Source organism: Hydractinia symbiolongicarpus, chromosome 4 (assembly GCF_029227915.1).
Source record: "Hydractinia symbiolongicarpus strain clone_291-10 chromosome 4, HSymV2.1, whole genome shotgun sequence".
Lineage (NCBI taxonomy): Eukaryota > Metazoa > Cnidaria > Hydrozoa > Anthoathecata > Hydractiniidae > Hydractinia > Hydractinia symbiolongicarpus.
In genome coordinates this window covers 10,395,367-10,518,507 of record NC_079878.1, presented here as the reverse complement: position 1 = coordinate 10,518,507, position 123,141 = coordinate 10,395,367, and the positions used below count along the sequence as shown (strand labels likewise).

At 33.4% G+C, this 123,141-nt stretch overlaps 6 protein-coding genes and 2 long non-coding RNA genes across 9 annotated transcripts in view; 6 read left to right on the top strand and 2 right to left on the bottom strand.

Moving 5' to 3' along the window:
* The first annotated feature begins 9,229 nt into the window (after positions 1-9,229).
* Positions 9,230-12,660, top strand: LOC130641188 (uncharacterized). Its single transcript, XM_057447881.1, has 5 exons — positions 9,230-10,604; positions 10,746-10,878; positions 11,031-11,164; positions 11,419-11,596; positions 11,780-12,660. The coding sequence occupies exons 1-5, from the start codon at positions 9,369-9,371 to the stop codon at positions 12,043-12,045; spliced, it is 1,947 nt and encodes a 648-aa protein (XP_057303864.1). The 5' UTR covers positions 9,230-9,368; the 3' UTR covers positions 12,046-12,660.
* Positions 12,661-13,287: 627 nt separating this feature from the next.
* Positions 13,288-14,259, top strand: LOC130642233 (G-protein coupled receptor 15-like). The gene has a single exon (XM_057449320.1). It carries the CDS (start codon positions 13,288-13,290, stop codon positions 14,257-14,259), a length of 972 nt encoding a protein of 323 aa, XP_057305303.1.
* A 276-nt stretch (positions 14,260-14,535) lies between these two features.
* LOC130641186 (uncharacterized) lies at positions 14,536-58,338 on the bottom strand. The gene is made up of 4 exons (XR_008982439.1): positions 57,714-58,338; positions 25,986-27,699; positions 17,545-17,887; positions 14,536-16,504 (listed from the first exon to the last, which is right to left on the bottom strand). It is a non-coding gene; the product is annotated as an uncharacterized LOC130641186 (long non-coding RNA).
* LOC130641184 (snake venom 5'-nucleotidase-like) lies at positions 17,879-29,306 on the top strand. Its single transcript, XM_057447878.1, has 9 exons — positions 17,879-18,231; positions 18,337-18,477; positions 22,521-22,729; positions 22,805-23,007; positions 23,389-23,645; positions 23,715-23,916; positions 24,441-24,590; positions 27,762-27,883; positions 27,962-29,306. The coding sequence occupies exons 1-9, from the start codon at positions 18,031-18,033 to the stop codon at positions 28,226-28,228; spliced, it is 1,752 nt and encodes a 583-aa protein (XP_057303861.1). The 5' UTR covers positions 17,879-18,030; the 3' UTR covers positions 28,229-29,306.
* On the top strand, positions 50,369-88,547 carry LOC130641187 (uncharacterized). 2 transcript variants are annotated; one of them, XR_008982441.1, is made up of 4 exons: positions 50,369-50,531; positions 62,713-62,875; positions 65,084-65,153; positions 86,546-88,547. It is a non-coding gene; the product is annotated as an uncharacterized LOC130641187 (long non-coding RNA). The 2 variants fall into 2 exon arrangements; XR_008982440.1 differs by lacking the exon at positions 65,084-65,153 and having other exon boundaries at positions 50,372-50,531.
* On the bottom strand, positions 74,640-77,839 carry LOC130641185 (gremlin-1-like). The gene is made up of 2 exons (XM_057447879.1): positions 77,775-77,839; positions 74,640-75,881 (listed from the first exon to the last, which is right to left on the bottom strand). The coding sequence occupies exon 2, from the start codon at positions 75,869-75,871 to the stop codon at positions 75,446-75,448; it is 426 nt and encodes a 141-aa protein (XP_057303862.1). The 5' UTR covers positions 75,872-75,881; positions 77,775-77,839; the 3' UTR covers positions 74,640-75,445.
* Positions 88,548-122,410: 33,863 nt separating the features above from the next.
* LOC130641183 (THAP domain-containing protein 11-like) overlaps positions 122,411-123,141 on the top strand; it is a 3,815-nt gene continuing 3,084 nt past the window's right edge. Inside the window, exon 1 of the mRNA XM_057447877.1 lies at positions 122,411-123,141. This exon is cut by the window's right edge and continues 2,246 nt beyond it. The gene's annotated coding sequence lies outside the window, so the exon portion shown is untranslated.
* LOC130642232 (uncharacterized) overlaps positions 122,872-123,141 on the top strand; it is a 1,040-nt gene continuing 770 nt past the window's right edge. Inside the window, exon 1 of the mRNA XM_057449319.1 lies at positions 122,872-122,945. Coding sequence (XP_057305302.1) covers positions 122,872-122,945 — 74 coding nt within the window. The remainder of the gene's footprint in view (positions 122,946-123,141) is intronic.

Sequence of the window (123,141 nt, the reverse complement as noted above, 5' to 3'; positions counted from 1 at the left end):
GTCGATCTTCTCCGCTCTTATCCTTAAGTTGTCTACGAAGAGAAAGGTGCGTTAGGGCGAAAAAAATGTTAAAAACATAACAAACGGACTCTTTGCAGCTCAGGATTTGTAAGCTTAAACAATATTATAATATTAATATCCTTATTTACAAATTTTAAACCTCACCTAAACTAATTAACGATCCATTCAAAGTTATTTCAACGTTGAGAAAGTTGAAAACGATCTTTGAAGCCTTCAGTGGATAAAGCCTCCAGAATATGTATAGTGTATAAAATTTCTTGTTTACGATCTACATCGTGCTATATCGGCCAAACTAGTCGTCATTAACTAAACCACGTAAGAGAACACCAGTGGGCAGTTACTTTGGCACTTGTGCCCTTACGATGGATAATATTAAATCTGTGTAACACTTGATGACTTTGGAAACGCTCTGGATTAAAGACATTAAGCCAGAGGAATAACCCACACATTAACCGTCAAAGTCTGATTAATTATTTTATAGTATTTTATGATTGTAACGTAAGTTTTTATGTTTAAGTAACCTTATAAGAACGTAGTGTAAATACTCTATGATTTGTGTGTTGATATGTTTTTATTTCTTAACGGTTTTAATTAATTTTTGGAAACGTTTAATTTATAAAATATAAAGTATATACAAAAAAAATCAATTACAGATTCTTCTATATAAACATCAAACCGTATCGAAGGTAAAAGTTTGTGTTAGTATCTGTTTACGAGCAGGGAGCCTCGTTTCCAGGGTCTTTTTCGCTTTGGAGAGTAGTGAACAGTTAAAACTGTCCACCTAAGTATTCTATTTTTTATGCCCTAAAAAGTTATTGTAAGCTAGATTTTTTTACTTTCTAACTTAGCAATATTTATCAATGGAAGAAAAATTGCTCAGCACTTCTTTTCTTTAACAGACCAGACGGTAAAATCCCTATAATTAACTGACATCCTTCTTCACCCTTGGAGTCACAAATATACCTGAAAACTTGTGTTGATGTCATCGATTTTGTGAAAAGAAATCACTTTTAGTATACGTCCCGTGTAACTCAAATTTCCGCTAAAATCTGACGCGTCACAACAAGACGTATTTTTTTTTTGCCATGATTCGTATGCAATGATAAGGTACAGCATTTTTAATAAAAAAAAATTGGCAAAATTCTCCATAGCTCCTTGAAGTTTTGTTATTATTTCTATTTTCTAGATAATGTTTTTTGGATAGTATAAAGGTTTATGTTTTAAAAAACTCTAAATTAAAAAAAAATGCGAAAACTAAAATACAGATCTCTTGCTCGCAAATTTTTTTTTACAGTTTTTCTGCCCCTGTTAAATATTTTTAATCTCTCGCACTCTAAAACTTGATGATTTTATAAATCCCTCACCTTTCTCTCAAACATCTTGACTGCAATCTGTTCTTAGTGCACGTTTGAGTTTTAAAAGAAAAAAGTTAGTTCGGCTAAGACTTGTAAAGGTAATAAAAAATTCAAAAGTGAGAACCTTCAAGTATCGCATCCAATAAAGCTTGAATTGAACATTCGCGTCATTTCTTTTAATGATCCTTTCATCGATACCGTGAAAAGTGAAGTGAATGTGAACAATCTGAATTTGGTCCTTTGTGATGTGACATCAAAGTCTTAAATTTCTTTTTTCTGTACCAAACCTTCTACATCAAAAGGTTTCTGCTCGCTAAACTAGGTCTTATTGCAACAACACGCGTGTGACTAATGTAAGATTTACATGCACGGTTTGGATTTGTGCTTTTAACTTGCGTAAACAAACTTATTTTTACTTCTAAAAAAGATTGATTAGTTCGAAAAAAATTTACTATTTCAACTTAAAATTTACAGCTAAAGTGGCTCCAGACAAGTTTGTCGATACAAAACAAAAATCAGTGTTGTTGTTTCGACTGGATTTATGTGAATAAACTCGTATGTCACTATGTAAAATTCGGATATAGCTAGTTAGCTGGTTAAAATAAAACAATTGGTAAGTGTTTACGTCGAAAAAATCATGGATATAAAATATATATAGGAAACTTCTCTGTCATTTTTATATTTAGATTTTAAGATGATTTTGGATGCTGCTTTGTCCTCATTGATCATAAACATTTTAACTGCCATTAGCTTGACCTTCGTGTAAGTTAATAAAGTCGAAAACTGACAGCAGTTTCGTAGCCCCTTAGTTTTAAAATTTAAACCAACGAGCATTGATTTAAGGCTGATCTCCATTAGGCAAATTTTAGTCGCCCTGGCTTCAGCGATCCAAATGGCAAGCGACTAATAAATCTCCATATGAAGTAAGTAAACGACAAAAGTTTGAAGTAAAAACGTGGATTTTATTTTATTATGCAAAAAAAATATTTGCACATATTTTTAGCATAATGTTTATAATTTTGATTCTGATTGGCTCTTAAACATTTTTAAAATCAAACAATCGCTGAAAAAGTTCAAATTGTTTGAACTCTTTTGACAATCTCAGCAAACAGCCCATGGTACGCAATATTATGTGACAAACCTTAAGCGAACGCTCACACACCAATCGCTAGAGCTAGAGCAACCAAAATTCGCTTAATAGAGATCAGCCTTCACGACGGTTCAATATTATACACCTTAAATTTATCAAATGTTTACAGCATACTTGGTTAAATCTGATACCCTGAACTACGATTATTCTTGTTGACGTCAGCATATCCTGTTTTCTCACTTTCCTGGACTTTCGCGTGCGGGCACGTTATTTGTTCCACAATGCGGACATAACGGACTAGCGCATTTCAATTGTCCTCCATGACTATGCTAGTAACAACATTAGCATTATATGCTCATTAAACTATGTTAAACCAAAACCTTTTTAACTTTCTGGGTATCAGATTGTTCATTTTTATTTTTAAATATTGTCAATCCAAATCAATGTAAATTTATAACCGTTTATGTGTCAGTATTTTGCATATATCTTTAAAATGTTTGCATAGCTCAATTTAGTTATTACTGATCAAAAATGGATCTTTCAAGACAATACTTTTGTGCAACATAATAAATTCAATAGGTCTAACGTATATCGACAAGTAGTTGTACTCGATCGATATATGTAACCGATATTTTCATCTGGTATGACTTGTGGATTTTTTTTTATAAGTAACTTAGCTCCCATATACATGTTTGTGTTAATTATACCGTGATTCCACACTTCCAAGCAACGTTCCTGGTAATGCTGATCTGGTTTTCGAATACTGATCAAGGTTTTCGAAAGAACGTGTGTTTAAAATGAGTTTTGTGGAATTTTATTTAATTTTCAGTGCGTATTTTAGGTGTCTGCTTTGAAAGCAGTTGAATTCTTAGCTTGCATCACTTAAATGTGGTCTAAATAGTAGCACGTCAAAACTGATAGCTGTGATTGAAACCCTTCATATGGCTACCAGTAGCGATTTAAATTCAATTCCGTTACCCCTCATCGAGGGTACAAGCTAGTTATTTAGCTACCAGGTTCATTGCAATCCATCTATTTTACATATTTAGAGCAGCTCCTAAACTTAAATAGAAATTAGATAGTATATTGCTAAAACTGTTTTATATAACATTTAAATTAGATAACTAGCCACAACTCGCTTTTTTACAAAACCTTTTAAGTTTGTAAAGCAACGAGATTTCACTTTATCAACACCAAAAATTAACAGTTGAATCTTGTCCTTAAACTTTCACTAGCCATCGCTCTTCACTTAAAGGTTATTACTAAAGTGAAGAATAAACCCTTACCTTCCTGCATCTATGAAGGATTCATATTCCGTTCAGTATTTCTTACAAAAAATACATTTCTTTTTTATATACGTACGACAACAACAAATATGGTTGCTTGACCTTCAAGCTTTTTCTCCAAATAATTCTCTTTCAAATTATGCAGCTAAAATTTTCAAGGGCGAAGATAAACCCTTGAGAGCTATGTAAACAATAAACTTTGGCGTAGTTCAGTGGAAAACCTGTCGATTCTTCTTGTGATAAGAACTTGCAAATTAAAAATGAAAGTTCGATTGGTATATGCCCAACTGGCAACGAATTATCTAGATCATGTTTATATATTCCAACGGCATAACCAACGTGAAGAAGAGCTTATTCTTGTAAATATGATGTCCACGTGCTACAGACGTAGAACTTCTTTTGTTAGATAAAGATAATGATGAAACAGATGAAGTTAACACAATGTATTAATTTGAAAAATAGATATTGTGTTTAAAATTCTATTATTTATTTAGCCCCTTCCTTTATTTATCCCTCCCACCTTCTATTGAGCCCCTGTTTAAAACCTTGAGAAATTCTGGGGATTATAATGAGGAATTATGGTATTTTCCTAATCTTTTACAAGAAAAATTATCAGCATTCTACACTGAAAGAATCGGTCATTAGTGGAACCCAGTGACGAGCCTCCTCCGCATTGTTCGTTTGAACAATAGGGAAATTATCGCGTTGTGTATCTTTCTCTTCCATTATATGTATATGGTCTGACCTAGTTTTTATCAAAGGCTTATAATATTTTTTAAAGCACTTTGTCCCTAAATGTCACAAACAAAATTAAATCCAATGTCTTTTTCTTAAACCAGCCGTACGTTGATACAACCGTTTCTTTGTTATAAGGTTTGTTATTCGTTTACACGATTATAATCGTGAAAAAAAACCCATCTTTTTCCTCTGTAATTCTTTTATCTTCATTTAATGAATAAAATAAGTTTTACGATTGAGGTAATAACTTTTGTTATAATCTCAATCGATGTATTATCATTGCATCATTACCCTAATAAAAAAAATGCTGAGAATATTTCCTCTTTTGTACCCAGGGAGTAAACTAAATTAAAAGTTAAAAATCAAAAATAGTTGCTAATTTTGACTTTTAATTTAATTTGAAAATCAAAAATCAAAATTATTTTAGTCAAAAATTAAAATTAGCGGATGATTTTGATTTTTAATTTAATTTAAAAATTGGAAATTGAAAAAACAAAAATTTAAAACTCAAAAAAGATCAAGAAAAAATAATTGAAAACTCAAATTAAATTTTTGCTTTTCAATTTTCAGTTTCATTACGTCAAACCAGTCCTCTCCGGGCGTCTTATGTTCTTGTATTGGGATTCATATCAAGCCGGTCTTTCTAGGTCAAATTTTATTACACCCGAATGTTAATTGGGGATTTGTAATTTTATACCAATAACAAACTCCTTTTAATGTGTTCTATAATAGACTCACGATGAATGTCAACAGATTTTCTGAACCAAAAAGATTTAAGAAGAATGAACATTAATTTTGCTTCTGATTGATGCAGTTACGTTTCCTAATTTTCTCCTATCAAAGTCTGTAAATGCTTGATCTCAGACACTTCTAAGATTAGCATAAACGTTTATTTCCAAATCTTTTTGAACAAATGAAATCCAAGAGAATAGGATTGACGCATATCAAACAAAAGTCAATTGAAACGGTATTTGTAACAAAAAAGAATATATCTGTCTGGCAGTCTCAGGACTTCCTGTAAACTTTGGACACGAACCTCAGTTCCTTATGAAACGCTTCTAACAAAAGAACTCTGTGCAGGAGTACACTAGGTTGGTCAAAAAGAACCTGTTTTTTCATTGCATTATTTGACCGCGATTACATTTGCATTAATAAGTGTGCTGGATGGGTGGAAACACACTAGACGTGGAGTATGTGTTTTTTACTTCGGCTTTTTTAAACTCCATATTGAATCAATTTATCTACATGGTGATTTCCCATCATTGTAAAAAATACATTTCCAAATTATTTGACAAAAAATCAGAAGGAGAGACAATAACAATAACATTATCTTCGATGTAAATTGGAGCGCATGACTTGCCCAAATTTGAATGGTTAATACTTTTGGACTTACTTTAAATGAAAAAGCATAAAAATGGGGTAAACTTACTTTGATGGAGTGACTTCTAGCTAAAGTCCTAAAAGAAGAAAGGCCCGCACAAAGAGACAATAATTTTCTTTATCAGTCAACTATGTTTAAGAGTCGTAGCAGTCAGAGGCGGGAGAAGGACACAATTGGAATAATGGTTATACTAAAAGTTGCTTAATTGGTTTTTTGATTTCAGTGCAGATGTTAAAAAAGTTATTTGATCTCAATATTATAGTGTAAAAACTTTTTCAATCTTAGCAACTCAGTCATTAAGTGCTGAGACCAATGAGCAATCTCAGATGCTTTTGTAGCGATAAGCTTTTTTATATAGACTATAATGTAATATAATGCGAATACAACTTTTTTTGAATTATTTTTGCACTATTTAATGCCTAATCTGCATAAATAAACCAAGTTTTAACTCAGCTTATCCCTCACAAGTAAATCATGTAAACAATTATATAATGTTCGTCATAAAATGTTGGGAAAGTAAATAAAAATAAATGTTTAAAGGAGAAAGCAAAAGCATCTTAAAATTCTTCAACAGCTCTTTATGATAGATAACTCCTAGATGTGTTCGGATTAAAGTTGTTTGTTTTTTTATATACACAACAATTGATGTTCACATCAGTGCGTTAATTAATCTGTAGTCTCGGACATATTATACTGCAAAAGAACAACCAAATTTTAATATAACACCACAATCGATTATTTGAATGCTTATATGTAAGACACGCGCAGTTACGGATTTGCCAATTAAGATCTAAGAAGATCTGGTTAATCGGAAATGATAGTCGAAAAGGAAAAGTTAGAATGAAAAAAATTTTTCCACTTCTTACATATTTATTAAAGTGCGGTAAATCTTCGTAAACAGTTTTTCTTAGATCAATTAGTTCAAAATTTAAACAGTTCCAATTTTTGCACACTAACCTTACCTATTTTTTACCTTTACGATGGTTTAGTGGATTGTTAAAAATGTGGATATTGTATAACTGTGGTCAACGTATGGAACGCCAAGGCTGCCTTATTCGATGATTTCATTCGGTCATAAAACACTATTTGTCGCTAATTGTATTCGATTTTGTTAAAATTCATTCGATTTTGTAAAAATTCATTCGATTATGCGCTAAATTCATTCGATTATGCGCTAAGTTCATTCGATTATGCGCTGAATTCATTCGATTATGCGATGAATTCATTCGATTATGCGATGAATTCATTCGATTATGCGATGAATTCATTCGATTATGCGCTGTTTGCATGTGATAAATTATTCGATGCGCTGAATTCATGCGCTAAATTATTCGATGCGCTGTTTGCATGCGCTAAATTATTCGATGCGCTGTTTGCATGCGCTAAATTATTCGATGCGCTGTTTGCATGCGATAAATTATTCGATGCGCTGAATTCATGCGCTAAATTATTCGATGCGCTGTTTGCATGCGATAAATTATTCGATGCGCTGTTTGCATGCGCTAAATTATTCGATGCGCTGTTTGCATGCGATAAATTATTCGATAGTTTTGGCGCCTCAATCAAAACTCAAGGATTACAAAATTAATATGGCTGACGAAAGAACACGAGCTATATTAAAGAAACTTGGATTGAAACACCTTATTTTGAAGTTTAGTGAAGAAAATATAACCGCTGATTTGATACCAAAGCTTTCTCTAAAGCATTTCGAAAGCTTAGGTGTAACAGATAATGGAGTTATAATGAACTTGAGGGTAAAATTTTGCAGCTTTGGTGGAATTAAACCACAAAAGTTAAAGTGGGAAAATGGAGGAGCTCCAAAATTCCTAATACCTGAAGAAGTCCTACAAAACCTACTCAATGACGGCTGTCTTATTTCGGAGATCAGCAATATCTTATGCGTTTCAGAAAGAACAATTTATAGAAGAATGGAAGAGTATGGGCTTAAAAAGCATAACTTTACAGAAATGTCTAATGAAGAGTGTGATTCAATTCTGAGCACTGTGACTCAAGAGTTTCCTAATTGTGGCGAAGTTATGTTACGAGAACTGTTAAGGGAACGTGGGATACGAATTCAAAGGCAAGTGCTAAGAGAAAGTTTGCAGAGAATTGATAAAGATGGTATTCAGTTTAGAAGCAAAAGGAGGCTGCACCGTCGAATCTATAACGTGCAAGGGCCAAACCACTTGTGGCATATAGACACAAACCACAAATTGGTGCGCTGGTATTTTATAACTACTGGGATCGTTGATGGGTTTAGCCGGTTACCTGTCGGTTTATTTTGCACCGATAACAATAAATCGGACACTATTCTTCAATGTTTTCAATTCGCAGTCGGCGAATATGGTCTTCCAAGCAGATTGAGGTGTGACAAAGGGAAGGAAAATGTTCTCGTAGCAGATTACATGCTAGAAAAGCGTGGAACTGACAGGCGAAGTGTGATAGCAGGTAAAAGTACACACAACCAAAGAGTGGAAAGACTTTGGAGAGACATTTTTAGTGGAGTGTTGTCTTATTTCTATAACCTGTTTTACTTTATGGAAGACAAAGGTATTTTAGATGCGACAAATGGATTGCATTTGTCTGCATTGCATTATATATATATGCCCCTAATTGTTGCTAAGCTTGAATGGTGGAGACAAGCATGGTCTACTCACCGATTGAGAACAGTCAACTCTTCTCCCATCAGATTGTGGGTTTCTGGACAGATGACCAATCCTGTGGGTATTGCCCCTCATGAGGTTGATCAACTTTATGGAGTAGAAGGCTATTTATCCACTGAAGAGGAAGAACCTGAGGAGAATGAGAGACCAATCTTTGTTTTTCATCAGCAGATAAGTCAAAATTGTTTTCAAGAGCTTTCAGAAACTATAACGGATGATTCTAAACATGAGAACAGTGGAATTAACAGCTATTTACGGGCTCTGGATATAATAGAAAAATATATCCAAGAATAATAATCTGACATTGAAAGTTGTGAATTTTGGTGTATTTTGATTGATTTATTTTTTATGAGTAATTTTTTGGATACATTCTCACTTCGCTTAATGTGAACTGGAAAATTAACTCATCAAAATTAAGTTATGAACTGAGAACCAAGTTCAGAATTTGTTTTGTTTTGAGGGCTCAGAAAGTTGTCTATGTTACATATATATAATCCATGTAAATAGTATATATATATATTATTTTCTTCTTTACTTTTCTTCTTGTTGAAGAACTATATTAACTGGATTTGAATTGTTTTTTTGTTATTAACATGGTGTATATATATAAGAGCCTTTATATATGTTGTAAGTTTTATGTTCAAACAAATTCTTCCTGTGGCACCCTGTATCTTAAAGTAATTTGATTGCATCTTAAATGATTGAAAAGTTCTTTTTAAAATGCATAAAGCTATATTTCTTTAACAAAAAATATTATTATTTAAATTACAGATTTCTATGGGGATACTATCATATAATACTGTCTTTCTTCTTTAGCAACAACTAATAGTATACATGGCTTCTATCGAAAATATTCTTACTGACATAGGTTTATTAAACCTTCTCCCCCGATTTAATGAAGAAAAGGTGGATATCAATATTGTTATGGCTGCTACGGATGAGGATCTGAAACGTCTGGGAGTGCAAAGGTTGGGTGACAGGATCCGTCTTAAGGACATGTGTCGTCAAAAAAATTCTAATAGTAGGGAAGGCCCGTCCAGTAGAATCAGAGAAGAGAGAAGAACACTATTCGCGCCATATGCAAGACAGACAAATGGAAACTGCAGCAGAAGCAGCAGCAGTAGTAAACCAAATGGTAGATCAAAAAAAGCAAAGAAAAGAACTTGGACAGGCCAGTTTGTCTGCTTAGCTGACAGAACAAGAACAAAATTACCAACACCTTCAGAAAAGCAAGTGCTACATAATGCTGGCCTTGGTTTAAAAAAGATTTCTTTTGATATTGATGATGATGAGACTGACGTTTACACCAAATTAATGGCAGATGCACAAAACAAAGAGAATGGAGAAACTGAAGGTTTTCCAACTTTAAAACATTGTGGCGGGTTTGAGTTATTAAAATGTATCCCAAATTGCAGGATCCTTGAACCTTTGAATTGCAAACTAAATTCCATATCTTTGAAAGCTACCATAGGACAAGGAAAGATTTATATACGTCCAATTCAAAAGTCGTTGTCGGTAATACCTCTGCAAAAGGCAAGTACAGTAACAACTTCTATCAAAGAAAAATGTTTAAATTGTTTTGAGGAGTTTTGTCTCGAAGAACTGAGACAACATACTGAGTTATGCATGCCATACTATGAATCTAGTGATGATTCAGAAGTTGCATTACCCCCTGTGTTATCAAATGAGGTGACCCATGAAGAGGAAAACAATGAAATAACTGAAACTGAATCTGCTTTTCGAATAAGCTATGAGTACATTCCAGAAACAAGAGATCAAAAGCAGGATAATGCTAATAACAACGAAGAATTTGATCTCAATGCAAACATTAACAACATCATCAGTTATTGCATTGATAATCAAGTGAATTCACCAGTCGAGATATTACGGTATATGCAGCAGAAGTTAGTTCAAGGTCGAAGTTTAGAAATAACTGATATTGCGGTTCATGATGACAGACCAACAAATTTTATCATGGTTGATCGGGCCAATCTTATTGAAACTGGTTTAGAAGAGATACGGGAACTGCAAAATAAGTTGATTTGTTTATCTGTGCAGTTTTATGGTGAGGTAGGAAAGAGTATTATTTTTATCTTCATGTTTAATATTAAGATTGTTTTTTTGTTCATCAGTTAATTTGTTTATTTTACCAGACATGTTTGTGTAATCATTATATTATATTATTTATCATTTATATTATTATATTTTTAGTTGGCAGAAGATTATGGAGGGCCAAGAAAAGAGTTTTTTCAACAGATAATAAGAGAAATCAAAGAAAAATACTTTGATTGTGAAATAAACTTGTTTCCTTTAAGTGATTATTATGATATTGGAATAGTTTTTGGTACGTAATTACACTCAGCGTTATACCACTGTGAGAAATTGAAAAAAGGAACACAAAAACATTTCTTGTTGTTGTGAGCTTCTTAAAAACTAAAAAAAAATCTAAAAAGATAAATATTCTATGAAAATGAGTGTTTATTCTTATTTTTTTAGGCTTGAGTTTGCTTCAGAATGGTCCATTTCCACAGTTTTTGGAAGAAGATGACCTGCAAAAAATATTTTTTAACGAAGAACCTGGCAAATTCAATGAACTCCGAAGAGCTTTCAAGGATCTTGGAATTTTCCAAGTTTGTATTATATATTTTTGGATGTTTCTCTAAAAGAAGCTTTTTCTCATAAAGCTTTCTCTTAACATACCGTATTTCCTCTTATCCGTCTGTTTTCTAATACCTAAATTCAGCATTTTAAGGTTTATTAGAGGGGGCGTTAATAGAGGAAATACGGTAAGTAAATACATAAGGAAAAGATCTGTTGAGCATTGTATTTACATCTACACTCAATGAGTTTATTTATCATTATAATTAGTTATCATTGCTTTCAGATTGTGGAAGCCTTTCCTATCATGCTACACCTTTTCCGACCCAATCCTAATGCTACTTTCACTTTTAAAAAACTGGTCAACTTGCTTCAGCCAAAATGGGCAGCTGAAGGGTCAAACGAACATTACAGGCAGAAAAAGCTTTATCCGTCATTAATGAAATATTTGAGGCAAGCACATGGTAAGTGTCAAATTTAAATTTCCACGCGCTCGCTCCGCTTTTCTATAAACTAAATAGCCAAACATTTTTTATTTTGTATGAGCAGAGTTTCACAAAGGAAGCTGGCTTCTGCTACCTTAAGGGAAGAAATTATGTGCGGAAGAAATATCTATATATAAACTTTCTATTTTTGTTACTGTTTAGGTGGAAAACGTTCGGGTGTTTCGCTTCCCGATGTACTAAGGTTTGTCACTGGAAGTGAAGAAGAGCCTTTGTTAGGATTTGCACTGGCCCCTTCGATAAAATTTGTTCCGGTGATGGAAGAAGGTCGATTTCTTCCGACAAGTAACACTTGCATTAATCAATTGCAATTACCAATGGAAAGTAATGCTATTTCCCTTCCAGACGAAAACGCTCTGTTCGGTTTATATGACTTAGCCTTTTCTAGTCGATTTTTTGGACAAATTTAAAAGTCGTCGACAGTTTTATTATTTATGCCTATTAGGAACTTAACTCTTGTGATTAAATGCAAACATTTATGCTTTCTTTCGTTACCTTTTCACTGATTCAAAACTTATTTTATAATTGGTAGTTGTTTACTTGTAAACTTCGTTTTGTTTACGGTGTCCCTTTCCAAAGGGACACTTAATTTTTGTTTTATTCAGAGAGAATATTTTTTATATTTTAGCTCTTATCGTTTGTATTCATTTTCTTATATTATAGGAGAATAAATGTTCCGTAGTTTCTTCAGAAATTTTCGATGTACTTTGCAAGATTAGACTGACGCTTAATCGTAACACTATGGTAAAGTGTTCCCGCGAAATTGTTAATTTTCTAAGAAATTCAGAGGTTACCATTTTTTAATTTTAATTTTGATTGAGGCGCCAAAACTATCGAATAATTTATCGCATGCAAACAGCGCATCGAATAATTTAGCGCATGAATTCAGCGCATCGAATAATTTATCGCATGCAAACAGCGCATCGAATAATTTAGCGCATGAATTCAGCGCATCGAATAATTTAGCGCATGCAAACAGCGCATCGAATAATTTAGCGCATGCAAACAGCGCATCGAATAATTTAGCGCATGAATTCAGCGCATCGAATAATTTATCACATGCAAACAGCGCATAATCGAATGAATTCATCGCATAATCGAATGAATTCATCGCATAATCGAATGAATTCATCGCATAATCGAATGAATTCAGCGCATAATCGAATGAACTTAGCGCATAATCGAATGAATTTAGCGCATAATCGAATGAATTTTTACAAAATCGAATGAATTTTAACAAAATCGAATACAATTAGCGACAAATAGTGTTTTATGACCGAATGAAATCATCGAATAAGGCAGCCTTGGCGTTCCATATCAACGCCTTTTTTACGTTGTTTACCGGCTTCACGCACCTGCAAAAGTTAAACTCCCTCGTTGCATTAGTTTTAGATACATTTTTTACTCAAATCATTTTATTTCTCTATGCATTCCTAAGAAAAACGTGACTTCAAGAATCACCTGTTTCTCACAGGAAAATTAGCTAATAAAAAACGGTTTATATATTTTAAATTGAAATTCTATTTTCGATCTTTTGTTATTTGATTAGAGTATTTAAGAAAAATTTTTCAAACATTATTGTTATTAATATAGTTAAAGGAGAAGTGGAAAAGTATTAAATGCAACTTTAGATAAAGTTGCACAGCTTCAACATGAAGCTTAATGCTATTATTTTTACCTACATCAGTCCAGTAAATGCAGCATTGATAATAATATTAAACATACTTGAGATTGTAGTGATGTTCAAGACTAATATGCAGAGAGTCTTGTCTCCTTCTTTGGTGTTTATTCTAAATTTATCCATCTCCGATATAATGGTCGGATTTATGATCATCATGGTTAAAGTGTTCGCATTTCTTTTAAAAACAAAGTACAAAGGAAATAAAGTTCTTTTGGAATCCCTTCATGTGACTAAAAACTTCATGTTGAGGTTGTCATTGCTGCTCTCAGTTTTAAATCTTATGACTTTTACAGTTGTAAGAATGCTTGCAGCGAGAAAGCCATTGTTTTACAGAAAGATCACAAGGAGAATTGCCATTAACATTTGTTACTGCATCTGGCTTGTCGCTCTGGTTTTTGTCACTGGTTACTATTGTGCCATGAAATTTACTCTAACAGTAGAGGAAAATAACAAATTTGAAACCATTTTGTTTCCCTTGTCAACGTACGTGGTATCGTTTGGTTTTTGTTACTGCTATTGGAGCATATATGCATCAATAAGAGAGCAGAAAAGAAAACTTGCCAAATCAGACATAACCTGGACAAATCTATCGGAACCATCAACATCTAATTGGGTAAAGGAGAAGAAATCAAAACAGAAAAAAAACAAAATGTTAGATAACGAAAGGAAAATTCTACGAATTGCTGTGTTGTCTGTCTGTGCCTTTATGGCTTGCTGGCTACCCTTATCTACATTTGCACTAATAAAAGCCAGCGGTGCGCTGGATGGCTGGAAATATGCACTGGACGTGGAGTATGTGTTTTTTACTTTGGCTTTTGTGAACTCCATATTGGATCCATTTATCTACATGTTGATTTCCCATGATTGCAAGAAATATATTGCCAAGTTATTCAAGAGAGAACCCGACACAGAAACAATAACCATAACACTCTCTTCATTATAAATAAATAAAAAGCAAAACAAAATTATTTTTTCTCAAAAATCCAAGCTGAAACAGTTTCGTTAAAATGCCATTGTACTGCTTAAATACAAAAACTAAAGTTATGAAATATTTATTAATTAATAAAATAGCACTTAAATACTGGACGAATCGTTTGTTTGACTTTTAGAGTGAGAAACTTTCCGTATGCTAAAGCATTTAATATGAATGTATCTTATCGTAAATGGGCTATATCATATTAATTAATACACACTGTTATTATTGTGTTAAGTATAATTATAGTACATCTCAAATATAAATAAATAATATATAATATTATCTGCATCCAATTTGAAATATTTACTTCTTGTTTCTTCAACCAAATTATTATAGGTTTCTTAAAGAAATAATTTAAGAACGCGTACCTATTCCGTTTCTTGCGATGTCATTGTATCTCTATAATAATAGCTGTATTCTATCTGTCTGTCTGCAAAAAACACGTCGTGCAGCGGGCTCACGACATAGCGTGTAATTTAAAGGCGGACGACCCCGTTCGCCCGTCAAAAAACATTAAAATTTGATTCCTGCCTGTTTAACTTAATAACCACATCCTGGCAAAGTGAAAGCACAGGTGGTCTTTCTTCCGATAAAAATCAAAGAAGAATATATATTTTTGATGTTTAAACTTTTAGAAGCCGCTTATACACGATCAAATTTTATATGACATATGATATATGATCATATAAACCTCCTGCTTGTCTCATCATATGCAATGGTGTTACACGATTATATGTTGCGCATCAAATTTTACTTTCCCATTCTTTTTCGTCATCAACATTTGCGACGAGTACTTGGGCTGGTGCTGTAATAATTGTCTCAAAAGAAGTCAAGAAGTAAGAAAAGAAAGTATTGGGTTAAGCCGGGGTGGAGTGGGCGATCACAACTCCATCTTTATGGGACTTAGGTCTGCTAATTGCGTTTAGAAGAGGAAAATGATTAAGAATTTCTTGAAAATAACGGCAGAAAATTTTGACGAAATTCTTAAGCTTGTTGAAAAAAATTGTCTGTGTCGATATCAGATTTTCTTCCTGCAATGTTTGTTTCTTGAATACTTCCTCGCTCTTCTGTATGTTTGTTTCGTGTTTACATAACCTTAGTACAATTGAAAACGCGATTATGATTGGTTAACATCACGATCAAATATATATTGTCATATAGTATATGTCATTAATAATTACACGCTATTTCGTGTACGCGTTGCACGACACTTTTCTTGCGGAAAGACGAACAGAAAACGGGTATTATTATAGAGACTAGTCGTTAATCCATGGAAAAATCCACGGGGTCGCCCGCCCTTTATATTTACCCGTCGCAACAAAGTGGAAATAAATGTATTGCATTTGATATTTGTGTTTCCATAACATCATGTTCTAACTCAGCGGGGGTCCGCGCAGAGACAGGCAGACGGAATACGTCTATTACCAAAAAGACTAGTCAGGAGGCCCGGCATCGAATCGCCGGGTAAAGTCCCAAGTAACTGTTGTTGAACGCCCTAAGGAGCGCTTAATAAGTATTTTAAACTGTGCGACACAGTCAGGTGCAGCGCTTTATTACAGGTATGCGGTATGTCGTAAATGAAATGAAGCTCATACATCATTACAGTGTTGCGACCTTAACATATTTTTCAAAAAATAACTTTCCCGCAACAAAAGCTGAAATAAAAATTACAAAGCGTGTTACTCCGTCATAGCAAAAACAATCGGGCAATATTATTTTATTTTGCGGAATAAGTTTTAGTAAACGTGGGTAAAAAGCGCAAAAATATATGTCTTAACATGTGAAAACAAATACTAAGAAGATCAAACAGATCCGCAATCCTGACACCATCTCTTCCAAACTAAAATGGCCTCCGTAGCATGTTTCCGTCGAGCGGTCAAAACAAAGTTGGTAATAATATGTCGCATTTGGTATTGGTGCATGTTTTAAAATTTTCGTGTTTCTGTAATGGACCGCATCTTTCGCGGACAGAAAGACAAAATACGGCTATAATTAAAGAGAAGAAAACAAAGCTTGTTTATGTCACGCCTCAATGAAATTAAATAAAAATCAATTTTAGAGTACTATATTCATGATAATTTCATACAAATTAGATGAAGTAAAAGCAGTGATTTATCTTGTAAATTCTCATTTTCTTCTTCCCTTGTAGTGGAAAGTCGTTCTATATTGCGTTTATCTCGAAAAAATATTTACGTGTGCTTAATAAGTACCGCTAATGTATAACAAGTTAAGTTAAATAATCAAATTAAACACAAAACTCCTTCATCGTGCTATAGATAAAACGTCACTAACCTAAAGTCACAAGTTGAACTAAAAATCTCTGCGGTGTAAAGCATGTCAAATTAAAAGAATAATTAAGCTGTGAATATTTATGATTGATTGTTAATTTATTTTGAGGAGGAAATTATCGAACAAATTTACCGATAAATTCTCATTTCTCAAAAGAAAAATAACTGTACTCAGCAAGTTTTTAACCAATCAGGAAATAAATTACAGCTTTTTGCACGCTTTTTAGCCAATCAGAGAAAAAATATAATTAGCTTTTTGCACTGTAAAATAAAAAAAATTAAAAATAAATGCACTTGTTTTTCTGTAACAAAAGTATAGCATCATATTTTTTTGGTATATTAGCCAATCATATGGTTAGAGAAAAACTCTAACCATATGATACTTTAATTATTAACTAAATAACTGTTATATATTGGATAAAGTTATATGAAGTAGGGTCAGGATGGTATAGGATTAGATGCTTTAGCGACCTAAACTAGCAGAAGCACAAAGAAAACAATTCAGGTAGTTCTTAACATAACCGTCTTTGGCTCACTCGGACCCGTAGCGACCATTCCTTTTAAAAGTCTATTTTAAAATAACAAAAACTTTACTGTGCACAAAAATGAAAATTTTGGGGCAGAAATTATTGTGGATGATAGATTTTTGATTTTTAACAAAGTATTTGCAGTGCAATGATGTACTGTAAATATTCCCCCTCCCCCAGCCTAGCTGGCCAGGCTAACTACACTTAGGCGGGTAACTTAAACTATACCTATCTTTAGTTTATCTTTAACGCTTTACTCCATTATATAGTGGTAATAACTCTTGGATCCAATACCTTTTTAAGATAACAATAAAACATAGCAGGTATCAACAATAACATTTCTTTCTCATTTGACACGTTTGACATTTGACTTTTAGCTAGGCCGTATGACGTAAGCAATAACACTAATAACAGTTTTGTGCATTTGAATAGGATACAGTCCATAAACCATTAAAGATAATCTTCTGATTTTGATGTCATGATGGCGTTTAAGTTGTTTTGTTGTTCTCTTCTTGTTGCGCTACCATTATATAATGTTTGTCCATACAAGCTTTTTACTAGTGCCCAGACTTCGTTGTATGTAACCCCGGGGTGTCTAAAGCAATTAAAGTTAGCTTCATTCTTCCTTTGAATTCTTGTAGTTTTAAATCAATAACAAATATCTCACACTCGCGCTATCATTTAACCTGTTTTCGAAACCAATGTCATAGAACTTTATATTTCGGCATTTCCTGAACAATTATCGCCGGCTTTAAACTATGGAAACCATTTTTCTGCAAACTAAAAAGAAAACAATGAAGACCTTCGTAAATAATGGGTTTTATCTGTTTTTAAGTACCGTAAGGATCGATTACTAGCGATAATAAAAGAGTTTTTTTTATGTGTAAGGTTTAGTAAAGCGAAGATACACCAGTTGACTAAATATGATGTGTAGGCGCGTATATATCAAAGCCATCGTGCTTTGTGTACATATTGCCACGTTACAAGCCGACTTTGAGCTAAATATTTTGCACACTAACGACGTCCACTCAAGAGTTGAAGAAGTAAACAAATATGGCGGAGTTTGCTCTCCTAAAGATAAAGCGGATAAGAAATGTTTCGGAGGAGTGGCCAGGAGACATAAAGTAAAATGTTTACGTATAATCTTGTTTTTGTTGTATAAAATTTGTTACCTAGCTGTATCATGGTCTTAATACTTAGCTAACTACTTCTACCCATCTACACTTTAGTTAGTGGCTGACAAAAGAGCGTCTGAAAAGAATGTTATTTTATTGGACGGTGGTGACCAATATCAAGGCACACTATGGTTTGGTGTGTACAAAGGTACAGCTGCTGTGACGTTTATGAATATGACCAAATATGATGCTATGGTATGTACATATTTGTACATCTGCTGAATTCTTTAGTTTGGGTATCGGACATCTAAAATTATTATAATTGTTTTAGTTGCTTTGTGTTGCGATTAATATTTGACGTAAGACGTCTGGATATTTTTTAACTGTTAGAAGCGCATCACCGTAAAGTATTGAGCAAAAAAAAGATAGGAGTATCTTATTTGTTGCCTTTTTGTGAGAAACACAACGCAAAGCAGTTTTCCCTGGAATAAAAAGTTGATTAATTGGTGCTGCTCTTACATGCACCTTAACTAAAACTGCGGAAATAAGGCAGTGTGGAGAAATAAAAGTGAATGTCTGTGTGTCGCTACATTGATACATAGGAATCAGCTCCTGCTTTAAGTCTCCTAAAAAAGGACGATAAAATTGCAACCACACGCGTAGCTACACGCATGTAGCTATTTATCGTTTGTGATATGTATCTATCTAATGCCATTTTATTATGGCACACGGCGAAATAAGGCAAGGTAGCTAGTTAGAGTCACTACTGAAATTTAATATGGTTTTAAGGTTAGCCAGTTGTAAATATCTTCAATCTATACAGCTAAACACTGTAATATATTATATTAGGTGGTAAACGTTCAGCCCACATAATGGTAAAAAGTCTCATTTAATCTATAAATTCAATATTCGAAGTATTTATGATTTGCAAATTAGTATAATAGCTACCTTTGATAGTTTGATAAAGTTTAGTTAGAAACATTATTGCTTGTATGGTTTCCGACTTCCATAATTTAGCCATTTTTTGCAATGCTGATAAATCGTTTTCGACAGAATATCTATTTTGGCAAAAATGCGTGTGCTAAAAAATTTAAAATATTCTTCTGATTGAAATAGGTCATAAAATTATATAAAATTTGTGCCACGTTTAAGAACGAATGCTTTAACCAGTTAAAAGGATTTTTAAGTGTAATAAAGCTGAAAAAAATTATCCGCAAAAATATGTTTAGACAGGATATCACCAGACTGTTAAGAAAAGATTTTTAGTTAATGAGTTCAGTTTAGTTCTGATTTCACTGTTAATTTTCTCGAGATAAGCATGGCGACGTGTATTTGTGGCTAAATTAACCAATTGTTGTTCTCATTCCTCCATGGCCACTTTAAGGTGGGTTTCTTTTCAAAACGGATCAAAACGGAACAAGAAAAAATATTTGAATTTGAAAGTTACTGTCTTCAAGGGAATTTGAGATGATTTCAACTTTAAGTTAGGATCAGAACGGAAAATTTTATCAACTAATCAGTTTTCATAAATCGCCATTGTCCGTTCCGTTTCACTTCGTTCTTAAGTGAATACGTTTGCTGAGACCTTGGAGGAAAGAATACGGAAGGAGAAACAACTCTTTTAATTCTATTGAAACACTGCGTGAGGTTCTAGCAGGTGTCTGTATAGAAACTTAATTTGAAATTTTGGCGGTTGTGTGACTAAATTATTCGTGAATAAGAATTCGCAACTATGATTGGTTATAAAAACAATTAGATAATTTGATGATGAAAGATTGGATTCTCCCAACCAGGCGAAAAGCGTGCTCATTAGAAAGATGGCGGCTGAGGTGGTACACGAGGTGGATTTTGATATAGACGGCGAACTTGTTATTTCAGATGAAATTGTAACAACTTTTAATGAGTATGAAGATGTGGAGATAGATATCGAAGATGATTTAACCCTTGAAGACTTGAGGGGTATCGAAGAAGAAAGTTTTTCTGTTGTATTTCCAGTCTTACAGTTCGTAGATGACAACAATGTGGAAGTCGTTACTTGTCAAAGTCAAGTAGAAGAAAATAAAGATTTATTATGTCCTGTCTGCTCTAAGAAGTACAAAAAAATAACATACCTGGAGAAACATGCAGCCACATGTGGTATGTTTTCATTAATTTTTTAAAGGATTGCATTTTTACGTTATTATTTACACCTCTGACACATTATTTCTATTATAACTTTTTAAGGTGCAGCACAGAAGGTCAGTGAACCTTCAGTAAAAAAATTAAATAGCTCAACAATCAAGCAGGAAAGGAAAAATCAACATGGTATGTGGGTAGCTAATTTTATTTAATTTAAGAAATATGTATTTTAAATTTCCTTATAATTCATTTTCTTTAGACCTATACCTCTAGTCACATAATTTATTTTCATATTTTTATTTATATGGTCAGATTCTATACAATTGCCTGATGAAGAATTTTTAAATGTAGCACAAACAATGGTGTTGGATTCGTTATCTGGTCTTCTCAAAGATAGAAATTTGTCGAAACAAGTTGGAAGTAGTCCAACCTTGGGAAACAATGTGCAACATTTAGCAAAGTTTGTCAGCAAAGAATTGCAGAAGCAGCGTGTTCATCCTGTTTCTGCAAAATTAGTATCAGCAATCGTTGAAATAATGAAAGTATCAGCAATCTCCAGGGAAAGTGGAAGAGAAAAATTTTGGAGGGAAATACACAATTTTATTTTAAATTCTTGTATAAAGAAGGAGATTGCTGTCTTGGCAAATGTAACTTTAGAATGCAGACCCATTAATATGCTATTTTACACCATGGTAGTTGATATTGCAAAATATGTTTTGCAATATGACCAAAAACAACGGCAAAAAGATGTTACCCAACTTAATGTTAAATTAAGTGATGAAGAGCAGAAAGTATTGTACTATGTTTCAGGTTATATTGTATTCTCTCTGTGTCAAAAATATCAAAAAATTTTGAAAAGTAAGAGTGAAAAGTCTCGTATCATTGCAGTTTCAGCAATTCAATTTTTAAATACATTAAAAACATCGGGATTGGATCAAACATCGCACAATTTCTTAAGGTTCACAAGGGAATGGATTGATCTTGTAATCAGAGGTGGATTGGTATATGTGAACGATGACATGTTTATTTTTTGTCGAAGGATCGAAAATGCTATTAGAACCATTCTAACTATTCATTTTCTAAAGAATTACTATGGGCAGGACATACGTGAGTCATTAGAAAATAAATTAAATAGTGATAACTTAGTGGATTCTGCATGGGAATCTCTGTCAAGACAGTTACCCAACCGTCATCTTGCTACTATCCTGAAAAGACAAATCTTACAAAAATGGATTGACATTCGAGCACGAGCTTATATCGCTAGTTATTTACAAATTCTTAAAAGAAAAGTTGCTAAATGTAATTCAGAAAAGAAATTAAAGGTGGTTTTATCTGACAAAACAGAGCCAGCTATATTGTTGAAGTTTTTAACAACAATGTTTACCGACTTATATTAGGCACACTTTCCATACAAATTTCACGTGCCTGGAAGGTGTTGCGCTCAGATTTCAATAGAAAAAAGTTAGCCCCTATTAAAGGAGAATATGGAATTTGATCATTTTCTTGCGAAAAAGACTCGGTCGAGCACCTCACGCACTGATTCTTTTAAAATTAAAAACAATAGAAAATTCAATACATTTAAAGCGTACAGAAATGAAGTTGTTTCTCCTTCCGTATTCTTTCCTCCAAGCTGAGACATAAAAAGTCATGGGATGGGTTGTTCACATTCTGTATAGCGCATCAACTGTTTAAATGCACTAAGTAACCACAACCCGACATGCACAGGATGACATTGAATCTCCTGGCTATTTTAAGTTCAAATGTTTAGAATTATTAATTGTTTAAAGTTTTGGTACCATGTATGCTAAAGACATTTCTTTTACAGAAAAAAAGTTAAAACTCTTATCAAAAATGTCTTAGTGTCATATTTTCTATGGTATATTGAAAATAGGTAGGTTATAGCTATCACTCCAAGTTATAATGGGTGTGCAAACAGAAAAACTGCCACTTACGTTGTTAAACTGCAAAGTGTTACACCAAGGTGGTTTTCCTGTTTCTCTTTTGAGAAGGAGTTAGTAGAAATATGAATTGTCCAATTTTAGGGTTTTTTATTTATAGTGAAGCTTTACTATCAAAAACTAAACTTTATGTCCAAAGGTTTAATCCAAGAGTTGCTATTTACAACTGAAGGCTTGTTCGATTAATAACGCTATTTGTAGCTGTCCTGTGATTGTGTTTAGACGCTAGGAAACCATGAATTTGATAACGGCCCCGAAGGAATCATACCGTTTATCGAAGCAGCAAATTTCTCAATTGTGTCTTGTAACATCGATGTTAGTGTAGAGCCAAAATTCACAAATAGTAAAGCAAATATTACAAAGTCAACAGTGATTACAAGAAGTGGAAAAAAGATTGGAGTCATTGGCTACATTACACCAGAAACTGCTTGGTAAGATCCTTAAAAAGTATTTATTTGTGTATTTCTCGTTCGAGCTATATTAGTAAATAAAATGCTACGCTCTAGGTTGTCTGCACCTGGTCCTAATGTCAAATTTGGGGACGTCATTACATGTGTACGAGAAGAAGCTCAACGACTGAAAAAAGAAGGAGTAGATATTCTAATAGCATTAGGCCATGCTGGATTTGCTACTGACAAGAAAGTGGCAGAAGAAATAGATGAACTTGACGTGGTTGTGGGCGGACATACGAACACCTTTTTATACAACGGTAAAGGGCTTTTAAAGCTAGGAGATATTTACTAAGATATGCCAAGGTAGTAACAGGATTTATCAATTCAGAGGTTACCTTTTTTGAATAAATAAAAAACGCAGGCTGTGTTCGTTCACGAGATATGAATTTCATTTTCCCCACGATGTTCTAAGATTTTCAAAAACTTTTGGTGATGCATGTTTAGAGTTTTTCGAACATAGGCTTTTGTTGCTATATTTAGAATATTTAGCAGATCTTCTTGTTTAGTAAGTCCACAAGGAAGATAATTTTCTTTGTAGCATAAATTACCATTTATCTTAGAGTTGCAATGCATAATTTATGACGCTTCACCAGTATAATCTTGCATTGTTTTGAATAATTATATCAGTGTTACAATAGGTCCGGCTCCTTCTGTTGAAACGGTTGAAGGAGCCTATCCTTTAGTCAAATCTCACAAGGATGGCACAAAAGCCTTGGTTGTGCAAGATTTTACATACGGAAAATACATGGGTCATCTTAAAGTTATATTTGACGATAATGGAGTAGTGAAATCATACGAAGGAAATCCCATTTTATTGAATGGTTCATACGCAGAAGATCCAATCGTCCTGGCATTAGTACACGAGATGGATGACCGAATTTTGAAAGCAAGAACAGTACGTGATTTATAAACTGTTTCCCCTTATTTTTTATATGTGTAATGTCTTTCTTTATTTCTTTTAAAGGAAGAAATTGGAAAATCATATGTGCATTTAGAAGGTGGCAAACCTGATTGTCGTGTCATAGATTGCAACTTAGGCAACCTTGTAACGGATGCAATTGTTCGAATGAATCAAAAAACACCTGATGATGGGCAATGGGCCACTGTTGCCATTGGTTTGTGGAATGGAGGAGCGCTAAGATCGTCTATCAGCAAAAAGAGACACGGTAGTTCAGCTTCTGTTGTATTTAAGTAACTAATAATTCGGTAAATTATATTTACACACGAAGCACCAATTCTCTCATAGCCAATCACAGTAGACTGCTGCAACGTTATTGAAAAGGCCACTTTCACGGTAGAGCCCTGTGTTAAGTGATCATTCATTTGCAAATAATATTCCACAAGTGTTTTCTCTTCAATGATTCATTATCAGTGTCTGTTTTCAATGCCTGTAAACTTTTCTACTGTTCAAATATTAAATCCTCGAGAAGCCTTTTATGAACAAGGTTGCCAATCTTGCGGTGTACACTGGCTTAAGCTTATTTCAACTTGGCAACATCTATGACACACAGAGTGTTAAGCGGTACGAGCAGTAAGGACGAGTGTTCAAATTTCAACGCTTTTCATGTTGATATTTGATCCCTGTTTTTTAAGTTCCATGGCCAAGTGGCTTCTCGTTTAATAAAATTCATATAAAATGGTGGTTTAAAATGCTGTTCATGTTTTTGATCAATTGTGACTTCCCTATTAGAGCCAATAACATATGAAGATATTCAGAATGTAATGCCCTTTGGCAATACCGCAGATATTGCGAATATATCTGGGCAGGTGCTGAGGCAAGCTTTGGAGTATGGTGTCTCGGATGTCGAAAACAATAATGGACGATTTCTGCAAGTGTCAGGTAAATTTATTTCAAATACACCTGAACGTTTAAGCTTAGTTCCCACCAAACGCGATTATTAAACACATGTTTATAATATATATATAAGTTTATTTATTTCTAATTAATTATGCAGTAAGTTTATGCGTTCACACTGAGCTTAATTTTGAAACTTTTCACTAAATAATATTTTTTTACAAAAATTATACACTTGTTTATACCCTATTTTTAGTCTCCCTCTCTCCAGGCATTCTCTTGTCTGACTATTTCCTTACATTTATTATCAGCTTTATCATAGAGAACGCTCAGACAGTGTTTTCCCTGCTACTATTTCTATTGTAGATTTCATCACGTATTATTATTTTTGCTTTTTGTCACTGTCTTTTTTTCTACTCGTACAACGCTCTCATGAAAGACACTCTCACTTTGAGCATTGGCGGGTTTCTTTGATGTTAAATAAACTCATGTTAAACGCATGATTTTAATATCAAAACTTTTTGACATTAAACGCATGCAAAAAAATATGTTTATTGCATGCACAATCGTCATGCGTTTATTTTCAGCATTCTCACCTGTAAGTTTAATAGATCTATTTCAATATCGCCTTTTCATGATTAGCCGTGGTGGCAAAAAATCAAAACATTGCATGAAAACGAGGTTAGTTTAGATAAAGTTCAGGACGTCAAGTTGTTTACAAGTTGTTCTGATCTTAGTTATCAACGAATGTTGGTTTTATAATTTTTAACTGCCATATTAAAAGGATTGTAGTGGATAAAAGTATACTGAGGGTATTAGTAGTGGTAGTGTGACAAAAATTATGAATATTTATTGATATTAAGTGTGTATTTATGGCAACTTTAAAGTTGTCTAGCTATAGCTGGCTAGCCAACAAACATCTTGTTTTGTACTCCTACAAAAAGTTTATATTCTATACTGTAAGTTATAAAATGTTTACCTAGTTTACTGAAACTTCATATACCTTATATAATTATAATTTATATATATTGTAATTATATAGGTTATAATTATTTTTCTAAAAAAGTTACCCAGCTTTTCATAGCCAGATTTTATAGGTTGAATGTTATAGCTAGCATGTACTCAGGGATGATGTGCTGCCCAGCTATGTATCGTTATTATTGTCACACTCCCCTGCTAATATACTTTAACCTTTCCATTTAATATACATGTATAATAAACATATTTTGGCTCAACCCAGTGTACTCAGTAATCACAAATTGTTTGTTGTTTTGGTTTGTCTATTCAGATTCATATTAGTATTGTAGGTGTATCATTTCTTGAACATGTAGGCTGTTTATTTTATTTAAAAATTTCTTAACTTTCTTAGGCCATATAACTTATAGGTTATTGTGGTAAATCGTTCAAGTATATACTAAACATATCTAAGGGAGTGCTTACCTGGCTAAACATTATTGCATTGACACAAGATGTGACTTGAAACAAATCGTGAGCGGTTTGTTCATCTACAATTCACTTAGCTTTTGAACGAATCGTTGTTGTAATTCATCTGCTCCTAATTTTGATTTTTAAATTTTTCAAGCGGGCAATACGGGCTTTTAGGCATTCTGATTGGTTTAGCGCTTCTGACGACGACGGGCCGATATTTTATGGTACTGCCCATCGTTAAGAAAAATGGTAGCTCAAAATGTAAACAAGCACGAAAAAAAAAATTAAGAAGCATTGGAAATGATTATACATCTAACTCATTTATTGATAAAAACATTTTCATAGGATAGAAAAAAAAACAATGTCAAGTTTAACAGTTAAAATAACCAGATTCAGCAACATTGTGTCTGGATGCTTCTTCAACATGGCTACTTAACTAGCTACATTGCCATAAAAAACAATGATCTGATAACCAGTTTTATCAAAAATACTAAATACAGGTCGACGGAATCATAAAAAAAAATACATCTCTCATTTTCAGATTCGTTCCTGCAGCTTTGTGGTTACCGAGTCAATAAAAAATTCGTTGAAGCTCATGTTATTCTTGGCTAGCTAGCTAGTTAAAAAAATTACTTTAATATTCGTCGAACTATATTTCAGCTGCGCATTCAACTTTGCACATTATTCTGTACGTGTTAAGCATCGTAATGCTTTGTTTACAAAGTTTTATTCTATTGGGGCTTTCGGATTATAAATAGAATGTTTGTTTTTAGACGGGACTGTTTCAAATTTGGACCTAGTAGTGCTAGTGAATTATATTATTATAAGAACACTAAAAATAAAATTCTTATTTTTTATTTTATCTAACTTGACGGTTAACAAATACAATAATAACCGATTACCGCATGCTGTACCGAAAATGTTGCCCTTAGTCATTGCACCGACCTCGCAAGCTCGGTTGGAACTTAGACCTCGGGCGATATTTTGCGGTACATCCCGGGAAAATCTGTTATTACTGTATTATTATTACCTGACTGCCACAAAAAACCGGTTAGTATGAAAAAATCCAATGATTTGATTGGCTTACGGCTTATTTTAACAGGTCTCTCTAGAAGCCATACTAACCGGTTCGGGTAAAAATGGTGACATAAAAACGTAAACAAATAAAAAACATTTTCATAGCACACAAAAAATATAAAAGTAGCTCACCTAAAACCATCTTTTCGTTTCAATTTACATTAACAACGATTCGAATTTGTTTTGTGAAGTTACAAAAGTTTAAAATCGAACGATCTTGGATTCGAAAAGTATCAAAATCGAACATGCATTTATTTTAAGGTTTAACAACTTGGAAACAGGTGAAAATAATTGACGTCATCTCCTGCGTGAGTAACTACGGACTACCAAATTTAGGACCAACTTTTTAAAGCGGGATAATCCTACCCATTTTGGACAGACGGGTTACTGACGTCATCAAAAATCCTTTAAATTCTCATATCTCTGTAACAAGTCGTCAAAAGCACTTGATTTTCTTCATTAGCATTCCATTTTTTTTGCAACAGGGCAACAGGTAAACAAATTTCCGTTTTTATGTATTAACGGGTCCTTGCAGACGCCATTAACATTCTAATGATGGTTCTCTTTTCCATTGTTTGCCAAAGTGGATTTTTTCACGGGATTATTGGCTAGTAGTCTATAATCTATAGTCTATAGCCTATATAACAATCTATAAAAAATGAAGAGATAATAATGAAAACTTACTAAAAAATAAAATTTTATGCAACTTAGGACTCCGTGTCAAATACGACAAAAGCAAACCTACAGGAAGCCGATTACAAGAAGTCAGAGTAGTATGTATTGAATGCAAGCATCCAAAATATGAAGAATTAAACGATGACAAGTATTATACTGTAATAATTGTTATTTATTTTTGGTCACATCAAACAAATTATGCGTTTTTTCATAATTAATTTCAATTTCGCTTTTAGATAATCACTTCAACATTCCTATTAAGAGGAGGGGACGGATTTACCATGTTAAAGAACGTTTCAAGGTACCCAGGTGAATCGGCTGTTGATCTAGTACGTCGGTATATCGAGCAAGAAACTCCCATTAGCATCACCTCAGAAGACAGGGTGCAACAAGTTGTGGCAAGAACTGAACCTGGTTGCACATCAGCAGGACTGCATACAAAGATGTCGGTGATGATAATGCCTTTGGTTTTTGGAGGATGGTGGCTAAGCTTCGGAGATTAAGAAGCCACAATCCTGGACAAATATTTATACAATATTTATCTGAACAGCCCTGGATTTTATGCTTTGTTATTGTCAAAGTTTCGCAGGAAAAACTAATAATGGTTATAAAAATCTAATTTTTTTGCATTTTTCGAAATTTGCGGTTAGAAATAGTGAATTTTGCAGGAATTATTATTTAAAGTTTACAAAAAGCACTGTGATTTTTGCAGAATTACTTTATGTTTCGAGAAACAATAAACAGAGAAGCAATGTTCATATGGATACATTAACTCTTTGTACTTTTGAAAGTTCTACCTAAAGCAAGTTTCTCACAAGGTTTGTTTAAAATGCAATGTTAATGTGGCCACAAGATGAGTGTTAGTGACTTACACGAAAGTCAAGGTAATTAAAGTGAAAAAGTTTATGAGCACTCTCAGAATATAAACAACACCTTAAGTCAGGGGTTTTTTCAGGCATTTTTATATTTCGATAACAAAGGTGATATTTTAGATGACTTTTGCGATACTAGCACTTACCATGCCATTAAATCCAACCCCGTCCCCGGGACATCTCGTATTTTTTCTGACCCAGGGACGGCGATACGAACATGACCCTGGAGGAGGCTGGTCCGATATGAAACTTGATTTCTGCATATTTGCAGTCAGTTGGAAATTAGTCTTGATTAGACATGACATGAAAAATTGTTTCTGTCATATTTTTGGTGTTGACCAAGTATTTGTTCATTCTTGGTGTTTACCAAACACATTGTTCTTGTTGCTGCACTGCATAAGTTAGGCATAAACTTTACCAGTAAGTTTCTATTTATTATTAGATATTATATAATTTATATAGTGATATTTTGTTGCATTTTCTGGTCACACTTGGCTATAGTTTGTTTTGGTCAGCCATTTTGCCACACCCCTTTTTGGGCTGATTAAATTTTAGTTGTGGTTAGTGTGACCAGCCCATTTTTGTTTTCTTTGTGTGTGTGTTTCCACCCAATTGCTTTTGTTTGTTTTTCTATGCTTATTGATTCTTTATATTAGTTAGTTCTGTATAATTATTTTAGCCGTTGAAAACAAGTACGAGTTATGTTAAATTGTGTCGCTTACTTTGACAGCAACAGACAGTGGCGCGTGGACTTGTGGTTACGGAGGTCGCTTCGTAATCACAAGGTCCGTGGTTCAGTCCTCATGCCATGTGTGGGAAATTGGGTAGGTACGACCGGTGTATACTTAATGTACACATTCCGAACACATGACCCACATTGATAACAGTGTTTCCAACATTGAAGCGGCTATAACCTATACACATAAATATTCGGAACAACAATAATACTAATAATGCACATTAAGCCGACCTAATTCAAGAAAATTCAAAGTGCAATAACTTTAAAAATAAAGTAATTGACTTGAAACTTGTTATAGAGTACTCTTCGACCAATCCAATTAAAAAATAATTTTACGCAAGGCATAAAAAATTACACAACTATTTTGAGGAACAGAGAAGATAGGAAGGCTTTCTTAAACTGATTCTTGCTAGCCCTTTTTTAACACGCTATGTAGAAATATCAGAAAATCGAACTCAATCAAATTTTACGTCACACTTTGATTGAGCGCTCAATCTGGCATATGGTTAAATCCAGGATGTACTGAAGATAGTGGTAGATTTTGAACAGCTCACCACTGTGATATATTATCTCAAGATTTTTTATACTAATTACAACGCAGTAAACATAAAAAATAACAAAAAAGTCTAAACCGAGTATATATATAAAGTATATTAGCGTCCCATAACTTCAGTAAAAATTAAAATATTGACTTGAGATTTGGTATGATATCGTTTTAGATTGGTGTGATGAAAATGAGCCAAAAAATAATTCTATTATCATTATACTTTATAGAATTTAGCCCTTTTCAGAGACGCCGATAAGCCGTTTTTGGCAGCATATCAATTTTGACTAAGATATACATGTTTAGAAAATGTTAAAGCTATTCTAACCTCAGAAATAGCTCAGATAAGATTCAATCTAAAATTATGCTAGTAAACGAAAAATTTAGTTGCAAAGATTATCTTTTTGCTGATACATTTTTCTGATTGGATGCTCTTATGAGAATACTGAATTAATCTTCACGGTTAGCTAGTTTGGCATTTTAAATATTTTCCAAGCAGAATGATAACAATAAATAGATGTATTTTGATGAGCTCTAAAAAGTGGGACTTTATGGAACTAATTTTGGTCCTAAATTATTCCTCAAACATTTTTTTCTTTTAAGGTAGCAATACTTTGCTGTTGGTAAAGTCCTATACCAATTCTTTCTAAACTATTAAGGCAGTGATGCATTGAACCCAACCAGCATAATGCTTTTGATAAATTGTTTGGATTATTTATGTTTTAAACAAACAAAATCCTTGTTTTTGTATATCTGTGTGTGCAATAAAATGTGAGCTTGTTGAGTAAGAAATAAAAAGGCTGTAAAGCGTTTTAAAAACATGTCATTAGGAAAAGAAAAAACAGAATCTATCAGTAATGGGTGGCTTTTTGGAAATGTTAAGGCCACAAAATATAAAAGCAAAAAAACTTCTTCTGAAGTAAATACTTTTTGAAGCCTTTTTCACCAAATATAACTGCAAGTAGTGAGTCCACCATATACGAGAGATTTGTACAGCAAAATCTTGGCCTTTATATAAAAGCAGAAATGTCGACACAGATATGAACATAAATGAGTAAATAAGAATTCTAAAGTTCAGCCAAAATGAATAAAAAGTGTAAATGTTATTATGAAGTTAAATTTCTGCCTAGCTACTTTCAGTCAGACACCTAGAATGACATGGCCATTTGAAAATTATGTAGCCATATTTTCACCTTAGAGAACCAACGAAGTGTTGTAGATATGATTAGGTGCGGACAAATCATTTACCAATTTCCAAGTTTCCCCTAGGTACAAGTTTTGCAACCATGTGCTAGTTAGCCAACCAATTCAGAAAAATACACATATCTAAATTGCTTGAATTTCTTCAAGTAAACAGCAGCCTAAATAACATGATTGTATATTCATACATTTAGAAAACAATTAAGGGCAATATGCGAGCAGTTTATGTGTGTTGCATATAAAAGGAATAAAATCAAACTCGTCGCACGTATCTGTGACGTAAAACGCCGAGCTCGCTTAGCGCTGCAACGTTATATATAAAACCTTGGGCAATTGAGATAAATCTCATTAAATATTACACACAGAAAAACTGTGTCATGGAGGGTCACATTAAGAGGCCTCCTCCAGGGCCATGCTCGTATCGCCGTCCCGGGGTCAGAAAAGATACAAGATGCCCTGGGGACGAGGTTGCATTAAATGAAACCTTTTGGTGAAATAAAGTTCACACTTTTTAAAGCTGTAGCTATATTTGTTAAAGCTTTTTAAGGCCTATTTTCGTCATCGAATTTTCGAATAATTGTCTCTTGCCTAAATCGCGTAAGCAAATTGTGAACAAAACAAAAAGTATGTGTATGATTGATCCTTCCAAATTTTGTGTCCATCATATTCCACCTGATGGCTGTATATGGTGCTTATTCATGTGCTGTTCCTATTCCGGGGGTCACACGAGTTAGTGAAATTAAATCAAGTGAGTATACTCTTTATGCCTAAAGAACAGAAAAGGTGAGTAATTAACATTTAAATTGATTTACCTAACCTTCTACGCTGGTTATATAATGGTATTAAGTTAGACGACACAGTTATTAGAAATTGGAAGTCAGACATTGTCAGACATATTTTAATAGCGCTTAGAGAAATAAAAAACAAGAGGACGTTAGGTAGTTGTAGCTGAGTCTTGTTCATTGATATGTTTCTATTTGTTATACTAGTGTGGTTGTGACTGTTTTTTTTTCTGTTCATTACTTATACAGTTTATACAATTTCCCATATCTGCCATTGTCGAGCAGCAGGAAAAGACCACTACTGTGCAGCAAAAACAATTCTACTTCGCTGCGCAGTAGATTTGGTCCACTGCGTAGTAGGACATGACTACTGTACAGTATAGTATGGGACTTTGAAAGTTTTTAGACAATCTTTCTGGCATTCCATAATAGTGTTCAAGATTTTTAAAACACAAACATACACCAAGAAAAATATAAGAATATTTGAAATCGAAATTGAAATTGACGTGGCGTATTTCGCTATTCAAGCGTGATAGAGAATGAGACTAGCAACTTTTTAACGCTGTCTGTTTGGCCTACGTGTGTGAAAAAGTAACGAATTTGCGGCGGATTCGCCGTATGAAACCTTTGACCACATTTGAAAAATACTAAACAAAACTGCGCAGCGACAGACAAAATACGGCAATTATTAATGAGTCTAGCCAGGTGACCGGTGGCGAAACGCCGGGTTAAGCCAAAAGTGACTCTGTTACCCGACATTAAATGCGTGATAGAGCGAATAATAAGCACCGTAAACTGCGCCACACATTCAGGTGGAGCGCTTAAGTACAGGTATATAGTATGTCGTAAATCGAGTGAAGCGCACACAACATTACGTTTTCGGTTTAATATATTTTTCCAAAAAATAACTTTCTACAACTTAAGCCGAAATAAAAACACAGTTTGAAACTCGTTGCTACCCAGAAACGCAGGAAACAGCTCGTCACTAACATTGAACTTAACGCTTGGATCATGTAAACCATGTAACGTATACGTTTAGGCGTAATACCCTTTTGAAAAAAACTATATCGCAACTTCGGTTTACATAAAAACACAGGATGCACTCTGTTGTTAACACTGAGCTAAGCTCCTAACATATACAGGTAAAACGTGTTGCATATGTCGTTAACAATGGACTAAGCGCTTAGTACAGGTAAGCGGTGTTGCGCATGTGTCTAGACGTTATACCCTTTTCCAAAAAAACAGTCCGTTGTTAACATTGGGCTAAGCGCTTGTACAGTTTCATAGAGTTACAGAGGAGTATAGGCGTGTACACCTTTTCCATAAAAAACTTTATCGCAACTTCGGTTTAAATAAAGAAAAAACGGGAACCAGTGCATCTCAACCCCGTTCAGCTAAAAAAAAATTCCTTCAGCAATTTTATTTTTCGGGATAAGCTCTTATGACAATAAAAAGGTGTAGCTACAAAACTGGATTTTCATTAAGCGTAAGAAAGATTTGAAAATTTTGTTGTAGCCAACTGTATTCATTTAGATACCTTCACTTTTTAGCTAGGGAAAGAGATAGCTAACAGCTAGCTAGATAGCCCCGAGTTGCAACTTAGTTAAAATCAGATTGGTAAAAATAACACAAGTAGTAATATTGCTGGATAAGATAAAAAGCTGTTGTGTCAAACTGAATGAAAGGCTAGCTAGCCATGAAATCTATATATACGTTCGTAGTCAAAATCTCAAAATTGGTAAGTTTATGATTTGTATGTGACTAAAAAACGTAAAAATATATTTACCTTACATATAAAAACAGAAAGAAAAAATAAACAGCTTTCAGAAGATAAAAACAGACTTACCAACGTCAAAGGCACACAGCTTTCAAAATGGCCGTAATAACACTGCTCTCTGCTTTACTCGTGGCCGTCAAAATCTCAGATTGGTGTTTCATAAAAAAAGGACATTGCAATTACCTGCTACGCGGAGGCGATTAAAAAACAGTCGGCTAAAATATATCGCATTTAGTATTTCGTGCAGATATAAGAATTTTGTGTTCAGTAACAGGACGCGTATTTCGCGGACAAACAGAAAAAATACGGCTATTATTAAAGAGAATAGTCAGACAGAATACAGCGATTTGTGCTTCTAACTACAGTTGGAAGCACGAAAAGGAACTATTTATATTGATTCGAAACCGAACCATATCTTTTAGTGCTGAAGCGGAGTATATTTGAACAGCGTAAATTTTATGCGATAAACTTATGCCTGCACCTTTTAAGGCTGTTTTTCACTTCAAGAAAATTTTCGGCGGAACGGAAAAGAAAAAAATAGAAAAGCTTCTGAGCATGCGTAATTTAAATGTTGACATCACGTGAACGTCAACTTTTTCTTTGCGTTGTGTTTGGAAACACATGTAGAAAATTATTTAGTCAATCAGATTATTTTATGTCGTGAAAATTGCGCAGTGTGTTTACTTTCTATATTGAAACAGGAGCAATATTGTGAAGTGGAAATTATTAGCAGAAAATTTTATGTTCTCTTCTGTTTCTGACCGTTGTGTTCGGCTCGAGAGTCAGCAAATCAAAAAAAATTGTGCAATAATTTTTTTACGTCTTCTTGGTTTATTATTTTATGACAGACACAACGTTCGATATTGTTTTTTCAACGATGCATCTGTTATTTTTGTTTTCTTGAGTAACACTTTTCACTCTGAAAGAAACGCACTTTTTCTTTCTAAGCACCTACAACAGGTAAAAATATAGCACAATACTAAATTAATTAGAACCTTTGTTTAAAGAGATGTCGTAAACCAAAAAGACACAACCAGAGGTTAAAGAATCTTCTCTTGATAAAGAGCTAAGAACCGTTACATATCTCTAAATTTTGTAAGAAGAACTAGAATAAATTTCCAGGCTATTGATGAAAAGATCATCGGAAATCGATAATTTAAAAGCCTGAGGAGCATGGCGACAATAGAAAGAACACTATAAGACTGCTTGTTGAAAACATTCAAAGACATTCACGAACAAATTAATGGGAGGACATTAACCACAACAAAAAAAAAAAACAAAGGTAAAAATGTTAAAGGTGGAAATCGTATGATAGTCGAAACGGCAGAGCATCTAGTCCCATCTAGTCTTACACATCGACATCTGTTCCTGATCGATTTCGCCAAGAAATGGAGAAGACCGAACATGAGAGAGATGTAGATTTCATAAATAAAAGACAAAGGGCTGCTTCAAAACCGAAAAAATGTTAAAAAATTGGAAGATGTGTGAAAGCCAAAGTATGTACTGGTGTCTCAAAACGAAATATGAAATACATACAGAGAAGTCAACAAAACCGATCAAATGTTAAGATTAAATTAATCAATATATCAATAACTTCAATTTTTCCAAGGATATGTTTAAGGAGGTTGTGGAGTTAAAAGTAGATGACCTTCAAGGTAGCCTAGCTAGACATAACCAGCTTGCAATAGTGGAACAAAGAGAACTTAGTAAATGTTTCATAAAATAGCATCCCTCTGTGACGAGAGGATTAAGATATCAAAAAATGCATCTAACCTTTTAGTTACATCACTTTTTTTTTGTAATAAAGGTTTTTATTGTGTAAAAAGAAGTTTTTGAATAGAAAAATATACATAATTGTATTGTTTTAAACATTGTAATTATTGTAAAGTAATGAACTGTAACCTTTTTTATATATATTCTGGAACGAGACTCTTTTTGTACACCTGACGAAGAAATGATCGAAACGTTGTTATAAATACTTGTTTTTTTTTGACTCCATATACTTATATTTAAACTTACACGATTCTGCTTTAAGAATGAATATATATCTAACATGCAGTAAATTTATCCTGTGACCACCATAAAGGTAAAGAAGTGTCTCGTAGAAAGAAATGTCGTCCGCAGAGCTGTTGTGTTTTTCAGAAAAGACAGTGAGAAATTTTAACCATTATGTTTTTATGTCAATATGTGTCGAATCAAATATCGTACCAAATGGACTTTCAATTAAAAAACATCCTTGCGTTGGCAAAATGTCCTCCAATTCTTTAAATCGTTGGAAGAATGTTTTGCGCTGTGGAGGTAACGCCCTTGTGAAAATTCTTGTCGATGAATATCTTAGAAAATGGAAAGAAAGCGAATTAATGTTTTGGACAAAAATGGTTAAATTTCTTGAACATGCTGTACCAGATACCGCTTCCAAATACTTGGATTGCTTATTAAGAGATCTCAACTGTTTAATGTCGGAAATCCGCGGTAAGCGTAAAAGAAAGTCGCTGAAACTTGGCCTTTCAAAGACTGACATCAAGAAATTAGAACGGCCATATTTGGAATCGTTTCAATTGATTAATGATTTGGTCTTCATAAAATCCTCCTTTTCTTCTCCAAATGTATCAAAACGAAAACGCAAAAAACTACCCGCACCCGAAATAAATGTGATTGCAGAAATTGAACAACCGTTTCCTGCTGAAGTTAACGTTTGTCGAGAAAGAAATACCAACGATGTAGAAAGAAAAAATGACTCTGGCATAGAGGAAAATGAAAGTAATAAAGAGGTGAAAGATGTAGTAAGAGATAATTTGAGTGATGGACGTATTACAAAAAAATTTGTGTCTAGTAATGTTTTTAACCTATCTAAATTTTTGTGGAATTGGACTCTACTGATGGCTGTTGTGTAAGCTAATGGCTTTTTCATATTTGTTATACACTTTTGTTGGGGAAAACTAAACTGTATGGTTTCATGTTTTTGATAATAATTTAATATAATAACTGTGTTTGGTGATGATAAAAATTAATTGTTTTGACAAAAACTTTTTTCTTTTTTATATTTTATGAAATGCCTGATTTTTCTATAATTTGATGTGTTTCATAACATTCTTGTGGAATATTTATGGACAATAGCAAAATAGAACATGCTAAATGAACTGATTTTTGTTGATCTGGATGTTCTCTTCAAAAACCAATCTGTTGTACATTTTGTGTAAAGTTTTGTGAGAACAGACCATTACACTATGTTTTCCAAAAATAATATCTTTGTTGATTCAAAGTTTACTCCTTATTCTTTTTAACATTGACGTTTAAAATGGTTGGTAAAGGTCACTGCAGATCTATACAATGTAAATATTTGAGATGTGTTATTTCTGACTTTTTTTGTATTGTTGGTGTTGCACATTCTATACATTATTTTGATCAGCGTTTCAAGCTCTACACATTAGAAGCAATGTGTCAACAAATTTTAAGAAAAAAGTTTTTTGTTTTCACGGGTCCTGGCACACGTCATCAAAACACAAGTTACGATTTTCTTTTCCAATGTAATTCTCCCTAAGTGAATTTTACATTACAAATTTCTAACAAAAATTTTTTTTTGTACTTTTTACTGAAGATTTACTGACGTCATCAAAATTTTAAAATTTTAAAACACTTATATCTCCTTATGCGTTTGTGAACACATACGATCTTATATACTTTTTTTATCACCGTTTCAATCTGCACGCATAACAGGCAGCAGATAAACTACATTTTGCACTGCTGACGTTAGCAAAACCTGCAAAACAACCTTATCTTCTCCCTGAGTGGATTCTTTCACCGGCCTTATTGAGTAGTCTATATAATAATACGCCAGTTCCGTGTGTCTGTCTGTTACTTTAGCAAAGTGCATTATATTGTTCACAATTTTCTTTAACAAGTTCTATAAAACATCACCTCTGAAATTGTTCTGTAATTTACCAATTTTACAGTTAAAATAGTATTGACGTCAAACGAAAGTTAATGAAGCTTAGTAAAGTCATTACAGCGCACTTAAAATTTGAGGTCAAATAACTTGGAAACGAGGTGGTTACGTCAATGATTCTCCAGCGCGTGGGTAACTAGGGCTACCTGGAACAAATTACGGTAAGTTTCCCAAACCTAGGTCTTTAAATCCGTTTCGGAATAGACGGGTCGATGACGTCATCAAAAAACTTTCAAACTCTAATATCTCTGCAACTGTTTGTTAAAAGTACATGATCCTATACATTTTCTTGATCAGCATCTCAAGATCTATTCGAGGAAGGCAACAGGTATATAAATTTCAAAAAAAATTTTTGTGTTTCCACGGGCCTTTGCTGACGTCAACACAACTTTTAAACCCTTATATCTCCTTTGGCGTTCCTCGGAAACATATTATTCTATACATTATCTTGATCAGCGTTCCAACCTCTACACATTACAATCAAAGAATAAAATAAGTATCTCCAATTTTTGTGGGATCTTCACTGCTGTCGTCAGCGAAACATTTATAACAACTCTACTTTTCCATTGTCCATCTGCCTAAGTGGATTTCTCCACGGGCCTTATCGACTAGTCTCTACAATAATACGCTAAGTGCGTCTGTCTTTCTGTCTGTGGCAGATAAAGTGGATGTCTTTATTTTCCTTTGATGTTGCCGAAAAATGCATGTCTAATATGTTAAATTTTTTGATGTTACGGCGCGACGAAAATAACACTACTTTAACGTCAGTATATTATACTAGCTGGGTACCCGTGGGAGAATCCACTGAATCTCTCATTAAACAGATGTAAAAGATACCAAACAAAAAATTAAACATATGGTAATTTGAATTTTTAAAACTTACAACCCAACATCGGCTCTTTGGCTCTTTTTGTAACGGGACGGAAGAGAGAGAAAAAGCCCTGGGATCGAGGCTGCTCACAATCTGCATTATTCTATATTTAGAACTGCTTAAACAAAACGTCTAAAAATATAAGGATGTCCATTTTTACACAAAATCTAAGAAATAACAGTTTTCTGAATTCCTATGAAAGAATCCATTGAATCTCTCATTAAACTGATGTAAGGGATACCAAACAAAAACATACAAAACAGTAGTTTGAATTTTCCAAACGCACATTTTATCCTCGACCCCGTGCTCTCTGTCTCTTTTATAACGGGATGGCAAAAAGAGAAAAAAGCCCTCGGACCGAGGTTGCTCACAATCTGCATTATTCTATATTTAGAACTGCTTAAACAAAACGTCTAAAAATATAAACATGTGCAACAAAAAAAAATTATAAAATAAAAATGGAAAATGTCAAAAAACTACCAAACATTAAACAAGAAGCCTTAAGGCTTGAAGATTTCCGCCTTGTCAAGAGAAACTTTCCACAGAGCAAAACGTTCAATGGTCGACCCAAGGCTGAGATTTCCAATTTAAAAACAGGATAAATGATTGATTAATTGCGCAAAACTATGTGACTTAATCGCTTTTTGAAGCTTTTTGACTATTCCATTTCTTGAGTAGTTTTAGTTGGAAAAACAATGATTTAAGTCTGCGGTTTATATAAGTATGCGGTTATATAAAAAAGGGGTTAAAGTAACCTGGTCTGAAAATTTTTAAATATAAGCGACAAATAACGCAATTTATATATACTTCAATTTAATTACATCTGAATAAATAACAAAAATATACAGATTTACACATAGTTCTAAAAAAGTAAAAGCTGGGGATCTATCTGGAAAGTTTTAAAAATTTGATGATACAAATTCCGTAAAATTGACAAAGTAAACCATAGAAGTCTAGATTCCCAGAAAAATAATGTGAAGTAAATACTATTAAATAACCAAAATAAAACTACACAGGAAGCCACGAAATCAGATTCTGACAATCTGAGATCCTATTGGCTAAAAAATTTCTATTGGACGCATTTCTATTGGATTTTAAGAAATTAAACAATCTCCAGGCCTAGGGTAAAATACTTTATTCTGGACACAGGCTATAGGTGGTCCCCATCTCTCTATCTTCCAAGGCGATTTTAAAGATTCCGCCTTACGCGGCGGAAATAAAAAAAATCCAACATTTTTCGTTAAGTCATAAAAAATCAGCTATTCAGTCCAAAGTTATACTCAAAATATAAGAAATTAATAGATAAAAACACAACAAAGGAGAAATATAAAAACTTGAATCATTTGGTATATTGTATATCGGAATATTTCAATCCAAAATATTAAAAGAACAGACCCAAACTTATAATCAAGAAAATCACGCATAAAATCAAAGAAGATAACAATGCAGCGTTTTTGAATGTAAGAATCGAATATATTTCAAACGATCGTAACGTAACAGATGTAAACATTGATTTAAGTTTAGGTTGTAGGTTTAGGTTTTTTAAAACGACATCAACACTGAATTACACAGTCTGTAGTCTTAAAAACAGTAACAACGGAAAAATTACTTTCTACAGTTTATGTAAATTCTTCTCCAGGATATAGACTCTGTTTTTATAAGAATAGTGTGTTTCGGTTTCAGCCTGATGTTCTTAACTTTTTTGACAAATGCTATCCTCATTATTGTCACTATGTTCTTAGCATGACTATGGCCTGAAAATATATAATGCCTTAATAAAATAAAGCATGCTATAAGTTATTATAGCTAGCTAATGGCAAATTCTGTTATATGTAACAGCCTATTGCTCGGACAGAAAAAAGTTCAGTTTGTTTGACATACAATAAAAAAGTAAACTTCTAATCAATTTTGTGCGTTATACAAAAGTGCATATTTTAAACAAACTATTAAGCTTAGTCATATTCCTACGATATTCTAAACGTCTCACTCATTTTTCAGAGTAAATCTTGCACAATAAGTGCTTAAAGAAAATATTTTCCAGCGCAAGACACAACAACAAACGTAATACTAAGGAAAAATTTAGCTCTGAAATAAACGGCTAAAATATCGTTATGCACCCAAATTCATTTCACTCCTAAATAATCTAAACAACACACCTGATTTCTTCCGCTTTCTCAGCAGGTAGCTTGCTAGCGTTCTCTGGATGAAATTCAATCAATTTTTACTTCGACTACTAAACTTCGCTTCATAAATTGGATTACAATTATTTGATACATTTTCAATCAATTCTCCTTGTAATGTTATATCATCGTAGGTTTAGGTTTGCTTTAGGTTTTTTTTTAACTTGGTAAATTTTAGCGTAACGCCACGTCATAAAAAAGTAACCCGTGATTTTCGTGTCTTGGACTCACGCAAGGGAATTAATACATAAGATTAAATTAATGAAAGCATTACAATGCACCTAAAATTTTGAGGCTAAATAACTTGGAAACGAGCTGGTGACGTCAATGATTTTTCACAGCGTGGATAACTAGGTACCACCAGGGACCAATTTGGGTAAATTTCCCAAACCTGGGTCCCCAAATCCGTTTCGGAATGAACGAGTTGATGACGTCATCAAAAAATCTTTAAAGCCTAATATCTCTGCAACCGTTTGTCAAAAGTACTTGATCCTATATATTTTCTTGTTCAGCGCTCCAAGATCAGTACGATGAAGGCAACGTGTATAGAAATTTCTAAAAAAAGAATTTTGGTTTTGACATGCCATTGGTGACGTGAAAACAAGGTTCCAATTTTCTTTGGTGGATGGGTTGCTGGCGTCATTAAAATTCAAATGATGCTTCTTTTCCATTTTTATCCTGCCTAAGTGGATTCTTCCACGGACTTTATCGACTAGTTTTAATTATTATTGCAGTGGTGGCTCTTTTAACGGAAAGAACATTATGTAAACTACTCGTTTTGAACCCAGTTTTGACCTGTGATTCCTTTATGTCCATTGCCTTGAGATAAGATATCACAGTGGACAGCTGTTGAATATCTACCGCAATTTTAAGATCCTGTATTTAACCATTTCCCAGGTTGACCGCTCAATCAAAGTGTATGTTAAAGTTTTATGGTTTTCGACTCGTCTGAAATCTCTTCATAGCCTGTTTATAGGCCAAACAAGAATTCTTTTATCAAAAATCCTCTGATGTTTTTCATTTTTGCTTAAAATTTATAGGTTTTCACTATTCCTCAAAAACCTGTGTAAATTTTCTATGCCTCATGCAAAATTTTCTTTATCCCATTGGTCTAAAAGTACTGCATGAAGTTTCAAGTCAATAACTTTACTTTTTTAATGAAGTTATTGCACATTTAATTTTCTGAAATTAGATCGGATAAAGGTGCATTCAATGATAAAACGGATCTGATACATTATATTTTTTATGGCAACCAAAAGAAAAAAAATAAACTTGAAGTGAATAAATTAAAAATCTGCGACATTTTGGGAAAAATTTTTTTATCTCTAAAAGGCATGGGCGAAACTGGGTCTGTCAGCTAGTAATCTTTTGTACTTTTATTTTCTGCATAAAGCTGCAAATTAAACCTTGCCACGTAGAAAAAAGTTGATTTTCTTCCTAATTAGCATTATTTTGATAATGATAAGATGGTGTTATAGGTGACAAAAAACGTTGATAAAACTGACAAGTAGAGTAGTATATCGAAAATTGCTCTGAATTTATTTTTTCCTGGTGGTAAAAGTCATCTAGGATCACTTTCTTCGTTAACTCAAAAGATTTGTAATTTCAGTGGTTCACCAATAAGCTGGAGTTCTACTGTGGAAGAGTAGTCGAAACAATGTTTATATTGACACATATACGAATATATTTGCAAACTCGAAAAGGAACTACACAAGATAATCTATCTAAAATGCTTGGACTGTCATGATAAATCAGATGATTTTGATATAAATTACAAACTACAACTACATTCATTACCAATTCCGATCAGTGATGATGATTTGTCATTTTGTTCCAGATCCATGAATTCACAAACTCCTAATGGGAGGCAGTCAGCTCTTAGGCAGTAACATTGAAAGACAAAATTTAAGGAAGGAATGTCAAAATGAAAATGATTTGTCATTGAAAACTGATCAGAAGAAGACAAGAAAAAAGAAAAATGAAAAAGATCAAGAGATCTGACCGAAAGCTCTTTTGGAACCAGAAGGTCTAGGCTCCAATCAGAGCCTCTATTATCTGATGCTGTATTTAACATGTGACAGTGGGTTCAAAGATTAGATTATTTCATTCTTTAGAGAAAATGGCTGCTGTGTATGACTGGGTGGGTAGTTTATGTATGCTACCTGAAAAATTTAAGCTGATAACCTTCAACATGTACATATGATGTATACTGAATATGGTTCAATCAAAACAGCCTGTAGTTTTGACTTCATCTGGCACTGTTAGTCTTAAAGACTTTGGTGTACGTTCAGAGTTGCATTATTATCATGTTTTTATTGCAAAGAGTGAAACGGAGATAATGTACTGGTATTTCGATAATTCAATGAATATCATGTACAATTAAAAAAAATATATTTCAAATTTCAAAATCACACTTCTACTATAAACTCTAACCTTTTCCCATATTGGACCTGTTACAGTATAGAATAAATAGAAATTTAATATTCTATTTCCTGATGAGCAAAGACTAGAGGATGATTCCATGGAGGAATTTAGAAATGATGGGGTAAGGGCTTAGTTCACATATTTATGTGAAAGTTGATTTTAAAAAATGGAATCTGCGTAGCAAGTTTAAAAATCTTAGAATGTACTTTAAAGGCAGTGTTTTATACCATTTTTAAGCAAATCTTATATATTGAACTTAGTGCTTTGTATGTAGTTGAATTTATTTTCCACGCATTTTAGGTTTAACAGTTTCTGCATGAAGAGGCATCAACGTCTTCACCATTTAAAACACTGAAACCTGAAAAAATAAGGAATACCAGGAAGATTACTTAAAAAATAGCGATAAACGTGTATTCAAGGAGATAATTGCAAAGGATTCATCATCAATTCTGAAGTGTTATGTTTCGACAAATTTTAGTTTTAACTTGTCATGTCAACATGTTAATGCACGGTATTGTGGTGAACGTGGGGAGGATAAGGGAGGTCCATATCGTGAATTCTTGTGTTTATCTATGGCACAATTTGCGAATTGAAGTTGTTTTTTTTTGTTTTTCATTTTCGTTGTTGCCTAGTGCCGCATCTGACAAACTTCATTTGAGACTATAATACAAACTGGCACAAGTTTCAGGTGTTTCTATATTGACAGCTAGTCGTGGACCTGAATGCCTCCATCCCTTAATTGTCTATGCTATTTCCAATATTAACGAAGTGAAGGATGCTGCTTTGAAATTTATGATAAGTCAGATTGAGGCAGGAGATTTTAGCTGTATGTAGCGTATTGCAGAAGTTAACAATTTATTAAATCCTTAGAAATGTAAAGTGCGTCGTAGAATCTGAGTTAGGTTCTATTAAAGCACAACAAGAAGATGATTCAATGTTAGAACTAAAACTAGCACTTTCAGATGCTGCAAAAGTTGACAAAAATAGAAAAATAGATATTGGTAGTTTTGAGCCGAAACTTTTTTTAATGTTTTGTATGGGCTGTGATCGAATACCTATTGGTGGTTTCAAACAGAAAATAAAAGGTTTTTTGTGTCAGCCACTGTTTAATTTTTTTATCTTTTGAGGTAATATTTTGTTGATATTATGTTAGAATTTTATGTGTCCCGAAGACATTTTATGATTTGATATTTTTGATGCTGTAGCCAGTTTTTTGCTTCTAGTTTTTTTTATGAAAAGAAAGATGATTTTATTAGAAACGTTTTCTTATATATTGGCTGAAAGATTTACACGATTGTAATAAAGACCCTAACAGTAGTTCATACTTAATCTTTGGACGATCGTGAGGACCGCGTGCGTCTTTAGAGTTCCGTATTGTGTGGTTATTGCAGAATCCACTCAGTTCATCTAACTTAGATTGCAGACAACATTGAAAGCAAAATTTCAGATCGTTTATCACTATATCGCTACTGCCATACGAACTGGAATCTCGTAAATCTTTGAAATAGTTTACCTAGTCTTCCCAGCAAATCTCTTTTAAGAAAAGACCACCATGTTTCGATACGCTGAGGGATTTTCCATATTGAAAACCTTTATCTCTAGCAGGCAACTACTATACCTTCTTCTTAAAAATCTTTGATCATTACAAACATGAATGCTTTCAGTCCCTCTGTCTCTTTTTATCTTCTTTGCGATCCAGAAATTCCTTGAAGAGCAGCTAGATAATACGGAAATTTTTTTATTATATATTATTTAAAAACTTTATTGGATTCAGATACCATTCACCATAACATTTTTGACTGAAGCCATCTATGCCCACATACAAAAACCGAACGGCTTCAATTTACCGCTGCCATCTATGTGGCAACAATCATTCGGAACAGAGTTGAAATACTTTCTGCGCTTCAATATATGCTTTTTTCTTAGTTCAACACCTTTGGGATCAAAGACCTGAAGCACTACACGGATTAAGTTACCGCTGCACTGTTTACCTCCTGAAAAAAACGCTGTTTAACATTTAAACTTTTCTAAACATCTTGGGGAAGTATCGTGGAGTTTACAACTAACTTTTTTCTGCACAAACGTTTAAGTCTAAGCTTGCGATGAAGTGTCCTGATACTCATACAATAACTGTGGTACTTCTTCAATAACTTCAGTATATCTGTGTATTTATATCCATGCATGAAATAGTTTTGCATATGGTGATCGGTTTGGTTTAAGTCCGTCCTTTGAACATATTAATAATTTTGTTTATTGTAGCGCTCATACTAGTGTTATGACAGCATTGAGGAAACTCCAATAACCTACTTAAATTATCAGTTCTCACGTCTATCAGCCTCTGCTGTGTATTTTGTTACGTTAACAACGATGCGTGTAGCTGTTGCGCATGTATATTGTGTACATATCACGCAAAGTCATCGTAGAAGGTTACAGGACGTCGTATAACTCTCTAGGACGTAATAGAGTGTTGTAGGACATCGTAGCACATTTTTTCTTGTTCCCTTAGAGATTCGAGTTACCGGTTATTATGCCCTTCAAAGTTTTTGTGATAGCGAAACAGAAAGAAAAACAGAAAACGTCATTGTATACCGTAGTTATATAAACATAAGTCCAACTTGACCGTCTTCTATTGAGTAAAACGATATCCCTGCAATGAAAAGTAATATGAGTCAAGAATCAAGAATCATTGAACTCACTGGGATATTTTCTTGCCTTAATATCGAGTGCAATTTTTCTACATAAATTCTTTCTGAGTTTGACTGGTTTATTTAATTTTCTCTTTGATGCGTCGCAGATTATTTTCATTTTTCATCGATTAAGTCGGGCCATTTTATAAACCATCTTGAAGACATTTATTTTTAAGAGTGGTTTCTACCTGAAATTACATTTTCAATATCAATAACATAATATTACGACGTTCTAGAAATTCTTACGAAGTTGTAGATTAGCCTAGGGCCTCATGGGAGAGTGTTACGACGTCTTTAAAAGTCCTAACACATCCTTCTTTTGGCCGACCAAAAGGTTTGTGGCAATGACCAGCCTAGTTAGAATTTAGATTTTCTTATAAAAAGCGTGTTTTTAAACACACACGTTTTTACCGTGAAAATTTCACGATGCGATCAGAAAAAGCAATGCAATAAAAGAATTGAACACGAAACGTTAGCTACACCCTGTTGCCAACCTCGTTCTCAGGACTATTTTATGCCAACAACATGTTCCAGAATAATAAATAAAAATGTTTTTAAAAGACGCTAAATAAACATCTTAACTTAATAACTTGATTCTGCAACGCGACTTTGGTAATACATTGAAGTGGTCAAAAAGCAATAGATAATAACAAGTAAAAAAATGGCTGACTTTGCCACATTGTCGCACAATGTTGATGCAGACTTAGAAAAATACAGAGCGGCTGATAACATATAACATACGACAAATGGGCAAACGAATATGACAACGTTCTTTTGCCAAGTCGCGCAATGGCGATAAACGACTTCGCTGCGCAATTACTGAGAAGCAAAGTAGAAGACAACGAAGTCAAAATCCTTGATGTTGCATGTGGTACGGGTTTAACTGGTGTTGCGTTGCAAAATATGGGTTACAAGATTATTGATGGCATAGATTTATCGAACGAAATGCTTCGAAAGGCAAAGGAAAGAAATATTTATCGCAACCTAAAACAGTGCTGCATAAATGAGAAGGATACGTTGCCGCATAATAATGACTCCTATGACATTGTCACCTGCATAGGAGGTATTGCGAAAAAAACAATTTCCATTAAACATGCGCTACGTGATTTTGTTCGGGTTACGAAGCCAGGGGGTACTGTGCTTATACAGTGAATGATATTCACAACGAGAGGAGTTGTTTTGAATCGCACGGGAGAGCTATAACTGCACTGAAATGCGAATTGGTATTAATGGAGCAAAGGTTTTATTACATAAAAGATAACAAGGAAGTCAATTGTTATTTCTGTATGATTAAAGTTTTGTAAAGAGAAGAAATGTGTCAGTTAATGTGTTTATTTTTCTTTCGCAAATAATCCGCTAATACCACGTCCATTCGGGGTACCAGCGGATAATTCGTTACTTATTTCTTATGTGGCGAATAGATCGCTAATATGTCAACTTCGAAATAACGTGATTTCTACTTTTTATTTCGTAAAAACTTGTCAGACGAAATGTCACATATGAGAATGTTTTGTATAGTTATATATAACCTCGTATATATAACTATACATAATTATACGTATATATAACCTCGTTCCCACTCTTTTTTAATAATATTATAATGGGATATCTTAAAAGGTAAAAAAGAACCCCGGGGATGAAGGTTTTATTAATAATGATATTCGAAAATAGTATTGTACTCTAAATTATGTTGTCTTCACACAAAGTCAAGTTAGAGTTGCAACAATAGAACTTAAACAATATTTTGCAATATTTTTTCAAAAAACACATGGAAGTTTTGTAAATAGATAAACATAACATTTACCGACCACAATGACGGAGTAGGATGTCTATGTAAACACAAGAGAATTATTCTAAAAATAACAAAAAAAAATGTTGGAGACTCAGCAGTTTTTTCTTTCTTTATATACTAGTCGATGGCCCGTGGAAGAATCCACGGGTTAGCCCGTCCTTTTTATACTGCATTGCGTGCGTCTTGCTACTTGTGCAGCTAAGCTACCGTTTTGCGTAACAGACAGACGGATAGTCTAGTCGTTGCCCGTGGAAAAATCCACGGGTTCGCCCGTCCTTTTATTTTTACGCGTGGCAACAAAGTGGATAAAAATATACCGCATTTGATATTCGTGTTTCCGTAACATAATTTTCTAACAGACAGGCAAAGTGGACAAAGATATATCACATTTAGTATTAGCGCATTTTAAAATTAAATTTCGTGTTTCTGTTACGGGACGCAGCTTTCGCGGACACACAGAATACGGCTATTATTATAGAGATTGTAAATACCCGCCTGACACTTTGGATACCAAACAGAACAAATAAGAAACCATCCTCCGAATGACTCAGAATAGTAATTGCCCACTCTGCACCCCGGTTGCTAATGAGGGTGCTTTTTAATAGTGTGATAATTGGTGACTAGTTATTCTATAGCTTTAAACCTGCAGTCTGGGCAAAGGCAACAGTAGGCGTTACCTAGCTAACTTTTCTTATTTTAATCTACCTATCAGGAAATATAAATTTTCTTATCTGTTGTGTCTTAATGATCAATTTACATGATTTCGACTAAATACTCTCAAAGTTGGCAATATTTTCCAACTAAATAGATAGTTTTGAAAATGTATAGGTAAGGTAAGCAGCGTTTAAAATCTACAAGTCATACTTTCTAGCACGTAGCAAATAGAACATTTCGAAGGTTTAAATATAATCAAAAACATGGTCCTTTTTCTTTGAAAACACTCACATTCTACTGCCTTGTCTCAAAATATTTTGCGAGGACTTTATTCCATAAAATACACACCTATTGGCACCAGGAGAATTTTTGGAAACAAATGGTCAACAATGTAGGAAGCTATTGTCACCTTTTTAAGAATAATTTACGTTTCTATTAACGTTGATTGGCATCATAAAATTTTCCCCACCAGGTCGCTGTTCCCTCTACCTACAATGGTTCACTTTAAACACTTCTTTTCAGTTTTTTGAACACGTGTATTTCGCACTTAACACTTCAATGAATGAGGCCAAAAAATCTGGTCCGTAATCTCACCTCCATGGTCTGTATATTTTTTTCACTTGGCTAACACGTACTCAATTTACCAACTGCTTTATATTGTAGCAGGTCGCGGTACATGTGCATGAATAAAATAATATCAGGAATAAATTCAGCTCAGTAGCATAGTAGATAATTTTACGGTAACAATGAACACAATAAATGGCAAAATGGCTGCGTACAGAATCTTCAAAATCATGACAGTGTCCACCAAGCAAACTACGTGTTTTCTTTTTTACAAGAATGTGCTATATAAGAATATCAAGATAAGATTTTAGGTTAAAAACAGTATGTCTCTTGTTTAGACCAATAAAAAAATAAGAATAATGACCAGTCTGATTAGAATTTTGGTGTTCTTATATAAAAAAGTGTGTATTGAAAAAGATAAAAGAATGCTTTAAATAGAATAACGCAATGTATTTTTATCTAAAGTAAATATATGATCCACTAATATAGTAGCCAGGAGATCCAGCGTAATTTTTCTTACCACCGGGAAATTGGAGTAGTTAGGGTGGAAAAAATTACGCTGGGTCTCAAACAATTTTTCTGCGGTTAAAATCTCGTCGCGCTTTTTGATTGGCTAATTCTGTTGTTCTCTGCTCACGTGTGTATTATCGGGCCCTTTTCATACCGAATATTCCAGCTAGTGGTTTCACTCACCCTAGCAAACATTAGTATTCTACAAAGTTTTTATCAGAGTCAGATTTGGCCAAGCTTGGTAAACAACTCACAGGCAAATTAAAATAGCCTCCGAAAACGATTAGTCACATTTTTTTAATTCAAACTCGGGGTTTCTGCTGAGTCATTCGTTCGCGTCTAAGATTTTGTTTGAGAGAAACTCATTTTATCAACTCGAAGAAGAAAGCTTAGTTAACTAGGTTACTAATATAGACAATTTTTTGGGAGATTTAACAATTACTAAGAACACCTAATCTATTTTATTGCCGGAAGCCGGTATGTCTTTCATGCAAAAACTGAGTAATCCAAATCCAGCTCTATCACTATTGCGGACGAGAATTTGGTCTGGGGAATTTTTTAAGTTCATGGGAGAGAAGTTTTTCGAACGCAAGTTTGATAAAATGGTACGGCTATTACAACGAAAGAAAGACTAATGTTTTCATATTAAAATTTTTCTTAGATATGTATAAAGACCTTAAATATACACATAAAACTTTGCAGACGACAACAACAACACACTATACCAAAGAAGTTTGTTATAAATACCACTTTTGTTTACATCTTTGGGAATGCTAAATTATTTGTAATTGAGTATTTATACACATTTGCGAAACGGGAGGCTAAAATTAAAAAAAAGGAATATATTTCTCTTTACTGTGATAGTCGCGGTCAATACCATAGTCTATGAAAACAAGTTGAAAATCAAAATAGCAAACATGTTGCACATCGTTTAAAAGCACGTATTAAAGCATGCATCGACGTAAATTAAGAAAAGTATGTCAGAAAATTATTCCCCAGTGCACGTTTTACCACGAAATAAAAAAAGCAACAAACAGGAACTTGGTTATTTGTGAAAAAAGACGCTTAGAACGTAAGGAAAGTTAATTATGGTTAACCGCGACAATAGATTAAGATTATAAACAGCATCATGTTTTTCCTTCTAAAAATTGAAGGAATTCTTGACATCATTAATGCAATATTTTTCAACTTAAATTTTACGTATTTTCAAGATCATGCTCATTTCCAATTAAAAAATGCATTGAAGTAAGCTTTCAACAGAAAGGTAGGCTTTTCTTTTTTTAAAAAACACAACATATCAATTTTAAAATTTTACAAACATAATCAACCAGCTACTACTCCGCAGCTGGTAGACTAAATACACTTTAATATCGGATGAAGCCAGGTAATCGGCGATAAAAAATGCACTGTTTACACTTACGCAATGGACGTCGGTGATGAAAATGCACGTTAAGTAATATCCACAAGAGAGAAGGCCCGGAACTTTAGGAAACAGCATAATACTTTATCGATAGAAAAAAGTCGGCAAAAAAATTAGTCATCAAAATTAAAAAGTGGGCAAAAATATTAGTCACTTGGACAAAATTTAGTCACTTTTTGCCGACTAAATTTTTGAATTTAGTTACTTTTTGCCGACCGAATTTCCATACAAAAATGATCAAGAAAGTTTAGATTTTGAAGATTTTTCTTATATTAAAACAACAACAAAAATAGTTATAGGTATAAAAACTGTTTAAGTTTAGTCAATTTCAAGAATAATTGCGTACAACTGATAAACAATCAGCAACAAGAAAGAAAAAAGGGCGTCAGGGGAAGGGGGAAGATTTAGTCGGTAATAAAAAAATCGGCAAAAATTTTAGTCGGCAAAAAATATTAGTCATCTAGCCAAAATTTAGTCACTTTTTGCCGACTTTTTTTACCCATAAGGTACTACAATTACCTATTTGACATTTAGGGCCTACCGAAGCAAACTAAAATCTGCAGTCCTTTGACATTCTTTAACTAGTTTAAAATGTCTATAATAGAAGGAGCGCTTTCTGACGATGCCCATAACGTTTTTCTTTCACCTAATTTTGTTTGGGTTGTACTTTTACAATGTTTTTTAACGGATTTACTTTTGTATTTTTTTGCCGACTTTTTAATTTTGGCGACTAATTTTTTGCCAACTTTTTTACCGATAAGGTATGCGTACTACATGTTCTGTCCAGTTCCCAAAAATGGTGCGAAAGTTTTTTTTAGATTCTGAGCTATACACACGCTTCGCTAAATAATATCCCTCTAGTAATACTTTCTTTCAGGGATAGGCAGTGTGTTAATAAACACAGTTGAATAGGTAAGTGCCATACGCTTTTATTGTAATGATTTGATGTTACAATGTAGGAATAATACCAGAACAGAGCATGTTTTTATTTTTAAAAATTTTATAGAGCAATATTAAAATATTCAGCTATTTTAATGAAATTTTTGTTTCACCACTTATTTGCTTTATAGCGTGGCGATGTGAGGTCTCCTATTTATTTCCAGTGCGGTTCTCTTAATGCAGTAAAAGGAGTTTTATTGGCTACTACAGGTTGTCATTGGAAATCAATTAGGCATTAACAACGCATTTTTCAGTCAACTTGTCATAAATAACAAATATCATAAAGTGGAAGAAATATTGATAAGATACCACATTTAGTGTTTCCTAAATTGTTGTTTCCATTGCATGGCACAACAAAATTTCCGACAAATTAGGCGCCTAAATTGAGAATTGTTGATAAGGATAATCAAAGATGAAATTTTACCTTAACTTTTCCTTATCACCTGTTAACACATGACTCACCATGTGCTGAAGCTAAGTAAACTTCATTAAACTTTGTTTTCAAAAGCGCTGTACTTTAAAAATTAATACCAAACATTTTTTACTTCCCCAGGTCTAAAAACGGGAATGATAGAATATTTATCACATGAACGGGCTTTAGCTGTCAAATCGATAATAATCTTTACTATTGTTTAGTTTTTGCAAATCAGTTCTGATACTAGTTATGCGATAAAAAAATCGATCGTTCTGGAGCAGATTGCACCCGCGTTGATCAGTTTCAACAATTAACTTTTCATTTAGTCCGAGGCATCGTAAATCTGCTTAAAACTTGCTTTAGCGAGTTATTTCTGCCCGTGATAGGATTAGGGTCGTTTTACTGTTAAGCTACTATATTTTCGGTTCCTTCAGCTCATTTTATCACGTTATCTCGAACCTTTATTTCTTGAAAAAAAATTCGATTTTATAAAAAGTTTGATTGATACATTAAAAAAACTTTCGAATGTTAGAATTGTGGGATTTTTGACATCCTCCTCATTTCAAAAATGGCTACCAAGCGGAAACTCGTGGTAAAAACATTGACTGGGAAATGCTATAAAAAAATTTGTAAGAAAACAAGTACAAATATGGTATCGTTACCTTCACTATCCTTTACGTCAAACTTTTTTGTCGATCCCCTGAAAGTTCGAGATATCGAGCGTCGACTGTACCATGTCTTTATTGCTAACTTTTTAGACGTTGCGGCATGACGTTAATGCATTTAAGCTGACGTCAGCAGCATTTTAAAACTAGCGAAACCATTGTATTGCACTTTTAAGTTTGAGGCCAAATAAGTTTCAAACGGCTGGAAATGACTGTCATCATCACCTGCGTGGATAAGTTCCTAAAGCTGGCTCAACCCACCCGAAAAGTTGATGACGTCATCAAAAAAGTGACTAACCCTAATATTTCCATAACTGCTCGTCACAAGCTGCATTTTTTCTGATAAGCGTTTCCAACATTTGTTAGAAACGCTGTTTATCGCTGTATATCAACGTCTCATTGCTGAAGTCATCTAAATTTAAATGATGGATCTTTTCCATTGTTTTCTGCCTGAATGAAATATTTACAGGGCCTATCGATCCGGTAATGGACATTCTTTGCTATGTTCTATAAAGTAAAGTCACATGAATATTTAGTTTTTTGTATTGCCGCAAAATTAACACAAAGTCGCTGACAAAAAATAAAATACAGATTGGGGCATAAGAAATGCGGAAGATCAAAGTTTCCACCTTTTTTCCATGCTCATCGGCAGTTTTTTTCATTACCATTGATACAGCAAGACGTTCTTGCAAAGGAATTATTTAAAAACTAGTCGATAAAGCCCGCGGAAAAATCCGCTAACGCAGGATAAAAAATAAAAAAAGAAGCATCATTTGAGTTTTGATGACATCAGCAACCCATCCATAAAAAAAATAAATTTTAAAACTTGTTTTGTGTAGAGCTTAAACTGCTGATCAAGAAAATATATATGATCATGTGCTTTTGGTCAGTGGTAAAGAGATATAACGGTTTAAAAATTTTGCTGACGTCAGCAATGTCCTGTCAAAACCCAAAAAAAATTTTAAATTTTTTTATACCTTTATCAAGAAAATGTATAGGATCGTGTACTTTTGTCAAACTGTTGCAGAGATATTAGGGTTTGAAGGTTTTTTGATGACGTCATCAACCCGTCCATTCCAAAATGAATTCGGGGACCTATGTTTGGAAAACTTACCCAAATTGGTCCCAGGTGGTCCCTAGTTGCCGACGCGGTGAAAAAACATTGAGGTCACCACCTCTTTTCCAAGTTACTAGACCTCAAAGTTTTAAGTGCACTGTAATGGGTTCATCAATTTAATATAAGATATTGTCATTAAAGTAGTAGACACAGAACTGGCCTATATATAGACTAGTCGATAAAGCCCGTGGAGAAATCCATTTAGTTGTTTTAGAGTGCAGTGCAGTGCAGATAAGAAAGTTTGCGAAATTTGTTTATTCTTTGTGTTTAATGTGTAAAGGTTGAACAATGGGCAAAATAATGTACAAGATCATATGTTCTCGACAAACGCCTAAGGAGATATCAGGGATTAAAAATTTGCTGACGTCAGCAATGACCCGTCAAAACCCAAAATAATTTTTTTAGAAAATTGTATACCTGTTGCCTTCATCGTATAGATCTTAAAAAGCTAATTAAGGGCCTTTTTATATGAGAACCAGGAAACTCGCCCATCGAGTTTCCTGGTAAAGTAGGATAATATCAACTCGGGTTTATATGTAAATTTGTCATTTTCCATCCCGGGTTTATATGAAGAAAAATTAGCGGGAAATTAAAAGTGGCGGGGCGAGTATGTAAACAAATATGGCTTCCGTCAACAGAAAAAAGAAGATAGCGATACTGTTTATGCTTGAAACAACTTTGTTATCACTATTAGTTACTTCTTAATTTTTTTTAAAATTACCATCATTTCAGACCAATTTAAATATTATTCATTTAAATATATTATTTATTTATTTATTTATCTCCCACACACTTGAAACAGGATGAAAAGTTAATTTTAGATCATTCTCAATTATAATTTCAGTGTAACCTGGTGTTTTCAGCATGTTTCGTGGTTTTGTTGTCTTTTTATTACAAATACACCATAATACAAAAACAAATATATCCATTGATTTGCAATAATACTGATAATTACTTGCTCTTCTAAAGCTTACATAAACTCGATTTTTCTGTTTACATGGACAAATATCCATCCCGTTTACCTGGGATCCCGGCTCACTTGCCCGGATCTCGGTTACCGAGTTTTCCGTTGTAACCGGGGCGAGACAAATATGCACCATATAAACACGGTTTCATTATTCAGCGTTCTTTTGCAAATATCCAAGATCTCGGTCATGCGGGATATCTCGGTGGACCGGGTTTCCTGGTCTCATATAAAAAGGCCCTAAGAAATTGTATAGGATCATGTACTGTTGATAAACGGTTGCAGAGATATTAGAGTTTAAAGGCTTTTTGATGACGCCATCAACCCGTTTATTCCAAAACGGATTCGGGGAGCCAGGTTTGGGAAGATTACCCAAACTGGAGACATACCTTTTCGGCGACTTCGAAGAAAATTTCGGCGCCATCAAATGAAAATAAAGATATCCACTATGACCGTCACAAACGCTCTGTATATTATATAAGGTAATATGCGAAAACATATAGCGATAAAGCATGCTGTTGTCAGGAGCGAGAATCCTGCAATAAAACAATGAAATATTCACGTGATTTAAGGTGAAAGTAAGAAAATTTAAAAATGGCAGCGTGTTGCAAACAAACACGAGACGGAACAGTGAGATCAATTACATAGTTTTATTTAATGAGGAATAACACTCTTAGGTTAACAACGTTATAAAACTGTTGAATTTATTTATGATAAACTTAGTTTGAGAAATAAATTTTTAGTTTTCAAGTTTCGAAATATTTTGTGAGGTACCTGACTATTTACACGTCGCGTTTTTGATATCGCCCCGTCCCCGATATTAATGGCTGAAGATATCACATTATAGTCAAGAAATATATGTGGCTGAAGAACGTCTAGGATTTATTCACAAACTATATGTTATTGATACTCCAATACAGTCAGTCTATCATTATCCAGTCATAGCTAAAATAGTCAAGCATGCTCCAATACAGATGTAAAAAGCTAACTACATTTAAACATTAGGATCCAACACAAATTCAAAACTTCTCTGCTGCGGTACTTAAAGTTTAGCTAGGTAATAATGACCTATCGCGTTATAGTTAGGCAACAATAACACAGCATCAAAATATGCCAGACCTAAACATAATGCTGTAGCTAACTAACTAATAGCAAGTTTCTTGCGTAAGCATAGGCTATGGGATAGGTAGCTAGCTAGTGCATAACATTATTAAAGTTAGGGGCTGTTAATACGGAAGCAGGCTGGCTCGGCTGGGTGGAATATCGCTACCAGCAAGAAACACATACAAAAATAAAAACGTGTTTATATAACAACCAAGCCAGTCCTTGTTTTTACCGAGATCTTGGCTAGGCGGGATGAAAATTTTCCATATAAACAGGCTGGCCCGGCCAGGCAGACTAATTCACTTTATGTTTAGGCATGGTCAAGATTATATTATTTGTAAAAAGCGTTTTTTTTCCTTTGCAGGAATGCCAAAAATATTGAAGCTTTAACTTTGTTGTCTATTTATGCAATTATTGGTGAAAATAAAATTATATGCATTGGAACAATAAATTTATAAAAACGCTCCTGAAATATAACATTATCACCAAATTTTATTGTTGTGTATTTATCGTTATTTTTACAAAATAAAGCATTATTTGCAGCTTTTTTATGGATTACACTTTTTTTTTCATTTCAACATTTCTTGTAATTTTAATTTCCTTTAGGACACGATAAAAAATATATGGACAAATTTTCGTGACTATTTTCAGCCTGCATAACCGGGGCAACTCACCTCATATGACCGTAACAAATATCACTCTGTCTAACCGGGACATATGAACGCTGCACATATGCGCCTCATATAAACACCCCCCCTTCCCCCCCACCCCCTACCCCCCCAAAAAAAAAAAAAAAAAATGATTCTTTTAAGGACAAAAATTTCATAAGGTGATGCCAACCATACCAAACGGCTATGATCTACACGGTTAGTCTGGTATAACTATGCGGAAAATTCTCTTGATTTTTAAAGTAATTGAAATGTTGTCAGACTCTTTAACAAGACAGAGTGGAAATCAGAATCAAACTGCGAGATCTGTTTTGCCATATCATTACGCAAATTATCGATTTTGTTACCACCCCATTATGGGGCGGCAATTAAAATTTCCTTTACAGATAAGGTATATTTCAAAATATATTTATGAAATCAACAATGAGTATTGTTTAGCAAGTTTTTCCAAAAAACACAAGCAAAAACATTTGAGGCTCCTGAGCTAAAATTTAGACGTTCTTATAAAAAAGCCACATTTTTGTGTCCGAATTTTCCGGGTCTTGTGGACATGTTTAAGATATGCGAGTGATGCCACAAATTATTTTGATATTGATCAAGAGAAAGGTTTTATATTGATCGAAAAAATAGAGATTTATGGGATATGAAAGACTTTGCATTACAGGTAATTGACCACTGATAATTAAGTGTGACTAAGTATTCCGAAAAATATTTTTTGTATCGATTAAAATGTGAGAAACCGTTCTAGCATTGTCCCTTTTTGTTTTTTAAAAATAAGAAATATTTTAAAAAATATTTAATTTTTTAAAAAATAATTTAAAAAAAATAAGTAACAGGGGTTACTGCTCGGGAAGGGTCTGCAAATTGTGTAATTTCAATAAGCGGCAGAAAAGCTAGCTAACAGCTTGTGCTCGTCAAAGTCGAGCAATTTTTTTTGGTTTAGCTACCATTTCTTGCATCATTTCGCAAAAGAAGGTTTGGATACAGGAAATGTAAATGGTTGTAGAAAGTTGTATATTTACTGTATAAGTTGTAAGGTTTCCAGCTTTTATCAACTTTTATATGAACATTTTAACTATGTAATTTATGTTACGTAAAAGTAAAAAAAAAATATCTTCAGTGCATTAAAAAAACTCAAATACAAAAAAACTTACTTTTTCGGCTTAAGAAGAGGCGAACTTCATTGTGGGACGGCGGCTGAATAAAAGTTCATTATGCCAGCGTTGATTTGGAAGACCAGACTGTATTATTATTCAATTTTAAATGTAAGAGCTAGCATGATAAAAGAAAATCCTAAATAAAGACCAGGAATGTTTTAATATTGAAAATATTCGTAGAGTAATAATAAATTTGATGTTTTTTACAGAAAAAAACAGTACAAAGGTTTTGTTTCATCTTAATGAGAGCTGATTTTTTTATAATTGAAAACTTTAGCACATTTCCCAAACGGGTGGCTGAATTAAAATGAAATGGATAGCTTCTCCTTATTGTGTTAGCCACGGTCAATTCTTACAAAATAATACGATTTCGCAGTTTTAGCTAACCATTGTTTAAATGAATCTTTGTTTTATTACAACGCTCTTATTAAGAATTAAAAAAAAAGAAAATAAACTGTTATGAATTAAAAGGGCTCTGACCATGAAGAAAAGTAAAATAATTTTTTTGTGAAATATTTTGAAAAGAAAAGTTACAATTCTTTTACATATGTTCTTAGTAGGGTTACTGGCAATAACATACTAAATTTTCATGTCATGAGACTAATCATTGCTTCGGCAAGTAAGAAATATAATAAACAAAATGGTTACGGTCAAAGCCCTAAATTCACGTTGTTTACTTTCCTTTTTCAACACAGAAAATGTGCGATATCTGTGAAGAGGTGTATTAAAGGGGCTAAAAAATGGCTTTTGGTTTTTGACTTTAGTGATCAACACGAAATTCGAGCTAATGATGGTGGAAAAGTTTATGATCACTGAGGACCAAAACAACAACTTAAATCATCTTTAGTATCTTATTGGGCATCCAAATACAACTGAAAATGACAGAATAGTTCATACATATATTGGATGTCCACAATTTATTCGATATAAGCACTTATCTTGCTTTCAACTCAAGTTTTCTAAAGAAATAAACTTTAAACGTTTTAAACTAGCTAGCTATATTCTTTCAATTTTTGCATGGAAACATAACTTTATTGTACATAAAGCCAGTCGCAGCAACAACAAAGACTTTAAAATCTTTTTAGAGGTATTAAATACCTTCTTAAAGCTAGTAACAGTTTTTTTGAACAAGTACAGCTCCTTGTGTTTTCTCTTTCCCCCTCAAAACAAACTTTCGATTTACTAATATTTACTATGTTTTATGGTAAAATAAGCTACGGTCTGTAGCTTATTTTACCATGAAAAAGAATATTAAAGGAAAATTATTCTGTTTTTAGAAAATAAGAATAAAAAAGTATCAAATTCATCATAAAAAATCAATTATTTATATACAGTTTATCTAGACGTCTATGTAGTTCCTAAGTGTGTATAATTTTCTGCACCTTGACCTTTTAAGTGGTCCGTTCATTACACGTATTCGTCAAAAATTGCGGAGTTTGAGACTATTGAATTGTTTCGTAGCCTCTTTAAACAAGAAAAACTTAAAGATCGATAAGCAGAAATGCTAAAAAACCAGTGAGGAACAATTTTTATTATTTTTCTAACTCACTGAACAAATAACAGAGTAAAGTTAAGGTAAAAATTTGAAAGTAATATAAAGATGAAGCCACAATATTGGGCGTTCGATTTATTATTATGTTTCTGGTCTGCAAATTTGACTCCATCTCATCACAACAAACGTTATCATTTAAAGCTGGTATTATGTTGTGGAAAAGGAACTTAAAACATAAAAAAAATATTGTTGTGGGTCATGACAAATGTTTCTAAAATTCAAGAAAGTTTAAACAAAGGCTGTAAATCCTTTTACTACTTAAGTCAAACATCTTAATTTTGATGTTTACTGATAAGTACATTTAAAACCTACTTTTTTTTCACCCCATGTAGCCATGATAATTCTGTAAAAAATTTTCTAGGAAGTTATACAGACACTTACTTGTTCTTCACTTGTCAAGGACGCTGTATTTTGTTTGTTTATGTTTTTAACGCTTGAGTTTAGATAGTTTTGTTTTAAACTGAGTTATTTTTTGTTTTTACTGAAACTATATGTTATAGTGATGAATTCTTTTAAGCTGATGTTGTTGAGATATACTGATACATAAGATAATCTAGCTCAATTTAGCTGACTAGCTTTGATATTTTAACAAGTCTAGTACCTCTTTGGGAAAAAGTGTAGTAGTTTGTTATAAGCAACGAAACTGATAAGACTAGATTTAATATTGCTAACCAGCTAAGACACTTGTGATCAAGAAAGGCCATAGCAATCTGAAGCCTGGCCCAAGTGATTAGACATTAATCTAACTATCGTTTATCATCAGCTACTTGTTTATTATTTTTTTTTAAGTAGAAAAGTTTTTAAGTAGGAATTGATGCAGGACATAATATACATAATGAAAGAGGAAAAAGATCTGAAAAAATCTTAGATTGGATCAAAATCATGTTGGTAATTTTTTTGGTCAACTTAAACTGGTGCACTATTTGATGTATCCATAAAAAAGAATGTGTGTGAAGTGTCTTGAACTTTTGTAAGCATTACTGGAATATTTATTACTTTGTGGGGTGCACATAGTTATAGCCATTTTGTGGTGGTGTCATTCAAGTAGCAAGCTACACGAGCACAAACACCGCGTCTCAATCATAAATCTTGTATTAAAATTAAAAATATTTTCTGAAATTTTTACAACTTTTTTTCTTTTTTATCTTGTTTAGCACCATAATGGGTGGAATGGCTACAATTTACAAAATTTTGACACTATGTCACATGCACGTCAATAGTTTTTGCTTGTCGAACAGACTGTGAGGATTTTGTAAAAATAATTTATAAAACATATAACAATAATAACAAAAATAACAGAAAAAATAGATTAAACGGTAAAAAAATTAAGATGATTTATAAACTGAGAAAGTTTCCTTGAATTTTGCATAGTTCTTAATAAATTGAGTCTGCAAGCGCTTAAATTTTAAAATACAGAAAATGCAGACATAATGTTAATAGTCTAAAAAATCATGAAATAAAAACTTTACTACCAGTGAAGTGACTACCTTCTAAATAAGTTTATGTAATTCTAAAAGTACAAATTTACAGATTTTGTTGCTCCGAGAGATACAACTTTGAGTTCGCATTGTTGACTTTATTATTACTAATATTACTACTATTATCTACCTAGGATAGCCTCTTTTAGTTCCTATTGATACTGTTATCAAAGGGGGCCTGCAGATGAAGTCCTAGTGCATTTAAAGCTCCCATTTGAGATACAGAAACCGTGCAAGCACAACATCCGCTTAACTGGACCACCACCTAAGATATCAATCCTATTTCCATGTTTATTTTAAGGAGAAAGAATTGTTCACACTTTTATAGTATGTAACATGACCTGGCCGGGGTTTGAACCCACAACCTTCAGCGTTGAAGGCGGACGTTCTACCACAAGGCCACCAGTCGATTTTAACAGCAGTTGAATTTCTGGTTTTAAAAATACTAATTCTGTTTGCGAGTTGTGTACATATTATACTTTTGCACAGCATGATTTGTATTGTTATGCTAGTGACTTGCAAAAGTGCTCTGACATTAATAAGTCTGCCCCGTTGCGATTTGAAACGTTCTCTTATCAAGTAAAGTTTTGAACAAAGAATCAGTACGAGTCCAAATTACAACAACTTACCCTAAGCATTTATTTCCACAAAATTTGAATAAAGCGTCACAGTTTGGTTGACTTTGAAAGTAAGTGTTAGCAGAAATTTATGTCTAAGCTAAAAGAAGAAACATTTAAAAGTCACATAGTAAGCTTGTATAAAAAAGTAATAAACCTTGGTTATATGTAGTTAATTGTCCCCTTAGCAGCTACAGTCGCCTTCAGGTTTTAAAAATTTATAGGCGGGAACATTGTTATTTTCAGATACAAAATATAAACATAAGAATTTTTTCTATAGAATATGCTAGAGTTATAGTTATGTTTCTATTCAAGCGCATTTTATGATCTTTCCAGATTAAAGGGATTTTTTACATCTACATTTTAGCTAACTTTTTGCAGATAGAAATATCGTTCATACATTCACCAGATTTCTTTTGCTATATTCAGGCATACATTTTTTTGTCCGCTTTATAATTTAAATACTTGCGGCTGGCGTTAATCCTCCCTTTTCTAACCACACCTGCCATTGTAAATTAGCATAAAATTGCTGTGGTAAATGGTTAAATACTAATAAACTTTAAAATTTCATCATAGGCATAATGAAATGATGAAACAGCAGAATAATAACCTCTTTTGCCCACATGGACCTATTCATTAATTATAAAAAAACTTTAAGTTGAAAAATATACCCATTAAACATTTACTTGACACACGAAAAAGCAAATGTAATATAGTTTTACCAATTTACCTGCAATATTCCACTAAATAAATCAGATTTTCATGTAGTTTTTCATGGACAACTCCATGGAGTACTTCACGGATCCAATAATATTACTTTAAGCCATTACACAATTTAATGTGTTACGCTATCCTCGATTAGTGATATGATGCTATTCTTCACACTTTACTGGTTTCACCATCATTGAAATATAGCTAACGTAAGTCTGTCTCTGCATGATTTCATAGTAGTATTACGGGCACGAAATACGAAATAGGTTATGCAATTTATAATTTTTATCGACTTTGTTGCGACAATCGAATACATGTAGATCTCTTTGGGACTCACGACTAATTTAATAAGAGTAAAACCATTTTGTAACCTCCACAGGACATCGCTTGAATTTTTTACATGGCATTTTATTGTTTGCGAATTTTAAATCTGGCAGTAAATCAATTTCATTCTTTTAATCGTCCAAGTTGGATCGACAATAAAAGTTGAAGAATATTAGAAAAGTTCCTAAAGTAACGTTTACTCTTGTTTGAATCAAAATATATGTTTTATGTTATTTTTTCATGTAACAAGAGAATGTAATTGATTGATAATGACATAGTAATTGTGTAATGTAAACTTTTTGTGCTTTCTTTAGAAAAAAGAAATAACAAAAGACTTGCTTTAACTGCGTACAATTATTAATAGCGAAGTCACAAGTGAAAATAAGGTGATATTTTCAAGCTAGTCATTGACAACACAGGAATTCTAGCTGTCGTTGTGGAGTGATAAGACTGGCTTTGTCTATCAAATCATTATTTGTAAGTTATTTATAAGTTTAAGATATGATATAGCATGCCTAAGTGGGCCACAACCAATATTAATGGTAACTTCGGTATGGCTGAGGTTCTTAAGCAACATTCCATAACTCCTTATACCTGGAAATTCTTAACAGTTCTTACCTGCCTTATTTTATATTCTGTGACTTGCCCTTGAATTTAATAGAAATGCATTTATGAAAATCCAAAATTTGCTTACATTGTCCTGATAAATGTATTTATATACTAATTTCAATACCTTTAACGAAATGGTGACGTCAGGAATTTGACAATTTGTACAGGTAAAAAGGTTGAGGCTACAATTGGTCAGAAAAGCTTGAGGAAAAGAACTTTTCGTCTTGTGCCAAAAGAATAAGAGAATCTGTTAGCAAGAAATCTGATAGGCTTTTTTTCCTATTAATTGTTCATATACTAAGGACCTCAAAGCTTGAATGAGAAACAAATAGGATACTGAGGCTTGTGGTAAAATACACTATGCTTTTTAAAATTTGTGATCGTCAAAAATATGCTTATTTTAAGCCCCGTTTTGTGTTTACCATACGCTTATATTATTCATATTTTCATCTCTCATTTGGCCAATTTTATCATTTTCCACATGTAGCAAATATGCAGGCTCATACTTCGTAACTTTTTTGTTTTTTACCAAGTTTTTTGCTTAAGATGTTCGATAAAATTTAAAAGTAGGGGAAATTTCAATAATTTTACTTTTTTAGCATTATTTATACTTTATGTTTAACATGTTAACGAAAAAGATAAATCAATCTATATATCCTTATAGACTGTCAAGAAGGGCTTCATACTTACAATGCACATGAAAATAATTTAGAAAGTTTACAAAGCAGGTTAAGTACTTGTGTGCGAAACTTAAACATTCCGCATTTGTGCTTTAATCGTTGTCTATTTTAAGTGTCATTTTAAATCAATGCTCTTTAAGGACTAATTTTGTAGTCATTTCTGATAATCACCTGTCACGTAAATGATTGAATCACGCAAATAATTGAATTGACCATTAATCATATTTTTGAAAAGATGACTTTAAATTAAAAATAAATTAAAGTATGGGTTAGGGTTAGGGTTATCTTTCAAGCTCAGTTTTTCTGGAAAAGTTAAGATTTTTATCTTTGCCAGCTTTTGTTATTTTATACAATTGGAAGTGACTCCACAGCCGCCCCCATGACAGTAAATAAAATATTTTGGTCCTTTACTTGGGCAAAACAATGCTTAAGACAATGCTTAAGCTGAGAACAAAAAACTTTTGCATTTTCTTATGTCCTGTTTGCAATGCTTTCAGAAATATAAGGTAAAAGCAACATATCAAAACCGTTTTAGGCGGACTAATTTTCGCGAAAAAAAGATAAAAATGGCAAAGATTTGATAAGACTTCCTAAAAGTTTTTTGCACGTTGATTTCTCTGATTAAAGTACTATACAACAGAAACGTTTACTTTCCTCCTGATTAATGAAACGCAAAAGAAGGCTTGTTCAACACACATGAAGCGTCTGAAAGAGATAGACAAAATTTAGTCCTCTTCAACGTTAAAACTTTCTTGAATTCTGCTTCGTAAGGCTATGGGGCAATGGCCTTTTCATACAAAATTATTACTTCAGAACTAACAACGTAGATTATTTTTATGGTTTTACAATCGAAACAAAAACTTAGTCAGACTTTTCAAGCTTTTTATAAATTTCTTTCACAGATATAAATTGATGTATAAAACATATTAGCATCTATCTGACAGTACTGGCACGCGATGTCGAAAGTGGAAATATTTAGGGGAAAACCTTTTTTTTTTTAAAGAAAACGTACAGAAAAAGTTTTGTGATACATTTCTGGATAATAAATGGGTATTTTAAAAAAGATTACCCTGTTAACGAGCTCGACAACACTCCTTTTTTGGTGTTGAATGAGTAGCACAAAAAAGTGTTTGCATTGTAGATTTGTTTTCTGTAATTAAACCAGATATCTCATTGTCGGTTTTTATGGACATTGAATTAAGAATCTTCGTAGGTAATAAAATGAAATACTTGAGGTTATGAAAGAAATATTTACACTTGATTTGAAACATTAAAACTGAGATCTAGGCATTACTGTTGTTTCTTTCGTAAAAAATGTTTTAATTAATTAAAGTATTGTTGAAAATTATTGTGAATGCTTATATAAAATTTTGTTTAATATTTGTTTCATTTGTAGTTGACGACGGGAAATGCTGGTCCAATCGAAGCACAAAAAAAGATATTTCTATCTTGCACAACTTAGACTGGTAAAAAACAAATAGGAACCCTTTATTTAGCTTCTAAGTAAACAAATAAGAATTAGAAACGCGATTTCCAAATAATATGCAACCAATTTTTACTTGACTAATGTTGCAGAATCTGTTAAGAGAAGTTTTATAATATAGCTAAGATCTAGCTACATACTTCATTTGCATTTATGTGAAAGTAGGAATAACCTCTAATGTTGTTGTTTATATTTAAGCTACGAAATAACAAAGCAATGCCAGTAAATTTTAAGAATGCTGTAAAATTACGTCAGCAATACCTATTTTATATCAACGCCTACCATCCCGCCCCTTCTCTTCCCGAACAACTTCATCTAGAATGCGGGATATAGGTTAGGGGACTTGCTCCAGTAAAAAGAAAATATTTTAACATAAACTTAACAAGTTTACAGATCTTCTAAATACTAAAGTTAATATCTGAACTTACTGTTTTAATGCGGACATGAACTTAATTAAAAGCAACTCTTTTAAACACTAATGCTGCCTGAAAACAAACTCAGTTCATTTTTAAGTGGTGATAAATTCGCTGTACCTGGAATATAAAAAGATACAAATTTACTTTTGCAAACAATATTGGTTATTTATATTTCTTCGAAATAAATTATAATTATCATGTAGCTGAGTTTTTCTCTCACTTAGATTGGCTGATGCTTTATTTTATTTGCTGCCAAAAAACGAGGTTAATTTTTAATTATTTTTTAATTCTACATTGTAAAAAGCTTATATTGGCTTAATTCGTTGAGCAAAGTTATTGTTTTTCTGAAAAACGTGATCTTGTCAAGAAATTGATTCCAAAATTTTATTCTCAAGTAAAACATTTTTTTTTTAAAGGATCATAAATATTCACAGTTCATTTATTCTTTTGTTTGCATACAGCTTGAAGAAAGAAATACGGATATACATGTATTTCTTCCTCGTATAGTCATGAGAGAGCCAGGAGAATGTTTAGCACCTCTGTGAGTTTTAATACATTTAAAGGTAAACGCGTTTAAGAAGCCTCGCGTTTAAATTTGATAATACACCTTTCCCGAATTTATTTTCTTTGATGTGCCGCAGCTCTTTCTCAACTTTTTTAAAGAAAATGAATGTAATTTTCGAAATCCTCACATAAAAATTGATAAATCGTGATATTTTTATATTCATACATTAAACAAACAACCTGCTACAACAGTTTTTAAATTTTGTACTAAGTAACCTTTGCTCGAAGATGAGGCTTATTAGTACAAGTCGAAAATTAAGAACGCTTTGACCGTAACAATGATGCCACCAAAGCAGCACTTTTCAATGTCGGATTAAGTTGAAAATTTTTACATCAACCAATTAACCAATGCTGAAAATGATGTTAACGTAAAAACATCAAAATTCCAAAATTTTAAAAAACATGTAATTCGGAAAACGTGTATTTAAATAAGAAAATTTATTATAAACAAAATTAATCGATCACAAATATCATCTTACAATAACTTTATTCAGTGTTGAACACAGAACTTTAAGAAGCATGGCTTTTATTGAATAATAGTCTACTGAGTATACAATGATTCATGCCCCGTATATATGATAAACTAGTTATCGCTCTTTTTCTGCAAAATATATCGTCATATTTTTTCGTAAAATACTTTCGATATTTTTCTTGCACTGAGCAATAACGACTACATATACTCTGCAACAAAATAATAATAAGAGAGAGCTGGATGCTAGAATAGCACTTAAAAATCCACATACATTTTACTTTGGTGGAGCTTTTATGTTTGTGAACCTTATAGTAGGGTCAGACGGAGAACACTTTTAACTGTCGTCCTTGCGTATTAATTAGGTTTATTCCAGAATAATATTAATTATTGCATTCACACTGTGTTGACTAGTGAGCTAGACAAAGACGAGACAGAATTAGTGACTACTTGCTATGCACTGCTCATATGCATTTCAAAGCCATGTTTTTATGATCATATGAAAAATTTGATGATGTTCATGCAGGTTTAAGACTTTTAGGTTCAAAATTATCCCTACACTCATCTTAATAAGTTTTTCTAACAAAGTAAAGTTAAAAATGCTTAACTTAATTTCTAAATCCTTTTAAATAACTTTTTGCCAGAAAAGCTTGTCAGATAAACTTAAAATCATGCAAATATAGCATATCCGCAGAACACAATTTGATAATGTATTCGTAAACTATATTTAAAGTAATTTCTGAAAACCGGCCGAAATAAAAGTGAAACACCATGATTGATTATTGTCTTAGTTAGGCAACTACATAATCCTTGATTATAAGTCAAGTCAAGTTAGAGTCAACTTAGAGCCTGATTATATGAGACGAGTTGACTCGGTGTTGGACCGGTTGGTGGGTTAACCCGTTTGAAAAAATTACATACTATATGGGAAAAGTCAACCCGGGTCAAGACCTACACTGCTGCCGGGTTGAAAAAAAATGCGCATAATTTTTTAAAAATGGCGGATGCTAGATGTAAACAAAGAAGCGAAATTGTAATTATAATTATAATTAAGCATTTTGGTCGCCAATAGTTTGTTATTCCAAATCCAAAGTGTTCTGTATTTGTCAGTGCTTCGAAGAAATTGCCTAATACAGAACATATTGACATATTTTTTTACAAAACGAAAAATCTCTTAAAACGTTTGAAACACCACCAGGGAAATCCACGTAAGCTGCTCTACAAGTTCTGAAATTCATTTAAACCTCTTGTTTGCTACCATTATTGTTTTTCTTCTGTTTTGGATCGCAAAGCGCATGCTCTTCTTTTTCTCGGCAAAGTGATATTATATGAACCGAGTCATCCCACCTAACCAGCCCGTCCCGGGTTGAAAAAACGAGCCAGCTCGCCTAGACGGGTTGACTCACCTTACAATGTAAAACATTTTTAGTAGAGATCTGCCATTATGCCGAGCTGTGTAATTTTATCATGCTGAGCATGTGGCGAGCCAACTCGCCTCATATAATCTGGCTCTTAAATGCGCAAATGTGTGTTTACTTATCTTGTAAGTAAAATTAAAGGGGGTAAATATTGAATTCTAGAAGCAACAAAGGTTTAGAATTGTCCATTTTAATTAATAATGCCATATTACCCAACACATTACCCACTCTTCAAGTAAGTGCTTTGTACGATGTAAAAAAAATCACTTGCCAGTTTTATAGTAATGTTTCTATGGATTACCTTATTCCATGAAATTAAGGAGTCATGAAATTAACGCGGTTTTTTAAAATTCGCGTTAATTTAATGACCGTTAATTTCATGACTCGTTAATTAAGATACTATTAATTCGGTAACTTTTTTATAATATGTTAAAGCCTAAAAACATAAAAAAAACATTTTTTTTTCCAAATTTCTACTATTTCCTGCTCATCGGACGATAGTTCAACGCAGTCTTTTTAAAAATAGCTTTTGTATAACCACCATACCCTGATACAAGTGAAAAATAAACTGGAATCACTTTTCTTTAAATTTGTAAATTTTTAACATCGTAAACTTTTATTTCGATCTTCCGAACCGCCTTGTAATAGAGGAGACCGATTCACTACTGTGCATTTGGCTGTTGCCGTAATTTTTGCATATTCTCAAATTCGCGTTAGTTAAATGAATTTTTGAAAACAACCTTGCTCAACCGCGTTAATTAAATGCCTTTTTCAAAATAATTTCATTGAACTGCATTAATTTCATGACATGCAATGTTTTGAAAAAACTCTACATAACTAGAGCGAAGTTAACTTAAATCTTGATGGAAGAACAGTTTAGTATTACATTAGAATTTATAACTCTTCATTACTTTTCAAACAACAGTTAGACAATATTGAACTTGGTGGTGGTTACGTTAGAAATGCCATGATTAGTTTTTTTTAACAAATGACAAATTTCCATATTTTGACGTTTGCAATATTTTCATGTCAGTTTAATTCATGATATACGCCCCATGTTGCACGATATACGCCCTATATTGCATGATATACGCCCTATGTTATATAATATACGCCCTATGTTGCAAATAAAGAAGAACTATGTATATTTCCCGGAAAACATCAGGGTCATTTTTTTGATCTTGTGAGGTAGCCAATCAGTTTTATATGGATGTTTTGTATGTTTTAAATTACCTTGACAAGTTACGCGTTGCTACAGAAAATGCAAATAATAAAAGCAAAGAATAACTTGCATACTTCTCGGAAAACATCAGGGTCATTTTTTTAATCTTCTCAGTTAGCAAATCAGTAGGTTTTAAATTACTTTGGCATGTTACGTGTTGCTACAGAAAGTGTAAATAAATGTAGTTTATATGAGGGAATATAAGATCTCAAGGTTAATTAGCTTTTACTTTCTTGTAAATTAGGTGTCTACAAAACGTTTTAATAAGCTATATACCCACAATTTCCGAAGAATGGCGGGTAATGAACGATCACTGAAAAGGTCAAAGTATAAGTAAATATATGTTCCTTTCGTAGTGTGCAGTTATACAGAGTACGGAGTATAACTTCGTATAGCGACATGTTTACTCCGCATAGACGAAAAAATATTTAGTACAAAAAGCTGTGAGCGGCGCAGACAGCTTTAAGAGTATAATGCCGACACTGGTTTGGCTAGACATTAGCGAATGTAAGTCGAAGTCTAAACTAAGTATTCTTATTAAAAATTTACTCTAGGCTATTCCAGTTTAGAAAATCGTGCCTAAAACAAGCAAATAATTTGTGCAAGAAGAAAAAAGAAATATTAGACAAACGTTAGTATTAGTAGAAGTGCCAGTTGTCAACTTTTTTTTGGAAATAGTTTAAAACAGTCATATATTTGCAATATTTCACTTTCAGAACATTCGTTGGCAGACGTATAGCTAAACCAAACTCTAGCAATTTTACGGAGTATTCCTCCGTATAGAAACCACACTCCGTACGTCACATATACACACTGTAGAACCATATAGACGTGTAGACAACCTGCTTATGAATAATTAATTTTTTATGATGAATTTAGTACTTTTTCATTTTTATTTTCTACAAAAAGAAAAATCTTCCTTTTTAAAATATATTAAATATCATGTAGGGAGCCTTTCTGTAATTGTTAATTATATTTAGATGCCCAATATAATATTTAGAATGATTTAAGTTGTTGTTTTTGTTTTCAGTGATCATAAACTTTACCACCGCCATTAGCTTGACTTTCATGTGAGTCACTAAAGTCGAAAACCAACAGCGTTTCGTAGCCCCTTTAAAGCTAGTCTCTTACATGGTTAATGCCTCCGTGTTAATTTTTTTTAAATCAGTTGTGATTTTCTTGGACAACGCGCTCTATCAATTAAATAATGTTGTGGGATTACCTGGAAATTAACAGCCGAGTCATATTTTGCTTAACCCACTTACATAACACTTTCATTGTAAGTTCTCAAAATGCCCTACCCATTTTACGGAAAAAGGCTATCACAATCATTACTTCTCTTACTTAAACTATAACCATTTCTATTACTTTAAAATTCTTGTTAAATTTCATCTGGAAAACCCGCTTTTTAATTAAGATTCTGATGAGAACTGTTGCATATTTTTGCGATTTACAGCAATATATTTTGCAAAATCATTACCTTTCGCTTGCTTTTTCGCTTGCCAATTACTTTTGCGTTGAGCTGATTCTCTCGTGAGCTTTCAAGAAATTCGTAATTAAGGCATAAATGACATTGTGGCAATAAGTTGTGTAACTTTTGACGAACACTGTTCGCGGACTTTTCGTTATTTGAGTAAATACGTTTCAGCTTTTAGACTGACTCTTTTTTGACCTTTCTATGTTGTTTTTATTTGTATGTTATTCACAATTTTCTTTAATAACCTTACTGCCCTTCTTTTGAATACCTCCTGAAAAGATGAATTTCTAATTAAATACCCCGAAAATTGGTTCCCACGAAATTAAGATTTTTTTTCTTTTTTAAAAATAAATGATATTCATGAAAACGTAACAAATTCATAGCTTTAAGAATTATTAAAATAACTTAATAAATTAAATTTGATAAACGAAGAGCCAAGTTTCAAATAGTACACCTTTATGGTGGCCGAGGAGTGTCAACGCATAAAATGAATTCGAGAAGGAAAAATGTAAAGTGAAACATATTCTATAACGCAACTGATGACATTTCTCGGCCAACATCGTGGCCAATGAGTGTCACAAATTTTTTCGGTACCGTCAAATTTTTCACAATAACAATTTGTTTTCATCTTACCGTTTCCAGCTGTCCTCGTGCTTTCGGTTTTTCACACCGGCTGACCTCGTGGTATAAATAAGAATAAATAAACACTGGGTAAGGGGGGGGGGGGGGGGGGGATAGTAATTTTTTATTGTGTTGTTTTTACTGAAAATAGTAAGCATATTCTATTTATTGACGCCCTTTTTTCTTCCTTCATGAAGTAAAATAACGTCAAGTTTTAGTTAGCTTCCGCCTCTACTATGGATATTTTTATATGTGAGTATAATAATAAATGATAAGAAGTGACGATGTCTTGGAAAAACGATATATGCTTGATAAGATAAATAAGATATCGGATGTAATCAAAAATCTTAATAATTCAAACTCGTCAGAGAAGAACTCGTCAGAAAAACTTAACACTTAAGACTTGGGTGTTGGGCCGACAAAGAAGTCATCGTATTGCCCTCCTGCTGCTTCTATAATAGTTTAAAAAAATCTTCAAATCTTCTCAAAATAGCATCATTCAGTCTAAATTTTGCTAGTGGATATACTCCACAGTTACAACAGTTGAAATTGGATAGTTAAACCTAAACATTTTTACTTTTTCTTTAAACCTTCAGCATCTTCATGTATATTCACCAAGAATCGACTTTACCATGGCTTTTGTAATATCTTTTGAATTTACGGTAACGACAAATTTTATCATTGGGAACTTATTAGACGATAAATTTGTATTTTCACTTTTTTTGCACCATGACACTGTTAGGCCACGTCGCTGGCCGAATAGTGTCATCACTTTATAATGACTTTTACTTTGAACTTAAGTTTGAATTTTGTTTTCATTTTTAACTTAACTTTGACTTTGACATTTATTTTAGATTTTAATTCGTCTTTGCAAAATTCATTTTACGCGTTGACACTCCTCGGCCACCATACACCTTTTCGAATTAGTCTTTTTTTGTGCCGTTGCTATTCTTGAATATTTTTACACAAAATGAATGTGATTTTTGACATCCTTACCCGAAACTTGATAAAATGTGAAATCTTCAGACTCTTTCAGCAAACAAGTAACCTCTTACAACAGGTTTTATAACTTTGTCTTAACAAAACTCTGCTTGAAACCAAGGCTTATTAGTACAAGTAGAAAATGAAGAAGATTTTGGTTGTAACATTAACACTACCAAAACAACATTTTCACTTGTCGAATTAAGTTAAAAATTTACACACGCACCAATTCAATGATATGAATATGATCCTAAAGTAAAAAGATCAAAATCCTAGAATTTTAAAAAGCATGTAATCCAGGAAACATGCATTGCAACCTCGCACATGAGATATGAATTATCAGCCTAGATATTGATCAACTTTATAGTACATCATTGAACATATATTTTTGATAAATATAGCTATAAAAATAGCTGTTGCATTTTAAGTAGAAGTTATCATGAATCTTTTGGCATTCGACGTACGCAGGTTAAAGAGTTTAATTGTCAGTGTTCACAGCGAACTTAGGATTTAGGTTGTTAACTTAACTTCAACCGGTATATGTTTTTGCCAGGCGTCAACATGATCTGTTTCCCCCAATTTTCCGGGCTTTTGTGAGGATGGCGTAGATTTTCTTATTAAGCGGGCGTTGCAAAAACTGTAAGCAACACATTTACACTGTTTATCCGGCCTACACAAGTTATGAATTAGAACTTGTGTAGACCGGCATTGAGTAATGCTGTTTAACTATTTTGAGATTTGTCCAATAACAGTTATTAAAAGAGACAGGATTGTAGTTGTAAGTATTTTATAGCTCATGTGAAAGTAATTTTCATTTGAAATTATCTAAGTTGTCTAACACAGACAGAATATTTCGTGACATCTCAAATGATAGGTTTCACAAACTGTTGTCTCCTTCATGTCTTATAGCAATTTTTAGTGCAATAGTGGAAAGCTTTTTCTGGTGGCATTATTCTTGTGTTGATAAATTGTAATTTTTAGCTATTCCATCACATCACTGTAGGTCATTTTTATTAGCTAGTTACTTTTTGTTCTTGGCTTTTTATTGAGCTTCTCAAAAGAATTCCATTCTCAGAATATGAACCATAGACGGTGAAACTAATTTCATGAGAAAAATTAAAAAAATACTTTCCCTCTGCAATCACGTATTTTCTCCTCTTTGTAAATTTAAGTACGCGGCTCCACCATATAAAAATAAATACTCTGTGCTGCATGCACAATTTACTTCACAAAAAAAAACTAATTCAAAAAAACCTAAAGTCAATTAATTTGGTTTTTTCCTTACAAGGATGGAGAAAAAATTATTGGCGTCTTGATATTATTTACTAGCAATAAAAACTAAAACAACTTTCACCGCCTTGCACATTAACGGTTTCGTTGCATTCTTTGCATATCGTTAGCACACGTAAATTAAAACGAGAAGGTAATTTATTATATTAATACATTTACGTGGTTTGGCTTGCGTAAGAAAGAAGTAATCAATGCAGATAGTGGTCTATCAAGAACTGTAAAATTAGCTATCCGATTTTAAGTTACTTTTCATTCCCGCTTCTTTTTTTAATTGACATTCTTTAAAGCCCTGGTTTTGGTACACAAGGAGCTTTATAGAATAAAACTGCATGAGGCTAAAAACTAAACTAAGGTTTACATTAGCAATCTAAACCTTATAGAGGGGGAACGTTATTCCGTGACGCATTTTTTATTGTTTGAGGTTGTCCAAAAAGAAAATCGTAACCAGCAGGAAATACTTAATTAAGGAGTTGCACAAATGATTTTTTGCTTTTACACACTTGAGCCTAGTATTAACAGCATTAAAAAGCAAAGGATAATTGTTTTATACGTATTTTAAATGAGGATAGTAAGGTAATATCTAAAAAAATGACAAAAATGTCTCCGGCGAAAGAATGGTGACTCTAGGTTAAGTTTTATTTCGGAGGTAAAGAGTCCGTTACTTCTTTGACCTTTAAGTGGAAAATGGATTGAATCACCAATTGGTTTAATTGTTGCATTTACATCCTTCTTACAAACAACAATGTACTTCTACTAATTGACCATACAAACGTCTTAAATTTCTTTGATCAAACCGTATAAAAAGCTATTGTTGTCTGTTCATTGTATCCTTACATTGCAATTTTGCCACAGAGATGGTGGAAATCTTTCGCTCCTTATCCTTTGCACGCCTAAGCTTCTTATCGGTCACATAAAGCTTTATAAATTTAGTGAATCCAATTATTAAATCACTCAGTCAGTCAGTATCATATTGAAATAAAATTTTGTATAGAAAAAGTAAGCGCAAACTCTTTTAGTACGTGTTTGAAATAAAAGCATTCTATATTTTATGGAGATTATGGCGCTTAAGGCAAAAGCTACAGCTTAAATTCTTAAAGGCAAACTAAACGGCTAAAAATATTATAGGCCCATGTTTTTGGTATAAAAAACATCAGTAATAGACTTTATACTTGGGTCAATATTTTATATCTTAGGGGAGGGTGAGATGCTTAGTTGAGAGGGGCAGAGTTCTTAATCGAGGTATGGATGGTGTAATTAAGTCTTTAAACAGTAGAATAACTTCTTTTCTAAATTTTGCAAGGAAATTCATCCAGACGTGTGCTCTAAGGAGTAAGAAAAAATAGTGGCATTGATTAACGTGTAATTCTGCCCACATAGCAAGGATAAAAAAACGCAAGACATTGATATAGGTCAGTGTGGTTACCAAGCTCCTTTGGCATGATGAAATGGAGATCAATATCTTTATATATTGCATATTGCACTACCAATGACGTACTTAATCGATACGTTATATTGGCTGATGAACGCAAATGGTAAGACAAAGGATCAACATATTTATAAGTCCTTTGGATTCACTATGATACAGATATACAATGCATTAAACAAAAAAATTATATTATTAAACTTAACAAAACTTTCAATGAATAAATAATGCAAAATTCACAAAAGAATTGATCGTTATTTCTTTATAGATAACGTTTTAGGAAGAACACCTTCGACTTTCCTTCTTTCTATTGTTTTTTTTCGACAAACAGATTGACTTTTTTTCTACATTCTGGCTAGATTCGTTCGATATGTAGCAGTGATGTTATTATATTTTATTTTTGGTCCTCCTTCTGTGTGCACTGCAGACATTTACAACGTTGTACCATAGTTACTTCTATTGGTTTTAAAACTTCCAAAGTTTCACCTCCGACAGTTTTTGGACATTTCAAAAAGACGACCCTCTCATATTGCACTTCAGGTCCACATGCATTACAAACCTCTAACTCAGTTTCTCTAGTAAAGTTACTAGCAACAATTGAGGTACAAAGTCCCTGGCAGAAATTGTTCGGGATTGTCTTGTTGTAACAGCCAGATGCGGTAACATTCATTTCGAATGGTATTGTTAAACAATCTCTACTCGTCATAAGATCCTTTTCTGATGGAAGTGATGAATCTTCATTCTTCTCTTTTAAAGGTCCAGGTATTACGCAGTAAATGTAAGCGATAACAATAATCAATGCTGCTTGTTTACCTCCCATTACCTGCAATCTAAAAATCAGTAGATAAGTTACGTATGATGTTGCAACATTGGAGTCAAGATATATATGAAATGTATAAACTTTTATAGCTATTATTATACTCGCGGTTTTCAATGTCCTTGGTAGTAAAAGATGAGTAAATCAAGGTCATTGTTGCATCAGTAGAGCACCCACGCGTGGCTTTTTTCTCTTTAGAGTGATTAAACATTTCATTGCTTAAAGTTTTTCCGAAGAAAGCTCCTTCAGCAAGAGGGTGGGAATTATTAGAAAATGTGACAATTTGAACAATTTTAATGCTTAATTTTTGATTTAGTATTGCCTCAAGCATGTGCCAAGTGCTAATTTCTATACCTGTTACTTAATGACGGGACGCTTACGGTCTACTAGAAGGTTATTCATGATCGTAGTAACGATGATCATATCTTGTGATATATAATTCAAAAAACGATATGCTTCACAAATGCAGGAGAGAAATACTCAACACAAAGCTTTATTTATCCGACAAAGCACGCAAAAACAGTAAGGCTTAGCTATATTATCAATACAAGCAACTGTACATGTGGTATACCTTAATGGCAAATGAGCTTTAAGAAATATTGCCAGTTTAATCGTTTCTAAACAACTCTAGGTAGCTAGAACCATATACACACTTTTTACAGGCTTTGAGTATACTTATGACCTGTTGCTGCAGAAAGTTCTGTATGCAATGTAGTCTTTCTTTGAGAAGGCAAAAAAAGTTTATCTATGAAGTAGCTTTTCTTTTTTAAAAAAGAAGAGCAAACATGGCGCTTGTTTAGTTAATTTATGTGTACCATTTTGTTAATTTGGAGATTCTCATGTCGTCCCTGTTGTCGTAAAAAGCGCATTGATCAGTAAGGGATTTCCATTCTTGCCTCGATATACGTTCGTTTATTATATTTCAGCTAATACCCAAATACTTGTAAAGTTGAAGCATATCGCTAAAAATACGTTTAAATTAAGTTTTGTAATTTTTTAAATAAACACGCAATGAAATTTATTTTTGCCAACACAAACAAGCACCTCCTTAACCCCATTGAAAATTCATGTTAATAATTTTTTGTTCCTTTATCAATTTTATTAAAGATTCTGTGTACGACTTGGGAACCCATAAAAAACTCTCTAAAACAACTCTTTAATAAGCAAGCAGTAGCTTTGCATTGTATAAATGAAAAGTAAAACGTATTTCATGAATTTAATACTCCTCACATCATGCGATCTTTTTAACGACCTCCGCTGAATAAATAATTAAATTTAGTGAGAAATTTTTACGACTTTTCAAACTATCTAGAAATAAATGGACACCTTTATTATTGCTTGTTTAAAAACGATTTCTAAAAATTAAAAATTATATTGTTTCCTACTGGTTTTTCTTACCATTTCCGTTAATTGATTGTTTTTAGCTTAAAACGGCTCGAATATGACTCAAAAAGATGTAGCTACCTGATATTTACACGTGTTAATATATCTTTAAAATCATGCACAATCAACTTATCCGAAGTGTGAGACTCAGTTAACGATGCTGTGCATAACTACCTATGTTAACGTTAACATTACTGCAGAAAAAAATCAATACACTATCGATTTTATTGTTTCCTCCATTGAGCTTCAACGGCATAACGACCAGACGCCTCATTCACTTCCAGGTATCCTTAAAAGCGCAATGACTACGTGTTGATCACCATTTTAACTTATAGCTAAGTCAAACGTAAGGTGGAACTCCGATTTGCGGAGCTACTCATTTCATGATGGATGGGAGTTCATTTCAACTCGTGATTGATGTGGGTACATTTTAACTCATAATGGATGTATGTCTAACGCAAGTTTACAGCAGTCCCTTTGTCTTCGGTACATATTAAAATACAAAAACATATCAACGACTTACTTTATCAGTGACACGTGCTAATCTTTCCTCTTCAATGGTAAATCTGTGACTGGTCCTCAACAGTGTATGCAGCGGAATTTAAATGTTCTCCTAAAATTAAAAGTATACACCGCAAGTATGAGACGTTTATTAATTGGTGAGAACAATTGCGATAGTTTTAAAGAGAGAAGAAATGTTGTGACAAGCTACTTAGCAACTGTCATTCATCATTTGTAATTGACAGCTCTCTATCATTCCGTTGTATTGTTATGTCAAGTAAGATTTCATTCATCAAGTCTAATAACACCTCAAGAACATGTTTTTAATAATGTAAAACCGCGTTTAATAATTTGGAACGGTAAGCGTTTTATAATTCCTTTGTTGACAGAAAAAAGAAATTACCAAAGCGAGTAGTATGGGCGTTTCAAGTATTTACATTGGGCGTTATAGGGGGCTTGTTTGTTATGTTGGCTTCATTGTCAGGCAATCTAGACAGCGCATGTGAGTAAAAATAGAACAAGGAGTAATTCTAGGCATAGCAAAGCTTAATGTGGTTTCCGGTGTGCAATACTAGTTAGTGTTAATAACATAGTAGCCTTGATTGGTCGAGATGCACCATCCTGCGTACTTATCCACGTGTTCTTAGCTTCCCAATATTGCGTTTAAAACTTAGTTGCCTTGTACTCGACTACTTCAAATGTTACTGGACGTTTTTTCTTCACATTTCGTGTGCAAGTAAAGGCACTTCTAACGTAAACCGGATGACATACAACTTGTGCTATATGTAAACTGTACCTCATTCTATTTCTATTTTAATTTTATAAGTATAAAATAGGGATATATACAAATATAAAATGTAAGCCAATCCAGACTGAATAGTAAAAAAAAATAAAAGGAAGTAGTTGTAATGCATTTAAGACATTTTTTTGTACCCAGTATAGAGTATTTTCCCGATATGGCAAAAACGTTATATAAGAACGGACTGAAGCCATTTCAAAATATGAACAGCGGTGAAAAGACTAGAATACGTTACTTGCGGATATATAGGGGGTGAACAAGAAAAAATACTTTGCTACTGTGAGTCAGCAACTGCGAGTCATTATATAGATTATGTATTCAAAAATTTAACTGCATAAATTCCTCTTGGCAAGAAAAAGCATTAGGTTCTGCCAAGGACATCTATTACACCTCCTATTGCGATTTCTGTTATTCTTCTAAAAATATTTTTATAATTATATTAATTGCTAGTCATTAGGCTTTAATAATCTTTCCAAGGAGTTGCTATGCTGTATAAATAAGTTAGATTTCGCAGGAAGGAAACTGTGCGTCCATGTTGGCAAATTTTAATAAGAAGGAGGGCAAGTGCTTAAGTTAATCACTAATGTTGCTATATCGGATATAAAACGACCAATTGTTCCTCCTCTTCTGTCAAACAACAATTCTATGCTCAATTTTAGAGTTAGAGCAGCTAACCATACATTTTGTTTTCAACATAGCATAGGAGAGTGGTGGTTTTCTTATTGTTCTCACATTGAAATGTGAGAGCCAAACGGAAATAGAGGAAGTAAAAAAGTGACGTAAGAGAGAAAGATAAATATTTTCATCAATATTTTCTCATGCTTTTGCGCGGTTTGTAAAATTCAGATGTTACACAAAATAGTTTGGCAACTTAAACTGCATTTGTAAGATATCTACTTCTGTTTGGCATCACTAATGTGTTTACATTTTAATCAAATGTGTTGAAATTTTTAAGTTAGCTACCTTGTCTTATTGTCTATTTGGCTCCGCATTCACGGCATTGTCTCAACTGCACTTGAAATAAGGTAAAAGCTTCCTTAAACAGACACGTGCGAGACAAACACTCTTGTCCGCTTTCGCAAGAAAGAGCTGTCCGTTTTGAAGGACCTAAATCTAAAAATTTCAAATGCTTTACACATTTCTTTGTTTATAAAAATATGCTTAATAGGAATATTAAGATGGGATTTCAAGTTAAAAATAATAGATATAATGTTTAGAACAATAGAGAAATTAGAATTTTTTTTGATATTTTTACAGAAGTAACATGTATTAAACGGTTGTTACGCAGGTTCTGGGAATAGGATGGGAAGTCTTTTGTAGTTATTAACGTAGCATGTCGTCCCTACCATTTCAACGCGTTTAATGAATTTCACTGGCAATTATAACGAAGTCATGAATAATGCAAAAAGGCAATGCTTCTGCTTGATAAAATGCCACGTTGTTTTAAATCATTGATTCATCTTAAGTCCCAGAGCCTTACAAATACGGAAGTTTTAAAACGTATGCTTAGATACTGAACGATGGAGCTATATAGTTTGAAATGCTTATCTTATGGTAGAGCCGGTTATATTTCAGTATTTATACTTCACACCGTACTTTAGATCTCAAACAACAAAATTTGATGACTTTTATAATAATTTCTTTAAGTGCTGAGAAAGTATTAAGATAGATAACTAAAAAAAGACATATGGGAGTTTTACGGTATATGAAATGCAATAAAAGGGACTCTTCAAGTGGACATCTCTATAAGACAAAACGTTCATATGTGCATATGTGCACGCACATTTTTGCACTTCAACTTCTCAAAGGTGCCTCTATCAAGCAGAAACCCTTGTGCCAAAGTTTGGGTACTAGGTTATCAAATTGTTTATTCCACAAATTTTCGAAATGTTTTTCTACGTATCTAGAGTCGTATAAACAGGTTTTCCATGTCTTTAGAAAGTTCCCTGTTGATACAAAAAGTTATAGAAGGTTTTATTCCTAACAAGATGTCTGATTTTTCGGTGAATAGAGCAAAATAACTTACTAAAAATCAAAATATTATCCTAAGTAAAGACTATTAACCTTACAGTTGTACTTAAATCATTCTAAAGCTGCAGTACTAAGTACACTTATCAGGAAAAGTAAAGGATATAGCACGCCTTAAGAGTACATAATTTGCTGGCAGGACTTTAAATACAGAGCTTTCCGATCTTTACCAAATTAAGAAAAAGCAGAACCCTCTTCTGCATGCTGGACTAGACGTTAATTGACTCTAACAAAAGCTACTAAAGCATTGGACACAACAATGGCATGTATAAGTGATATATGTATAATTTAGCACATTAAAAATGCCTAAAAAAGTCCTTGTCTGTCGTAAATCTACCGCAATAGTTACTTTTTCAACAAGCTAATAAACATTTGATAGAACTAAAAGGACGAACTAAAAAAATTAAATAAAGACGATGCAATAATAAAGGTAATAATTTGAATCACCTTAACGAACATCAATATTGTTATTACTATTTTTTGTCTTGCAGTGCTACTAAATCAATGATCTCTCTTTGGATCAACTTTGTTACAATACGATGTCTGCTACATCATGTTTGTAACCCAAAAGCACGCCATGTAAAGGGTTAAGTAAAACGTTTAACTTTGTAATTTCTCTATACAGCAGCCTACTGATTTTAAAAATGTTTCCCTTGCTAAAAATCACCTGTGTTACCTTTAAATAATGCAAAAACAAGATAAAAATTAGTCATGCTCGATCTTTTGTGACAGATATAATAATGTCAAAAAAAATTATTTGCTGTAATATAAATAGCACGAGAGATAAAACACGTTTATTAAAGGAGAAATTTTTTTTCGGAATTGTAATTTTTGTATGTTTTTTACTACTATTTATTGTTGTCATTCATTATTATACAGACTTCACAAATATTTGTTATTTTTGTAGCACGTACAATAATAATAAGCTGCTCATCAACTCATTTGGCTTCTTTTTTAAATATATTTTCGTCCTTAAGACACTTATCTTTAAAGATTTCCATATCACTTTATGACATCATCATTGATAATGTTGAATACTTGAAATATCTTGCAAACTTACGTAATATTGACACCTTTTTGGTGTGGACATACTTTTTTGATGATATCTTTATCTTAAGCAATTTTTTCTAGCTTGAAATGACGTCTCTTTAATTAGGTAAAAATGTTTATCCTCCTGTTCATGTATCACCAGCTATTTAATCCTCAGAAATCATATAAACGACGTAATTAGATCAACGTCATAAATAGGTCAGCAAAAAAATTGGCGTTCAATTAATTGAAATTCAACGCCTGGTAACAAAAATTTAAAAACTGTCCAATGCGTTATGCTAACATTATTTTTTCTCAATATTGCTAAGGGTTACGAAGCTTTCTATACCTCGTTAGGCAAAGAAATGATAAAGACATGGCAACTAAATGAGATACCACCTGGTAAGTTTTTTAGTTGCTGATATTGGCTTCAGGAAGTAATTTAATTTTGCAGTGCTTTATTAATGCTAATTAATTATTTGCTGATATCTCATCATTGATAAGCCAGGATATTTTTGGATTTTCCTGCGCAATCTTCAGATGTTTACGAATTAATTGTCGTACCACGTAACTTTGTATCAGCTTGGTCTTTTAATTTTCATTTTTGTTGCACACTCCAGCTATTTTACACTAGATGTTGAGAAACCAGAAAATGAACTTGTAAGTAAAAGCTACAACTGATTGCATTTTAGGTATTCCAGGAACGAAGTGACAAAATTAAACGAAACAAAATGGTAGACACAAGTGGGACAAACACGCTTCAAGCTAGCTTTATTTGGTAGAAAAATAAAATTTACTTGTCCATGAAAATTAACTTACTCTGAAGGTATAATTAATTTAAACCAAACATGTATCTACAGCTGACTAGCTACCTGAAAAGATATCCGGACACTTTACAGCTAGCAATTTATTTGCTATTTTTTATCACATAAATATAGGCAATATGCATTTACTTATTTATTATTTTATATCTCTGCTTTTCGGAAAATCGCTGTTTAAATAAAGGACTGCATCGACTTCATTCTCTCCGTTCTGTCTCGTTATTTGCTTACAATATGCCGCCATTTTCATATTCTTTTTATATATATATATTCAGATCACATGAGTATGAGCATTGTATGAAGGGGCAAAAAAACGAGCTGTTGTTTTTTGGCTATAGTAATTTAGCTACACGAAAGTCGAGCTGATGGCAGGGGAAATAATTATAAGTAACGAGAACAAAAAAAACTCCTTAATACCAAAATGTATCCAAAAAAAACTGAAAAGCACCTGATATTTATATTCATTATTTATTTAATATAAGGAGTAACCTTACTTTTAAATTCAGGTTTTATAGTAACAGAATCTTTAAATTTCTTTTGAATCAGCTGGTTAGTTAGCTAATTTCTTTGCTCAAAAACATAATTATTGCATGTAGTGAAGCCAGTCGAAGCATCAATAATGGCTTTTGAATTTATCTACAGGTATTAATTCCTTTCTTAATGCTCTTTAGGATAGCATTTTTAACAAATACACTTCCTCGTGTCGTCTTTTCTTCCTGATCAAAGAAACTTTCGATTTTTCTGTTGTGTATTATATATTTACAGACTGCAGCTTATTTTACCGCCAAAACAAGTATACTAAAAGGTTATGTATCTATTTGGAAAACACCATTAAATTGTACCAAGTCGTAGAAAAGTATTAGTTATTCATGACAATTTTTTTTATATTTTTGCAATAAAATTGGTATAATTTTTTGTACCTTGACCTTCTGAGTGGTCTGGTTGTTACACAATGTTATTCATAATGTCCAAGGATGGGGAGTAACATCAATGACGAAGAATTTACTTAAGCCATTTTGTAACCCCTTGAACTGGGTGATTCTAGCTACTGTTATTAGTACGCTGTCGAAGTGCTCGTCGCTATTTATCGCCCCTTTTCTCTCCGATTATTGACGGCCACGCTTAAAATTAACGCTTCCAAACAAAATGCTGGAGATGTTTACTTAGGAGGTTCACTTAATCTTTCATTGGATATTTCTTGTCAATTTACTTGCTACCTGCAGTAAAGGTTTTCCGATACTAACTTAAATGTACATGTACATCAATCAGTTCATTGTGTTAAGTAAAGCAACATTTGGTAAGAAGCATAATTAAATAAAAGAAAACACAACAACCACTTGTACATTCGCCAAAATTGCGTGATAAGTTTGGAATATATTAAAGTAATTTTTCTACAAGGATGCCCTGTGATATCTAAATCACATATTAGACAAAAGAAAAGTATTAAAAAAAAATGTTTTAATATCTCACAACCACTACGTCATCTAGGTTTATCTTTTTTAGTGTCTCGTTTTCCATTGTACTACGCTAATTCTTTTTATTTATAATATTAAATTATATTTTTATTGATTCTTTTTATTTTTCCATATGGAGACGTGTGTATAGAAAGTATGAAACGCCGATATAATAATTGTCTTTTCATCAATTATTCCTCCACACCCTAAAAAAATCCACCTATTCAAAGTTCTTCTATATATCTAAAGAATAAGAAAAACTAAAAAAAAATTAACATACCTTTTTGAGATGACAGCCTGACAGAAAATTTTGTATGATAGAATATAAGGTTTTGTGAATTACAAACGAGAATTCTATCTTTTATAGTGGTCCTAAAAAGGGTGCGATATTGGTTACCTATGTTAACTTATCCGCCCATTAGCAGACACTAGGTGGTACTTTTACTTTATTATAGCTACATAATATAGCTACATAGTTATAGCTACATAATGCGCGTGTTTCCAGTAATGTTAACACCCGGTTATGTCAATTATATGGTAACTGAAGTAAGCCGGATATGGCTGTGAGACCACCTTCTAAGCTTTTGATCAAATTATGTGTTACTAAGCTTATACTAGAATTGATCAAGAGAAGAGAAAATTAAATGTTTTTCCGATAATTGTTTACAAAAAAGAATTGTTAATTGTTTGCTTTTCGAATTTTAGTATTTTAGTGGAAAATATTGCGAAGAGGTTGTTATTGCTAAAGAATATACTTGTTATGGGCTAAATATCTTTACTGTTTCTGTTCAAATAAGAAGGCTTTAAATTTCGAGTAGGTCCGTATTATCATATCGCTTACGTGTGTAATATATACTTTTTTACATTCACCAACTTCTTTGGCCTAAAAACACGGACATTAATAGAAACGTATGTGCGTATGTATTATAATCATCTGAAATTTATTCGACAGTATTGAATCAGGCCTTTTCGAAGCTCTAAAAAGCCTAGGAGTGAGAGTAGCGTTAAAAGAGAAAAAAATTAACACGATGCCATATAATTTAAGATGTCGCCAAAAGAGATTTGCTAACCTAAAGAAATCCGAAATGACGAAACTTTGTAATATAGCCTTGCAAATAATTTGGATATGTCCTATCATTTGATAAATGTCGAAATTTGAAATAAGTTGTATACTACAACGCACTTTTAGAAGCTTTATCTCGCACTTTTTGATTATCCTGAGCCTAGTAAAGAAAAACAAACCTTACCAACCAAAAACGTATCAAATATACGCAACAGGTCACGAAATAGACCTGTATCATTTTAAAGCAAATATTGCCAAAAATATATCTATTGCTGAAATTCAATTTAAGGCATTAATTAATTATATAATTAAATTATATAATTCATTTTTACATGACAAATGTCATTCGTACCAAGTTTAAGATAACAACCGAACACAATGGAATTTATTGTGATAGAGTATTATTGCCTCCCTTTCTCGACATTAATTATTAATGCAACATTAATATGTGACATTAATAAAAAGAGTTCTATTTCTGAAAACATTGTAATTAATCAAAGAAAAACATTACAAAACTTAACATAACTTTTCGAAATGATATTCTATTTTTTATGGTATGTACTAGAAGTGATTGCTGGATTAAGTCAGTATGTTATTTTTCTTGTACAGGGATTTTAAAAAATGTTGTAGCTAATGTGGTTCACACCAGTGACCACATAGCCACGCATTAAAAAAACTAGGCGTGTCACCCAACATCACATATGCTTTTATTGATGTACCCTTTGTTGTTATGGCAATGACATGGCAACCTAGGTTACCGCAAAGAATAAATATACCACCTGATGAGGTTGGTCTTTGTAATGAACAAATGCTTTATTTTAACATATTTTAACTTATTTAAAAACTTTTAGCTGCCAACGGTTGCAATTTTTCTTAAGGTGAAGATCGTAGAATTGTATATAATATTAAATTTAGCTCATAGAATATTATTAATTATGCTGCACATTTTATATTAACCAGTATAATCTGACCTGATGTTGGCAGCTCTTATTTTTTGAGCCTTCTTCAGCCTGTGTTCGTATTTTGTTCTAAATATTAGGTACACAACTTCAGGATATAGCCTTATTTTGTTCTTATATATTGACAATGGATATGAATATTATTTACGTGGATAAAAAATGACTAAATGATGGAATGAAGAATTGTAATTTTATCAGGTTACATCTTTTTCTTATTTGATTCACGGTTGATGGACGGTTTTGTCGTATGTACGACAACAATATTTTTGATGAGTGTACATAATTGATAGCAAAAACGCTCGTTTAGAAAATCAGTAAACATCAAAGAGCCGAAATTCAATTTTTCGCTGGTTTTAAAAGTGCCCATTGTCATGCCAGTTCAAAAATGGCAGTGCAACAAGAGAAAACATTGCATGATGAAAAAACTTGTACCTATTTCGACGACGATTTTGATGAAATTTCAGAGTTTTTTAGAACAAAATAAAATACTAAGAATTGAAAAAATCTGCAAATGTCATTTCAGTAATTTTTAAGAATATTTTTTATCGCAATTTTACCCTCGGCTGAATAATTTCCTTCTCACTTCTGTCAATAAAACTGTATTTTTTATACTTTTAGCTGATCTCTTTTTTGTTTATAGATTGAACCAGAAACATTTCAACTTGAACATTTATGTGTGAAATTTGTGAAAAGCTTCGCAAGAGCAAAAGGTAAGCTGAAACTCCACAAAAGAAAGCACACAACAACAACATCAACTACAGCAGTGGATAATAAAGAAGTCAATGTGCCAATCGTAACTATTCACAGGTTGTCTTGTATTGCAGCTGATTCCTGCAAAGTTACAGAGTTTTTGTAGCAGTATCAATAATTAGATAACATTTGATTTAATACATAACAAAAATTTTATGTTAAAATTGTTCAAAATAGCTCAGTTTATTTCAAACATTAAGTGACTATTCATCGAAAATACTTACAATAAAAATGGCTGATTTGATTTTATCGTCACAAAATAAAAAATTGGATCAGCAAGAAGAAATAAATATTAGGTGTATTAGTAAAAAAGAAGACAGTGGTTTACAAATACGTTGGTGGATATGTTATGCACAAATTGTACCAGAAGTTGCAGAACTCTAAAAATTCTCATTATACACAAGATGAATATCAACAAGCTATGGCTATTTAAGGAAAAAATAAAGAACAGCAACAAAAACCACAAATTAGAGAGTAAATGCTTTAAATTGAGGTGGTCTATGGAGCATTAGGAAATTACACGCACAAAATATTTAATGTAGCAGAAAAGTTTTTTGTACACAAGTATAAAAATCAAGATTAGGAAAAATTGACATTCCAGATCTTGTTAATAAATTGGGATAACTTTCATAAGTAAAATATTTTTACAGCAGTGTTATTTTTAAAACAGAACTGTTATTAATGCCGAAGTTACTAAGAATACTCTATACATGCTTAACGCAAGGGATGTTATTGAAAAATGCAAGGCAGAAGCAAAAAGAGCAAAAAAAAATCTTTACGAAAAAAGTTAACAAAAAATCATTTCTTTTGTTTGTTATTTCTACGCTGCACACCAAAATAGTTTCAAACTGAATCTTAGCAAAATCGTTCTATTAAAACATACGGCATTCCTTCTGCTAATAAAATTTCACGACCTCGATCATTAAAAATGTAGTTATTTCAAGTCGTTCGTATGTTGATGTAACATTTTACTACATGCTCTGTTTTTAATATTGTTTCTTCACTGTTCAAAAATAAGAATAAAAATTACAAAGTGCACGCACAATGATAAACTCGACCAGTTAAGTCTTAAAATTTAAATTCTAGAGGTTTTGCTCCTCTAAGTCACCTAAAAAGAGGTCTGCGAACAGTCTTCAGCAGGAAGGCCAGTGCAGTCAAACCCCCTTGCTGACATAATAAACTAATAAAACTTTTCTGTAGCGATTTAAATTGCTCATCTTCCAGCTTCTCAAAATAATGGCAACGGTTGTGAGAAGGTAACTACATCTGTTGCGAAATGGGCAAAGCTAAATTTTAGCTCTGATTCAATTCCGCGTATAAGGAAAACAAGCATGAGTGTCAAGAGTGTCTTCTTTTTTAAAAGCTAAAAATTCTAAATCATGATCACCTAATTCAACGTATCCTATTGATTCTCCTGTGTGATTATCAAAAACCTATAAATTTTGCCTAGCCTCAATAGTATTTCTTATCTTATGTTTAACATGCTGAGTTAGCAGAAAGGTATAAAATCACTGTAAGTTAAAGTAAATAAAAATTAAAAATAAAATACAAAAATGTTGAGGCCGAGCAATAATTCTTTGATCCTGTGTGATTCTGAGCCCACAAATACCTTATAAAAAGTGTTTATACTTTGGGCGTAATATATTATAATTTCAATAAGCTTCCCTGCTTGAATAACCGCCCCCCACTTCACAATATAGCCAGAGCTTTCAATTTTAACTGATGAAGATACTGTTCCATGCCAAGTATATGAAAATGACGTTGTCACAGCAACACCCGAGTTTCTTACAGTCAATTCAGACCAGGAAGACAAAGACGAAAACATTGAGATAGATTAATTTTTGTTTAGATGTTGTTCGTTAAAAGTGAAAAAAAAGAAATGAATTAACACATTTTACTTGTGTTTTTTTTTTAGGAAAATAAGTAACCGCCCTGCTTAAATAAGCGCCCCTGCTGATAAGTGCTGATAAGATAACCCCATTAATCATAAATTTTAAATAAGCGCCGCGGGCGCTTACACCGTCATTACGGTAGCCTCCTTCATTATTAAAATAAAGACGTTAATGACGTACAATGTGAAATTGAATTGTGCGCGGTCAGGAAGAGATAGAACAAAGTTCTGAATAAGAACTCAAAAATTTTAAAAGCTACGCAGAGTGGTTTCGATAACTACTTGATCTTGTACAAAATTTCAGTCTACTTTGAGAAAAACTGATCTACAGTGTCCAAAAGCCAATTCATTTGGACATAAACGTTTTTCCAAAATGGCGGGAATAAAGAAATATTTTGCTTAAACGTAAGTTTTTTACGTTAGGTTTTATTACAACTTTCTGCGCCTTTAAAAGTACGAAAAAAGTGCAACAGACCTACAATATTTGTGCCAGTCTGTCACACAATATAAGATAAAAAATTTGATATTTACTTCCGATATTATGTACTGGAAGATACAAGCATTCTCAGCGGCCGCTTCTCTGTGATTAGACAAGGAACGTACGTAAGTTATACAAAAACAGAACAACGTCAGTTAAAAAAATTAAAAGTAATTATATTTTATGCACGAATATAGTGCGTTTAGATCTACGTGGCTGTCAAAGACGAAGTGAAAATTGTACTTCAACTAGCTAGTTGTCACTTATTGAATTGCCTTAACTCTTCTTATCAAAAAACTTATAAGTAATATGAAGTATTATTATTTCCTTCTAAAATTAGGTTGTTGGCTTTAAACTAATAATTTTAAATTAAAAATATCTGTCAAGTAAAAGTGACTACACAGATGAAATATTATTTATTATTTAAAATGATATATTAGACTCAACGTAAGCTATCTTGTACTTCATTACCCGGGTAAAAGGGCGGCATCGATATTTTCGAAAATCGTGCAATGTGATTGGTTAGAACTTAGCGGGCAATATTCCACGGTATTGTCCGCTAACATAGCAACCGTGTTTAAAGTTTAAATATGGTAACATTAAATGTAAATAAACACGGAAAAAAGTAAACAAAACGCGAAACAGAAGTGAAAAAGAAGTGAAACTTACTTTTATCTTTTAAAGAATTCAATGTTGTGGCTGCAATGAAAACCTGCTATGTTTACACGATATTCGATTTCAAAAAAATATTTTTTGTTCGAATGTACGTTCCATATGGGAAAAGTTTCTATAAAGACGTGGTTTCTACATCCCGCTTTTATAATGTAATATTTTTTGTTGTAAAATGCAGTACCCGGATAATAATCCATATAATAACTGTTTATTTAGAGCAATACCTTCGAATATTGACCTCTGTCACGTATTGCCCTCACAAGCTCGGGCAGTACTTTGGCGTCGGTCAATATTCTCCGGTACTGCCCTCATACAGTGGAGCGCGAGTTTGGTATGACGAGGAAAATTATAAAAACAACAATAACAAAACAACAACAACAACAAACTAACTACAACTTAAACAGTACAAGGCATAAACAATAGCTTGGTTTGGTTTAACCCCCAGTCTAAAAAAGCAACCTTTATTTTAATTAAGTAAGTAAGTAATATTATAAACATCATGTAAAAACATAGCTTACCTTCTCAAATAGCATAGGTTATCTTACATAAGTAGGTTGCCGTTTACCTTCCTGATGGTTTCCTTTTAAAGATACAATGAAACCACAGCTAGTACATCTTTTGTTGGTGTGTTGGTGTTTGATCCGCTTAATGCCAAAAACTAGGAGGCAATTTAAAGGTTTCGTGGTAATGCAATCCGTTACAGCTTGAGATAATATTCATTTAGGAATCATTAGATAAACAAATAGAATCATAATCGGCTGAACAACATGAAGCTTTTGGAATAACTTTACAAACCTGGAATGTTGTACATCTAAACTTTACTTGCAATTTGAATGTGTTAAGAGTTTTTTAATAAGTTTTAATAACATTTCTCTAGGTCAAACGTCTAAATCGGAAGCGTTATTTTTCTTCCCTAATCTAAGCATTGCCTGGCAGTATATAGTTATGTTGTAACACGGTGTTTAATTAACTGTTGCAAGCAATGTCAACGGATGTACAGCCTCATGTCGGCAAGTACTGAGCAAGTGCTGAAGTATTAACACAAATTCTTACTGCATGTCAGGGAGTTTCTGCTGAAGTTGTACGTAGCACGAATTTATGGTCTCTTTTTCTTGATGTGTCTTAAATTTTTCCTCCTTTTTTTGCTCCAAATCTTTATATTTTTTTTATATTTACTAATGAATTAGTTCAGTAATAAAAATATGGTCGTGTTATTCAACTAATAGCATTTTTGCTATTTTGATCTTTAACTTGTCTTGTTTATTATTTTTGATAAAAGAGTGTGATCATCCATGCGTTGCTATCACAATACAGGGAAAAGTCTAATATTGTTTCTGAATATAACCACCAGTTTGGCAAATGTGTAAAAATACCGAAAAATAAAATAACTCACATTCATGGATAAAAAAAAATACTATTTTGTAACAAACCCCTATAAAGAGATGTTTTATGGAACATTCCAGACCAACGTGTCTGGTCTTTGAAATTAACTGTAGAATCATAAATTTTCAATTAGCAGCCATGCCCGCGCTGTTCGCCCCTACTTTAACACAATGTCTTTTCCAGTCAATTTCTGCATATTTTAGCAGCAACTTTATTATGCTGCAGCTATGGCTTTTCAACAAACATCACAAAACATCATTAAAACATATAAAAAAAGTTGTTTTTATGGCATTTTTTACGAATTTTGAGCACGATTGTTAAAGCGCTTGTACGTCCTTGTTTATATTTTGACTTGTACTTTATTTCATATTGGACTAAGCTGAAAATATGAATCTTTTGCCTTGCAAAAGCTTTTCGTTTTCGTTTTTTATTTCGTATATTTTTATTCGGACAATTTTGCTTCTTAGTGAGTTCGAAATAAAGATGGCTCACTATAAAATAGAAAAACATCGCTGAAAATGATGTTATATATCATTTTATTTGTATATTATCACAAAATGTGTTGCCACTTACGTAAGAATTTCACAAAATGCATATTTTTTTGAGTTTTATATATTTAAAGCTAAGAAGAATAAAAATAATATATCTTTAAAGGAGAGGCGAACTTCACTGCGGCGCTGCTGCTGAATGAAACTTAATGATGTCAGCGTTGATTTTGAGGACCACACCGACTGGATTGGCCTGCTTCATAAAAAATTCCTTTCTACTATACAATTTTACATGTCACAGATATCATGAAAAGAAAAATGTCTTGAACAAAGACTAAGGATGTTGTGACATTAAAAATATTCGTAGAGTAGTAAAAAATTGAGGTGGATTTTCACTTAAAAACTTTGCAAAATGACAAAACAGTAGACCTTAAGATGAGTGTGTCCACGTTTGCTAAATGGGTGCCGAAATTAAAAAAAACCATGTAGTATATATCTGCTCTTTTTTGTGATGGTCACGAGTCAATACACACAAAATAAATAAAAAAAGTTAAAGATCAAAATAGAAAAATGTTGAATACCTTATTCCATGAAATTAACGAGTCATGAAATTAACGCGGTTTTTTTAATTTTGCCATTGTTAATTAAATGCAGTGTTAATTTAAAGCATGTTAATTTCATGACCGTTAATTAAAATACTATTAATTTGGTAACTTTTTTATAACATGTTGAAGCCTAAAAAACATAAAAATACAATTTTTCTTTAAATTTCTATTATTTCCTACTCATCGGACGATTGCTCAACCCGGTCTTTTTAAAATAGCTTTTGTTTAATCATCATTCTCTGATATGAGTAGAAAATAAACTGAAAGCACTTTTTTTTAATATCGTCTTTCAAAACAACGTAAGCTTTTATTTCGATTTCCAAACCGCCTTGTAATAAAGAAGACTGCTTTACTACCGTGGATTAGACTGTTGCCGTAATTTTTGCTTCGTGTGTTATCGCATATTCTCAAATTTGCATTAATTAAATGCATATTTGAAAACAACCTTGGTCAACCGCGTTAATTAAATCCCTTTTTTCAAAATAATTTCATTAAACCGCGTTAATTTTATGACCATTAATTCAATTTGCGTTAATTTCGTGACTCGTTAATTTCATGGAATCAGGAAACATGTGACGAATATATTTTCATTTTATCCTACTGAACTTACTGAAAAAATCTGTAAGTAAGTAAAGATAGTTTCCCGTCTGTATATTTATCAAAGTTGACACCATGTCATCTTAACGAACTTCATCGCTTAAAATTGGTAGTATTTAGTAGAAAAGGGATTCAAAACATAACAAAATATTGTTGTTGGTCAAAGATCATTTTACTGATATTTACTGGTAGCAAAGAAAATTCTGCGAAAATGTTATTAGGAATATAGTTATTTTGTCGATTAAAATTGATTTTGTCGGTGCCACATAGTACTTTTTTTGTTCGCTTCTTCTTTAACAAGAATATTTTTAACAAGAAACGCTAGTCTTGTGTAACATCTGTAGATCCTTAAAATGCAAATGCGCGGCAAAGTTTTGTCAGATTTTTTTTTTAAATTTGCAAATCCAAATTGACTTTCTCCCTTAATGATCTTCCAAATGTTCTGCTTCTAAAGATCTACAGGTAAGGCTTTTCTTATAAAATAAATTATCCATTATAAAATAAATTATCCATTTTCAAACTATTGTTGACAGGTGCGTTAGTTATATGAAGCCTTATGTACGTTTGTTTTACAGATTATAATCTTAAAAAAATTTAATACAACATACCTGGGCGTATCCTGGTTTCCTTTCACCTTGTGCAGTCGTAAAGGAATCATTTTATTTACAAAAAGAAACGTGGAAGCCTCACGTATGTTTCAAATTCTATTTCAAATTAATTTTGGTAGAAAGAAAAAACGGAAGTAAAAGCAATTTCAAACAAACTAGTCTTTGAGTCATAGAATAGAAGTTTATATCTCATTTTAAGCATGAGTTTTAAAATAGAATGACAAAAAATAAGACAAAGAAAAAAAAAACCAAAAAAACACAATAAACTTATGGTTTAATGAACGCAATAAAAGCGGAGAGACCAGGCGGATGATGAACTATGGAGCAACTGAATGAACTAAAAAAAAACAAAAAAACTAACTGTCTTAAAGTGCATAAACTCATTTGCAAATCATCTACATAAATTTTTATTCAGAAGAACACGTTGGAAAAACGTGCCTAAAAGTAGAAACATTAACATACATGACGCCTCATAAAATCATTGCACCATTAACTATAGTTTAAAACTTGGTAGAAACAGTCTGTTGTGATCTATTAAACACGGGATTTCCTGCAGATGTTAAGAACCAGAATATTCAAAAGATTTTTAAGAAGGTTTAAGAAAGCACAAAATTGGTTTACGGAATTGGAGAAAACTGCCAAGCATTTGGCTGCATTTAAATCATCATGTCACACTTAGGAAGAGTAGTAGCACAGAGCTATGGTTTTCTTGTTTTTATTTAAAACAAAACTTAAGCATGTTAAAAACCTAATCGGAAACCAAACTATAATCCTGAGCATGATATGCAAAAGGTTGCTTTTTGTCTAATTCTCTAAATGATAAAACGGCATCTTGTGGCAGCATGCATCGCCCGCAAAATAGTAGGTCCGGTAACTAACTTCTAATTTCCAAAATGTCCGCATTGCGGAACAAATCACTCCACAGCCCCCCTCCCCCCCCAAAAAAAACGCAGGATTCTAAGTGAGTCTAAATCCCGTGTAAATATTAACAAGTTATGGGTAAGAACTCTGAAATCACGCCCTTTTTTGCAGTAATTTATGTCTAGAATTGCAACTTAGAATGTGAGGGAACTTAGAACTTTCATGGATTCCTGTATCGCTATGAAATCGAATCGTCATTTCGGATTTATTAAAAGCGCTGTTGCGCAAAAAAAAAAAAAAAAAAAAAGACAGTGAGGAAACACGGAAAAAACTGACGAATGCCTTTATTGTTGTCAATGTGAACGGTGTGGATAAAACCATTCATTACCAGCTGATTTTGCAAAAAAAAATATGTCATGTATGTTCTGGTTAATTGCACTTAATTAAATGTAATTGCATGTAAATGTGGGCAAATAGAAAAGAAATGACGTAGTTATGTAATTAGTGTTCGTTTCTTGATGCTTGAACAGAAAGAATAATTAGACTTGTACATTAACAGAGGCGGATATTAATTTAGAATGTCTGTATTTAAAGTCAGATAAGTGGAACCCTCTGTAAGTGGCAATTTCAATAAGTGGAATTATTATTTTGGTCCAATAAGACAAATCGGATAAGTGGAACATTCGATAAATGAAAGTATTTTTCAAGCCCCCATGTGGTTTCCCCGTATCGAGCACAAACTGTATATGTATATATCTAAAAAACTTTAGGGATTATAATTTTGGCACATAATTAAACCGATGAAAACTGATACAAAATTTCCGTTTTCAAACTATTACGTTTTCGTTTCAAACCGAAACGTTCTTTGAATCTGTATAAATCCTCAAGTGTAAACGCAGTATAAGCACAAGGAATAGTGGACCATCGATGTTAAGAGATAAAATTAACTTGTTGAAATAAGTGGAAAATTTAAACAGAAAAATATTAAATTAAATCATTTAGGACTCATGAAAACAGAAACGAAAAAGTAGCTAACACCATATGAGAAAAAAAAATATAAAGCAATTATAGTATCCCTAACCGTATTTTGTCTGTGTGTTCAAAAGGGTTACCTTGTCCTGTTGCGGAAACGCAAAATGTGATATATAAAGGACGGGCGATCCCGTGGATTTTTCCACGGGTTAACGACTAGTCTATATCATAATACCCGTATACGTCTGTTTGTGACGCAAGATAGCAACCGCAGTAACGAGAAACACAGAATGCAGGTAATAAAGGACGGGCGAACCCGTGGACTTATCCGCGGGTTAACGAATAGCATTTTTAAAATATTTAAACCACGGACATAGTTACCTTATCGAAGCCACAGTTCCACATTAGCACACATGTACAAAACAAGTTCTGAAAATATGTCAAAACCTATATGCAGGAATTGCTTGCTGGCAAATTAATTCTCCATTACATTGTCTAAAGATTTAATCTTAACATCAGCTGCTATTTTAAGACTTTTACAGCATGTCTGTTACTCAAACAATTTATGACCACCTAAGCGTGTGTTTAAAAATAACAATGCTTCCTTCCACAGATTAAATTATGATTTTATGGCTATAATTTTTACTTCTGCGAAGTTAACAAGTTAACTCTTGTATAAAAACTTAGACATTTATCGGGACTAAAATGGACAGTGTTAAGATAAACTCTATTAGATAAAAGCCCCAGTAAAATAAATAATAACCTTGCAATGCCTTGAACTTTCATACTGTTATTCTACAGGACTTTTTTTGAATTAGAAAAATACCGGCTGAAACTATCATTGAGTATACTAAGTGCTGTACTATAAAGTTTTTGGCACAATATTTTTTTTATTGATGACTGATTATATGACCTTTATTGTAACAGGAAAATTTAGACTTAATTACAGCGGTTAATCATCCTGCGGAAACGACCAAATGTCAAATTTACTTTATGTCTGTGTGTGGTCACAATGTCGTCATGGTTCTGTTTGCTAAAAAAAATGTTTCTTAACTTCCAGAAATGTTTAAAACTTTCTTAATTCAAATATATAATCAATCAGCTCGTTTATTGCTTTGGAGTGCACCAGGAAAAGAACTGGCATTAAAAAGGCAAATTTCAAATCAGGAATTATGACGTGGTTTCTGCGTTTAAATTAATTGCATCTCTTTTGCATCCATAAAACGGTTTAATTTACTCTTTAGTTATCAGTGGTAATGCATTTCTACTGTCTGTCTATCGATCTGATCTGTTTTAACTTTTAAAATGGCTTGCTCGAGAGTTCAGCTCATGACTGAATACAAGTACTCTAGGTACAATACCAGCATTTTCTGAAAAAGCCCTTTCCCATTTGTTAGACGATATGTTTTTGTAATACATCATATGCTGAAAATTCTATCAAAGAAAATTCCCTTGTTAATTTATAGAATGAATGTTTTCACAACAGTTGGGATAACAATGATAAAGGTGTTTCCAAATCCGCCTATTTCCTGCACAATAATTAAACACAATTACAGAATGGTGTAGATATTAATTAGACCTCACAGGTGGGCATAGCGGAAATACTTTATTAAGTTCCCCCTCCCTCCTTTCAATAAACCGCCTTTTGATTAAGTTTCCAGCTTAAAATTACTTTTGACAAATAAGCCTCACAAGATACTGACTACCTACCAAGCATGAAGTTAAATCCTAAACTGCATGGAATCTCCTTCCAAACCGGTAAAACAGTAATTATTCTCAACAGACTGATGTTAAGAAATTGGGAAAACCCTGTTAAAGTTTTTTTTTTTTAAAAAACAACCCTCCATCCCTTCTCTCGCAGCTTTGTTAATCGGCTATCTTATCTGGAGTCACTGGCAATATTGGTCGGGGCAAGTCAACATAAAACAGCCGCTGACTGTAAAGGCAGACAGGGGGCAGACTTCTTTAAGAGCTTGTTTTTCATTAAAAATCACTTTTATGGAACAGTTGTCGCGCAACGTTTTTAACAGAACCTCTGCGATATTTATTGCGAAACTCTTTTGAGTCACTTTGATTTGCATCCTGCATTTACAATTTACAATTTCATAACTAACTTCTGTACACGGTGCTGTGATGGAAATTGATCATTATAAACAGGATTCTGGCATCCTCATACCGGGATTAATCTTGATAAAGTCTAAAATCAATAAATCTAAACCTGCTACTTGGTATAAAGTTACAAAAATTAACAGTTACAAAATTCAACATTTATATTTAATTTTGTTGTGAAAATTTAGTTCACCGGATCCACACTTTCCACATAAATTAATTTGCTTAGAGTTTAAAAGATTATACCACGGATTTTTTCAAATACAAACTTGTTCAGAATATCATCGGAATAAGAGTACAATTTTAAAGAACGTACCCACAAGCAATTCTTACCCTATCTTCATTCTGGTCACGCGCACTTAAAACTCGACAAAGTTCATTTCTCAACGCTCACAAACAAACTTAATATCTTAGGTTATTTAGTTAGATCCAAAACCTCACTCGTTGCTTGTTCAAGAAGCACTGCGAGAAGCACATTTACAGCGTTGTTAACCCAACCCATATAACTATTGCAGCATATAGACGCAATGTAGTTTGGAAAATTCGAAAAATGGACAAGAAATGTCATGTTCTATAAATGTATGAGGAGGATATTAGACCCTTATCTTTTTTTCTTAAAGGAATTATTAGAAGACTACGCTAAACTGTTTCCAAAACAGATTTGTTATATTTTAAATCTATCACCGTACCATTGACGTAAAAGATCTTAAATTTAGTCACGGCTAAATTAAAGCCTAAAAATGTAAAATCCATAACGCTTATGTCGTGTTCTTGAAATAACTCGAGAGAGCTAAACGATGATTTCGTATAGTAGCAGACTAAAATTTACATTCATTGTAACTCAAGCAAAAATATTTTAACTTACGGAATAAGCGCGTAGAAGAATTGTCTTATGGTTTTAGACCGATTTGATGAAATGACGCTAAAAGAATTTAAGCACATTATCATAAGAAAAATGATTTTAGAAAATAATGTGCAGGATTACTTATACCAATATATATCACATATGCACCGTTGTTTCTATATAATAATTTTGACAGGAATTTGAATGAGAGTGGATTTGATATTGCGAGACATGGTTGTGTAATTCAGGCCCAATTAATGGATGAAGGAGGTCTGCGCATATTGTATTATCAACAAAAGATGTGTAACTGTATGTGGTTTCTTTTGTAAGAGTTGGTGAATCTAACAACCAAAAAAAAAAAGGTGGGATGTGGGGTGAACCTCTAAACTGAAATTCGACTTTAATAGCATAATTAGCTACTTGGCCAATAGGACTACTCTAATGAAGCAAAATTTATCTAAAGAAATTCTCTACTCTGTATTGAAAGTGCCTTGCAGTTAAAACTGGGTTTTGATTAAGAATACTACAACGGCTAAAATAATCCAATTCGTTACTGCTAACATCAATGTTATTTAATTTTCCTATTATCACTACCAGTTCATCCCATCTTAAATCTGCACATGACAGAGTAAGGAAGTATCATGGCAATCCTAACTGTTTAACCATTGGTAAAACATTGTAAAGAAAATGTTTTAAATAAGCAGGTGTTCCTTTAATACAGTTCATAAATTGATAACTTTGACCTTCACAAACAAAAGAACGAAGTTTTTTATGAAAATTAATTTGCAACTGCACAGCCGTTATTGTGCCCTTTACCTTTTTTGTTGCAATAATTATTAGATTAAGCAAATTTGACTGTTGCATTACATAATGAGCAAAAAATATATAATCAGCATTTGAAAACAAACAAACGCTGGCTGAAATATTTAGTCGCTGTCAAGTACACTGGTCTAGCAACCTTATAACACAAATTTTCCAGAGGGAAGTAAAAAGGGAAATGCAAGCTCCTCGCAGTATTGGTCAGAAAGGATTGTGGTTGTTTATTCTCACCAGGAGCAAAATCTAAAACCTCATCATCTCGATTTTGGAAATTTGGTATAACACACATTTCATCGCTACTTGCACAATTCATACTTTCTTTCGTTTTCAGCTTCTAAATTGTCATCATCAATGTCAACTGTTACTGAAAATTAATTTGTGTCAACCATAGAATCTGTATCACATAAACTTAAAAATTCCTGAGTTATATTATCCATTCTTATCAGCACATCTGAGTAGAATTGAAATTTTTCAAATATTGCAGGGCTTCGTTTAAAAACTACTTTGAAACACAATATGGCCTCGAGAATCCAACTTTCTCTTCAGTTTAACACACAATACACCACTACTATCTATACCCTGAGGAAGACTGTTATTAACGGCTTCTACTTAAATAGGAACATTGCAAATAGTACCTTTTATCTTTTGTTGTTGACCTTTAGGCATAACAGCTATTTTTAAAAATAATATTCTTTTTGAAATCAGAATTTGCTCAAGTCTGTTTAAACATTGAATTTCATTAGGAAGATCAACAATATTTAACTTATTCCAAACAGCCTGCGGGGTATCTCAGCTTTTTTGAAATACTTATCGCAAGTTATGCAAATGTAAGCATGAGAATCAAAGTATAGAACATCGGTAACACAAAGTATAAACTTCATAATTGTTTTTGCTAAATGATTTCACAGTTTTCTTGTAAAGGCTCCTATTACAAACTATGCAGACATAGTAGGGGCCATTCTGAATACCTCTTGGGAAATTTAAAATGCAATCATTTATTGTTTTAGCACTTTTTTGTTTGCGCTTAGCATCAGCATTGTTATATGTATTTGTTTTCTCCTTATTGGAAACAGTTGCCTTTCGTTTTCTAGATTGCTCCCTGTTGTGTTCTGTTGCTTGCTGTTTTTTTAGGTCTTTGCTTATTCTCCTTAGTTGCATGCTGCTTTTTAGCGTTCTTTTTGTTGGAATCAGTTGCATGTCTTATTTTTACATTTTTCCTTGTTGGCTTCCGTTGCCATGCGTAAACGACTCTTCTCTATATTGACTTTGTTAGAATATAGTCGAGAAAGACTTACTTCTTCATCTGAATCAATACTTATGTATTGTAATTCATATGGCTAATCAACTGTCGTTAGATCAATGTAGGTTGTATGAAGGTATATTTCTAAATCTCTCTTTCTTTGGAATTCCATTAAAGAACAAAAACCATCAGGTGTTGGCTGACCGCACTTATTTTTGGTGTGAGAATCAAACACACAGTTCTTTTTAGGGAGTTTCGCAACACAAATAAATCTATGTATGTAGGTATGTGTTTTTTTCAGAGATTTGCATAGTTTATCTGCTTCCGTAATGATGTTGAAAAAGAAACTGCTTACAAGCTACAACAAGACGTATGATATACGCAAACAACCTCGCGAATAAAGTTTACAAAAAGCTGTCTATCAAATTGGGATTTTTGTTACGAAGTTAGACACGACATATTTTACTATTCAGATACGCAATAATATTTGTTACACACTTATTTTTCAAAATTGATTTGTGAGACCTTCCTGAACGGAAAATTCCTCGAACTTTTAATTTTCGATGGGTCCGTCTTGGGTGAGCCGACTGACAGGAAGAAGAAAGACCACAAACCCACAAACCCCAAAATTTGCGAAATTCATTAATTCAGTTAATTCTGCCTACATTCACTTTTAAAAAGTTTGGTGGAAACACCTTTATTTACTAGTTAGTTAAACAAATGTTTTGAACATGAGATTCGAACACACGACGACTCCCGTGTCGGTGCTCAGAGAGGCAAAAATTTCCATTCTTGTAGGACACATTTGCGTTTTAATACAAGCTCACGAGTTTGTAACAAGCACACTGTTTTCCAGCACTTTCGCCGAACATAGAATGGAATTGATTAAACGATCCATGAGTAATTTTCAGGAGAGACATCTTACATTTCAATCCAATTCACACCACATGTGCCTCTAGCACAGAAGCAGTTTTTTATATATAATATAACATATAATATTAATTATAATAATTGTACTTTTATGGTGCAACATAGCTGCACTAGCTCTTATGGTGCGACTATGGTACAACAAAGCTGCACTAGCTTTTATGGTGCAACAAGCTTCACCAGCTTTTATGGTGCCACAAAGCTGCACTAGCAAAAGAAAAGAACAACAAGCACTGGGTAAATTACCGCTGATAATTCGACGATATATTGTGAGGGAAAATTATAAAACTAAAAAATCTGTAATTTGACTTGGTCAATCTGACTTCGTCGTGTAGTTCTTTGAGAAATCATGGTATATTGGATGAAAATACATTCTGTAATATAGACGCATTCAAATATAGCTCATCGTTTGTCCATGGTTTCCGCATAGCAAATTTCGTGAGTCACTTACACCGTGTCCAAAACTGCGAAGATCGTAGTCGCAGAAGCTTGGATTTGAAACACGAATCTCCACCTCGTTACAACCGTGAATAAATAAAAAATAAAAACTTTGCATAGCTATATGAAGTATATATTCTAAAATAAAAGTTAAAACTTTAACTGGATATTTTTAAAACTGATCAGGAAAATTCTGAAACTTTCAGAATACAAATCTTGTTATGTATTAACTTGTCGATTCAAAGATAATAAGTTCTGAACGAACTCAATTTGAATGATGAAATAGTTCATTGCTAAATAATTCAGCAATAAGCAGGTAAATATTTCATTATTTAAGCCTTCAAAATTTACTCTCTTGTTGAGAATGCTTTGAAAATGCTGATGGTGCACGGTTTGATAACAGCTGATCTGAAAAAGAAAGCACGTTTTAAAAATGAAAAACAAGAATACAAATTTGTCATAAACTGAAATAACACCAATTTGTTTATTTATTAGCTCTTTAACCTCTTTTTGACTCTTTGATTTGAAAAGGGAATTTATTAGAAAGATACAAATTAATGCCATGTAATGCAAAACGTATATTATATATATAAATGTATGTATATAAAATTTATTCAATCTGGTTTTTGATACCTTTGTTAAACAGGTAACATATTAAGCAGGCAATACACGATTTTGAAACCCGTGGACAAAACAGGATTTATTTTGTTGAGATCGATTATTGAATTAAAAAAATTGACTGTTTATTATCCTTTTTTGATTCGAATTCTCGAATTAAAGTTTTTTTCGATGGAAACTTTGAGGAAACTAATTGTTTCGTTTGATAAATCCAAAAAGTTGAAAATCTAACTTCTGAAATTTAGATTGACAAATTGAAATCAACAGGTTCAAACAAAAAAGGGTAAACACAGAATTATTAAATCTGCTGACTTGATAAATCGATGGTCCTTTTTGTGAGACTTCTAAAAATGAAGTTTTAATACTTTGTGTTACTTTGGGTGAGTTCAAGTAAGATTTCCAAGCAAATTAGGCACTAAGGAGAACAGGTAATTAGTCAGTAAAAAAATAGTTAGCTGTTTTCAATAGCATGGTAGCTTAGTGGTTACAAGCCATGTTTGTGCGGGAGAACGAAATTCCATTCCCCGTAACGCAATTTCTCTCACATACCCAAACAGCATGGGGAATCAGAAACTGTTCAAGTTATACAGAGCTTCGGGTAATAGAGTCTTCGGAGTTTTTCCAAGCTTTTGTATAAATTTTGTATACTTTAATACCAAAGAATCGTGTTTATGCTTTGTCCTAATGACATATGAATCATTTAAGACCCCCTCGGACATATAAATATGAAAAAATCGAATCAGTTTAGACTTTGAAGATGAAAAAGGTTTACAATACAGCAAGCTGCACTGAAGGATCTTGTCTACAGGGACGGTAGACTTACGTTTGCAGAGCCAAAAAAATGCAAAAAAAAACGGCTTGTGTCATATAAAGTTTTAGATACATGTCGCGACACTGGAGTTAAGAGAAAATACCCAAAGAGAGCAAAAAAAGGTTAAGTTAAGGAGAGATTCGAGTTATGGGTGTTCGAGTAATTGACAGTTATGAGAGTTTATTAGAAAATTCCCACCGTGCTGGCGAAATTATTTGAGAGTAAGAGTTGGAGTTACAGAGAGTCCACTGTATATACAATGCGTACAGTATAACTAATACAACTAATTATACAATATATTTTTTTACTTACATTTCCACACTTTTCTTCGTTATCAATTTTCCCATAGCCATCTATACCTATATAGACCCACATATATTTATATAGATAGTCTGCCACTTGTTGATAAGGAAATTAGAAACGAAAAGATTGTAGTTGAAGGTATTGATTATGTAATTCATTTTTTTATATTTACCTTAAATGTCTATATTATAATACCCGTATACGTCTTTCTGTCACGCAAAATGGTAGCTTAGCTGCCCAAGTAGCGAGACGCACGCAGTGCAGTAAAAAAAGGACAGGCGAACCCGTGGATTTTTCTACGGCAACGGACTAGTATTTTGCAAATACACAATATATACAAAAAATCCCATTGTTGATTTGGTTCAGATGCAGTTGTAATAGTTGCTGACTGTATCTATATTATAATACGCTGAGGGTGTCTGTGTGTGACAGGCAAGGTGGATGTGTTCATTTTCCTTTGATATCGCCGAAAAAGTTAAGTCTCAAATGTCAAATTTTCTAACGTAACGGCGCGACGTCATTAACACTATTTTAAAATTAATGAAGCTATTACAGTGCACCTCAAATTGAGGCCAAATAACTTGGAAACGAAGTAGTGACGTCAATGATTTTTCCCCGCGTGAGTGTCAATAATTTTTCACCGCGTGGGTAACTAGGAACCACCTAGGACCAATTTGGGTAAGTTTCCCAAACCTGGGTTCCCAAATCCGTTTCGGAATCAAAGATGATTCTAATGACCGTATAATGGAATTTAAGCGCATTTGCCGGAAGTCTGGGGCGAGCTTCGAAAATTTTATAACAAAGTTGCTGATAAAGGCACAACTTCTAATGTCGACAACAGAAATTTTACCCTCGCGCGGCCTTATGTAAATCTATATAACTAGAATCTAAGGTCTTCAGATGTTGTGGAAAAAACAAAAAACAATTTTGTTGTCGTTTCCAAGCGCAGCAAACGTAAATAAGACGAGACGGTAAATGTCGAGTCAAAAAGTGACCTAGCTAACAGGTCGGCTATAACGTTACCGTAATGCATCGATTAAACGCCGGGGGCGTTTATTGAATATTCTGATATTTAGGGGGCGTTTAATCGAGGGGGCGTTTATTAAAAAATGTTAAAATTGCAAATTGTTATTATATTTGTAGTTAGTCAAATAAACGAAATACAAACAAAAAATATGATACAACAATAAATATTCAACAGTTAAGTATGTCAATTTCTTCATCTATATCATTTTCATCAATCACTTTTAGTGTTGGTGCAGCGGCAGCGATATCATTTTCGGAAATTTCGAACGGGTTCAAGTCAAGTTCCTTATTTTGGAGCAGCAGCGTCTGTTTTTTTAAAAGATTCGCTCCTGCTTCAGTTTTCTTCCCTTCCTTAAAACATGAAATCAGATGATCTTGAGAGCTGCTGCTGTGTTGCTGTTTTCAATGGCAAATCCCACAACTTACTTTTTAAACTGCATTGTAAATGCTCTTCTTCTTTGCCTTTATGCGAGGTCAAATCAGATAATTCTGCCATATTGACTTTTGCGTGTCGAAGAACAATTAAAATAATGTTGCTTTGATTTTTTTAAATGAATCGATTCGAACGACTATGATGACAATATAAGAAATACAAGCAAACAAACAAAATAAACATTACGTAGCTACATTTTATTAGAAGTAAAAATATGGCTCGAGTAAGTGGTCACTATCCCTTTAAAATGCGCCATAAAACAGACTTGATTAGTGTCATCCGAGGTCATCATGCTTACAGGTCGATGTGGTCCTCTACAATCGGTGAAATTCTCTTTACTGCTCCCTACTCAAGGGAAGAGCCTCAGCAGTATGATAAATACTGTGTTGGTGTGTATCGAGATGAAGAACACGGGGTGCTGGTGGGGCATATACCTTTAGAGATTTCTAGCCTTTGCTATCATTTTCTCAACCAAAGTGAAGACAATATGATACGTGTGGTAGTGACAGGGAAAAGGCAAAGAGAGGTTGGTTTGGTTGTTCCTGCAAACAATAAAACACAATCTAAAATAAAACTTATTTTAAAACGAAAAGGAGTGTACAGAAAGTTTCCTGTTTATAATAAATGATAAAAATTTGAAACAATTAAACTTTGTTTTTATTCGTAGTACACTGCCATGCCATACATAGGCCAGGGAGAGGACTATAACATGAGCATTGCTGCTATTTCGATTAAACTCCCCTTTTGATAGGGGACGTTTATTCGAGTGGGGGGGTTTATTAAATATTTTGATATTTAGGGCGGGGGGGGGGGCGTTTATAAGAAGGGGGCGTTTAATCGATGCATTGAGTTTTTCACCTTATGAAACTTATCGTTTCGAAAGCTCAAGGATTATACTTTCAATTTTTTAAAGTTCCATGCTTTCAGTTTTTTTTGGAAAAATATTTGTCATCAAAGTTGACCAAATTCAAATTTTCAAAACGGTGGCACAAACAGGAAAAAAAGCTTTGGTCATAAAATGTGAAACTTTATGTTTCCAGAAAGCTTTTGACTAAGTTAAAAAATATAATTGGAAAGGCTAACGATTAAACTGGTTACATAATATTTTTTAAAATACACCAATAGAATGGCAAAACCAAATAAACTTTGTCGCATATTTGGAAATATTTTGAATGGAAGAGTTTCCTATCATGTAAAGGAAAACCTCTCTAGCCTTCAGTCAGCATTTCAGGGGGACTTTTGAGCAAGATGTAATCAAAATACATCCATCAAAATTTTGTAATAAATGCTACTGCACAATGCAAAATTGTAATTTGCGGGGCAGAAAAACATCAAAATACCCAATAAAATGGAAAGAAGGCAGTGCATCAAATTTCTCAAAAATTAAATCTAAGGGGGGGACGGCCTGTAAAATCTAAAAAAGGTGGAAGGCGGAAAAAACCCATTGAGCCAGAATTGATGACACCCAACAACATTTTGAAGCTAAGCCCGTCCAAGCTTGTATCGACAATTATTGAAAAATGCATGACACATTTGGTTGGTATCAAAATTAAACAGTCAACACTACTGAATTAAGCGATTAAATTTGCTACAAAAAGGACCCCAAGTATATAAATAAGAATTTAGGATATATACATATATATCTGCATTTACTTGAAAATTATTCATATTTCTACTATATATAAATGATATACCTAACAAAGACTAAAAATAAAAACCAATTATTTATTATAGTCAATAACGGTAACAGCGATCAGCATGCCAAGAAAACTATAAAATGAAAGCAGTAAAAGAAGCTTCTCTGACCGGAGCAAAACTGCCAAAAATATAATCAACATGATTTCAGGAGAGAGAAAATAGGAATAACTACATCGCAATGCAGCTATAACTAGTCTTTTAAGACAAAGATGTCAATGAAAAAAAGGAGGTTTTTCTCCAAAGAATAAGAAACCACTGGAAAACTTATTCCAGTGATGTATTTGTGAAACAAACAGCTGCGATCATGAAAAAATGCGACAAGGAGCAGCGAAAACATATAATCGCAGAAATCCATCATGTCTCCATTCCGGCTAAGACTGCTCCATGAAAGCCACTTTGAATTTGCCATTGAACCTTATGCGAAATAATTCCCGATGGCTAGCCACTTTTGACACCAAACTCGCATCGAAAAAAACAACAAGACGGGTTGGACACAAGTGGATAGGGAGAGGGCTTGTTGCTGAGCTAGCTCCTCCAACTCGGAAATTTAGTAGCACTAATAAGCAGCTTGTTGTAGATCTCAAACCCGGGGTATAACTTTACAATATTGTTGGTCATATATTAAACCGGTTAACAGAACTGAGTAAAAATAATCAATTAGTTCATCACTCATTTATACCGGATGATGAAATCATGTCAAAATTGGTGGTGACCATGGTGATAACAGTTTCAAAATGAGCTATCAAGAGGCCAATATTAGAAACCCCAATCGCAAAAAATTACAACCATCTTCAGCATATTTGAAGCAAAGTATCCCGTGACAAATTTAAGAATCTGCCTAGAGAGATTAAAACCCAAATTAGGATGCTGCAAATAAGACGTGGAATAATTTAAAGATCCGTCTCTTTATGTATGGAGATTACGAGTATTTATGTGCTATGTATAGAATTACTGGGGTAAATGGTAATGACATGTTTGATTAAATTAAAATACATATCATATTTTGAAAATTTCACATTAAGGAAAAACAAGAATAGCTTCAAAAGTTCCTTTTTTGGACACTTTTCACTTCAGATTTCTTAAAACATTAATGTGTATTTAATAATACACATATTATATTATATGTGTATTATATAAAATAAAATCTAGATCTATAAAATGACCTTAGTGGTTTAAATAGGCCGTCTCTGTTGTCTCTGGTGCAGCATAAATCCAGAAGCTCAAGAATTGAAGCCAACAGCCAAAAAGTGTAAATTTACAAAACACGGAGAAGAGTAATGACAGAATTTTCTACTAGATTGTAAGTGGATGTGACTGTATTTAAAAAATTACGTTAAATAACCTTGTGTTACCAGTTTCTAGCAAATTTATAGCAGAGTAATGCGACATTGGCTTAGTTAAGCAATACTGAAGCTTTTATACGTATTTGATAGTTATCGTGAAACTGTGAAAAATATGCCTACTTCAAAAGTCATTTTCTGATTAAAAAAACTGAAAGCACCTCAAAGTTGCATTTTTCTCTTAAGGCCATGTGTGCTTAATGCAAAATAACTTTTCTACAGCCCTAGAAAACTCTGAATAACTACATCCCTGGAAAACTCTGAATAACAAGTTAATTACCTTGACGTTAGAAAAGTAACGCAAACAAGCTAAAGTCTTGATTTTTTCTTTCATCAACTTGGGTAGTTTTATTCCTCGAACCTAGCTCCACTACAACAAAAATGTTTTACTGAGCCTCTTTTTTGACTTTTCACTACGGCTAAAGTAGATCCATTGGATTATTAGATAGGAGGATAACAACAGATTTAAACTTCCTCTTGGTTTGTTTTGACTACGTAGTTTGACGACAGCCACCATTATTCCTTTACGGATGTCGTTAAAAACACGCGCATGCGCAAGCTCTAAGATTCCGCTTCGAACCACCCGTGGAATGGACGGGTTTTTAAACCCTAATATCTCTGCAACCGTTTGTCAAAAAGTATATAATCCTATACATTTTCTTGATCTAAAGACCTATACGTTGAAGGCAACAGTTATACAAATTTCTAAAAAATAATTTTGTGTGTTTTCGCGGGTCTTTGCTGACATCATCTTAATTTTTAAACCCTTATATATCATTAACCGTTCATTAAAATCACATGATCACATACATTCTCTTTATGAGCGTGTCGAGCTCTACACAATAGACACAACGGATAAACTGAATTTCGTCAATTTGTTCTCGCATACGCACTACTGACATCAGCAAAAGGACTAAAATAACCAATATTTTCATTGTCCTCCTGCCTATGTGGATTTCTCGACGGGCCTTATCGACTAGCGTATATAATAATACGCTTGTGTGAGTGACCATGTGAGTCCACGACACGCAAAGTACGGGTCACTTTTTTACGACGTGACGTTACGCTAAAATTTACCAAGTTAAAAAAAACGCAAATCAGGGGGTTACTATTTAATATTTTTAATTATCTTTTCTTATTATTGTAAAAAATAAAAGTCTCTTTCTGTATTTTATTGAAGCAATTTTTATTTTATTTTGAAATGTTTTTATTTGTTTTAAAAGCCCTGTTGCTCGTTATGGATACAATAATTTAATTTTACCCCGGTGTACCATGAGCGCGCGTATCTAACGGAAACAATATGCTTATCAACTGTAAAAAGAAAACCGAAGCAAAGAAGGTTGTTTCTTTTTTAAAGTAATCCTGAAAAAAGTTATTTTAAACAATGTTTACTCATAATGAGGTTAGCTTAAACCTCATTTTTGTTTTCTGGGACCGAGGTTGCTTCTTTTTATAAAAAATCCATCGAATTCGAATATGAATGTAATTCGAATCTAAAATAAAAAATAGGAAACTGTTGTTGTCGAACGAAGTTGGTGTTGTTAGTTAGAAATACTTTTTTTAAAAAATAAAAAAATGTACGATATAACATTACAAAGAGAGTTGATTGAAAATGTATCAAATAATTTTAATCCAATTTATGAAGCAAAGTTTAGTAGTCGAAGTAAAAAACTGATTGAAATTTTATCCAGAGAACGCTAGCAAGCTATCCACTAAGAAAGTCGAAATGAACGTGTTTGTGTCCAGGCAATAGGCCATTACATGTAGTAGAAATTGCTATTACTTATAGCATGGTTTTTTTATTAAGGCATTATATATTTTCAGGCCATAGTCATGCTAAGAACATATTGAGAATAATGAGGATAGCATTTGTCAAAAAAGTTAAGAGCATCAGGCTGAAACTAAAACACACTATTCTTATAAAAACAGCGTGTATATCCTAGAGAAGAATTTACATAAACTGTAAAAAGTAATTTTTCCGTTGTTACTGTTTTTAACACTACAGCTGTGTCATTCAGTATTGATGTCGTTTTAAAAAACCTTAACCTAAAACCTAAACTTAAATCAATGTTTACATCTGTTACATTACCGTTTGAAACATTTTCTATTCTTAAATTCGAAAAGACTGCATTGTTATCTTCTTTGATTTTATGCGTGATATAGTTTCAGCGTATTTCGCTTTTTACGTAACGGTTGTTAGACACCTTTGATTTTTTTTTGAACATTTTTCATTTTACTTCATAATTTTTTTGTTTCGCACGCTTATATTTTTAGACGTTTTGTTTGACCGATTATAAGGATAAAATAATGCAGATTGTGAGCAACCTCGATCCCAGGGCTCTTTTCTCTTTCTGCCATCCCGTTATATAAGAAAGAAAGGGCCAGGGGTCGAAGTTGAAATGTGAGTTTTGAAATTTCAAATTATTGTGTTGTGTGTTTTTCTGTGGTATCCCTTACTTCGCTTTAATGAGAGATTCAGTGGATTCTCTCACAGGAATTCAACTAGTTATCAATATTTTACTCGCGAGTAACTTTATCTATGCTTCTATTTTTGTAAGACAGAAGAAAAACATGAATGTTGTACGACAAGCATTGACAAAAAAGCAGGAGCCATAACGTCGACTACAACCAGATTCATTCTATGAAAACATGAACAACAGAAGATTGGAATTGGAATATAAAAGATTAGGTTAGTATCGTATCGCTTGTTTTAGGCCAAAGTTAATGTTTTTATTGTAGTGACGTGGGCTAACATTCTACGATAATTTTATTACGTGGGCTAACATTCTATGACTTTTATGATGAAAACAATTCAGCAATGTCCGTAGCGAATCTTAAAATTTTACAACGACAACGACATATCGGTAATTGGGACGATACCTTTATTTTATTCGAACGAAGAATACTTCGATTAAACAGGTAAGATCGAGAATATAATATTAATATTGTACGTTTTTTGTCTTGAAAATAGAATATCGAATTCAAAGAATGACTTCTTCTCCGATTGATGATAAGGTGACAAAACAGCTAGCTCTAATGACAGCTGATTCTACTATAGTTACAGGTTGTAACCCTATAAATGTTTTTTAAAAAAGCAAAATTCCATTCTTTGAAAGGATTTCATAAAAACATTGACCGTAAAGAGGCAGAAAAATACAATAGCGACAGAACACAACACAAAACAATTAATATTAAAGCAATTCAAAATGAATGGAATAGGTGCGAATGAGATAAAACTTTCCATATATATGTATATCGACATGTTGCTAATAAGGTTATGTACCAGAGAGGAGTATTTGTATCCGTATCGTTCCCAGCGGTCGAGGTTGTCATTTTGATAATTTCACGGATTGTTTTTCCCTGATAGTTTCGACAAGTTTGAAGAGCAATAAAATCTAATGTGTATACCTCTCATTGAAAACTTGTGACATTTCATCATATTTCTCAAAGTTAGTTCCCGGGGTTCCTAGTCCGTTCACTTTAATTGACACAAAAATTCGTAATAATAAGAAAATAATTTACAAAGAGGTGGCAAGCCACCGCAATGATGAACTCAACCTGTTAGGTCTTTGGAAACAAGCTAGAGGTTGTACTCCTCTAGAGAACATGCCTCTAAAAGCACAATTCTCCCTTTTTACAAGGAATTAATTAAAAAAATATAAAAAATGAAATAAAAAGGACACAACACATTTGAAAAGATGAACAGAACTTTAACCAAGGGCAGGTAGGTTTCGACCCATATTTCTGAACCTAAGTACCCTGGATGTCTAGCTGGGTCACCTCGAAGAGGTCCGCGGAAGGTCATCAGCAGAAACTAGACATCCCTATCTTTCTAAAATTAACTTTGACCACTTTCTGTTCAACTGTGCTATTCTTTGTTTTTAACTCAGGTAATAAGTGGAGTCGTTACTCTCCAAAGACAAGATCATGTGTGATCAAACCCCCCTGCTAATATTTTTTTTTATTATTTTTTATTTATTTTTTTTTTTTTTAACTGGGGTAATAAGTGGAGTCGTCACTCTCCAAAGACAAGACCTAGTGTGATCAAACCCCCTTGCTAACTTAATTTTTATTTGATTTTGTTTTATTTTTGACTGGGGTAATAAGCGGAGTTGTCACTCTCCAAAGACAAGACTGAGTGTAGTCAAGCCCCCTTGCTGACTCATTCCGGGTAAAATATTCTTATCTCAGCTCTTCTAAAAAGAAAACATATGACTCGTGATTGTTAATAAGGCGGTCATCACAGAAAATTACTGCTCTATCGTTGCAATGCATCCACCTGTGTACCATTTGGTCGAAGGCTATGGTTGTGTAGTGACCATTAATTAAGTTGCCGCAATGGTTAATAATAGCCCTTAATTGAAAATTTTTACGAAATTTCACTTCTCCATCTACGGTTAAAGGTATGGAAAGGGTACCAGGGTAAGCAGTAATACGAGAGGCAATTTTTGACACAAGGCTGTTGGCACTGGCAAAACGTATATATATGGGTCGCAATTTAATCGAAAAAGGCAATTTGATTGTTTCAGGCATGGCAGAAGGTGGATAACGGTTTTCATCCAGCACTTTTCGCTGGCAATTATGATGAAAAACTTCAAAATCGTTATATCTTATATACAGGGTTGCATGTTAATATACAAAGCACAATCGAAATTCCTGAAGTCCATATGCTTGCCAAAAAAGAAAGAAAGTTACAAAGTGCACGCACGATAAACTCGACCAGTTAAGTCTTAAAATTTAAAGTCCAAAGTCTTTCTCTTCTAAAGAATATGCAGATATGAAAAAAACACAATTCTTCCTTTTTCCAAAGAGATAATAGGATAATAATAGGACTTCTGTAAAGGGTACGAGGGTTTCTACTAATATTTCCGAACCCAGGTTGGCAGGTTTTAACTACAGCAGTTTAATGAGCGTTGCAAACATGGCAGAAGAAGGCATTAGTGTAGTAGTAGTATACATTAGTAGGCATTATCTAAGGAAGATTGTAACGTAGGGTCCAGAGAGAGTTGGATGCATGGTGTTATAACTTCTGAGGAGCTGGTAATATGACATGAATTGCAAGTGGTTGATGTCTTGATGCCATGTGTCAGAGTCACTAAATATGGGAATATTGACATAAGAGGAAAAACTTTCAACAAATTTTTTGTCCTTAAGCAGATGTTGTCCATCTCTTACAAACCTTTTCAGATGCAAGGTTAAAATTTCGCTAGTCCTCGTAATCCTAGTTTCCCAAGTGCTCTCTTGGTGCCGGGAACATTGTGGGCAAAACCATTTATTTTCATTCTCAAGACTTTCAGAATCTAAAAATGTACTAACTGACAATTGGACGCTGGAAGACGGTGACAGTGTTAGGATGTCCTGATTTTCAATATTAACTGAAGAACAGAGACAGGTGTTACGGATAACTGACACTGATACTTCTGTGGAGATCTTCTGAGACGCAATTACTTAGTACCCTTTCAATTCATCAAAGACAAGAAGTAACATCTGTGCTACATTTTGCTGAGAATTGTATTGGAAAGATGATTTTCCAGAAGAGTATATCTTACGTTCCAGGGCCTTGAAAAAGTTTGAAGGATCAACGGGGGTCACAAAGAACGGTTTAGCATGGTCATGGTAAGAGCAATCGCCTTCATGTCATGGTAAGAGCAATCGCCTTCATAATTGGTGACAAATGGGATGACTCCGAAGCCATCTAGGACCATAGGGATGGAATAGTACTTAGTGCTTGCAAAATAACATTGGCATAGCACGTATTGCCTTTGTTGACAAAACCTGTATTCATAAAGAGAATAGGAGGTAACTACATCGCAATGCAGATATAACTAGCCTTTTAAGACAGATATGTTAATGAAAAAAAAAGGAGGTTTCTCTCCAAAGAATAAGAAGCCACTGGAAAACTTCTGTATTCTCTCCTTTACAGGGATGATCGAAAAGCTAATGGATTTCCGCTGTACTGAAACAAACACCTATGAATTACGTTAACCAAGCAAGAATATTTAGCGACTTTGGTGGAGTGCTAATAATTTGTATTTTCTTCGCAAGGGCAAGTGAGTTCGATAATTACAACTCGTTTAAGCTTATTTGAAAAGACAACTATGTCAGGTCTTAGTCGTGACACAGCAATGTGACCTGGAAAAACAAAGTTTGGACTAGTGTCGGCAACAACTATTCAATCATTGGTGAGATGCAATATACCTGTAACCTTTGTCTTTAATTTGGGACTAACATAAGCACTTGCCTGAACAAAAGTCGTAGAATTACATTTCCTAGAGATGGTAAGTGGAAGTGGTGACAGGAATTGTTTTAAGGTGCCAACCAAGTGCACTAGCACCGAATCGTGCCTAAACGTATATCTTCCCTTCACTAGAGCTATTTTACATGCACCCAGAATGTGAGCGGAGATGCAGATTTCTTTGTGGCACAAAAAACAAGATGATTATGTAATTATTTTCCAACGTTTTAGATTGTTAGGGGATGGCAAGACATCATATGTAGACTGGAGACAGAAAGATAAAAGGTTTGGTGGGGTAGCTAGTATGTCTTTCCACGAAAATTCGAATTTAACATAGTTCTCCCACCTAGTCCACTGCCCTTGGACTTGAAGCTGCAATGCTCTGGAAAAATAACTTTCTTCTTCAATTTCCTTCGATGTTTTGGAAACCAATTTCCATGTTTTGGAAACCAAAACAACCAAAAATATAAACTATCTTTGTATTGATTCTGTAAATAAATCTGGATTTCTAACAAGAATATTTCTGCCATGTTACCCGCTCGTCAAGTTATGGGGGATTCCCTTAGTTTAGTACAACAACAGCATTAACCGTCCCGGTATTTCTACCCCTAAAGTCCAATATCAACATTTAGCTAGAACAACAGCTAATTTATGGTGGCCCATCGGTATAAACGTAAAAAATATGATGGATATGTCAAACTAAAAAGAAAAAAAGATAAAAAATTAAATCAATAAAAAGTAATATTAACAAATTCAAATAATTAGAATAAAAAAATGTTTTATTAATGATAAACAATTTATTAAGAAAAAAATCTTATATAAGAAAAGATTCTTTAAAAAAAAATAAAAAAATTACACGGTGTGGCCCAGCGCTATCAGTGTCACAAGCCCTGGTTATGGTTTTATTCACCGCGCAACAACTAAGCACGCTCTTTCGTTGTGTTTTTTTATTCAATGAGGTGAAAAACATGGCGGAAGTAAATGCAATGAATGAAAAATTTAAGAAAAGGGGAAGAAGGTACATTCCATCATGGTTCAAAAAATGAATCCAGTGGCAACTGGCGAGTTGAAGAAATACGAACCAGAAAGAGCTAGAGACTTCTAGAGACTTTTCAGAGTATTCAAGTTTATCTCTGGAAAATGTCAAAAGAGCATGCGAGAAGTATTATGGCGAACCTGAAGGATCGTGTGATGTCTGTATAGTGAGAGAGGACCATCATGTATTGAGGATGATCAGATAATAGGCAAAAAAGTTTTGCTTGTTCGATTTTTAGCAACAGCAAAAATATTAACAGATTATATCAACAGCCAAAAATGTTCTGACCTACACCAAAGGAACTTGTCTTCTATTTATAATAAATCGAGGAATGCGTATTCAGACTCAACAAGTTCCATCAAACGAAGAAAGAGAATTGTATGTTCAAGCATTAATAGCAGTGTGTTTCCAAAGTCAGTATCCATAGCTGATGTAATTAAAGCTGGGAAACTTGTTAAACCAAAAGAGGAATACACAACAGATATAGGATAGCATTTTACGATCGAATGTGCAACTCGGGGGTCATACAAATGGGATAATAGTAAGACCCTACACTGCTCCTTTAAGTATTCGAACCGTTCATGCAAATCCTTCCACCATCTTTCTATTTTGTTAGAGGTTATTTCCCATACTCAATACACTTAGTGCTGTCCTCCAGATCACAGAATTTGTCAACTAAGTATGCATGTATCGTTGCCATCACTCCAGTCTCGCTTCCACGATCCATGCGTAAATACATAGGCAATTTCTTTGTTTCTAGAAGAGAAAGAAAATAATTTACAAAGAGGTGGCAAGCCACCGCAATGATGAACTCAACCTGTTAGGTCTTTGGAAACAAGCTAGAGGTTGTACTCCTCTAGAGAATATGCCTCTAAAAGCACGATTCTCCCTTTTTACAAGGAATTAAAAAAATATATAAAAAAAAAAATAAAAATAAAAAGGACACAACACATTTGAAAAGATGAACAGAACTTTAACCAAGGGCAGGTAGGTTTCGACCCATATTTCTGAACCTAAGTACCCTGGATGTCTAGCTGGGTCACCTCGAAGAGGACCGCGAACGGTCATCAGCAGAAACTAGACGTTTCCCAATCAAATTTGGGTCAGACTTCCACGTCCATACTTTAAGAAAAATTATTTTTCTGGAAAACGTGTGTAGACAACCATACACGGCCAGAGGAAATGTGGACAATTTTGTTTTTACTTTATATATTTTTACTTTAAATAAATAATAATTAAAAAAAAATAATAAAATTAAAACATTAAAGAAAAAAAGAACTTTTAAGAACGATTTTTTTCAACATTTATTCATTTTATTGCTTTACGTTGGTACCAATGGGCCACCATACTAGTTATTGCATTTCTTTATTATATTGAATTTTACCATTTATGTGAACCCCCGGTCTTACAACGATACAGTTAGCTGCATCAAGGAAATCGACTTCCTTCTGTCTCGCCACATTTGAAATGTTTGAAATGAATGGAAAGAAGGAAAAATATTATATTTTTTTCTTCATTTAAATCAGTTTTCAGAACACAGAGCGTTTACGCTATTCCGCAAAGAATTCCCATTTCATTCGCTGCTGGTTCTCTGGTTGTTCTCTTCGGTTACTGTCAGCTCTCTGATTGTTCTGTGAAAATAATGGTTATACCTGGTTTCGTCTTTGGGTAAAAAAACCTTCAAAAACGCCTGTTGTATAAAAACAACAATGAATGGAAACCAGGTCACCCATTCGATACCCATTTCATTAATAAGCATCCAAGAAGGTTTTTTAAAACAGTTTTAGTTAAATGGAGTCTTCTGATGATGAAGATTTGAAGCCATTTCAAAGGTTTGTTTTTATTTTTATCACTTCTTTTATTAAAGTTTCATTTTCTTTCTTTGTTATTCTTTCATTCGTGACTTTAACTTGGAAAAACTTTTGCCAGAATTTTTTTCAACCTCAAATGTTCATATTTGTTTTTTCCCCCCAAAAGGCGAATTTATGGTCAGATTTAGGGATAATGCTGAATATAGGATTGACAGAATTATGTCAAAGTTATTAATTGTAAATCATTATGTCTGGTACACTAAAAACTTACTCAGGGACTTTGTTGATCAATATTGTTCGGAAGCTGTTCGTGCCTTGCGTGGTATCGGAAAATACAGGCTTGCTAATGGGTATGAACATTTTATTGTGCAGCTGATAACATGGGATCGCTGGTCTCTCCAACGTCAACAGCAACACATTAACATTTTTTGCAATTTGTTCCAAGTCAGACGCAACTAATTGTGAAACCAAAGAACGCTAGACTTAAAAGCACACCACTTGCAAAGCATAGGCGTGCGCGTTTAGCTGAAGTCGAATTATTTTCTTCTTGATTTGATGAATTCCAGGAGAAGCAACAGGTATCACCAATTGTGCTGTCACGGAAGGAGATTAAGAAGAACGGAAATGAAAATGTCGTTTGTTGGGAAGTAGCTTCTAAGCATGCGTGCATAGAAACGCTTAATCCAGATAGGCTTTTAACCAACAAATATGTTCTTGATCATCGAAATTAAAAATGATTGCCCTCAGGCTGTGAAAAGGTGTCACAGCTGTAAACGCACCTTCTCTGATACAGACGTGGTATTATCAAAGACTGAAGGTAATCGTAAGTATACGGACAATATTGGGAAGAAAGTGGCATACTCAGGCAATATTTACATTTTTTGGCTCCCTTGAAGGAGAATGATCAAAAATTTTCATTTAATTGCACCCGCAAAAACTTCAGCTTTATTGCCATCCAATTGCCTATAATAAAATAAATCGTGTAGCAAAACGAAAGAGCTATTTATTAGAAATTATAAAATTACATAGTATCATCCGTTTATTCGGCTTGATACCTTGAAAATTCAAACATACGTTATTTTATATAATTTTGTTTTGGTCTATTTCTATAGCGAGAGACCGCCGCTCAAAATATATAATCTATATATATAATACTATTTCGGCTATCGGAATTCCCTTATTTCCGATAGTGTGTTGGTCAAAGACATGTCGATATCAGATATGTTAACATCCCGCCGCAATGATCTTGATCCACGCAGGCATAGCAATGTCGATCGGAGTAACGAAAAGCAAATTTTCGTTCTGACAAACGTCATAGCGATAGACGTTGGTATACCACGTTTATCTGCTATCAACTCAGCAAGACGTTGATAGAATCTCTTGCATTCTCTTCCTAACCCACTGATTGTAGAAAACACCAAAGGTGTAAAAGAACCATTTTCAACCTGCAAAACCCTTTCGTTGTATGACCTTTTCTTTTCTTGCTCATTCCTTTCATAGCAACGTTTGATTTCTGTGTTCCTATACCTCTGGGCGTTAAGGTCAAAGACCCTGACATCGCAGAATACCCGTTGGCCAGGAATCCAGAAACCAAGTGCGCTAACATCTAATCGAGCTTCATTGGATGTGATCGCACTTTTCTGGTCAAAGTGTTCGTTTTCTAGTGGAGCAAGCATCGGTTCAATTCGTTCGTCTTTACACACTTCTTTCAAAAGCTAAGCAGTTATATCACGAACTTCGTTATGACGTTGTGTGACAAACCCACCCTTTTTGCAGGATAACGCATGAGCAAGCTCAAACTTTGAGCCACATGCACATTCATATGGTAACCTGGGTAATTCCCAAAACGAAAGAGCTATTGCGTAAAAGCCAAACCACAATCGTGGAAAATACATCTTTTTGAATTTTAGGTACTTGCTGCTTCCACTGAAAAGCCTTAGCTACTGCAAGCTAACCTGCATAAAAGCCACAGTGTTTTTTCTCAGCAACCAGCAGACATTAAAAAGCTTAAGAAAACACAGAGAAAACAACGGCTAAACTTTGCAGTAAAATTTAAACGTATTCAACGTAGCGTATGCTACGATGCTACTACAACAATGTGTAAGCTTCCCAATATAACAGCTGTTTTGTCACTTTATCATAAATTTCTGTTTACCGTAACGGTTTCATGACTGCTAGGAAAGACCGACTGGCACTGGGAAAGACTAGTGACACTGAGAAAGACTAGATTTGCTCCTTATATGCCTTGACCGTTATTGGACATTCTTTCGGATCTGATTTTAGTATTGTTTTCTACTTGGACCTTAATCAACAGTACGCGCCTTTAGATGAATGGTTAATAGGTTAATTAACCGCACGCGAATCCTTGCTGTAGTGGCGACACTGCAAAATTAATAGCTTAGCCCTGTGAGCCAGCCAACTCAGGGTGGTCGCCATCCTGTGCATTTTAACTGTCCTACCCTCTCTGTCTGTTTATTTGTTCAACTTTTGTGACAATTATACATGTGAATTTAAGATTGATTTTAAAGTGACAAATTCGTCTGCTCCAATTTGACCTTTAACGAACCCCCCCCCCCCCATAAAAAGTTGCTCAGGATATCTTCTTCAATTGTGTTGCTGGAAAGTTTAAGAAGACGATTGTATCTCAGGATAAACCCCACACGAGACACTCCCTTCACACTGAGAGGAAAAACCTCAACAACATGCAAACAAAAACACCAGTTTCTTGGGGAATATGATTGACCCAATTGGATAGCTTTGTTTCTGAAATCTTATCCAACAGGCTAAGGTTTTGCAATTCTCTTTCTGAAACAGTGCAACTCTTAGAAGACACTAGCGTACCATCCTCTAACTTCGGACACTTTTTCAGTTTTACCTCTCTAAAACCTTATCTACGCAACTTCTAACGCTGGTTCTGCAATTTATCGTTCGTTCCAAGCTACGCAGCCATATTGACGGCGAACTTTCTCTCATGCTGGCACCGCACACTGGAAAAAACGTCCACCAAAGAGCTCCACCAAGTACCCCTAACGTCGGACAACTTCCCCTAACATCTGACAGTTGCTAACTTCAGCCTAATTAGTTTCCTCAGAAGTATAAATCCAATCTCGAAAGTTTTTTTTTATCCCGCATATGGGATGATAAAACTGTTAACGTTCGGATATGTCATGAAATATTGGGTAGCATTATAAGAGCATTTTATTTACGCTGTAAAGTTGCAAAAGATTACAAAGAAAATGTACAATATAGTTTGGAACTTTATTAAAAAGTACAAATAACACACTAACACCTACAGTCCTGACAAATATAGTCAGCATCATCAGCCGTAACAACTAGGTTCTCACATACGTCGTGGAACCACTTCTCACATTTTTCGCAAAAAATCCATATGTTTTTTCTTTTCCCTTTGACCGGAGCTTTTCTCTACGGCAGCTGAAGCAATGTGTTTCCTCGTCCTATGATTCGTCACTTTCTTCGCTCTCGCTAGTTATGATTTCTTCGTCCTCCTCCTCACTGCTAGTATCTTCAAAAAATTCGATTTTTTTCCGCTTGTTTCGCGATGGTCGTGAGGATGCCTGCTCTATCGTGATTAATGAGGAACTTGTTTGCTTTTCTTTTGGCTGCGACTGTTTTTTCTACTCTTGCCGTTGATTTTTCTCTTGCTTTTTAATGTCAGCTATCTTTTTTTTTCCTCTTTCTCTTTTCCGCATTTCTTTCTTTTCCTCTTCTTCTTTCTTTTCCTCTTCTTCTTTCTTTTTCTCTTCTTTTTCTCTGAATAATTTTATATGTTCCGCAGATGTAAGTACTCTTGCTTTTGTTATGACTCTGAGGTTCTTTTTTTTCTTTTCAGGTGATGATGGAATAATGAGCGACTCAATGATAGAATCAGGAATAACAGCCAGTAACGGATTAGATCTTTTTTTTTCTGAATTGGCGTGGATGATATAACATTGAAGTTGATATCTGCACCACCTGGCAATGTACATAGTGATGGTGATGCTGGTGAACAATGTGGTGTTGTTACTATTGAAGGCGATGTAACAGATGGTGTGCTAACTACGGTGCTAGGCAATGTCACCATGATTGACGTGGAAGAAGAAATGGATGCCGACGTTAGGGCACATGTTGTAACTGTTGGGTGAGGTGTATAAACTGGTGATGGTGGTTGTCCCTCTGGCGGCTCAGAGATAAAAGAAGGCATTAGCCTTTTCTTATCAATAGCTTTGGGATCGAATGGTAGTATTCCGCATTTCCGAAAACCTGTTTTAATGACGTCTATTCGCATTTCTTTTTCGAAGGCAACTTTAAAGATGGCAGTAAAGTTCTTCTTGCAACTATTGACCGGTTCTTTTTCCCCTAAAGTAGATAACTTAATCATATCCGTTAGCTTCGAAAAATATGTTTTTAAAGGCTTAAAAATTGCTACGTCAAGGGGTTGTAAAATGTTTGTTGTGTGCGGTGGCAAGCAGAAGTGATGGATATCTTTCTGCACGAGCAGATCTATTGTATCAATATCCATGTGCGAAACATGTCCATCCAAGATAAGAAGCAATGGTTTCTTAACGTGCTCAGTTTCTGGTATAAATAGCTGTTGCATTTTTTAAATAACTCCTTATCCATATACCCGTTAGGTGAAGTGCCATATAGAGCTTTGTATGGACCTGTTCGTGCGTATGAGCCACTTGGGTAGCACTTTTCAAAAATAATAAAAGGGGGTAAAGGATAACCAGCAGCCGAGACGGTAACATGTGCCGTTATATGTTCGCGACTGCCCTTGCTCTCTGCGTAAGCTTGTTTACAATTTCGTTCCACAATCACCTATGAAAAAAGTGTAGAATATAAGAAAATGTCAAATATTCGAATGTGGGAATGTCGATTGATCTGGGTTCGAAGCCTTCGGTCTTAGACAATGGTAGACAATAATTAGAGGTTCTTCGCCGTTTCTACGTAAATTGGGTACTCACTTTTCAGTCAGTCTCATCACAATTAAATATTCTGTCTGCCTTGTTCATTATGTCAAGATCTTCTAAAGTCTTTTTTAATAAATTGAAATGTTGATTCATAACATTCACGTTTGCCATTCTACTTCTTCCTCTATCAAGATTATCCGCTTACGAAGGGTTAAGTCATTTTGGTGTCGTTTCTTAAATTTGTGCCACCAGTTATGTCCTGGGCCAGTTACCTTATTAAATCGAGTGCTTCCCTTTCGTTTGGCAATATCCCAAGCAAACATCTTAACAGCTGCCACTGACAATGGATTAGCAATGCTTGCCATAAACTTTATGTAATTGACAAGCGATGTTTCTTCGACACATGTCAGCTCTGTGTGTCGGCCAGGTTTATCAGTTTTGCACTTCATGTTAATCCTGTCACTTAGTGTTTGCTTTGGTACGCCAAATTGTTTGGAAGCTTTTCCTAACGACATGCCTTTTTTAACTTCTGCCAGTGCATTGGCCATATCGTCATCTGACCACCGTCTGTAGGATCGTTTTGGTGTCATTTCTTAAAAACACGACAATTTGTTTGTATTACCCCCAACTTCGGACAATTTCTTCGTATCAGAGAAACACTTATAAATAATGGTAAATGAATGACCCTATTGAAGCCGTAACAATTTCAAAAAGACTTAATTCATCAAATTATCGGAGATTTAAGACATAATTTACCAAAAATCATTCTACCCCTAACATCGGACACTGTAAATATACAGGTTTTGAACACAAAAATTATGTCTCGGTTAAAGTTAAAAATGCCTTGATCAACACAAATATAACCTTATAAATTATCACTAGGCATCCTTGATAAGATAAAGCATGGGTGTGTAATTTACAGAACAGATCTCGCCGATGCGGCATATGTTTATATTTTACGGAACAGCAGATCTTTCTAGAATTTCTCGCGCGCTATTTCAATGCAGTGAAGCTTACACAGAGATTTTTATGGAGTAAAGTGTAAACTGTCCGAAGTTAGAAGATGTCCGAAGTTAGAGGATTGTACTCTATCTACAATGAAGCAGCTCTAGTTTTTGGTCATCCTGGTTTACAAAGGTGGCAAAAACCTGTTAGGGAAGAAATGTCACACAATGCTGTCCAATAATAAAAGAAAAGAATTCGCTTCTTAGGCAAAAAAAAGGCTTCTTGCAACCTAAGCCACGCATATTACCCCAGTTACGACAGGCTGATACTATCATTAGACAGGTCCACAGCAACAATTATCTGTGTAAGGCTGAGTGATAGAGCTCTG

Coding starts and splice junctions, on each gene's coding strand:
- LOC130641184 (XM_057447878.1), top strand. CDS start 18,031: ATGATGTGTAGGCGCGTATATATCAAAGCCATCGTGCTTTGTGTACAT. Junction 23,917..24,440: donor TATCAGCAAAAAGAGACACG/GTAGTTCAGCTT, acceptor CTTCCCTATTAG/AGCCAATAACATATGAAGAT. Junction 27,884..27,961: donor ACGATGACAAGTATTATACT/GTAATAATTGTT, acceptor TTTCGCTTTTAG/ATAATCACTTCAACATTCCT.
- LOC130642233 (XM_057449320.1), top strand. CDS start 13,288: ATGAAGCTTAATGCTATTATTTTTACCTACATCAGTCCAGTAAATGCA.
- LOC130641188 (XM_057447881.1), top strand. CDS start 9,369: ATGGCTTCTATCGAAAATATTCTTACTGACATAGGTTTATTAAACCTT. Junction 10,605..10,745: donor CTGTGCAGTTTTATGGTGAG/GTAGGAAAGAGT, acceptor TTATATTTTTAG/TTGGCAGAAGATTATGGAGG. Junction 10,879..11,030: donor TGATATTGGAATAGTTTTTG/GTACGTAATTAC, acceptor TTATTTTTTTAG/GCTTGAGTTTGCTTCAGAAT.
- LOC130641185 (XM_057447879.1), bottom strand. CDS start 75,871: ATGGGAGGTAAACAAGCAGCATTGATTATTGTTATCGCTTACATTTAC.